This window comes from Neoarthrinium moseri (genome assembly GCF_022829205.1).
Source record: "Neoarthrinium moseri strain CBS 164.80 chromosome Unknown scaffold79_Wmoseri_CBS_16480, whole genome shotgun sequence".
Taxonomy (NCBI): domain Eukaryota; kingdom Fungi; phylum Ascomycota; class Sordariomycetes; order Amphisphaeriales; family Apiosporaceae; genus Neoarthrinium; species Neoarthrinium moseri.
Window position 1 is genome coordinate 1 of NW_026055193.1, and position 131516 is coordinate 131516.

General features: G+C 53.1%; 53 protein-coding genes across 53 annotated transcripts; 28 read left to right on the plus strand and 25 right to left on the minus strand.

Moving 5' to 3' along the window:
* Window positions 1-546: 546 nt before the first annotated feature.
* Window positions 547-1290, minus strand: JN550_012068 (uncharacterized protein; the record flags this gene model as incomplete). Its single annotated transcript, XM_049310504.1, has 1 exon — window positions 547-1290. One exon carries the CDS (start codon window positions 1288-1290, stop codon window positions 547-549), a length of 744 nt encoding a protein of 247 aa, XP_049165900.1.
* Window positions 1291-1982: 692 nt separating this feature from the next.
* On the plus strand, window positions 1983-4747 carry JN550_012069 (uncharacterized protein; the record flags this gene model as incomplete). The annotated part of the gene is made up of 3 exons (XM_049310505.1): window positions 1983-2552; window positions 2643-3029; window positions 3095-4747. The coding sequence occupies 3 exons, from the start codon at window positions 1983-1985 to the stop codon at window positions 4745-4747; spliced, it is 2610 nt and encodes an 869-aa protein (XP_049165901.1).
* A 107-nt stretch (window positions 4748-4854) lies between these two features.
* JN550_012070 (uncharacterized protein) lies at window positions 4855-6039 on the minus strand (the record flags this gene model as incomplete). The annotated part of the gene is made up of 1 exon (XM_049310506.1): window positions 4855-6039. One exon carries the CDS (start codon window positions 6037-6039, stop codon window positions 4855-4857), a length of 1185 nt encoding a protein of 394 aa, XP_049165902.1.
* An 813-nt stretch (window positions 6040-6852) lies between these two features.
* Window positions 6853-8237, minus strand: JN550_012071 (uncharacterized protein; the record flags this gene model as incomplete). The annotated part of the gene is made up of 2 exons (XM_049310507.1): window positions 6853-7615; window positions 7678-8237. The coding sequence occupies 2 exons, from the start codon at window positions 8235-8237 to the stop codon at window positions 6853-6855; spliced, it is 1323 nt and encodes a 440-aa protein (XP_049165903.1).
* Window positions 8238-9183: 946 nt separating this feature from the next.
* Window positions 9184-10287, plus strand: JN550_012072 (uncharacterized protein; the record flags this gene model as incomplete). The annotated part of the gene is made up of 1 exon (XM_049310508.1): window positions 9184-10287. One exon carries the CDS (start codon window positions 9184-9186, stop codon window positions 10285-10287), a length of 1104 nt encoding a protein of 367 aa, XP_049165904.1.
* A 323-nt stretch (window positions 10288-10610) lies between these two features.
* On the minus strand, window positions 10611-12107 carry JN550_012073 (uncharacterized protein; the record flags this gene model as incomplete). The annotated part of the gene is made up of 1 exon (XM_049310509.1): window positions 10611-12107. The coding sequence occupies one exon, from the start codon at window positions 12105-12107 to the stop codon at window positions 10611-10613; it is 1497 nt and encodes a 498-aa protein (XP_049165905.1).
* Window positions 12108-12425: 318 nt separating this feature from the next.
* JN550_012074 (uncharacterized protein) lies at window positions 12426-12912 on the plus strand (the record flags this gene model as incomplete). Its single annotated transcript, XM_049310510.1, has 4 exons — window positions 12426-12455; window positions 12534-12605; window positions 12681-12755; window positions 12823-12912. The coding sequence occupies 4 exons, from the start codon at window positions 12426-12428 to the stop codon at window positions 12910-12912; spliced, it is 267 nt and encodes an 88-aa protein (XP_049165906.1).
* Window positions 12913-17405: 4493 nt separating this feature from the next.
* Window positions 17406-19055, plus strand: JN550_012075 (uncharacterized protein; the record flags this gene model as incomplete). Its single annotated transcript, XM_049310511.1, has 8 exons — window positions 17406-17619; window positions 17676-17753; window positions 17842-17902; window positions 17956-18000; window positions 18054-18101; window positions 18447-18527; window positions 18581-18676; window positions 18734-19055. 8 exons carry the CDS (start codon window positions 17406-17408, stop codon window positions 19053-19055), a joined length of 945 nt encoding a protein of 314 aa, XP_049165907.1.
* An 881-nt stretch (window positions 19056-19936) lies between these two features.
* JN550_012076 (uncharacterized protein) lies at window positions 19937-20896 on the minus strand (the record flags this gene model as incomplete). The annotated part of the gene is made up of 2 exons (XM_049310512.1): window positions 19937-20541; window positions 20596-20896. The coding sequence occupies 2 exons, from the start codon at window positions 20894-20896 to the stop codon at window positions 19937-19939; spliced, it is 906 nt and encodes a 301-aa protein (XP_049165908.1).
* Window positions 20897-22236: 1340 nt separating this feature from the next.
* JN550_012077 (uncharacterized protein) lies at window positions 22237-23961 on the plus strand (the record flags this gene model as incomplete). Its single annotated transcript, XM_049310514.1, has 6 exons — window positions 22237-22331; window positions 22440-22887; window positions 22939-23246; window positions 23388-23412; window positions 23485-23755; window positions 23816-23961. The coding sequence occupies 6 exons, from the start codon at window positions 22237-22239 to the stop codon at window positions 23959-23961; spliced, it is 1293 nt and encodes a 430-aa protein (XP_049165909.1).
* A 462-nt stretch (window positions 23962-24423) lies between these two features.
* Window positions 24424-26527, plus strand: JN550_012078 (uncharacterized protein; the record flags this gene model as incomplete). The annotated part of the gene is made up of 5 exons (XM_049310515.1): window positions 24424-24709; window positions 24865-25237; window positions 25293-25318; window positions 25367-26301; window positions 26354-26527. The coding sequence occupies 5 exons, from the start codon at window positions 24424-24426 to the stop codon at window positions 26525-26527; spliced, it is 1794 nt and encodes a 597-aa protein (XP_049165910.1).
* A 216-nt stretch (window positions 26528-26743) lies between these two features.
* Window positions 26744-28211, minus strand: JN550_012079 (uncharacterized protein; the record flags this gene model as incomplete). Its single annotated transcript, XM_049310516.1, has 5 exons — window positions 26744-27071; window positions 27131-27375; window positions 27435-27506; window positions 27575-28135; window positions 28191-28211. 5 exons carry the CDS (start codon window positions 28209-28211, stop codon window positions 26744-26746), a joined length of 1227 nt encoding a protein of 408 aa, XP_049165911.1.
* Window positions 28212-28745: 534 nt separating this feature from the next.
* On the minus strand, window positions 28746-29264 carry JN550_012080 (uncharacterized protein; the record flags this gene model as incomplete). The annotated part of the gene is made up of 1 exon (XM_049310517.1): window positions 28746-29264. One exon carries the CDS (start codon window positions 29262-29264, stop codon window positions 28746-28748), a length of 519 nt encoding a protein of 172 aa, XP_049165912.1.
* Window positions 29265-31363: 2099 nt separating this feature from the next.
* On the plus strand, window positions 31364-33492 carry JN550_012081 (uncharacterized protein; the record flags this gene model as incomplete). The annotated part of the gene is made up of 9 exons (XM_049310518.1): window positions 31364-31666; window positions 31731-31824; window positions 31880-32079; window positions 32135-32208; window positions 32261-32356; window positions 32411-32450; window positions 32520-32849; window positions 32900-33172; window positions 33229-33492. 9 exons carry the CDS (start codon window positions 31364-31366, stop codon window positions 33490-33492), a joined length of 1674 nt encoding a protein of 557 aa, XP_049165913.1.
* Window positions 33493-34092: 600 nt separating this feature from the next.
* Window positions 34093-35013, plus strand: JN550_012082 (uncharacterized protein; the record flags this gene model as incomplete). Its single annotated transcript, XM_049310519.1, has 1 exon — window positions 34093-35013. One exon carries the CDS (start codon window positions 34093-34095, stop codon window positions 35011-35013), a length of 921 nt encoding a protein of 306 aa, XP_049165914.1.
* Window positions 35014-35176: 163 nt separating this feature from the next.
* Window positions 35177-37511, minus strand: JN550_012083 (uncharacterized protein; the record flags this gene model as incomplete). The annotated part of the gene is made up of 4 exons (XM_049310520.1): window positions 35177-36148; window positions 36199-36486; window positions 36537-37252; window positions 37307-37511. 4 exons carry the CDS (start codon window positions 37509-37511, stop codon window positions 35177-35179), a joined length of 2181 nt encoding a protein of 726 aa, XP_049165915.1.
* Window positions 37512-39327: 1816 nt separating this feature from the next.
* On the plus strand, window positions 39328-41437 carry JN550_012084 (uncharacterized protein; the record flags this gene model as incomplete). Its single annotated transcript, XM_049310521.1, has 4 exons — window positions 39328-39375; window positions 39456-39693; window positions 39751-39941; window positions 40001-41437. 4 exons carry the CDS (start codon window positions 39328-39330, stop codon window positions 41435-41437), a joined length of 1914 nt encoding a protein of 637 aa, XP_049165916.1.
* Window positions 41438-42320: 883 nt separating this feature from the next.
* Window positions 42321-42788, minus strand: JN550_012085 (uncharacterized protein; the record flags this gene model as incomplete). The annotated part of the gene is made up of 1 exon (XM_049310522.1): window positions 42321-42788. One exon carries the CDS (start codon window positions 42786-42788, stop codon window positions 42321-42323), a length of 468 nt encoding a protein of 155 aa, XP_049165917.1.
* Window positions 42789-43247: 459 nt separating this feature from the next.
* JN550_012086 (uncharacterized protein) lies at window positions 43248-44130 on the minus strand (the record flags this gene model as incomplete). The annotated part of the gene is made up of 3 exons (XM_049310523.1): window positions 43248-43568; window positions 43637-44018; window positions 44081-44130. The coding sequence occupies 3 exons, from the start codon at window positions 44128-44130 to the stop codon at window positions 43248-43250; spliced, it is 753 nt and encodes a 250-aa protein (XP_049165918.1).
* Window positions 44131-44504: 374 nt separating this feature from the next.
* On the minus strand, window positions 44505-47002 carry JN550_012087 (uncharacterized protein; the record flags this gene model as incomplete). Its single annotated transcript, XM_049310525.1, has 4 exons — window positions 44505-45086; window positions 45144-45310; window positions 45436-46820; window positions 46863-47002. The coding sequence occupies 4 exons, from the start codon at window positions 47000-47002 to the stop codon at window positions 44505-44507; spliced, it is 2274 nt and encodes a 757-aa protein (XP_049165919.1).
* Window positions 47003-48186: 1184 nt separating this feature from the next.
* On the minus strand, window positions 48187-49225 carry JN550_012088 (uncharacterized protein; the record flags this gene model as incomplete). The annotated part of the gene is made up of 2 exons (XM_049310526.1): window positions 48187-48766; window positions 48825-49225. 2 exons carry the CDS (start codon window positions 49223-49225, stop codon window positions 48187-48189), a joined length of 981 nt encoding a protein of 326 aa, XP_049165920.1.
* A 1465-nt stretch (window positions 49226-50690) lies between these two features.
* JN550_012089 (uncharacterized protein) lies at window positions 50691-51576 on the plus strand (the record flags this gene model as incomplete). The annotated part of the gene is made up of 2 exons (XM_049310527.1): window positions 50691-51000; window positions 51071-51576. 2 exons carry the CDS (start codon window positions 50691-50693, stop codon window positions 51574-51576), a joined length of 816 nt encoding a protein of 271 aa, XP_049165921.1.
* A 2297-nt stretch (window positions 51577-53873) lies between these two features.
* On the minus strand, window positions 53874-55292 carry JN550_012090 (uncharacterized protein; the record flags this gene model as incomplete). The annotated part of the gene is made up of 7 exons (XM_049310528.1): window positions 53874-53893; window positions 53953-53989; window positions 54045-54197; window positions 54247-54306; window positions 54359-54729; window positions 54781-54790; window positions 54846-55292. The coding sequence occupies 7 exons, from the start codon at window positions 55290-55292 to the stop codon at window positions 53874-53876; spliced, it is 1098 nt and encodes a 365-aa protein (XP_049165922.1).
* A 1450-nt stretch (window positions 55293-56742) lies between these two features.
* On the minus strand, window positions 56743-57997 carry JN550_012091 (uncharacterized protein; the record flags this gene model as incomplete). The annotated part of the gene is made up of 4 exons (XM_049310529.1): window positions 56743-57045; window positions 57106-57139; window positions 57192-57719; window positions 57789-57997. 4 exons carry the CDS (start codon window positions 57995-57997, stop codon window positions 56743-56745), a joined length of 1074 nt encoding a protein of 357 aa, XP_049165923.1.
* A 1536-nt stretch (window positions 57998-59533) lies between these two features.
* JN550_012092 (uncharacterized protein) lies at window positions 59534-60385 on the plus strand (the record flags this gene model as incomplete). Its single annotated transcript, XM_049310530.1, has 1 exon — window positions 59534-60385. One exon carries the CDS (start codon window positions 59534-59536, stop codon window positions 60383-60385), a length of 852 nt encoding a protein of 283 aa, XP_049165924.1.
* A 533-nt stretch (window positions 60386-60918) lies between these two features.
* On the plus strand, window positions 60919-62388 carry JN550_012093 (uncharacterized protein; the record flags this gene model as incomplete). The annotated part of the gene is made up of 3 exons (XM_049310531.1): window positions 60919-61116; window positions 61176-62067; window positions 62132-62388. The coding sequence occupies 3 exons, from the start codon at window positions 60919-60921 to the stop codon at window positions 62386-62388; spliced, it is 1347 nt and encodes a 448-aa protein (XP_049165925.1).
* Window positions 62389-63166: 778 nt separating this feature from the next.
* Window positions 63167-65044, minus strand: JN550_012094 (uncharacterized protein; the record flags this gene model as incomplete). Its single annotated transcript, XM_049310532.1, has 4 exons — window positions 63167-63709; window positions 63762-64014; window positions 64071-64125; window positions 64270-65044. 4 exons carry the CDS (start codon window positions 65042-65044, stop codon window positions 63167-63169), a joined length of 1626 nt encoding a protein of 541 aa, XP_049165926.1.
* Window positions 65045-66018: 974 nt separating this feature from the next.
* JN550_012095 (uncharacterized protein) lies at window positions 66019-66840 on the minus strand (the record flags this gene model as incomplete). The annotated part of the gene is made up of 2 exons (XM_049310533.1): window positions 66019-66556; window positions 66629-66840. 2 exons carry the CDS (start codon window positions 66838-66840, stop codon window positions 66019-66021), a joined length of 750 nt encoding a protein of 249 aa, XP_049165927.1.
* A 5577-nt stretch (window positions 66841-72417) lies between these two features.
* JN550_012096 (uncharacterized protein) lies at window positions 72418-72951 on the plus strand (the record flags this gene model as incomplete). Its single annotated transcript, XM_049310534.1, has 1 exon — window positions 72418-72951. One exon carries the CDS (start codon window positions 72418-72420, stop codon window positions 72949-72951), a length of 534 nt encoding a protein of 177 aa, XP_049165928.1.
* Window positions 72952-73512: 561 nt separating this feature from the next.
* On the minus strand, window positions 73513-75014 carry JN550_012097 (uncharacterized protein; the record flags this gene model as incomplete). Its single annotated transcript, XM_049310536.1, has 3 exons — window positions 73513-73777; window positions 73844-74322; window positions 74469-75014. 3 exons carry the CDS (start codon window positions 75012-75014, stop codon window positions 73513-73515), a joined length of 1290 nt encoding a protein of 429 aa, XP_049165929.1.
* A 1132-nt stretch (window positions 75015-76146) lies between these two features.
* On the plus strand, window positions 76147-77817 carry JN550_012098 (uncharacterized protein; the record flags this gene model as incomplete). Its single annotated transcript, XM_049310537.1, has 3 exons — window positions 76147-76261; window positions 76395-77386; window positions 77473-77817. 3 exons carry the CDS (start codon window positions 76147-76149, stop codon window positions 77815-77817), a joined length of 1452 nt encoding a protein of 483 aa, XP_049165930.1.
* An 801-nt stretch (window positions 77818-78618) lies between these two features.
* Window positions 78619-81685, minus strand: JN550_012099 (uncharacterized protein; the record flags this gene model as incomplete). The annotated part of the gene is made up of 4 exons (XM_049310538.1): window positions 78619-79838; window positions 79909-81172; window positions 81249-81443; window positions 81506-81685. 4 exons carry the CDS (start codon window positions 81683-81685, stop codon window positions 78619-78621), a joined length of 2859 nt encoding a protein of 952 aa, XP_049165931.1.
* Window positions 81686-83498: 1813 nt separating this feature from the next.
* On the minus strand, window positions 83499-86250 carry JN550_012100 (uncharacterized protein; the record flags this gene model as incomplete). The annotated part of the gene is made up of 3 exons (XM_049310539.1): window positions 83499-83721; window positions 83784-85683; window positions 85740-86250. The coding sequence occupies 3 exons, from the start codon at window positions 86248-86250 to the stop codon at window positions 83499-83501; spliced, it is 2634 nt and encodes an 877-aa protein (XP_049165932.1).
* Window positions 86251-89225: 2975 nt separating this feature from the next.
* Window positions 89226-89708, minus strand: JN550_012101 (uncharacterized protein; the record flags this gene model as incomplete). The annotated part of the gene is made up of 1 exon (XM_049310540.1): window positions 89226-89708. The coding sequence occupies one exon, from the start codon at window positions 89706-89708 to the stop codon at window positions 89226-89228; it is 483 nt and encodes a 160-aa protein (XP_049165933.1).
* A 1289-nt stretch (window positions 89709-90997) lies between these two features.
* JN550_012102 (uncharacterized protein) lies at window positions 90998-92667 on the plus strand (the record flags this gene model as incomplete). The annotated part of the gene is made up of 3 exons (XM_049310541.1): window positions 90998-91570; window positions 91635-92076; window positions 92132-92667. 3 exons carry the CDS (start codon window positions 90998-91000, stop codon window positions 92665-92667), a joined length of 1551 nt encoding a protein of 516 aa, XP_049165934.1.
* A 1658-nt stretch (window positions 92668-94325) lies between these two features.
* JN550_012103 (uncharacterized protein) lies at window positions 94326-95435 on the minus strand (the record flags this gene model as incomplete). Its single annotated transcript, XM_049310542.1, has 1 exon — window positions 94326-95435. The coding sequence occupies one exon, from the start codon at window positions 95433-95435 to the stop codon at window positions 94326-94328; it is 1110 nt and encodes a 369-aa protein (XP_049165935.1).
* A 2438-nt stretch (window positions 95436-97873) lies between these two features.
* JN550_012104 (uncharacterized protein) lies at window positions 97874-99436 on the plus strand (the record flags this gene model as incomplete). The annotated part of the gene is made up of 1 exon (XM_049310543.1): window positions 97874-99436. The coding sequence occupies one exon, from the start codon at window positions 97874-97876 to the stop codon at window positions 99434-99436; it is 1563 nt and encodes a 520-aa protein (XP_049165936.1).
* Window positions 99437-100116: 680 nt separating this feature from the next.
* On the plus strand, window positions 100117-100578 carry JN550_012105 (uncharacterized protein; the record flags this gene model as incomplete). The annotated part of the gene is made up of 1 exon (XM_049310544.1): window positions 100117-100578. The coding sequence occupies one exon, from the start codon at window positions 100117-100119 to the stop codon at window positions 100576-100578; it is 462 nt and encodes a 153-aa protein (XP_049165937.1).
* Window positions 100579-101652: 1074 nt separating this feature from the next.
* Window positions 101653-102386, plus strand: JN550_012106 (uncharacterized protein; the record flags this gene model as incomplete). Its single annotated transcript, XM_049310545.1, has 2 exons — window positions 101653-101770; window positions 101830-102386. The coding sequence occupies 2 exons, from the start codon at window positions 101653-101655 to the stop codon at window positions 102384-102386; spliced, it is 675 nt and encodes a 224-aa protein (XP_049165938.1).
* Window positions 102387-103356: 970 nt separating this feature from the next.
* JN550_012107 (uncharacterized protein) lies at window positions 103357-104737 on the minus strand (the record flags this gene model as incomplete). The annotated part of the gene is made up of 4 exons (XM_049310547.1): window positions 103357-103606; window positions 103669-104546; window positions 104604-104641; window positions 104689-104737. The coding sequence occupies 4 exons, from the start codon at window positions 104735-104737 to the stop codon at window positions 103357-103359; spliced, it is 1215 nt and encodes a 404-aa protein (XP_049165939.1).
* Window positions 104738-105146: 409 nt separating this feature from the next.
* Window positions 105147-106128, plus strand: JN550_012108 (uncharacterized protein; the record flags this gene model as incomplete). The annotated part of the gene is made up of 3 exons (XM_049310548.1): window positions 105147-105212; window positions 105278-105635; window positions 105686-106128. 3 exons carry the CDS (start codon window positions 105147-105149, stop codon window positions 106126-106128), a joined length of 867 nt encoding a protein of 288 aa, XP_049165940.1.
* A 64-nt stretch (window positions 106129-106192) lies between these two features.
* JN550_012109 (uncharacterized protein) lies at window positions 106193-107032 on the minus strand (the record flags this gene model as incomplete). Its single annotated transcript, XM_049310549.1, has 3 exons — window positions 106193-106772; window positions 106829-106891; window positions 106938-107032. 3 exons carry the CDS (start codon window positions 107030-107032, stop codon window positions 106193-106195), a joined length of 738 nt encoding a protein of 245 aa, XP_049165941.1.
* Window positions 107033-107823: 791 nt separating this feature from the next.
* Window positions 107824-108531, plus strand: JN550_012110 (uncharacterized protein; the record flags this gene model as incomplete). Its single annotated transcript, XM_049310550.1, has 1 exon — window positions 107824-108531. One exon carries the CDS (start codon window positions 107824-107826, stop codon window positions 108529-108531), a length of 708 nt encoding a protein of 235 aa, XP_049165942.1.
* A 17-nt stretch (window positions 108532-108548) lies between these two features.
* JN550_012111 (uncharacterized protein) lies at window positions 108549-109433 on the minus strand (the record flags this gene model as incomplete). The annotated part of the gene is made up of 1 exon (XM_049310551.1): window positions 108549-109433. One exon carries the CDS (start codon window positions 109431-109433, stop codon window positions 108549-108551), a length of 885 nt encoding a protein of 294 aa, XP_049165943.1.
* Window positions 109434-111140: 1707 nt separating this feature from the next.
* JN550_012112 (uncharacterized protein) lies at window positions 111141-111341 on the plus strand (the record flags this gene model as incomplete). Its single annotated transcript, XM_049310552.1, has 1 exon — window positions 111141-111341. The coding sequence occupies one exon, from the start codon at window positions 111141-111143 to the stop codon at window positions 111339-111341; it is 201 nt and encodes a 66-aa protein (XP_049165944.1).
* A 365-nt stretch (window positions 111342-111706) lies between these two features.
* Window positions 111707-112801, minus strand: JN550_012113 (uncharacterized protein; the record flags this gene model as incomplete). The annotated part of the gene is made up of 2 exons (XM_049310553.1): window positions 111707-112500; window positions 112576-112801. The coding sequence occupies 2 exons, from the start codon at window positions 112799-112801 to the stop codon at window positions 111707-111709; spliced, it is 1020 nt and encodes a 339-aa protein (XP_049165945.1).
* Window positions 112802-113330: 529 nt separating this feature from the next.
* On the plus strand, window positions 113331-113828 carry JN550_012114 (uncharacterized protein; the record flags this gene model as incomplete). Its single annotated transcript, XM_049310554.1, has 1 exon — window positions 113331-113828. One exon carries the CDS (start codon window positions 113331-113333, stop codon window positions 113826-113828), a length of 498 nt encoding a protein of 165 aa, XP_049165946.1.
* A 1140-nt stretch (window positions 113829-114968) lies between these two features.
* Window positions 114969-118448, plus strand: JN550_012115 (uncharacterized protein; the record flags this gene model as incomplete). The annotated part of the gene is made up of 6 exons (XM_049310555.1): window positions 114969-115863; window positions 115917-116165; window positions 116224-116421; window positions 116478-116702; window positions 116760-118138; window positions 118206-118448. 6 exons carry the CDS (start codon window positions 114969-114971, stop codon window positions 118446-118448), a joined length of 3189 nt encoding a protein of 1062 aa, XP_049165947.1.
* A 505-nt stretch (window positions 118449-118953) lies between these two features.
* On the plus strand, window positions 118954-120538 carry JN550_012116 (uncharacterized protein; the record flags this gene model as incomplete). Its single annotated transcript, XM_049310556.1, has 2 exons — window positions 118954-119196; window positions 119279-120538. 2 exons carry the CDS (start codon window positions 118954-118956, stop codon window positions 120536-120538), a joined length of 1503 nt encoding a protein of 500 aa, XP_049165948.1.
* An 893-nt stretch (window positions 120539-121431) lies between these two features.
* JN550_012117 (uncharacterized protein) lies at window positions 121432-122637 on the plus strand (the record flags this gene model as incomplete). The annotated part of the gene is made up of 2 exons (XM_049310558.1): window positions 121432-121828; window positions 121898-122637. The coding sequence occupies 2 exons, from the start codon at window positions 121432-121434 to the stop codon at window positions 122635-122637; spliced, it is 1137 nt and encodes a 378-aa protein (XP_049165949.1).
* A 933-nt stretch (window positions 122638-123570) lies between these two features.
* Window positions 123571-125459, plus strand: JN550_012118 (uncharacterized protein; the record flags this gene model as incomplete). Its single annotated transcript, XM_049310559.1, has 4 exons — window positions 123571-123679; window positions 123939-124156; window positions 124216-124641; window positions 124692-125459. The coding sequence occupies 4 exons, from the start codon at window positions 123571-123573 to the stop codon at window positions 125457-125459; spliced, it is 1521 nt and encodes a 506-aa protein (XP_049165950.1).
* Window positions 125460-126329: 870 nt separating this feature from the next.
* On the plus strand, window positions 126330-127076 carry JN550_012119 (uncharacterized protein; the record flags this gene model as incomplete). The annotated part of the gene is made up of 1 exon (XM_049310560.1): window positions 126330-127076. One exon carries the CDS (start codon window positions 126330-126332, stop codon window positions 127074-127076), a length of 747 nt encoding a protein of 248 aa, XP_049165951.1.
* A 1941-nt stretch (window positions 127077-129017) lies between these two features.
* Window positions 129018-131277, plus strand: JN550_012120 (uncharacterized protein; the record flags this gene model as incomplete). The annotated part of the gene is made up of 9 exons (XM_049310561.1): window positions 129018-129110; window positions 129166-129277; window positions 129336-129524; window positions 129582-130020; window positions 130097-130113; window positions 130299-130505; window positions 130619-130727; window positions 130784-130871; window positions 130921-131277. 9 exons carry the CDS (start codon window positions 129018-129020, stop codon window positions 131275-131277), a joined length of 1611 nt encoding a protein of 536 aa, XP_049165952.1.
* Window positions 131278-131516: the final 239 nt, after the last annotated feature.

Genomic DNA, 131516 nt, shown 5'->3' on the forward strand with positions numbered 1-131516 from the left:
CACTAAGATGTCTCACAAGTCTGCGATGCATGGGATTCCGACATCACGGACCTGGAGTACGCTTTCAACTTTCTAAAAAAGGAAAAATCATAAAGTCAATCTTCTGAATTGGCTTTCCATACTCGGACTTAGAGGAAGGAGATCGCTCCTTGCATTAGGACTGTAGTACATTCTTCCAAAGCATCACACTGTTGCCTTGTCACTGGCGCAGACAAAACCCGGAAGAGGTAGGGGACCCGCTCCTGTGAGAGCCGAGAAGTGAACCGGATGTGACTGACTTAGGTACACTGAGACTATCGTATCTGAATGTTATAAATTAATCACTTTCATAACTTTTCATTCACCGCACAGAGATTTAAATATAGTGCAGTATAGTAAGTCCGTGGAGTAAGCAGTGAATATTTGGTAGTCTATCGAAACAAAAGGATATCAATTCTATAAGGAGTCATGTGCAACAAAACCAGGAAGCCACCCCTACATAGTCCGTGCTACACATAAGAAACTACAGTTCTCCCCGAGTGCCGACCTAATAGGAATCTCCTTCTTCTAATAAGTGATGGACACAATCTTGTTGTTGTACTGTGCTGGACGGTCCAGCACCAGATTCTGTGCCACCCACCGCCCAGCATCTTCTTTGCTAATAGCATAGCCGATGGCCTCGGTCTCCCGCCCAGTCTTGGGGTCTTCGATGCCCACACGGATCGGCTTCATCTTGAAGCCTTCGGGACCAACCATAAAGCTCGGGCGGACGATGGTGTAGTTCTCACCGCTCGCTACCAAGCGGTCCTCCATGATGATCTTGTCCTTGTGGGGAACCTTGAGCATGAAATGGTACATGGGCATCATGGCGATGGGGATGTCCCGGCCGAAGCGCGACATGCCGGTGGTGCTACAGGCAATGATGTGTGGCTTCCCTGTGGCACCATCCCGACGAAGCTGGGCAAGGGCCTCGACCAGAGCAGACATGCCTTTTTGGCAGACTTGTGGGTCATCGATGGTCATCCCGGACAACTTGGCACCGATCGTTGTGACTACAGTATCCACGAGCCTGCCGGGCGAAGCCAGTAGACATTGCGACAGAGCTGCCACATCGTGGGCGTTGCCTTGCACCACCTTCAAATTCGGATATGAAGCTGGCTGCAGGATGTCTGTAAGCTTGGAAGGGGTGCGGCAGAGAGCGATGCAGTTTCGGCCGGTTGCAAGGGTGTCCTGCAGCGCTGTCAGACCCACTCCGCCGCTGGCGCCGAAGAACGCAACGGTCTCGGTGCTGGTGCTGGTGCTGGAAGCCATTGTATTTGGTATTGATGTGATTGCTTTAGTTGGTCTGAGGAATTTCGCGTTGGGTCAATGATGATCTTTAAATGCTTGGATAAGTAGTTGGAAGCTTGGCTGTATGTTGGTGTTTGATTCATGCTTTGAAGCTGCGTGGTCTCATCATTTTATCTTCATCGCTGTCGACTATGGAGGGTCTACCCAGCTGTCGAAGTTGGGCCGAAGGGGACATCTAGTCGACCGAGAACAAGCGACAGTACGAACGCGAGGCGCCTCCTGCATGTCAGCTTTCTCGCATGGGCGCAACACTTGGGCTGGTCGTTCTGTGCGGGCCCCCTTGGCTTGGTGCCAACCTGTCTTGCTCGCTCTTTTTTCGGCCAGGATTCGCGGGGCTGGGCCGAGTCGACAAGCCTGGAAACGGACCTAGCTCATCAGCCTCAGCTACACGCTTACAGGTACGTGGGTACATAGAGCATCCGCCTGGGGCTAGGCCGAAGATGGTGGGATACTTCGACGCCCAGGTTAGAAGGATTCAGTGTCACGCATGGAGTCAGCTTGGTGTTAGCAACGGGCAGTCGGTCACTCTGCTCGCAAGGCATTTCCAGTCTGAACGACAAACAGTCTTCCGGGTATTGAGCAGATCAAGGTTGAAAATCCACAGAACCTATTCTTGGCTAGGTCTCTGGGGAGCCGGCTGAGTAGCGGTCTCAATGCCACAGTCGCCATCCGGGGTCGCTTCGGCGGCGGGTGCGCCTGGCGCGGCCAGCTCGGTGTCAGGCGCCGAGGGAAACGCGACGTCCTCCGCGCCACCAAGCAGTACAACCACCGCACCCGCGCCGCCAAAATTGCGGAGTTGTGTGGTATGCAGGTCTCGGAAGGTTCGCTGCAATAAAGAGTCGCCATGCGCAAACTGCCGCCGGGCCAATATTCCCTGCGTCTTCCCGTCTGCCGACCGCCCTCCGCGCTGGGCCCGGCGTCTTGAGCGCATCACCAGCAATGCCGCCGCAGGCGCTAAAGCGGGCAGCGATGCCGATCCGGCTACGGCTCAGGTAATGGAGAGGCTGCGAAACCTCGAGGGGCTTGTCAAGGAGCTCAGTGGCCAGCTGGAACAAGCCCACTCAGCTGCGCAATCCAACGCCGGTTCCGAGGGTAACTCGCCAGGCAACTCGGCACATGGCCGCGATGCAGACCATGCAGCTGCTCCATCTGGCCCAGGGTCTAGTAGTATTCAGAAGCAGTTTGGGAGGATGGTCATCAATGATCCCAGCCGAAGCCGTTATGTGAGTAGTGGCTTTTGGTCGCGTGTGAATGATGAGGTAGGTGTACCCGCTCGCTATGCTCTGCTTCAACCTTGGCCAACACTTGTTTAGCTCCACGGACTCAAGATGGACACTCGAGGCATCCCTGGCGATGATTCCGACAGTTCAGAAGACGACGAGTCGTCCCCGGGGAAAACATCTTCGACCCAGGAACTGGACCGGACGCCAGCAGAGCGCCATGCCTTCTTATTCCGGCACAACCTCAATGCGAATGGACCCGATCTGCGTGACTTCGAACCCCTTCCCTCACAAGTCCCATTCCTTCTGGATATATTCTCAGAGAACGTCAACGCTGTGGCTCAGATAGTACACATGCCCACGATAAGGAAGATGGCTCGGTATTCACGTGGCAATGATGCCTCAAACAAGACACTCGCAAATCAAGCTTTGATGTTTTCGATCTACTACGCCGCAATCACATCAATGGAAGACGAAGATGTGAGTCCCACTGAACTTTTGCCTTTGATATAACGAAGGGCAGCCAACTCATTTCATTCACCTAGGTTTTGGGCAATTTTGGTTCCACCAAGGCCGACCTCAATATGAAGTACCGCCTTGGACTAGAGCATGCACTTGCTAAAGCGGACTTCCTGAATGTGCCTGACACAGAATTAGTTCAGGCATTCGTGATTTTCCTCATGCTCAGCCGTCGGCATGATAGCCCGAGATTTGTCTGGATGATGACAGGTTTAGTTATTCGCATGGCGCAAGCTCTCGGACTGCATCGCGATGGCACAAATTTCCCTGACCTTTCACCCTTCGAGGTTGAGATGCGTAGACGCATCTGGTGGGCGCTCTGCAATATTGATACACGCTCGTCGGAGGACCAGGGAACCGACATGACCATCATTGACGGGAGTTTTGACACCAAGATACCCACAAACATTAACGACGAGGACTTAGGCCCGGACATAAAAACTTTCCCGACGGCACGGGAGGGGCTCACTGATTCGAGCTTCTCGATTGTGTGGTCCGAGATGAATATGATTGCCCGGCGTATGGCAGCGACCGGTCTTAAAGATGGCAATTTAGGGGACGTTGATGTTCTTTCGAATGCAATGTTCGAGATCCTAGAACGTGTGTGCGGCCAGTACTTAGATAAGGAGGGAAATATGTTATACTGGGCCGGCTTTGTTATAGTGCGGCTAGTCATTGCGAAGATGACACTTCTGACACACATGCCTGTCCTGTTCTCGGCACCGGACGCACACTCCTCCGACGAGATGAGGAACAAACTGCTCGTGGCAGCTATCGAGATCGCTGAGCATAATCATGCGTTGAACGCGGAACAGGCTGTCCGCCACTGGCGATGGATTTTCCAGACATATACCCACTGGTACGCGATCGTCTACATCTTGATCGAGGTATCTAACCGCCCGTGGTCGCCCACCGTCGAGCGCGCCTGGTCTGCTCTGCAAAGCCCGTGGCTGATCCCGGCCCAATCAAACGTGGACAAGAATCTACGCATCTGGGTGCCGTTGCGCAAGTTGATGGCAAAAGCCCAAAAACATCGCATTACTGAGATGGATAGGCTGCGTGGCGAATCGTGGAGTGTGCAGAAGCTGGAGGCCATGGACCGCGAACATCCGGTACCCGCAGTCGCGCCACCCTACTCTGCTGAGGCCGCCGCTGATCTCTTCCGTGAGAAGTGGCGTAGGTTGATACTTGAGAATCAGCACATTGGGAATAACGCATTGTCAGCTGGACAACCAACCAGAGAGGGCTCTGCAATATCAAGCTCATCTCGAGAAATGCCTGCAGGTCAGGCTCAGCGCGGCCTCCAGCCCCAATACCTGGGCGACCCTCAATTCACAAATGCCAAACTCCAGCCAGAATTCATATCTGCTGGACCAAGTCCAGTCGCGTCTGTCTCCGGTGTGGACATGGCGCCTTCGATGCCCTATCACAGCACGACGCCGTTCAGCCAACCAGCAACTGCAGGGCTGTCCTATGCGATGGAGTGGGGTGACGGCCGTAGTGCGGCCCCCTGGTTATGGGCTGATACCGATCCGACGGTGAACGTCTTCGAGAACTTGGATGTCGACGCGATGGATATCAACATGGATCTTGACAGCGAGGTTGATTGGTATACCTGGGTTGAATCGGCGAAAGGCATGGAGTGGAACGCCGGACAGGGTACCGGCGGTGCCCAGTAAGCTGGCCACATACCAAGGCATAAGACTTGTGTGTGGCAATTGAAACGACGCTGGGAGGTCTGGTTTCCACTCTGTATTATATTATGAAAGATACAGCTTCCCCAGCCTTAGCGCTCGCTTGCTTCCTGTCGCCCGCCTCCCTCCTCACCCGACCTGACTGGCTCTTCCGAGCAAGCTGTCCACGTGACCGTCCCGGTGTACAGACGCGGGCCGAACCCATGGGGTTCGTCGTTCTCTCTATGTGTGGCACTGCGGTAGTCGCGCGGGCTGTAGTCACTCCAGTGGTAGTCGCTCCCACGCCATCGCATCATCTCGACGGGCTGGCCCGCCGCGCTGAGGAAGCGGCCACCCGAAAGCGGCAGCCGCCACTTGACGGCCCACCGCAGGATGTCGTCGAGCTCGGCCTTGAGGTCCTCCGAGGTCTCAAAGTCCATGACCAGGGTCTGCAGGTTGGGCATGTGCTGAAACGCCAGGCCCCAGACGCGGTCCGCGAACGGATGGTTGCCGTCGCCCGCCCGCATGTCCTGGTGCATGCGCGCGTTGCCGGCCGTGCCGCGGAACGGGTTGATGGCGGGGAGGGTGTTGCTCTCCCAGTGCCACCAGTCGGCGCGGCGCACCGTGATGCGCAGGCGCTCGACGGGGCGCAGCCACGGCGTCGCGGTCGCGAGGTGCCAGAAGTGGTAGGGCGCGTTGGCGTCCTCGAGCCAGAACAGCTGCACGAAGAAGCGGACGGACCGCACGAGGTCGCGCTGCCGCAGGCCGCGCACCGGGGCCGGCCCGCTCAGCGCCTCCTCGAAATACGCCCGCAGCCCCGCGACCGAGCCGACGCCGTGGGGCGGGCCCCGCTCCAGGTAGAAGCGGTGCTCCCGCAGCATCAGCGGCAGCGCGTGCGTCTCGAGGTAGACGGCGCGGCAGGTGGCCAGCAGCGCCACGGCGACGGCCGTCGGCTCGGGGCAGTCGGGGCGGACCCAGTCGTAGCCGCGGCGGGTTTCGCGGCGGCGCCGGCCAGCATACCGGACCTCCTGGCCGTCGCCGATGGCCGTGAGGTACTCGGGCGTGGACGGGGGCTCTTCTCCATGGCGATAGCAGCGCGCGGAGAAGGTGGGGAGGCGAGCCTGGGCCTCGGGCGGACAGAACTCCTCCAGCGCGTAGCGGAAGATGTGGTCGCGGAGCTCGGCCGGGATGCGGCCGTATAGGGGGGACTGGCGTTGCGGGTGGACCTCTCGGGCTCCCAGCTGCTCAGCGAGAGTCACGGGTGCTGCATCGTCGCCCGCCGCACTTGCAGGCTCCATAGCCTTGACTTACTGTTGAGAACTGGGTGTAAGCGTAAAAATAGATTGAAGAGAACCTGCGCAAGACCGTTGGACTTTTTCGCAGGTTGATGAGTGTACAGAATGATGGTGGCCCTCTCGGTGGAGAGCTGGGCAGCCGGTGCTCCAGGCTGCAAGGGATGCATGAAACCGTTCCAAGGGTACATACAGCCTGCAGAAAGCATGCCAATTCTTCCCCGCGGCTTGTGCCACATAGGTGCGGCTCATTGAAATGACTTTACGTCGGGGCACATTATCGATGAAAAAGGACAATCTTTTGCCCATGGAATGCTCACTTTCGCCTTGGGTTGGCTGCAAGTCAATGTATGGTGTATCTCTCTAGCGTCCCATCGAAGGTCGCTCGCTTGATCTATCCTAATCGACAACAAAAGCAAGCGCTGCCAGAATACCGATCTATGAGAGGTGCCCTGGTCGAGTCGTTTGAAACTCGTCTGATATCCATGTCCAGATCGAGAGACAGGGGCCGCGACTCTGCTCCTGCTCAGCAGCATCATCCTTCTCACGAAGTAGATTCACTGTGTGCTCTCTAAGCCACCCCCCCCAGTCGAACATGTAGTCCACTTCTCCTCAAGACTGCAAAATGCTGCCGAGGTCACGCACTCATGTGCAACCACCCTCAGCGTCGTTGCACCTTATTCTTCGTACCATATAGCTGGCGTTCTCTCTTGACCACTCCTCATTGCCCAGGTCGGAGTCGTAACCGAATAGTAAACGGGATACGTCGTGATCCGAGATCTTATATATAAACCATATACCGGGAGTCGTTCTCCGACATCACCTCGCTGGCGCCATCTGCCTCGGCTTCAACGTCCGTAGGCCCAAGACCATGGTTTTTGTATCAATGGTTTGAGATTTGGGATCGTAGAAAGCTTGCACGTCCACCACGATCGAGGCCTTTGAACTTGCCACCTCCACAAGGCCGCGGAATTCGACTGATCCTCGGGGTGGGAAGGGCCTGACTGGGCGCCACACCCTCCGGAATTTCTGTCTCATGGCCTGCCATGCGCCAGTAGTAGTCGCCGATACTTCTTTGACGCCGTATATATCCTTGGCGCTGGGGATTTTCTGCTCGGAGCCTTCTGGCGCGGGCCTGGAGAAGGGCCTGATCGCCTGCGGAAACCCCTTGCCGGATGCCTCCTGAGCCGTGCCTTCTGGCGGTGGCGCAGAGGGAGTGGAGCCTGCGGCGGCGCCGTCGGCTGTCTGCCGTTTTGTCGTGGGTGCCAAGTCTTTCGTCTCTGCCGACTTGGACTCGAGCGAGTTCGTATCCGGGACGGGGGGAGGGGGCCTGGACTGGGTTTTCCCGATGTGTTGGCGCAGCCGGTCCAATGTTTGCTCGAGCTGGGAGGAGGGATCCGGTTTGGCATCATAACCCAAATACTTGGCCATGGTCCAAAAGTTGTGTTTGGCGAGAGTGGTGCTGAAGCTCCACAGGGACAGGGTGGCGGCGGTGGGCATGAGGGTTCGCTGTAGCTTGAAAACAGTGGCAGAGTCGACGGGTTGGGTCGCAATCGAGATACCGTCGTCATCCCAGCATATCCTGATCAGGCGTTAGCATGCAGGCTCTAGACAGCAGAGTGGAACGCGGCGGTTCTTCCTTACCCTTGGCGCTCGAATGTAGGGGGCGGCCGTTGAGGATAGTTGACATCGAACCAGGTCCTCGTGAGCTTCCAGTCCTTGCCAAAGTCCCGGGAGATGATGGGATGCCCCTCAATAGCCTTGCGCACATACTGGGCCAGGGTATATTTGACGTCGGTGATCTGTTTGGGGTCGCGACTCAGCTGGGCAAACTGCTTCCACTCGGGATCGGAGCCCCTGTACGGCCTCGGCTCGATCATGTGGGTGGTGCCGGGAAGCGGGATGAAGAAGGAAGCGTCGGTCTCCTCGATCTCCTTCTCCAGCAGTTTCCGCTCCTTGGCGGACATGTTGGCATACTGCTCATCGAGCCACTTGCCCAGGATGCTGAAGACGGAGGTGGTGTAGATCTGGTAGCAGGCGTAGTAGATGGCAGCGGAGCCGAGAAATATCCAGGGCCTGAACCACTTCCGGCGTATCTTGACGCGCTGCAGCTGTATACTGTCGGGCCCGGGGCGAACGTTGGGTGGAAGACGTCGCGCGCCGGGCCGGAACAGGTTCTGCTTCGTGCGCAGCAGCCGCAACATGGTGGCGGGTTGCTACGGCACGCCTGCAATGGCGGCCGTCCTAGAGGCGAGGGCTATCGCGGTGGTTGGCGGAACGATGGACTGGCAGCGTGGGAGGTAATGTCGAAGGACGGAACTGGGCACGCGCGCACGCACGCACGAGGCCAGCGAGATGCGAGCAGGCGGGCGGGTGCAGTGGATGGGCCGGCAGGCGCAGGAACCGGGCCAGATTCCGGTGGCCAGATGGTTACAACAGTGGGGTGGATGACTGGAGACGGGACAGATGCATCCGGTCGAGCCGTGTATTGCAGTTCAGTCCCGGCGACAGTGACGGTAGATTGCTCGTGGATAATAAGTGATGGCGGGCGTCAGGCGGCTCGCAGCCTCACGTCGACTGAGGCCCGCGCAGGACGGGGCGGGTGACTCTGACGGGGGGGCAAACGTAGTTAACTGTGACCTTAGGCAGTATGCGACTCAGACGAGGCCTAGGAGTCGGTACCTAGGTACGGTTTAGTTACACCTGCAGGGAGACAAGGCACAAGCTACAGTGACCAAGGCCAGCGGGCCACACTGCCACAGCACACAGTTCCAGCAGAGTGGTACAGACTGTATTGGATGGAAACAGCCATGGCCCCTAGAAAGGCCCATGTAGGCCGTGTAAGGGCGTGCGAGAGGCCCCCCACGACCAGCCTGGAGTTGTGGACAGCACCGTGCGAAAGAGCAACGTCGGGTTGACACACGTACGGTACGGCCTTCGAGAACGGCGCATGATGGAACTGATGTGCATCGCATCACGTGTTGGCCCAAGAGCTAGCTCGACGGTCCCAGACCAGCCCCAGACCCAGCATTACGTCTCATCTGCAGCTCCCACCCCCCAAGGCCTCCAGCTTGGGCATCGTGATAGCTCGACGACGTCCGCATTCTAGGCATCCCACCAGCGGCCCCCAGGGATCCATCATTGCACACCATGAAGCTCGCCAGCTTCTTACTACCAGCCATCGCTGGCCTGGTCTCGGCGAGCCCGCCAGAAGCTGAGGCCTACATCCTCCAGTCGCGCCCTTCACAGCCCGGCAGCGCGCCCTCGATATCCTCCCTCGTCGCCCAGTCCATCCTGCACCAGCGGCTCGGCCTCGACCAACCCCTGAGCGACGACCTCGACGAGCAGGACTACCACACCATCCACCGTTTCGGCAAGACCCCCCAGCGCCTGTTCGCCGACGCCGCCAGCCATGGCCCGCATCAGCTGGTCGTCCTGGTCAGGAACGCCGAGAGCGACAACACCAAGGCCTTGAAGAAGGCCGTCGCCAGCCATGGCCCCGCCTTCACTGCTCCTCATCTCGGCCGCCTACCCTCGAGCTACCTGCCCCAGTGGACGAGGAAACAATGCGCCCTCGAGGACGCCCTCGATATCGCCAGCCGCAAGTGCTGGACACACGGCCCCGTCCTCTACCTCGAGTACGACGCCGCCAACGACCAGAAGGACCTCAAGCTTCTGTCCCAGAGCATCGCCAAGCTGCAGTCCGCGGCCGAGAAGATGGAGACGGCCATCATCCTCGTCCCCGCCGGCGCCGACGAGCTTCGCCGCCGCGAGTTCGAGATCGAGCACGTCTTCAACGAGGCCGCCGACTTTGCCGCCACCGGTGCCGCCGCCGCCGCCGCCTCGTCCTCGACCTCTTCCCCCGCCAAGGACCAGTCCTTCAAGCCGCACCCCTTCGTGGCCGCCAAGGGCCCCATCCAGGCCTGCTACACCTCCCTGAACGCCTGCGAGACCGCCACGGGCGGGTGCAGCGGCCACGGCGAGTGCCGCAACAAGTTCGGCAAGGATGCCGCCTCGGCCTGCTTCTCGTGTCACTGCCAGAAGACGTACGGCGGCGTCGGCGGTCAGAGCGTGTGGTGGTGGGGCGGCGCCGCCTGCCAGAAGCAGGACGTCAGCGTCCCTTTTTGGATCTTCACCGGCTTCACCATCTTCTTGGTCGGTGCTGTCGGGTTCAGCATCAGCCTGCTGTTCAGCGTTGGCGAGGAGAAGCTGCCGGGTGTGATCGGAGCTGGTGTTTCGCGGGGGTCCAAGTGAGAGCATCATAGCAGAGAGCGAACGGGCCGACGCAACGGGCTCGTATCATGAGCTGGGATAGACGTCAGCCGGATGTCAAGCGGTTTGTGGCCGTGTTGTAAGCATCGGTATTCAGTGGATAAGGCTGGTGTATCATAGTGTACGGATACCAGGGCCAACGGCGGACGGCGTGCATTTCGACCCTGAGAGTCGTGGATAGGTATTTTCTTTACTTTAGAACATCTGAATCAAACAAGTCAACACTAGATACGCACTGGTTATGGCCCGCTCGTCGTGACGTTCTCCGTGGTACGTGCATCTATTGGGTATCATTTGTTATAAATTTACATCTCCATCTGGTCCACCTGTCGCAGAGGCGTCGTGCCCAGACTCTCCAGCCCTCTGCCTGGGGTATCCGTCGACTTGGCCTGATCCAGCAGCGATTTGGCGGCCGCCACGGTCCCGTTCGCGCCCCCGTCCTCCGGCACCACCACGTCGCCGCCCATCAGGGACCGGTACCTCTCGCCGGCCTCGTTGAGCAGCTGCGGGACCTCGGGCTCGCGGCGCTCGATGCCCTCGCGCTCGCGCCGGAGCTCCTCGATGCGGGCCCGCGCCCCGCGCAGCTCGGCCTCCTGCCGGCCCATCTTCTCCTGGAAGGCGGCGAGCAGCACGCTCAGGTCGGGCAGCGGCGCGATCTTGGGGGGCGTGGGCATGGGGCCGGCGCCGTCGCGGAGCCCGAGCCGGCGGCGCTGCTGCTCGCGCTCGTCGGCCAGCCCGTCCATGCCGGCGCGCGTCTGCGCGGCCTCGTAGGCGGCCCGGCGCTCGGCCTCGCTGTCGTCCGACGTGTCGTCGTCGTCGGCGCCCTCGGCGGTGGCGATCATGGAGGCCATGTCGGCGCGCTTCTGGCGGCGGGCGGCCCGCTCGGCCTTGGAGCCCAGCGACAGGCCGCCGTCCTCGACGAAGAAGGAGTCGTCCTCGTCCAGGTTGTCGTCGGCCACCAGGCGCTTCTCCTTCTTCTGCGAGAGGGCCTGCGGCTGCCGCTTGGATAGCACCGACATGTACGACTCGCCGGCGCCGCGGTCGTCGTCCGACAGCGAGATGAAGTCCTCGGCCCCGGCCTGCTGAGCCAGCCGCGCGCGCCGCTCCTTCTTCTCGCGCACCTGGGCCTCGGTGAGAATGGCGGTGGGCTCGGCTGCTGGCGCCGTTTCAACCAGAGTCGCGCCCTCGAGCTCGGAGGGGTCGAGAGACATCTCCACGTCATCCTCCGCTATTTGTAATGACCCAATGTCCGCCGGCGCGTTTGGCGTTGCGCTCTGCAACTCGGACAGATATTCCTTGCTGTAGCGCGGCCGGTCCTCTTCTGTCTCCATGGAGCGTAAGGGCAGGCGATTGTTCCTTGTGATCCCCTTTTTCTTGTAAGCCCCGGTTTCCGAGCCCGCCGTGTCCCTAGCATCGGAGTCATCCCCTCCCAGTATCATGGCGTCGTCATCCCCCCCAGCAGCCTCGGTGCTTGCGCCGAACGACAGCTTCGAGTTGGGTGCGCGCTTCTTTATCTTGGATGAGGCACTCCTCCCGCCGAGCGATGGCCGTACGACCAGTGGCGCACCGCCGTCTTCGTCATCTTCGGTCGAGTCCTTGGGGCCGTCGTCGGACAGGTTGATGGTCTTGCGCAGTGAGGACTGCTTGAAGGGCCGCGATTTGAAGGTCGGCTGGAGCGCGGGCCCTTGGTCGAAGTCTTGGGATGCCGAGGGCGAAGCGACCGAGGGCGCGGAGGCGTCATCGTCGTCTTGATCCTGCACGGTGATCTTTCGGGCTTTCCGCTTGGCGCCAAACGCACTCATGGTGATGGTATGCTGCCGAGTTGGCCGCTGTGCTCGTGAGCATAGGCGGCGCTGAAGCTCGAGGTTGACGTCTGGTTTCTTATCGGGCATCCAACGCAACTTATCGATAACAAGGCACTTATCGAAAATTGTCGGTTTAGGCTAGCAGCTTCTAGGCAAGGCTGAGCGCCGTAGCTCCAGCGGCTCCAGCGGCCCCAGCGGTTCCCAGGTAGCCCAGCCTGCGCCCGCCTGGCGTCGCGACCGACTTGGAATCTCCCGTCCGCGACAAGAAACATCCCACCTCGACATTGCCAATTTTCTCCAGTATCATACCACAAGATGGCTCCCGCCCAGCCAGAGCTGAAGAAGGTCGGTCGCAGCCGTCCCGCACAATCCAGCGTCCCATGTTCGTCTCCGTGAAGGCGTGCTAACCAACGGCTGAAACAGTACCTCGACAAGAAGCTGTTCGTCCAGCTCAACGGCAGCCGCAAGGTCATTGGCGTGCTCCGGGGATACGATGTACGTGCTGGACCCTAACCATACATCACGCTACCGCGTAGTGGCTGTAGCGGTTGTTGCTGACATATCGTCCAGGTCTTCCTGAACATTGTCCTCGACGACGCCGTCGAAGAGAAGGCTGGTGGAGAGAAGGAACGGTTGGGCATGGTTGTACGTTTCACACCCAATCCTCTCACGTCTGCACTCCTGGTTCAGCCGACTAACTAGCCTCCAATAGGTCATCCGCGGAAACTCGGTCGTCATGTTGGAAGCCCTCGAGAGGATCGGCGGTGGAGACCGGGACAGAGGACAACAAGGACATCACTGAAGTATTGGGGGGGCTGCATGTTGATTAGGCCGGCGAGCCTATATGATACCACAAGACCGATGGTACCGGATGGATCCCGTATGCGCGAAATCGGAGTTGCCACACCGACCGGCCGGTACGCTTGGAGAGGTCACGGTCACAGGGCTAGGCAGAACGCCCGAGTGCCAGGCTATGCTCGATGAGAGGGCCGACTTGTCCCTCACGAGGTTCCTGGCCGGGTTCACTGCTCGTTGATGTCCAGTTGGCAATATAGAAAGGCATTCGAGAACAAGCTTGGGCCGTCTCGCTTTGCACAGCTAGTGAAATAGCACGACTACATCCTGCCATACCTTGCGTTCACGTTTTGAAGTACCAATTTCTTGCCCATGCATATACCTCGTGAAAGTTTCAATTATCCCGTCGAATGCTTCGGACTCTCAGAATCATGCTCCTTTGCGTCGGAATGCACATCAGCTTCATTTACCTTGATGCTTTCAACGGTGTTTTTTGTCCACATAATTCAACATCAACCGGTAAAGTCTCAACAAAGCATGAGTTCCGATTTCGAAAATTCGAACTCTTCCCTTTTACAGTTGTACCGAGGTCATCAACCTCATGGGCGATTCATCCAAGTTTCTAAAGTTGAGCACTTCCAAAAGGGACCTTGTCCGGTTCTTTCCATCGTATCATGCGAATGTACTGTGCAATCGAAGCCAAAATAAGATTCAACGCGTATGGGGGCAGTAAGAGCCTCAAGGATTCTAGCGCCCAGAAGAACAAAGGGCCGTCGCGTTCTCTGTATTTGAAGAACTAGTCCACATCGTTGATTATCTTCAAAAACGTCGCAAAGCAAGAGATTGGAAATCCAACCAAATTTGCAAACCTAGACCTCATGATTCCTATCAATTGAGATCATGTTCGAAGATATGGTTACACATCTTCTCGTCAAGTAGTCTGCAGACAAGTCTAGGCTAATATCATTCGTCGTAACCAACGGTTCAATGTGCCTATGGCTGTGTTGAAGACAGTATGCTACTCATGTATATGTATCTGGTTCAAATCAGGCCTACTATGGTAGCTCGCCACCGACCGACAGTGGACTTGGTGGCAAGCTGGTGTGGCTTCCGACAGTTCGTGAAGAAATCAGATGCAGCTTCGCTAGAAGTTGGCAAACACTGCGGTTGGGGCTAGCAATGTGTCACGGCAGTGCATTAGGTCTACAGAAGGTCCGATGAGATACCGAACAGTATCCGCTATATAATCCCTATCTTGTCCCTCTTCCTTGAAAGAGTACAAGATTCAGTCTCTTGATGAATTGAACCATACGTTTGGACTTCTGATTATACCTGACCTCACAACCCCTTTGACACAATGGTACTTGACCCAGGGCAAGATAGGCATAGACACATCTGTTCAGGACCACAGTTACAAGAAAGACGAACGGGGGGTAACGTCGGGTACTGAAATCTGCAGCAAAGTCCTAGATTTTGGAGACCGGAGACTGTTTTTGAAGTATCGGGAGGTGAGAGGAAAGAGGAGCGGGGTTGAGATTATTGACTTCAGTTCCTATTCGATAAGCAATAAACACTGCTACCCGTCGGTAACGAGTATGCACTTTTCATACCTTTGAATGGCGTCGAGGTAGCTGATATTGTAAACCTCTTCCTGTTCCCGGGATACTGAATCGCGGACGTCTTGTCGCATGCTTAGGTTTGCTTTCCCTACAAGCTGCCTCGAGATAAGTGAAAGGGATATGCTGGCTTCAGGCAGAAGAGGTTTGTTGTCAGGTAGGTATGATTTTGGTAAGAGCGTAGTCGCTACATTGATCTGATTGTCGTCAACTCGCTTTGGCACCAAGGCTGAGAAGTGGAATGTCGAGTTGCGAAGAATTCTTGAACAGTGATAGGGAGGAATTGTTACAAAACGGGCTTAAGAATCTGGAGAGGATGATATTACAACGTAGCTGTAATGTTCATCATGAAGAGACAGAGACCAAGTCCCCTCGCGCCGATTATCATCAGAGTAAAATGAGACTCATTCCGCACACCAAAAGCTGTACTATAATACTACTCAATCTCCCCGAATCGCTCCAATTGCCCTCAAGGTGTCCCAAGTTCGTCGCCATTTGCAATCTCACGGCAAGCTCACGGCGATGTCACGATCGCCGGGCAGTGCAATGGAAGAAGACGGGAGATATGCTGCCGAAGGGTCTGAGGCGGCATCTAGACTCGTGTGATCCCAGAATATGAGCCTGTGGCAACTGTCCATGATTCCTCCGGTTTCCAAGCACCCAGTACGCCATAGACGCTGCTTCAGTACGCTCGAAATCATGTCACAGCGTTTACCCCTGTCTAGTCGAATAAAACCACTCACAGTGGCTTCCAGAACCGCGGATTGTCACTTCACGCCTCTCCGCATGTATTCGTACAAGGATGACAGCGCACCCATACCTGTCTACCACTGTTCATATTGGACGGGATTTTTGCAAACCGAAGAATCCCATGTAAGGAGTGTTTGCAAATGTCAACACACATGCAGAACACAACGGTGGTGCTGTCAAGGTGCTATTCCGGTTTTCAGGGACGAGATAAGCTCTTCAGGGGGTGTTCCCCTGACCCAATTAAGCCGTTAGTTTCCTTTGTTCGGATGCCCCTATTCACACCAGTCCATGATCTCACACACAGCCTACCCATAAGAAATACGACATATCTATGGCAAGGTAATGTGAGTTTCAGTGATGCTTCTCGGTGCTACCAAGTTTGAATCTGTGACAGGGCCGCCTTGGGGATTATTGTCCGACATTCTCAAGTGATCACGAAAAATTGGCGATGCAAGGCACGATCATTAACCACCAATCATTGGACGCTCAGATATTCAGCGTGGCTGCAGATCATTCATCTGACCTGGGGTGGTAAAGCTTGGATGGATCCTGAGGTTGAGGACAAGAGAGAATGAGATGAATGACAAAGATCATGCTTCCAAATCACGATCTTGTCTTTGTCTCAGGGTTAGTGAGCCGAGCGATTAGGGCGGTTGAGGTGGTTGACTTTGAAGAGGATGGACGAATGAGGTGAGGGTAGCTAAGCCTCACCGGTGACTGTCTGAAAGATGTAGCAGAGAAGCTTAAATGCTGCGATGCGGCCCAGCTTCCTTCTGCGGATCATGGTTCCCTGGCAATACTAAGATTCTACTATGCTCATGGTGGACCTATCGCGGATCAGTGATCAGCGCCCAGCGATAGGCGAAGCGTGCAGCATCGGCTCACATATCCTGTGCCGAACCCTACAGGTTGGGATCTTGGGACAGTCCGATCATGGATCAAGTCGCCGAACGTTGTAGCTGACCCCTGACCGCATGATGTTTGACCTTGGAGAAAATCCCCGGCGCGGGTCTTGGCAAGTGTATGAGAGTTGACAGCGGCAGGGGTCCGTAACTGTCTCATGGCTCGGTGGCCGCCTTGCGCATGGGCCAGATCAAGGGGGACCCACACCTTCGGGCGCCCAAATTCTAGCGCCAAAGCCAAAATCCTCTTATTCCGACTTCACATCGAGAATCCGTGACGGAACGTACTAAGAGCGCCCTATAGTCAACAGATCATTGGTGTATACTCCATGACGCACCCACAGTGTAAAACAAACCACTTTCAATGAGCCAAGGCAATTTCTCGGCTGTGCGCTGGGTCACTACTCTACCTGCGAAGCGGCTGAGAAATCATGTTGTAACTAGCTTAGCAACTCATCTGGTCTGATGTCCTCAGGTAAGGGTAGTTGTGATGCAAGATTCGGCTTCATCCGACCTGGCCTGCGACATCTCCAGCTGCTCAGCCACCACGCGACTGGGCATGCTATGGTCGAGCTCCATCTGGATGTGAACCTGGCCCAGACCCAAGAGCCAGATAGACTCATTCCTTGTAGACCCACAAAAGGCTGATGCTTCTATGATCTCACTCTAGGTGCAGGTCGATCCCGAATGATATGTATTCCCGTTCTTGGCGTCTTAAACAAGGGTTGGTATGTCGGTAGGTTAGATCCTAGACGTTATAGGTCCCACAACACAGACCCTCCTTGCCTCCCCATACACGGCAGCCATGGGTCATGTTAGCGCCAAAACCTAAACATGCTTCGTCTCGGCTGCTTCTAGGTAACGCTCAGTGCCATTGCCGAGTGGTGTCTAGTCTGGACCTGACCGATCTGGTATCCACCCGATGTGCTCTGTTCCAGACGATCCTTGTGGTTCGTTATGAGTTGCGAGAGCAACCTTCGGAACCTTGGGCCGATCAGGGAACTGAGCCACTCAGTCTTGGCCTTATTTTCCTTTGGTCACCTATACCTTGGCTACTTTAGAGTTGTGATGCGTGAAATCGTTTGTACATAAATGTCGTCCTCGGGCATCAGCTTCTAGAACCTCCATCACAGCCAGTCTCGTCTCATTCTTTACACGACGGTTCGAGTCCTTCTGTCTCTCATTCTTCATTTCTAGTTTCGTCGGCTCGGCCCGCCTCCTCCTTTTTCAAAATGCCTTTCTCTATCTCTTTGCGGCAGGCCGCAGTCGCCATTCTCCTGGCAAACTCTGTCGCTACTGCGCAGTTCAGTGACAACACCAACGACGAGCTCACTGCCAGATCGGATCTCCAGGACAAGCGAGGTCTCTACGACTACGTTGACAGCATTGTCAAGCGTGTGGGCGGTGGTGATCCCTTCGCTTCAGCAGCCGCAGCCGATCCCGCTGGTATGTTATATTCTAATCGAAATTCTTTTGGCTCCAGTGTCTAATCAATTGCACAGCTGCAGCATCTGGCACGGCTGCCGCCCCAGCTCCCCCTGCTGGTACGCCGCCTCCGCCTCCAGCGCCGCCGGCCAACGGTTAGTCTATACCTCGCACCACGATGACAGATAAAGAAGTCTTCCTGGTGATTCGATAATGGGAGGGATGTTCTGACTTCTTTTGCAGGAGCTGCCCCTCCACCGCCTCCGGCAAACGGTGCCGCACCGCCTCCCCCTCCGCCAGCAGCGTAAGTTTGCACGTACTCGTCTGAGTATATCACTCTCCTAAACGGTATCCTAGAAATGGCACATCACCTCCTCCACCCCCGCCTCCGCCGCCTCCAGCGTATGTCGCATTGCCCAATTCATTTCGATCGATTTATTAACTAATATCAACAGCAACGGAACTGCTCCTCCTCCACCACCGCCTCCCCCGGCAGCCAATGGGTAAGCTTTCCAGCCCGTGTACAGCGAAGAACTCTACTTACACCAAATGGATCAGAACCGCCCCTCCTCCTCCTCCGCCAGCGGCTAATGGTGCTGCCCCTCCTCCCCCTCCTGGCGCAAATGGTACGTGTTTCTGACTGGTGCCATGCTAGTGATTCTATACTTACAAAGTAATCTCAGGTACTGCACCACCACCGCCTGCTCTAGCCGCTGCCGCTCCTCCTCCTCCGCCACCGGCCGCAAACGGTACGGCACCACCACCTCCTCCACCAGCGGCCGCCCCTCCTGCAGCGTAAGTGACAATGACGGCACGATACTATGCCTTCAGCTAAAAGAGTCATACAGTTCCGGAGCTCCTCCGCCACCGCCTGCCAAGGCTGATGCCGGTGCTCCTCCCGCTGCTGCTCCTCCGCCTCCTCCTGCCGGGTAAGTGACGGTGCCTGTCCTTCCAATGATCATGTAGCTAATGGGACTCATAGAAACGCTACCGCGCCGCCGCCGCCTCCCGCCAACGGTGTTGCTCCCCCACCACCTCCTGCCAACGGTGCTGCCCCGCCACCGCCGCCTGCCGCTGGGTATGTTACACCTCACGCCCTGATATGAGACGTACAAAACTAATGCGAGGGAAATAGAAACGCCACCGCAGCTGCACCTCCTCCTGCTAAGGACGCCAAAGCTACCAAAGCAAATGGAAAGGGTAAGGGTGCTGCCGTAGCCCCTCCTGCTGCCTCTGCCCCCGCTGCTGCCCCTCCGGCCGCTCCCCCGGCTGCTCCCCCGGCTGCTCCCCCGGCTGCTCCTCCGGCTGCATCTGCTCCGGTTGCTGCCCCTGCTGCTCCCCCAGCTGCGTCCGCTCCAGCTGCGGCGAAAGGCAACGTTGCCGCCGCCGCCGCGCCAGCTGCCAAGAAGAACGCCAAGACCAACTTGAGGTTTGCTCGACGGGCATTGGCCCTCTAGTTGTGCCAGCCGCTCTCGTTCAATATGAATGAGTTGGAATTGCTCGATACACCTTCGTCGACGAACTCTCAAGAGAGAGACTGCAACTGTTCTATTCTGGCCTGGGGCTGCCTACACTAGGTGTGGAGGCTTTTTGGACGATTCAGAGAAAGGCTGGAAATTTCCTGGACTTCTTTTTGCATGCATCATTATACCCACACACTCATTTTAAACTGGAAAGGAGGCGTTGGTGCAAGGACTTGGCACTACATGTATGAATATGAAAATCACCAAATGGCCAAAACAAAGGACCATCCATATACGACTTAGACAATTCAATGTAAATTGATGTATACTATTCACTAACGTGTTTTTGTGGCTCTGCTGTAGGTGATTCTCTGGTTCAGGCAACAGTTAATCAGCAAGCTAACCACGAGTATAACTGGCTTATCATCACTGAGAGTCAGGTCTGATAAGTGCTTCCCCCTTTGATGGAGACTACTATGTATGATCTGAGGGAGGCGCTGGTGAACGTGTCAATGATGAACGAGAAATATAGGCTAGACTTGAGTTTCGTGCGTTACCGGGTCAGATCACCAACAAGCAGAACTTCATGTGAGACCAGTACCCTCTTTTCTTCTATTCTGTTTTATATACGTTTTAAATGGAACATACGACTGTAAGCGGTAAGAAACATAGATTGTATAACTGCCCACTCTTCTGAAACCTTGTTGACGCTGGATAGTATTAGCTTGCTTACTTAGTATCGTAATTAGAGAGTACTTCTTCAACTCTACCATACCAGAACTCGTCCCACTACCTCCTAGGCACGGACTAGGGAAATTCCAACGTACGGCTCAACTCAATCAATGACCATAAGCCCGAACCTTGAGGAGCCTGCTTTACTGTAAGAACTCGCCTTTGGTCTTGGCAAGTTGCTCGTCATAGTATGGCTGAAAAGCTAACCATCCCTTCTCTGGTCCACCGACTTCCTTTACTGCATACTGTGCTTCTTCGTCGTTCACAAACTTTTTCCGATAACCTGCAGCGGAAGCGGCATCTGCAAGTAGCTGTGCATGGCATGTCTTGTCCAGACTGATGAACCAAAATGCAGCTTCGTCGACTGATTGGCCAACGGTCAGCAAGCCGTGATTCTGTAGTATGACTGCCTTTCCAGTGCCCAAAGCCGTTGCGATGCGGTCACCTTCCTCACGGTCGACTACCACTCCGCCAAAGTTGTCATAAACTGAGTGGCTTTTGTAAAAACGCAGAGAGTCTTGTGTGATCATCTCCAGTTCGCGACCGAACACAGAGAATGCTTTGCCATGAACGCTGTGGGCGTGACACGCGGCATTCGCATCCGGACGAGACCTATGAATTGCTGAGTGGATCGTGAAAGCGGCGGTGTTTATGGGTTCGTCGCCCTCTACAACCAGTCCATCCTCATCAACCAAGATGAGATCTGATACTTTTATCAGAGAAAAGTGCATGGACAGGGGGTTCAACCCTATAGATGGTTGTCAGCTATGACCACTCAAAGCTTTTGATCGTGGGTGCTTACAGAAATGATCTGTGAGGATGGGGTCTCGAACCGAGATATGTCCAGCTACTCCCTCGTCGAACCCACGATCTGCAAAGACACGAAACACAGCAGCCAGGTGCTGCTTCCTGTACAAACGCTCTTCTTCCAGAGATGCGAACTGTGGGTACTTCCTGATCTTCAAGTTCCTCCCGTCCTTCGCCTTTCCCATCGATTGCACTTGTGGTGGGCCAGACTTCTGCTCTGTGCTGGTCAATTTTTGGCTCTGCACCGAGTCTTCGACTCGGTCGTCAGAAGATAGGTTGACGATCGAGGGAGTCATATTACGGAGTCAATTCTTACTGATGGAAATAGGGTTCAATTATGTCAACATTCATCGAAGGGAGATTGTTGTCGCGGTCAAGTAATCTGGACTGACGCGATGTCGCCACTTGCACTAACCCCGCTTCAAGTGTTTCTATCCCGTCGGTCTGGCAATCGGCTGACTCGAGACTGGATGGTTCGTCTCACCGAGCGTACTTGTGAGTTAGATTCCTGAAATGCGACAGCAAATAATCGGTCAGCCCCTATTCCAGTACGGTTCGGAACCCAAACTGGGGGTAGCTGCTTCACATTTTAAGCATTGACACTAGATATATTTCACCACCTTAGGTACTACAGTTACTGTTGGGCTCGATGGCTCGAAATCGCTACCACCCTCTTGGTGCAACTCGACATGTGTTTAGTCGAACAGTGGGATGTTATCTCTTATGCATGGCGTTAGCAGTGACTACCCAGGCATGGTTGCACGAACATTACTCTTAATAATGCACGGGATGTGCCTTTTGCTGGTTACGGTGGCGGTGTCTTCTGCTGCGGCCTGAAGCGGGCCTTTGCATAGCCCCACCACAGATCTGGAGGCCTACGCACACCGAAGATTTCACTCATCAAGCCAACTGTCGAACCCGATGTATTACATCAGCGTCTGTCTTCGCTCTTGCTGCTTGGAATTTGATGTTTGCTTGACCACGGCCAGTCCGGCGCGTTGCTACAGACATGTGCTATCAGCTTGTAGAGCTATATAGTCAGTGCAGATGTCTTTATTATCAGCATGCCGTCGACAGATGCGGTTCTTATGGGCGTCGTGGCCATGGCATCACGAGGCGAACCATTCATGTAGGCTACGCCTGCCAGATTCACACTCCAAGCTGCCACTATGAAGTAGCAGGGGCCCCGAATACTGCGGGTCAGAAACAGGTTGCAGCCAAACATATCATACGGAAGTCATCATCAAAAGCGGAGTCTCAGCCCCCTATCACGCTTAAAAAGGCCATTGAGAAGATTCGGAAAGCTGAGAATGATCCCTTGCCACCATTACCGCAGGAGCCGCAGTTGCTTGTCCATGAAGGGCACACAACTAGGCCCCGAACAGGGTCAGCAGTTGAACCAGTGTCTCCAGACAATGAACAGAATTCAACACGACCCCAGAGCGACTATACGCAGCGTAATCAAAACATTGTTCAAGAACTACATGTAGAAAATGCAGCGAAATCCTCTACATTCTCTGACCCCACGCAAGAACAACGGCAAGATCAAGTTCCCGACTCGGTTATAGCCAGCCAGGTTGAGTCTCAACATCATCCGATCGATATAGAGACGTCAGACGATGATTACTCTACCATTATGACATCTCTTTTTGATGTAAATGTTGGCGTATCTAGCATGGCATCTGCGCAGGTTCCGGAGCCGCTTAATGCCATAGATATTCTGTCAGATGGGTTAGTGTACGACAGTCACCTTCAATACCTGTGGCCGCAATTCTTCTTGCGATCAAATTCCTTAGCATCTGCGCATCAGCAGATAACGCGCCTTATCTTGCGTTATAGCTTGGATTTACAGAACCTTGCAAAAGACCCTGAGTATTGTGAGAACTCGACCGAAACACTACAGGTAGCAAGGTTTGTTGAGCAATCGAAACGGATAGTTGCTCAAAATATTTGCAACCATTTGCGACAACAAGGCTTGGATGGACTTACTATTAAGCGCAATTACTACGAAAGCGACGACCTTGAGAAGCATCCGGACGAAGTGCAAGAACCTTGCATTTCCGAGCAAGTGGAGCCGCTGAAATTCAAACCGTTCCAAGATTTCTTGTTCCACACGGATCCTTTCTACAGCTTCAGGGAGAATATTAGGCTACTGGTGGAGGAGCCTCTCTTGCTTCCTCTACATATTCGCCTATTCGACTCCGCCCGAAAATGGTTTGACAATGTATGCTCCTCAATTCTCATATCTGAAATCCCGCCAGCGAAGCAGAGAGTATACTACGCCTGCGTAAGTCCGAGCTCTGGTACAGAAGGTGTGAACAGTACTGACGGATCCCAGCGCTGTGGGCAACTGCTTTACGACGACTACCTTGAGTCACGATCTGGTGCGCTGGATGAGTTGAAGCTTCTGTTAGATCAATACGGATTTGTTTCCAAGGCGGCAGCGGACCTGGAGGCCAATAGACCGAGACGGAGTGCTTTGCATGTCCCCAGTAATAAACCAACTCGAGTCAAGTCTTCTCGGAACAAGTACTGCGACATTCGTCTACCGCAATACTGGCAGAATCAAACCCGCAATGAACTGGGAAAGTGTCGCCCCCGGCCAGCCTCACTGCAAACTGACGACCATCACAACTTCATTCTCGCGTGCGTTCCATTTGGGCGTCTGATATCGAAACTGTATCAATCTGAAGTCTGTACTATTGACTCAGACCAGGATTTTTTCTCCCTCTTACGGTTTACGTACATGAGTAGCCGAAGCTGGCACCCATTCTCATTTATTCGCAGGGTTAAGGCTATACGCTTCGTCCAGGTAGGCTCACAAATGTCCTCCGTAGCCCCACACTGACGAGTTCGACTTGAACCTAACCTGCCTGAGTCACAGTTCGAGGTTTACCGCACAGGTCTTACCGACATCAGGTCTCACCCAACGCTACCTCCAAGCAACTTGAAGAGCCAATACGTCTATGACCCAATGCCAGCCGACCTCATGCCGCCTATTGGGTCAAATCTTCTCGTACACCTCTTGGAGCACCCGACGCATGCAGGTGTGCTTCCGGACTTGTACAAGAGAATCCCCAAAAAGCTGCGAGAGAGACTCGTGCCCTGCCCTCAGAAAGGGGCTTCAGTAGGTTGGGGGCTAGCTTTCGTCGAGGGTATAGACACATTTGCGTTTTTCCTATCGGGTTGCGTTGGGTTCTTACTGTGTCTTCTAGTAGCTGTCGCCTGGACAATGGTAAAGAACGATGTGCAGGGCGGCTTTGGAGTTGGCGCCTTCCTATTGACCTTCAGGGTCTTTTGTGGCGGGCTGCTTCATTCATCTGTTTCCAGAAGTGACAGCCACGAAAGTCATCATAGTTGAGTGTTACAGCTTATGCTCTGTAACAAAGTGGCTATATGACGTATATTAGTTTGAAATATATGGCATGTAATAGGCTTAATTGATAGGTGTGGAGCAAACCTTCTTTCACAGGCGTGGGTAATTTGTACTACGTGGGTATATACGATGTCCGGTGGTTTTATGATAGGAATAATACGTGAGCCAGAATCGAAGCGATGTACCAGCAATGTGGATCTATTTCAAAAATACATGGATTTTGTGGTTCTGTAGCTGGACTTTCACCACAGATGTGCACACTGCACGGATCTACCCGTAATGTAGTCAATCCTTCGGATGTTCGGAACCGGCGGCACAGCCACTTGTCAGCAGAAATGGCCCGTCGCATGGCTTCCACAATAGGTGCTTCGTAATCCTCGTAATCCTCAACTCATTCAATAGAGAATCAAGCTGTTAGAAAAATTCGTCTCGAGAATGCCCGACATCATGAACTCATCCACTCCCACGACTTATGCCGGTGGCGAAGCACAGGCTGACCCAGCATCGTCGCCTAAGCAGGCGTCAGACCCGCAGATGTCGCATGAAGCCAATGTAATAATCGAGAATAGTGAACGACATAGCAGTCCTACAATCGAGTTGCCCACACAGCCGTCTCCAAGCACACAGAAGTTGACCGGCAATGACATTGTCCTGGTAATGGCTCCCCTTTGTCTATCAGTCCTCCTATCTTCCCTCGACCTTACCATCGTCACACCAGCGATTCCTGCTATCGGTAAGTGGCACTCACAATCGTCTTGCAATTCCTCAAGCGGTAGACTTCGAACAAGAAGAAGTTCGACAATAGGATATGTTCTGGATTTCAGCCACAATGCGCATCTTGCGAGGCCGCCTCAAATATGATGATCTTGCTGACCATTTCACACTCAGTGAATCACTTCCAAGCAGTATCGGGATACATCTGGGTCGGGGGAGCCTTCATCCTCGCAAACACAGCAATGACGCCTGTTTGGGGATCAGTCTCGGACATATATGGCCGCAAGCCGATCATGTTAATCGCAATGGCCGTATTCCTCGGAGGAAGTCTGCTATGCGCCTTGGCACCAACTATGGAATCTTTGATCGCGGGCCGTGCCATCCAAGGCATCGGAGCGTCTGGTATGAGCACGATGGTAAACGTAATCATATGTGACACCTTCTCTCTTAGAGATCGTGGCTTGTATCTTGCCGTTACGTCTATCGTTTGGGCAGTGGGAAGCGCAGTTGGGCCTGTGATCGGTGGTGTGTTCAGCACCCGACTAGAGTAAGTGACCTCTCTTCTTGTTGGAAAGTAATGCAGTCGATCTGACGGCGATAAGCTGGAGGTGGTGTTTCTGGATTAACAGTAAGTTCATCCAATTGACAAAGTGACGCCAAGCTAATCGAAACAAAGTGCCTATTGGTGCGGTTGTCCTCGTTATGCTGGCAGTTTTCTTGAAAGTGCCCTCGGCCAATACACCAATCGCTGCCGGTCTCAAAGCGATTGACTGGACGGGAAGCGCGCTCATTGTCGGCTCCGCCCTTATGATTCTTCTTGGGCTCCAATTCGGAGGCGTAACTCACCCTTGGTCATCTGTCACCGTCATCTCACTCATCGTCTTCGGCAGCGCTGTTGTAGGGATCTTCATCATCAACGAGTGGAGATTTGCTATTAACCCGGTCATACCTCTTCGTTTATTCTCCAATAGATCGTCCGTGGCGGCATTTACAGTTTTTTCCTGCAACTTCTATATTCTGATTGGGCTTTCTTATTACCTGCCGTTATATTCCCAGTCAGTACTCGGAGCAGATGCATTGGGCTCCGGGCTTCACCTCTTACCGTTGATCGTGTCGAGCTCCTTGACAGCCGCGTGTACAGGTGCTTTCATCCAGAGGACTGGTATCTATCTACCGGTGATGTACGTGGCCCAGGTAATCTTAACACTTGGCGCGGGGCTCTTTCTCAATCTGGAGTATGGCGAAGGGTTGACGAAGATGTTCATTTTCGAGATAATTACAGGTGTGGGAGTCGGGATGAATATGGAGCCGCCTCTACTTGCTGCACAAGCTGCCTCGAGAGAGTCGGACACTGCTGCCGTCATAGCCACCATGGGCTTTATCCGTTCAATCGCAACGGCTGTAGCCATTGTCGTCGGTGGTGTTGTCTTCCAGAACAAGATGGCTTCGTCCAACAGTGACTTGGTCAAAAATATTGGTGCCGAACTCGCTGCGGCATTTTATGGGAACGAAGCCACTGCTAATGTTGAACAAATTGGGTCTTTACCAGCTGTGGAACAAGACACGGTGAGACAAGTATACTACAACGCGTTAAAGGCAGTATGGATAGTAGTAAGTGATTATTCGCTCATAACATTTCTATGCATTGTCTAACGCGAACTAGTATGTCGCTGTGGCGGGCCTTTCATTTCTTTCAAATCTGTTTGTACGCGCTCACCATCTGAGTCGGGAGAGGAAAACTGTTCGTTTTGGGATTGATAGAACCAGGAGGAGTCATCAGGAAACGGAGAGTCCAGCGGGGCCTCACGGTATTGAATTAGTTCGCCTCAGGGACTGAGTCTTGCTGTTGAACACTTTATACCTCAGAGCAACCGAGGCTCTGTCAGTTATTATCAAGTGAGTCCTCAGCACTGAGGATGACAATGAATATGTACCACATCAAGGATAGAAAAGTTCGGGAAGGTTGCATGAAACAATTGCTACTTCATATTTATATCAAGGCTTCGAAACGAGTAGTACAATCGTTTGCTCAGATGAGAACCAACGGCAAACTCTATGCAGTCTTGTAGTGCTGAGTAAAATCGTATCTGAGATCCAAGGAATTGAGCCAAAGTTTCCTCGTCAACTCCTTGTCACCTTCAGCCTTCTTAGCGGCCATCATTACCGGATCTCGATCAATCATGGTATGCGGATCTGGGTCCGACACACGTCTAAAGTTGTCCTGTGAAACTGGGTCGATAATTTTCTTCCACTTCTCGATCCTCTTTTCGCTGTAGATGTCCAGAATTGATTCATCTGCCTTACCATCCCATATACCGGCCAAGCATTCGTAGAGGCCGCCAACATCAACAAAGCCTCCAGTAATCCCTTGGCCACCCCATCTGTTGCCCCAGAGTCAGATTCTCCGTTTTGTAAATTTCTATAGTCACCAAAGACTTACGGGTTACATATATGAGCTGCATCTGCAGCAAGCAGGACCCTTCCAACTCGAAATGATTGTGCGCATCGTTGGTGCATCTTGTATGGAGCCATGCTGACTAGCTTGTACTGGTCTGGTTTCGGGTGTCCGGGGAGAATCGTCTCGTATTTCCATGGCTGCCTTTTCTGTATCTCGTCCCACGTCAAGCCGGGTAGTTCTCCGTAAGTCACTCTGTAAAGCCCATCACGGCTAATCTTTGCTATCATCTGTACGCATGCATCGGTAAGCGGCTTTCAGAGCGTACAATTGGGCAACTTGGACATACAACAAAGTGCTCCGGGTGGATTATGAAGTTGCTGTTACTGAAGCCGTATTGTCCTTCGAAATCGTAGTACACCTAGGCAAATATTAGAATGCTTGCAATTTTGCGTGCAGCTAGCGGTGAAGATCGTGGGTCTGACTTACGTTCGTAGCAACAATCTGTTGATCCCAAGTAAACCCCGGAAACTCGTCAAACAGTGACTTGCGAACCTGGCTGGTAGCACCATCGCAACCAACGACGTAGTCGCCGTGCACGTTGACCTGTCCTTCCGGGGTTTCGGCCACAACCCAAGCCGAGTTTGCATCTTGACCTACATCTACGACTTTGTGCTGCCAGGAAACCTGGCCGTTGTACTTGGTAACGAACTCATCCAGCATCAATCGATCGAGTTCATCGAGAACGAGGCACGTTGTACGCAAATCTTCGCCATCAACATCCGCAAGGATGCTTCCATCCATCCCCGTGATGTAGGTGTGATCATCATATCTGCGCCATGCCATAGTGTTGAGTGTCATGCCCCGTCGACGGACCTCTTCCAGAATTCCTGCTCGCTTCAGATCCGGTATCGCCGGTGGTCCATAGATGGCTGCTCGTGGCCGCTCATCAAGTTTGTCGGAGGCTTCCAAGAGATGGACGGGGATCCCATGTTTTGCCAGAAGGAGGGACAGGAGCAAGCCTGAGGGGCCCGCTCCCACGACGACTACCTGTAATAAACATTTAGTACTATTATTTGTAGCCGTGGATCAAGCCGTTTCTCACCTTTTTAAAGGGATGTTCCATTGCTGCAAAAGAGAATGTTAATCAACAAAGAACCATTAAAAGTCATCTTGGGGAAGAGAACATATCGTTCCGAGTTTCGGTATCGGGCATAGAAGTAATGACGCAAAATACTGCCGGCCAACTTGGCTGCATGCCATGCAACTGGCCCATTTCCCCGCATCCGACTGTATAGGAGCGGATATATCCTAGGTTGTCGTTGAAACTGAGTGGGTTCTCCGCACGAGACCTAGCGTCTCGGCTGATGCGAGTCGAATCACTGGGGATGGCCGGCAGTGATGGAAGATCAACAGTGTCAGTGTCATCCAAAACACGGATTTTCCAATCAAGTGTTCAGTGAGAATCAGCTCTTTAAAAGCTCGCTCAACTTCATTCTATTATACTTCAGGCTCTGGGTATCATCTAATGTCTCTAATCAAAGTTATTCTACACCAATCGTACAATAGTGACTGACACGCGCTTTTTCGTCAGGATTTATGTTGACGCAGCCGGTACAGTTGTTTATAATAACAAAAAATCCATCTTTGATCATTGCATTCAAACATAGTCAACCGACCCATTCGTCTGCTTGGCAAGGGCGAACCGGCCCTTGCGTTTTTGATGAGTGTATTTGGACGATGCGATCAGCTGGATGACCGACGTAGCTGCCAGAATAAGTCCCAAGATCAGCGAGAGAATGCTGACAGTCCCACTGGCGGCGGCGATTATGATGAGAATAAAGTAGCCAAGCCAGACTAATGTCTTGAGGCAGGCGAAAACGAGTGCGATGACGGGGTTGAGTTTGCGCTTCACATATAAGCAAGCCTCCACGATGTTGATGACAATGTTGGCAGTGGCGACGACCAAGATAACAGCACCCTCAATTTTCGCAGCGTCAAGAACAACGTCTTGGGAGTATCCCGAGGAGCCGTAACTGTCTGTGATGTATTTGTTGGTTCGTGAGGCGGCGACCAAGGCTAGGATAGCGGCGATGATGAAGATGGCCGAGCATATGCACTGCAGGACCCAGCAAGGGACGAGAAGCTTCTTCGTCCAGATTCCTTCGTAGGTACGCATGGTGGGGTGGTTTCTTCGAAAATTGTAAATGTTGATAGCGTATACAGATATTGATCGATAATGGCGTGGTAATTAATCAATCCTCACAGACGGAAGGGAGATATGAACGGTATATATGCATCGATCGCCGTGATATGACATAAGTTACAGTAGACTGCGGCGCAGGAATCCAACCCGTAAATGAGGCTGTGTCTTCCTTCCCAAGTAGAAGGCAGCAACCTGGAAATGCGTGCCAATCATAGCGGAGCGTTTAGGCCGCCTTTTGGCCTTGAATGCTACGGCTGGATTGCTGATCACTGATTGTCGGGAGGCGCAGTATGGACAACCTTGTTCGACGCCGAGCTACGCCGCAAATCCCCACCATTGGCCTGTGGCGGGCGGCCTTGGCTTTGGCGTTGGCAGGCCCGTAGCGCATTGGTTAGGCGCCCCGCGCCCTGTTCCCCATCAGCCTTGGGCTGGTATCAGCATGAGCCCCAAAGCAAAGGCTCACGTGTGTGACTTTTCGCTGAAAGATCAGCAGAGTTTCGCGAAGAAGTTTCTTGTGCAAAACCGGCTGGCCTTTGAGATTGTAGCCAAGATCCGAAGGCTCTGGAGGCTCTCTGGTCGATCTGCCACCCAGCATTGTTCAGCCTCAGGCAGCCCGTGTGATAATGTCGATAATTCTTGTGGGACCGACCCTTGTTCTAGCCGAGTGGTATTACAATACACGGTCAACTTGAAGAAAAGAGAAGGCGGCACAGGTGCGCACTTGAGAAATAAAATTGGAAAATAAAAGGGCCTTGTTTGTATCTCAAGTTAGGTTCATGAACGATGTTCAACGTTATTGCGGACAAACATGACCAGACAGGTCGCTGAGCTTATAGATTCACTTGGTAGCACAATTTGACGATATATTCTCCAGAAGCAAAGCAACCACCGGCGGAGGGGCTAATTACATACTATATTACGTTACATCAGCAGTCTCTCTTGGGGATTGGAAGGCTCTTCGCGGGGATTACTTTGTGTTGAAACAGCCTTTTTATCTGACATGCAACCAGTCAGAACAGGGCTGCTGATTGTTTAGAAAGCAACCACGACTGGACAGCAGTTGAAGGGGTCGGCATGAGGATAAGACTGTGCCAAGGAACATGTGTCTCTAGCAAGCTCCCTAGAAACTCCAGCAAAAAAGGGCCTGCGCCCCCGTTCTTTTGGTCCTAGTGGTAGTGGTGGTGGTGGTGTCATCTGATTGTTGCCATTCATATTGTGACCTCCGCAGATAACTTATTCTTAGTCATCGATAGCTTGACGCGTCCTGGCTCCAGTTGATATATTCAAGCTAACACCTTTTCAGGAGTGTCGCGTCCCCAGCCTTGTAATCGCATGTTTTCTTTGGTCCTGCTTGAAGAGTGGTTGGAGAGGTTCAGCTCTTTACAGGGCAAGCCGATTGAAGTATGCCACGTAATTGCTGCATTTGACATAGGGCCATCCGTTTTTCTCCTTGAACGGCCCTAATGACAGTAAGTTAGCTTGACTTCTAGATACAACCTAGCAGTATGTTCTTAAGGTGGCAGTTTCCCAGACCCGACTGGCCGGATCGGCTTGGATCTTCGCTTGCAGCACACAATTCCACCAGGCACCATGCCGTGTCGCCGGGCTAGACCACTCATTGCAAGGGATTGGATTTCTCGCATCCTTTTCTTGTTCATTATCGAGTATGTGCATAGGGTTTGCATCATTCATCTGAATCCAGAGATCCTACCCTGGTGATGGTTTCTTTCGTTATGGAGCCAACATCAATTGGTGTCACGCAATTGGCTAGGCCCCACTTGGGCAGTCACATCATCGGTTTACAGTCTCCTTCTCGGTAAACGTCGCAGTATCACGCCATTCATAGACGGAATTCTGACATCGGCGCATGGATTGAGGCCATCATCGTAGTGACGAAGGAAGAGTTGATATTTGGAGACGATGCTGCTGCCCAGACCGCTCGTCCTCTTGGACGGGCCGTCCCTCATCGCTAGTCATAACGCCTACGTCTCGGCACACCTCAACCCGCTATTCAATTGACTATTCCATTGATGGTCTGAAGCCAAGATCTGTAGCCAAGATCTATAGCCACGATGTCAATCCCTCCAGTCCAATCAGGTGTGCCTGTGCTTGGCTCGGAGAAGGAAGGCAACTTCAGGGACGTAGACGCGAAGCTACCCCTAGAGACCTCCCGAAGCGACCAATCCGAGTCCGACGACGAGTCCTACAATGCCAAGAACCCGTTCCTCGACCCTGAAGTTGCTGCACATTGGAAGGCGGTTTACGAGGCGTCGAGGTACGAATCGCGCCACGAATTCGACCCAGATTTGACTTGGACAGCGGAAGAAGAAAAAAGGATTGTAAAGAAGCTGGACTGGCGCGTTTGTCTATGGGCAGTAAGATTTATCATTGAATACCTGGTCTGTATCCATCAAGCTAACTCCTCCCTCCCTCATTAAGTGTGTCATGTTCTTTGGCCTCCAAGTCGACCGTGGCAACCTCGTTCAAGCTGTGTCGGACACAATGCTCACCGATCTCAAACTGTCTACAGACGGTACGCCAGTAATCCAACTTGCCACAATCACAAACAGCACTGACCGTGGACTTAGACTATAACTATGGAAACACTGTCTTTTTGATCGCCTTTCTCCTTGCTGAACTCCCTTCCCAGTTGATCAGTAAGAAGATCGGACCTGATCGATGGATCCCAATGCAGATCTGCCTGTGGTCCCTGGTGGCAACGTTCCAATGCTTTCTAAAGGGGAGAGCCGACTTCCTCGCCACCCGTGCTCTGTTGGGAGCCCTAGAGGTAGGTTCACAAGTGATTCCTGGATGGAACGTGCAGTCTAATGTGTATACACCAGGGCGGCTTCATTCCCGATATAGTGCTTTGGTTGAGCTACTTTTATACGTCAAAAGAGCTGCCGATTCGCTTGAGGTTAGGGTTTTATCTCTATGAGCTATGTTATCCAAGGCTAACATGTTGGTAGTTACTTTTGGACTACATTATCAGTTACCTCTGTTGTTGCCTCACTTCTGGCATACGCTATTTTCCACCTGAGTGGTGTGGCTCGCTGGGCTGGATGGTAAGTATTTGGCAAGCCGTTATGCGGGTATATCACGACGCTGACACAGGACAGGCGTTGGCTGTTTTTGATTGAAGGGCTAGTCACTCTATTGGTAAGTAAATGGCCTTGAATCTGACCGATTTCTTTTGATAGTTTCGCGTGCTGAGTCAGCTCGAAATAGGTTGGCGTCGCTTCATTCTTTTACATGCCAGCCTCGGCCGTGCAGACCAAAACCTGGTTCCGCCCCAACGGATGGTTCACAGACCGCGAGACTGCTATCGTAGTCAACAGGGTCCTGCGCGACGACCCTTCGAAAGGCGACATGCACAATCGACAAGCGATCACACCTCGCCGACTGTGGGAGTCGATGAAAGACTACGACTTGTGGCCCATCTACCTGCTTGGCCTTGTGGCCTACATTCCTCAGGCCCCACAAACCAAATATATCACTCTGGTCTTGAAATCCTCCGGATTTGACACATTCACCACCAATTTGTTGACAATACCTGCTGTGAGTAAAGTTAACAATCTCACTTGGTACTACCACTGACCCTAAAACAGAGCGTTTTCCATATAATTACCCTGATCCTCCTTACTCGCCTATCAGAATGGGTCCAAGAACGATCACTGGTCTCAATGTTGCAATCGGTGTGGACCCTGCCCTGCGTTATCGCCCTGCGTGTCTGGCCAGGTATCATCACAGATCGCTGGGGAACGTACGCGGTCGTAACGACATTGCTCTCTTATCCGTACTGTCATGCAATTCTTGTAGCATGGACTTCCAAGAATTCGAACAACGTCGGAACGCGATCCGTGTCAGCTGCTCTATACAATGTATGTACGCTCTGTTTCTGATACTTGGGCCTTCGATGACTAACTGAATCATGTAGATGAATGTTCAACTGGGCAACGTCATTGCTAATTTTGTCTACATGGCTGATGATGCGCCTTTATACAAGAGGGGTAACAGTATTCTCATTGGTATCAATGTCCTCTGCATTGTCCTATTCATCCTCACCAAGTTGTACTATATGTGGAGGAACCAGCAACGTGATAAGGTTTGGAATGCCATGACCGAGGACGAGAGAAAGGACTATTTGCACAACACCAAATTGCAGGGTAGCCGGCGACTTGACTTTAGATTTGCACATTAAGATGCTAGAGAGGTTGCGCCTCATTATGCAAGTATACTGCTATGGATAGAATGCATAACTTGTGAATAGAGCAGGCAGTAGCATGGTCTCAAATATATCATGCATCAGTCCGGAGTGCAGTTGCTTTCTGGGTACGATAATGTGATAGACTGGCGAAAACATGTTTAACACATTGGTTGAACGTCAAGTTACCTCTGGAAGGAGATCGTGGACATGCCATGTAGGAGAAGGATTAATAAGCCGACGCTTGATTGGAGAACGGGCCGGAGAGTCGGACGGACCGTCGAATCCGTAGGCCCAAGCGGACCATGCAATGCGATGCTCCGCCGCTACTGTGGACTTAGCAATACATTGTTCGTCCTGTTTGTGCCTCATTACTATGTAGAGGACATAGCGCACGCCCGTGTGGACACCATTCAGATAATGACAGGAGTAGAATCCTATCTGCTCTATTTATAATCATTCTTCACAGCAGAGCTGTTCACTTGTTCATCCATGCTCGTTTTGTTGGCCAAATTGTTCGCTCAATTTGTAAGCATTCTCTTAAAAGCAGCACTTGAATATCGATGAACTACGAGTAAGGCCGCCACTGAACTCATAATGTCCCAACGAAGCATATTCGTTACCGGCGCTACTGGCAATCAAGGCCAGGGCGTAGTCCGCCATTGCCTCACTGCCACGTCTTTCGTAGTGTACGCAATGGTCCGTGACCCCTTCAGCCCGGAATCGCAGTCGCTCAAGTCCTCAGGGGCCATTATCGTGAGGGGAAATCTAGACGATGAGACCTCCTTGCTCAGTGCTTTTCAAGAGACGAGACCCACGGCGCTTTTCATCAACACGCCCCCAGGACCGGGTTCGCAACTACTTAGCCGTGCACGCAACTTGATCTCAGCTGCACAGGCAACGCCATCCATCAAGTCAGTCGTTCACAGCAAGTCCGCGGGCGTCGGACGCCACACATCATTCCCCGGCTGGGGCCCGGAGCTGCCGTCATATGATTATTGGGTGGCCAAGGACGAGATCGAGAACCTGGTCCGCGGCGCGGGCTTTGAGAATTGGACCATCGTGCGCCTGGCCACCTTCCTACAACTTTTCGTGCCGCCGTTGTCAAATCATCTGTTTCCAGAACTCTGGAGCGGACCCGGCGGGAAACGAGTTTTGAGGACCGCGTTGAAGCCGAAGACCAAAATCGACCTCGTCAACGGCAGTGATGTCGGGGCAGTAGTCGCGAAGGTACTATCCAGTCCAGAAGCTTATAGAGAAAGAGTGGTCGACCTTGCGGTTGAAGCCCTTACGGCAAGCGAGCTCGCCGAAAAGATCAATAAAAGCAAAAGTGAGCCCGTTGAGGTGGTTTACGAGGAAGAGGATGAGCTGGCAAAGAAGTTAGGACCCGGAGGTGAAAGACTAGTAGCAGCGCAGAAGATGTTCAACGTTCTAGGATGTTACATCGATGTCGAAAAGAACCGACAAGAGTTCCGGATGACAGGCGTCGAAGAATTCTTCACGAAGGCCCAAGGGTAGCTTAGAATGACAATCATCTGCATGGCTTATTCAACTCTGCTCTATTGATTAAGTGAAGTATGGTCTAAAGCGCTGCTGGCCCTTCTCTTGTCTTTCTATATTTTGTTTGGTACATCTGTATACAAGAATCCTACACCTATCGTACACACTCGGAACATTTGTTTCACACCTCCTTCTTGTCCTTAAACTCCCAGCGGTTAGGTGCTATATGGTAGGTCTCCATCTGGGGTTTGGTCAAATACGAGGGGCTTTTGACCATGAGATCCTCACCCTTCTGATTTTTGGGAAAGGTGATGACGTCTCTCACACTCTCGACGTCGCAAAGCATGGCAATGAAACGGTCCCATCCTAGGGCGAATCCTGCGTGTGGAGGGCAACCGGCTCTTAATGCCTCTAAGAGATGATTGAACCGGCTTATCCCACTCTCGGGCATCTGAAGAATATGCGTGAACACGTACTTTTGCATATCTGCCAGGTGTATACGGCGACTGCCTCCCCCTATTTCCACGCCGTTGAGTACAAGATCATAATGATCCGCTGTAGCCTTGAGCGGGTCGCTCCGCAGAAGCTCAGCATCCTTCAACGTCAAAGGTGCGGTAAAAGGGTGGTGGGTAGCCTTGAGGCCAGCAGCACCGCCTTGGCCTTCTCCAGGGGTATCATCTGGAGTGAAGAGAGGGAAATCGGTGATCCAGCAGAATTTCTGGCTGATGTCACGATCTAGGAAGCCTTCTTGTACAGCTGCATCGTAAATGGCCTTGCGGAGCCTGCCGAGGTCTGTAGAGCCTTCACCCTGGAATGGAACATCTTTCCGCGCATGGACGATAAGCAGATCGCCGTGCTCAAGAGCAGGCCAGTATTCCGTCTCCATCATGGCCATACCCCCCGCCCCTTCGTGACCGAATGCAGAAAGGCCATCAAGTGGCTTTGTCTCGTCGAAGATGAAGACGCCAGGCGTGCAAGACGGATCTATGTTGATAGTACTGTTGGAGATTCGGTCCATGAACCCACGAATGAATGCTTGGTTCTCGGCAAGGGTTCCTTTCAGTTTGAACTGAGCAGCTTCGACGATAGGAGTTTCCAGATTCGTGATCATGCTGGTGAAATTGTTCGTGACCAGATGGTCAATCCTTTGTATCTGAATTTATAAGCTGTTGCACAATCCCAAAGCATTCCTGACCGACTTACATGTCCAGCAATTCTAAGGTCAGGCTTGTCAATGCCAAAGTCTGACATCGCTCGCTGATACTTGATTCTCACGAAATTGCTATCGGGAATAGGCCACAGCGCCGAGCCCTCGTCGTGCAACGCGCTGTTGCCATAGCGTTCAGCTATTCTTGCCGGGTCAGTGTATTGTATACCATCAAGCTCCCTTGGCAGTGCCCTTGACTGAAGCATCCGGAATATGGCCTGAATGACGTCCTCGACAGTCTTCATGACATCCAAGCCAGTCGCAAAGCTCATTTCCATGTCCAGCTGTGCCGATTAGAAGACTATTTCGGAAGAGCTTGGCGATGTCAACGTACCTGGGTGAACTCGGGCTGCCTGTCGGCTCGCGAATCCTCGTCCCGGAAACACCGGGCGAACTGAAAGTAGTTCGAGGCACCACTCGCCATCAGGATCTGCTTATATTGCTGGGGGCTCTGGGGGAGAGCATAAGCAAGCCCAGGCCGACGGGTGGGAACCAGAAACTCCCTGGCGCCCTCGGGAGTGGACTTGAAAAGAATTGGCGTCTCATACTCGTTGAAACCTAGGCTTTCCAGGCACTGTCGAGCCGTAGAGTTGACCTTGGAGCGCAGGTGCAGTCGATCACGGAGCATAGGATCAAATCGCATTTGCAGGTGGCGAGCGGACAAGGGCCACACTGCATCCTGGGAGACTATGATATCCTTGGGGAAATCATTCAAGCTCTGGATCTGTGTCAACCGAAGTTCGAATTGCGACTCTGGACCCGCAAGGTTCGCATCTGCGCCAGGCCGCAGCTGAAGGATGCCGGTGGCGGCAACTGGACTATAGGCAGGTATATTTCGGAACTCCTTGTGGAGTACGGAAGCTGGGCCTCCTGCGTTTTTCGCATCAACGGCGGATACTATCTGCACATCAAACCCTTTTGGGGACTTCAAGTCGCAGAAGGTCAACTTCGCGGACTTGTCCCTCCTCTTGCCGAGGAATCCGTGCACAGTGACTGTATTGCCTGGCTTGAAATCTTTCTGTTCAGAAGCTGCAGGAAATGAAAAATAGCCTGTGCAGAAGTCAGTGACAACTCGTGCCGCTGCGGGTTGTTACTCAAGCGGACCTCGCAATTCTCCCTCTGGGGCTGCTGCTACAGACCCAGACGCAGGTACATGCTCTTGGCTAAACGGCCGTTTCTGGCGCACCTGGACGGGCGCAGGCGGCCACTGGGGCACTGCACGATTCAATAAAGCGAGCGGTCGCCCTTTGATGCAGGCAATGCATCGCAGGGCATTGTGGCGCGCGGCCAAAGGAGGAATTCTGACCATGGAGCCTCGAGTCTGGTCGCTCACGTGCGCATCGTATCAGATGTTCCCAAGCCAACCCAAACACTGATATCAAGCTAGGTAGCTCATGCCAAACCTCAGCCCGCAGAGAGGACCTTGAGCCGGGCTGCTGGGCTGCCCTGAGCTGGAGCCACCCCAATTGGGGCGGAAAAATCCAGCCCCGCCCCGGCGCAAAAAATCCCACCTGGGCAGTGGGTAGAAGAAGGTCCACTGAAGCTCGCGATTGACTGGATTTTTTCCTTTCCTCTTCATCCTTCCAATTCAAAACAATGTGAGTGCACCCTCTGCAAAGACTGATCGACGGCGTCTCTTCTAGACTTTTGCTGACCTCGTGCCGCTGCAGATGATGAAAGCCGCGTGTACCATATGATACGTACCGTCTTCTGAGCTTCAGAACTCTCCCTTCGGGGCTCAAGTGGTTCTGCTGTGACGAAGGCTGGGACTATGAAATAAGCGTTCGACACAACCGACCTTGTACAAAAACGGACGCGAGAACGGCATCTCTGATCCAAATTGAATCTGTGAAGGTCTGGGGTGGTCGTTCTTCTCCAGGGGTTGAAACAGCTGGGCGAAAACGTCCCGTGCCCTAGCTGTCAAGAGCCCTGGCTCAGGAAACGGCCCCAGTAGCGAAGGCTTCAAGCGTTTGTCACCAAGTGGGTGACCGACCGGCGGCTCCAAGCCAAAGAGTCATTTCTGTAAACGCGCGCAGCCCAACTGCGGCATTGAATACTTTGAAACGCCCGCCCAGGAGAACACAAGCGTGATAGAGGTGTTTCGACCAACGCCATGGCTCTACCAAGTGGTTAGCGACAAACTGTATTATAACAAGATTGTTTCACACCTTAACTGTACTTGTGTTCTGAGATGGACCCCTGGGCAAGGTATTCGACAGTCCACACATCATCGTCCACACATCATCGTCCCCATGACTATCTAGGTATTCAATAAAATCATTCTGAAAATATCTCCTTGGCCATGCCATCACCATGATTGTAACCTGTCCTCGGCGAGATTCCTGATGACCGGATCATCTACAGTTCGTCCGCAGCCTAGCTGCGAACTGTGGATCTTGGTGATTTTCGTGTAGTGACGCAACACGCACTTGAAATCGGCTACAAGCCCGTACCAAGTAGTTCGTTCATTTCATCCACCACACCGAAGGCTAGGTAGGGGAAAGAGAGAAGGGAGACGGCAGAGCGGCTCAGGTTTAGTTAGTTCGCATCCCCGCCAATGCGCCAGGGGGACGGGCAGCTAATGCCCACCCACGTCCTGCCGAGATGGCCCTCTCCCATTGGCTGGGCGTACGCCGTCGGTCGTCGTGGCAAGCCAGCCAGTGGCCCAGTTCAACTTCCACCTTGTCCGACCTCTCATTTCCCTGAGGCTCCGCCGGCGATCCCATTGGATCTCGAGAACGCTCTCTTGATTCGGGCATCTACGACTGCCTGATAGTTCAACCATTATCATTATCTCGACTACATATCTACGGCGACCCTCCGGGCCGGTAATAGACTTGGGCTGACGCAATGTCCCGCAGTGAATGCTGAATTGTTCTGGCCGAGCTGCTCATCACCCGCGCGCCGTTCGCCTGGCCTGGTGGTGCTCCCGAATCCGAAGCTAGGACGTGACGTCGCATCCCGGCCCGTCGTGATCCTCTCCTTTGTCCGACCGCAAACCTCGCGACAGTTGTTTGCCTTCGGATCGCTTCTCGTCTACCCGCTGGCCCTCGTCCCCGTAATACCTCCCACCCCATCACCTCGCGTTGGCGCATACGCCCATAGAACGACAAGACGAACACACCATGGCAAGCTCGTTTGAGAAGTCGGTCAAAGGGGCGACCAAGATAAAGGTCAGAGAGGCTTCGGAGAAGACGCGGGGGCACCACAGCCGCTTGCTTGCCTGTCAAATTGCTAATCGAGGGTTGCACAGGCCGCTCCGCCCAAGACGAAATACATCGAACACATCTTGATCGCGACACACGCCGGAGAAGCCGGCGTCGGGGAGGTCTTTAGGGCGTTGCAGTTCCGGTTGCGAGACTCAACATGGACCGTGGTGTTCAAGAGCTTGATTACGATACACCTCATGATCAGAGAGGGATCGCCCGACGCAACCTTGGCCTATCTCGCAAGGCATAGGAACATGCTTGCCCTGAGTTCCTTCACAGACGGTGCGTTCCTGCCTGCCGCCTCTGAGCAACGTCGCTTTTACTGACAGCGGAACGCAGCACAAACGCAGGGCCGTAACATAAGACATTATGCCGCATACCTGGCGGAGAGGGCCCGCGCCTACCGGGACACCAAGATCGACTGGGTTCGGACCAAAGAGACGCGGTTGGAGAAGCTGTCGGTGGAGAAGGGACTGCTCAGGGAGACCGAGGTTATCCAACACCAGATCACGGCGTTATTAAAATGCGACGTACGTGCCGAAGAAGGAGTGACGAATTGGGGTTAACCTGTGCTGACATGTTGTTACAGGTGCTCGATGAACCGGAGAACGAGATTACAATAACCGTCTTCCGACTCCTGGTCCTTGATCTACTGGCCTTATTCCAGGTGCTTAACCAGGCCATGATCAACATTCTGGGCCATTTCTTCGAGATGTCGAAACCCGACGCCGAACGGGCTATGGAGATCTACCGAACTTTTACCCGGCAGACTGACTATGTGGTGCAGTATCTCAGCAGAGCAAGGCAGTATGAACATCATACTAGAGTCGAAGTTCCCAAGCTGAAGCACGCACCGGTCAACCTTGGTCGCCAGCTCGAAGACTACCTCAAAGACGCCGACTTCGAAATACACAGGAGGCAGTATCTGGCAGAACTCGATGCTAAGAAGAAAGGTGGTTCGTCAGCCAAGACTACCAAGGGTGACGCATTAGCAGCAGGCAAGCTGTTTCCAGACTCAAACACGAACGGCGCTTCCTCGACGACGCCAGCTCAACCTGCTCAGGCAACCAAAGGTCCAGATCCTGACCTGATAGACTTTTTCGATTCCATAGAGCAGAATCAAACGCCACTAGCCGTCAACACGCAGCAGCATCAACAGCAGCAGATGGCACAGCCCAACATCGGCACCCAATGGGCATCGAACAGCCCATTCGATGCGGCACCCATGCAGACAGGACAGCCATTCCAAAGCAATGGGTTCTTGCCGCAGCCTACAGGCTTCGCTAACAACAGCCCATTTCAACAGCAGAACATGGGGGGATTCAGCAATCAGCAACAGGCTCCGCTGCAGCAACCAATCCAGCAGAACTTTACAGGTGCTGGATTCGGAGGTTACACTCCACAATCGAGTTTCTCGCCTGGCGGTCTCTCGTCAATACCGCAGGATTCGGTTGCTTCATTCCAGACTGGCAGCATGGCGCCCCCGATGCAGACAGGACTCCAGCCTAACCAACAAACAACAAATCCATTCCGCCAGTCAATGCTTATGGCGAACCCGACGGGCATGTCCAACCAGATGCCTCAGTTCTCCAATGTTACGAGTCCACCACCAGCTACACAACTTCAACGCCAATCTACAAATCCGTTCGCTCGATCGTCGCCAAGTACATCGTCATCGCCTTTCGCTAACCCCTCTTCCGGATCACCATTCCAGTCTCAGCCTCCACAGGCCCCTCAACAAGCGCCAGCACCGCTACAACCCATGGCGACCGGTACGAACCCATTCGCCAAGGGCTTCGGCGCCGGCGGCGCCTTGCAACAACAAACCCAGAGACCGCAGACGAGCGGTGCCTTGATGCCACAACCAACTGGCAGCACTAACCCGTTCCGCCAGGGTGCTCTCATGAACCACCAGACCGGCATGGGCTGGCAACACAACCAGGGGAGGATTGGTGGTGGCTTTGACGAAATTCAGTCTACACCAGTATTCCCGCGGCCAAGTACGGGGACCGCGTGGCAGGGGTAGAGCTGAGCAGAAACCGAGCACTCGGCAGGTTGGGAGAATGTCCATCTTGTCGTTTAACGCACCGTTCACGCCGCCTGGGTCGGAATTTGAAAGCCGCTGAAGTTTCAGATGCAAATGTACATTATCTCCTGAGGTGGGGGTCGGCGGCGCGCATCAAGCGAGGAGTTTGTTTGGATTTCCTTCGAGGTTTTCCTCCATGAGACAAGATAAATACAAACGAAGCACTGCAAAGTAATGAAGTCTTTTGATATGTGTGATGACGACTTGAGCCACGAAGATTCCCCATTGACTGCCTAAATCTGAACAACAAAGCTTGCAGTTTGTCTGCGTGCTCATGCTGGATGGTTCCCTGAAAATGCTTGCGCAGTGGCTCGTAATCCTACCCAAGGCTTCAGTGTCTTGTTTCAGCATCCCCCTCCGCCAATGACAGCAATGCACTCACCATTTGCTCTGTGATAAGAGATGGAGGTAATAAATCTAAGCACAGCATGAACATTAAATCAGCAGAAATAAGACCAGTCTTCGAGGACCTGTCGAGAAAACAGACGCTGGGTGATAATATCACGGCGACCCTCGGATAGTTAGGCAGACCGGGTGCTAAGACGATCTCATCGAGGTGGTTACGAGCCCACGCAATAACTCCATGTTCGCGGCATTTTATATCACGGTCTCAACTCTGTCCATGTTGTGACCAGAGCAGAGATAAATTTTGTTGCGTACATCAGCGTATGGCTTCCTGAACCCTCTCCTGCTCGGTCGAATGTTGCAAACGCCCGTGTCGATGCGGGCGGATATCAGCTCTACATTTGCAAATCCTCCATGATATCGTGTCACTACAGATTTATCAGCAGAAATGGAATGGACAATTCCTCACACAGAGGCCTTAGGCTATTCCGTAGTACGTGAAACTGAGTCTCACACTCACCATGGCAACCATGGGCAGCATCAACCACCACGCCATCGTGAACCTCTTCCTCATGACACCACGCGCGGTGGTGAACACAATGAAAATCTGGCAATCAAAAATTTCAAGGTCTGGGAAAGCACAAGGCCCGACCAGAGGACAGCCCGCGCCGCGATGTGCAATGCAGGCGGATCCGTCCTGGAGCGGGATCTGCTTGAGCGTCCCACTCCCCCTCAAGGTAAGTTTGAGGAGAAAAGAAGAAAAGGGCAAATAAGGCTGGAGGGTCACCGGATTTTGTACTTCCTGGGAGTGGGGCCCCTCAGGCGGTGGCAGAATGTAGGCGGTGGTCCGGGGCAGTTTGGGTACAGAGGAAGGTACAAGGGTATTGCTGTGAGTAGGAGGGAGGGCAGGTGCGGCATTGGCTTTGCATTTGGCCAGTCGCGCCATTGTTGTGCAAGTCTGGCTGTTTCAAACATCTGCCTGAGCTTCCATAATGTAGTGGTGGCCCTGGTCTCGATCGATTCCAGAACGTAGTAACCACGATAGGCATTGTAGGGGTTACAAGCCAGAAGTGCTACAACGCTGCAACGACAGCAAGCTCCTCAGCAATAGTACACCATGCACTCTACATCCGAGTTGCCAGACCCGTACTTCAATCTGAGGGATCCTTCCTCAGCCATGAGATGCAAACTTGAGTAGTCTGCTGCGTGCCCCCTGCGTAGGAAATAAGGGTAACGTGTGTCAAGCAAACGCCACGTCATTCAAAGTGAAGAGTCTAGCATCTGATAAAAAGTGAGCTGAGTCTTCTGGATTCTGTTTATTCAGCTACTTTGGACTTTTGTCACACATCACAGCTGCTAGGGAGATGAACCACGCACTTCTCATGCGGTGTCAGGTCACCTATGTCTAAAGCAACCACTCATCAAACCACCTCACAGCCTGAAGAAACGCTTGCTCCCGGGCGAATTTCTCAACCTTCTTGGAAGTGTCACATCGGACAGCAAAGCCATGGGCTGCTCCAGAGAACAGATTGATTTGGTATGGCTGTCCAACCTCCTTAAGGATTTGCTCGGACCTGTGCCTTTTCTCAGCAGGGAAAACGACTTCGATCTCAGCAGCTGCAATAGAGAGCGGACCGTTGATGCTTCTAAGTTCGTCTTCCTCGATGAAGGATGGGTGGCCCATGAATCCAACGTCGATTCCAGTTTTGTAGTGGCGGGCCAGGTACTGTAACAGGAAACCAGTCAGCAAGCAATATCTTGGTAAATCTTAGGCCTTGCGAATAACTTGCATACCTTAGCTCCTAGGCAGTACCCCAAAGCACCGATTTTGTTGTACCCATAGTCTTCCTTGAGGGTCTTGATAGCAGCCTGTACAATAGGATCAATGGCCTCTGGAGTATGTGGATTGTTGCCATCCGAGCCCTCGCTGAGCCATTTCATCCAGTCGGTCTTTTGATTGAGAGACATGGGATCACCGTTCCACAGGTCTATCACCATACAAAAATAACCATTGGCTGCCAGCTGGTCCGCCATCAACTGGCTATTGGGCCATATACCGAGAACATCGGGAAGATAGAGCAAAGCGATATTCTTGTGCTCCTTTCTCTCGTGTGGGGCGGCGATGTAAGCGCTCCATTGCGAAGCAATCTGAACACTTTGTCCTGCTGGGTCACCTCTATATGCGTCGTTGGTTAGCCAACCTTAATAAGAAACCCATGCATTCCTTGTGATGCTCACTCGTGTTTGACGCCAATACTACAACATTCTGCTGGGGGGTTCGACGCCATTGCACGGAATTGCTTCTAAAAGTCTGGCTTGCGATACTTCTCTGTGTTGTTAAATTTGTGGGTGTTGAAATTGAGCTACCGGTTGAGAAGACAGTCGCAATTTATGCTGCGCTCCGAATCGCTGCTTACATCTTGGAGCTTCGCGCTCTTCTCGGTTTACTGAGCCCTCAGCGATAGTTTGGCGTGCCGCATGACTCACTCGGCACCAGGGATTCGGGTTTGCAGTCTTACCTGGTCTGTAGGATTGCATGAGGCTGTCCTGGCTCCGCCTTTTTCCCAAAAGCGCAACTTTGATAGACTATTAAATGTTATAAAGCTACATCTACCTTGATTGAATAAGGGCAATTCCTGTCATCTGTTTCAAATGCCGAACGTTAGTTCTTCTTCTTCTTCTGTGCACGTAACTCGGCCCTCAGCTCCTGGACCTCGACGGCAAGGTCCTTAAGCATCCGCATCATCTCCATCTCATTGTCGTTGCTCCGATCCGGTTTCCCCTCTTGCTGTTCCGCCTTTTTCTTCGCAGCATTTCGATTCTTCGCACCATCACCTTCTGTTGCTGGACCAAGGGGCTGTGCTCGCGCCAGTTGAGAACTTGCACCAGCGAGCATCTGTACTTCCCTGGTCGGATTTCTCGATAGTGCCATCAGGTCTGAAGGGACTTGCCATCCAGAAGACTTTTGGGGTTGGCGACCAAGTTTCGCAACTCGGGTATTACTTGGAGATTTGCCACCGATGGACCGGCCCTGGCGTTTGTGGCTGCCTTCCATCGTCCAGAAACGCATGCTGTCAAGTTCGGCCGCACGCTTGGCACGCACATAGTCCTCCCAGCGTTCGAATGCCCATATTGAGATCATAATAGGAGCATGAGTAAGTTTCAGTAAGAAGATGCGGGCTTTTCTGGCACTTTGCTCGCTCGCAAAAATGAGAAACGGATGAGCCAGGATGGGCACAAGATTCTGTAGTTTATGTTAGAATGTCCGGCACACTGGGAGAATGAGGCATTGGTAACTTACTAGGGGCATGAAGAAGTATGTGAGTTTATTTGATGTGGACGCCTCGAGAACGTAAACCGAGTACACGTATAAATACTCCTCTCGACTTGAGTCAAGTACTTGACGCAGGCTATTGCTGATATGTGCCATCATACTGGTGATAAGCAATTGATTGGTAAGGCATACAACTAATAGACACACATCGATTAGCTTGCGGCTTGCGTCTTCGGTTGCACAGCGAACTAGTCGCGGCCGTGTAATGACTGCGCATCAACTTCTCATCGATGAATTGAAATCAAAACGGACTACTCACAGATTACCATGACGGGCAAACCCAGATATGGGGATATTTGAGAAGCAACGTCAAAGCCAACTACGCCGGCACCAAAGAATACTTTGAGGGTGGTAATGGATAGTTTGTCCAGTGGAAAGTGACCTCTTGCAAGCAAATAGAACGTGCTGAAGAAGCCGACGTAGATGATGAGGACGAAGCCTAGAAAGCGGACAAACTGCTTTCCCATCTCTTTAAGACATGGAAGCAGACTTCCATAGTACTTGTTCAAGCTCAGCAAACTGAATATGCGGGGCGTCAAGAACAGACTCATCAGGGCCAATGCCCCGAACGCAACTTCGCCTTTGACAAGTTCATCCCCGGTACCAAGCCCCACCATGCGGAGCACGAAAAATGTCGTGCCTATGCATATGATACCAATGTCCCATAAGCTCCAGATGTCCGTGCTGAAGAACTGAGCTCCGTTTTCAACGAACTGACCCCATTGCTCAGCTGCGTAGCCCGCAATGAACACATACAGCACGACCTCCCAGCCAGTCACGTACTTCTCAACGCGCTGCAGGCTGACAGCGTAGAATAGGGCTAGGAGCGTTAGAAAGAATACCATCTCAAATGCTTTCATGTATCTCGGCACGCGGAGCCGTGTCCAGGGATCAGCGCCCGGCGGTCCGTCTGTCATGTTGAGTAGAAGCCTTCGGTCTTGTGTCTGGTCACGGCGGTAGAAATGTGGCTTCTTGACCGTCTTAGCCGTGAGGGCGTCCCAGAAAACGACGTCACCACGCCAGATGGCATCCACCAGATCCTGTACACAGCGTTGCGACAGGAACTTCTTCGCGCTAGAAACCGCTGCTATCTCGAGAGTGTTCAGGTCCAGAAAAGGCTCCGAGAATGCGCAGGGCTCGCCATAGTTACAGACCTGTCGGTACTCGGTGAAGGTGGCACTGGAAGCGCGAGACTGCGCAGCACTACCGCTGGCATGGGTTTGCTCGTGCAGCAAAGCCGTGCGTTCGTGTGGGCTACTGCCACTTTTGCCCTTATGGACGGCGCCGTTTCTGCCCCGGCTATTCGAACCGCAGGCGGCTTCCTCATCCTCGTCCGGAGGTGCATATTTTCCGTCACTGAGTAATTCGAACAACAAGTAATCGAGGGTGTCCCGCTCAGACAGTCTCAGGACAAATTGCCAGGCAATAAGCTCACAAGCAAGTCCACGCGATGAGTTGATGCCGCAGTCATCGTCTGACTCGATGGCCACGAAATGGCCTTTGAGAGCAAGCAGAGCAGCAACCAAAGCAGGATGGTGCACTGATGTCGAGAGGTGATCGATGATTGGTTGCAGGGTTTTGATATGCTTGGTGCTGCGCAGGTCATCCCAGGTCAAGGGCGACTGGACAGCCTCGATGATGCAGCTGCTTGTGTATCAATATACGTGTTTGCGAAATTCTCCATACCAGAAGTATTGAGGCGAAGTGAACGAGATGGCGAAGCCAACGTACAATGATAGTTTCCGGGCGATCTCTCCAAAGCTTTCATCGTTTCTGATATCAGGCACCACGAGAGTGGTACCCGCTGAGTCTTGGATGGCTCCCATATCTAATTTCCTTAGGGCTCAAGTGCTAGCACGTCTATCAAGGCCAGCATGTCTAGGTGATATAGACGCGAGAACAGAAATGGTTTAACAATGAACAACAACGACAACTTTATTCATCGATTGGATATATCTGCTCGTGTAGCTGGTTCGAGATTTTTTGGGGGTGACCTGATATCTGGGTCGAATCCGTTTGTTGCGCTCTTCAGGGATACCGTGGCCACCTGGTGATCTGTGTTTAAGATGATCCTCATTCATTCGCGTAACAGCAGATCCACCAATATCCACTGGCGCTTATTTGGGCTTAGGCGGTGACAAAATCTCCGGCCTGGAGATGAAGAGATGCCTTTGCCATAAATGAAGTTGTTGATTATGATTGCGTACATGGCCAACCTTTGGTACATATTACGAAGGACAGGGTTTACTCTGATGTTGGGCATTTGAGTAGCCAGGCTTATTCCTAAAGTACTGCGCTTTGGTCTTAACTTTCTGTTCCATTTAACAAAGGTGCTAGAACGCATTTTTTCTGTCGTTGCTCTACATCGCGTCTGTTGTGCCGTTGAAGCGAAACAAGGCTTCCTCGAGTCGGAGGATGTTATTGGCTGTGTTACGTTTCTTCGGCCTGATTACCCTGTGACACGTCTCTAACCCAGGAGGCGGGGGAGAATCGAGATCGACGCAGAGCACAAAGGAGAGCCTGTGCCAAAGATAGCGACGCGAGATATCGCTAAATGGCATTGTGCAGCAAGCCGATGAAAAGCTCGGGACTACTGGTCTCTAGACATGGGCATGACTCGACGCACTGTTTACTATGCTGGACCGTTGCTAACTGACGATACTATTGTATCTTCGACAAATAATTCAAAAAGGATAACTAAACATTTAGTCACCACGTATGGGGAAAGTTGCCGAGGTCCGACGTATGGGCTATGTGTGCAAACTGCATACACATATCAATACCAAACTTCTCATGCTTCCGTTGTCGAAGTGTGGAAAGTACACAACTTTGTAGCCACAGTTTACCATTAAATTACCAGTATACACTTTAGTGATCAATAACCTTATAGGGGTAGTACAGTGATTACATTTTCCTTTTCCCCAGACATATTTAATAAACATTGAAAATGATATTTTACCTTATCGTGTATATGATGTGGAACGTGTGGAATTATTCAGATATCCACCTTTTATTTCATAAAGCCAGCTTTGCCGTCACCCGTAGAATCCGTCATTGGATTCAATTTGTCCAACAAGCTTGGGTTTCTGGTGCGTTCGCTTGCCGCAGTCGAAAGCTTGTCACCAATGTCAGAATCCTCAATTCCTTTACCAGAGTCTTGCCTCATGTGCCGGACCCCTTTATCCATTGAAGTAACGTTGGCCCCCCGGGTACCAGCCATGCCCACGCCTGACTGATTCTGCATTCTGGATGTAGTACTTTGGGTGCCAGAAACACCACGCTGGGCCTCAGTGCCAGAAACCCCGCGAAGCGATCCTTGGTGCATGGCCTCGGTTTGGCTATGCTTTCCTGATGAGAGTATACCACTTCGATCATCAGGACATCCTTCAAAAGCGTCGTGGCGTGTCTGGTTGCCGCCAAGTGTGCCACCTTGTCTCTTATATTCATCTGCGCTCATAGCAGGAAGCGTCGAGGTTCCATGATGCTGAGCCTCATTATGATGAGTCTCATGAATAGGCACAGTAGTGTGGACAACGTTTGGCTGGATAGTCTCTTTATGGAGCACAGGCTGCACAACCTCGTGGACATGACTGGCAACAATCGTTAGTATTATTTGAAGATTTAGGATATAGATAGAAGCAAACATACTGGTGAACGTGTTCACCTTCGACAGTCGGTGCATGGGTTTGAGTTCGAGTAGTGTCCTTCATTACGCGTTCATCCTTGAACTTCGCGGCTTCGGCACTGAGAGCATTCCTAGTCCTCTCGTTGTCACGATGATCAACTTCACGGTGCTGAACATTCTTAACATTATGCTGGTGTTGTTCGGGAAGGACTTCTCTATCGTGGATAGGCTGAACAGTGTGATGGTAGTGGTCTTGATGAACCTCCTTATCCAATGCCGTGTTCACCTCTTCATGCTGGGTAGGTCGAACAGTCTCATGCAGGACAGCCGGATTCAATGTCTCGTCGACCGTGGTATCGTGATGACCTGACTTGCCCATGAAGTCACGGATTGTATCTTTAGTTTTATTCAATTTTGAAGACATTGTGTGACGGTACACCTTGATAGGCTTGATAAGTGACTTGGTGTATGTATGGATTGGTGGGAAACCTGAGCATAAACAATGTCGTCTCCTGGAAGACTTATATGCCCGCCACGGACAAGTCACTCCGCAGGCCAGAGAGCAGAGAAATGCTTTCACAATGGCGATAATCTTCCGTACGACCTTAGAAACTTGATTTTACACTGGGGTTGAGCTTAATCTTGCTTCCAATAATTCTCCTCGACTACTCACGACTGAAGTAAATGGTCCATCGCACGCACTTGTATAGACTCTGGTTGGTGGTATCAATCGTCATAGTGCATTGTCCGGCTAGTCTTGCACGAAACGCCAATCAGACAAGAGTGTACCAGTGCCTAACAGGAATGGCAGGTTTCTCAGGCATCTGAGTATGCGTCTTATTTCGCCCAGTGACATGACGGTTATTCTTGATCCATCGGGGAGATCGGGATTACCTGTGCCTGAAATGCATAGTTCGGCCGTGGGTCAAACCTAATATGCTACCATGATCTAATTGCTCGATATAGTCTTTGAGCCTGCCTTAGTACAAGGTAGTCGCAAGTAGTCTGCGGGGGCCCGTACATATTGCTGGAGGGCGGCTCTCATGCCCACATGGCGCGCTACGTATGATCAATGACGGCGTGACCGAAGTAAAACGTCATTTAGACCACTGGATTGAAGGCCAAGGCGGGTTCTTGGAGCAAAGCCTCTTGCTGCTCAGACTTTCGTTATATGTACCTGCGGCCATGCCCGCACTCAGCCGTTGTTGCATCCCAGCGAGACATGCATAAGCTTAAAGCTCGTCAACTGGGTGCCTTGTTTCCATGCTACTAATAAGTGCCACCTACCATTCGAAGGTTTCAGCCTAGGTGCTGAATGTCGCCATAGATCGAGGATTGCTCAAGGGAGAGTCAAGCCACTTTGTCTCCCTTATAATTTTGTCGCGAAAACAGATTTGACAGCAGTGTATGCGTTCAGGAGGAATGAATATGGTACTCTGTCTCGGCAAGTACCCACTTGCACCGCAATGATGCGTCCCTTCCACGATCAGTTTGAAACTTTGCGAGGCTCTGAGGACGTACAACGTTCAAGATACCGATGCCCGCTGCAGGGGTTCTTGCTACATATCATTAGCTTGGAGGGACTTCCATACGTACCTACTATGTCATGTCCATCATGACCCTTCCCCCCTTAGTGTGATTCGACGAGTGGGCCATTGCTTCTATAGTAACACGGCATCTTACCCATCATTCCCCGCACCCCAGTACAATTGCCAGGCGGTGTCAAGTACGGCACCTGCTTGCTGTAGAGATGAGGTATGGAAAACCTACTGTCTACAGAAAATACGTGCTTGTTTGATGACCCAAGGTGCATATTAGTCACTGTCACGGTATTTGGCTTTCTCGTGATATCTACTTTCTACTCTGCAGTACTCTATCTTGATTTCTCAATGGGTCGACGCATTAGGCATTTGAGTCGCAAGCTCAGGCATAAGAACACCTTACTGCCACCTGCTGAAATCGCCGCTTCCCATGAGAGGTCGCCAGAAGACGGTCGGGTTCTTGACCCCCAATTTGGCCTCGGGGCTGCTACACGTCCGCAACGTGAACAAGAAACCACTACACCAAAGATTGGAGCTGCAAACAACAGTACCATGACAAAGTATGGGGAAAATCAGGGCGAGCTCACCAAGGAGTCCAAGGATATGCTGGGTTTAGCTGATACCACGACAACGGACAAAGCTACCTCCCAGAATCCAGGTGAGTTTTTTTTTTTTTTTGGGGGGGGCACACTGCTGACTTTTGATATGCTAACCATATTCTCTCAAAGTTGTTACTCACGAAACCGTTCAGCCACATGTGCACGAAGTTATTCAGGACCAGGTCTATCGGGATATACATGAACATGAAGTTTACCATCGAATACAGCCGGTCTATGCGCTCGAAGTGGCCCCTCCTCGTCACTTCGTACCAGACCCTAATGGAGATCTGATTGAGGTCCTTGAAAGTGACCTGCCCCACTGTACAGGTGCAAATCAACGATGGGCAATCGGCGAGATGCAGCCAGCTGGAGATCTCGGAGATTATGCGAAACTCTCGAGTGTATCCCAAGACATGATACAACGGCCCAATGAGGAACAACGAATGATTGATGCGGAGCGGCGTATGCCTTCTGAGAAGGCTGAGATTGTCGGCGGTAATTACAAGGCGAGTTCAACAACAATTTTCACATCTTGTCTGCATTCGTTCGTTAATAAAGTCAATAGACATTTTCCAATGAGAAAGATGCGCAACGCTGTGAGCGCAACAGCTCGATTTGGTATGGTGTTGGAGTAATACTATTGCCCATCAGTATATTTGGGCTAGTTGAATTATTCCAGCGTTACCGAAAGCTCTGGTAATGTAGCAGATGCGTGAGCCTGAGAGGGGTTGGTAGTTTTAGGTATGGATGAGAGTTCGTAGCTGCAGATGTCAAAGAACACGATAGGAAACTTTCTCGGTGGTCAACTCTTCTATGCTTCAAAGCAGCAGCACAATTGACGTACGTCGAGGCGCATGGAGCGGATACATGATTTCTCTGATGAAGCAGCCAAGCCTAGTCTAGCGGCACCCACGAGAATGGCAAATGCAAAGCTTGAATGAAGGATTTTCCCAAACAAGCAATTATAAGCTTAGGTGATTATATTAAAATTATAATACGTTAAGAATTATGCTAACGAGTAAGGTTCACTGTAGTTATATAATTTAAAGAGCGGACTTCAAACTGGGAGTAACTATGTAAATGCTTAGCTGCGGACTGTCGCTCACAATGGTTTGATCTCGAATAAACAAGCAGGACGAAGAAGGAAGCAGTTTCTACTAAGAATACGTTTCGTTTACAATACCAAGATCTGTGCGCTGTGTGTTGCGTATTGATACAACCTTCAGGATGTGCCGGAGGCCAGCGAGAATCCAGGATTACTATTGAAGAGCATAAAAATTAAAAAATAAAAATAAAAACGGAGGGCTCAACCCGAAATCGAATCGGGGTCACTTGCTCCCAAAGCAAGGAGGCTACCACTACCCCATTGAGCCTTCAGGTACTGATGGCACGTTGTCTCCAAAATGTCATGATGTGTTGCGTGGTCACTTGCGCGGAAGGTGCTACCGTATGAGTCACCGGCTTGAGTTGTTGACGCCAGACATTTCAGAGCAAATCGCACCTTGGCAAACACCCAAGTTTTTGATTATTGGACATACTTTCATGTATGGACCATGCTCAATTTAGCATAGAATGAAACGGCCATATGAGCTTCAGGGTCGACTCTCAAAAGGGTAAGTTATGTTCCCAGGCAGCCTTCTCTGCCTTATTCTGCAGGATAACCCCGCCAACTGGTCATCGCAGGCAATCTGACGTGAAAAGTAACAGAACTCAGAGTATGAATGATCCTGTCATCGTCTGTCACCTTAATTGTGGATATCGATATGTTGGGTGGGCACTAGACAATGCTCAGAGCCGGCTCAAATTTCTTACGCTGTTTGGGCGTGTCTTTGGAGGAACAAAAAAGAGCTCATATCAACTTAATTTTTGAACATTCTCTTCGTTCCATAAGCAGCTCCACCTTGATAGGTACACCCAAAGTGGTCAAAATGCCACCACGGCCGTTGACATTGGTCGTCACGGGCTGATCATTTGGGTTTGACCTTCACTTTCTGCCCGTGACCCAATAGAACGGCCGCTTTGTGGTAGAAACGTCACAAAGCCCCAGTCACGCACCAGATCTCGTAGCCGAAGTCGAGTCTAAAGGATGCAAGTAGCTCAAGCTTGATGTTGACGATATCAATAGCGCTCGGATCACCGATATATTGGAGACTTATGGACATGTGATAGACGTTCTGGCAAGCAGCATGAGTTTTGGACTGGATGGAAGCTCGGGGCGGTTTACCGAGGAAGTGCGTGGTCAACTCCAAAATAGATTTTGCGGACCTAATCGCTTGACCAGAATGGCCGTGCGATATATGGAGCAACGTCGATTTGGCATGATTGTGAACATCTCCAGCGCTGCCACGATCAGTGCTGTATGAGCCATGAGGGTACACGGGCCTGCAAAGGCAGCTTTACACAATGAGTATATTAATCCTCATCGATCATGCCAGATGGAAAGCTCAGGAGACACACAGGCCTCCACAAGTCCCTTGCCAGGGGAGTGCATGACCTCGACGTTTGAGTGTTGAGCGTGAATCCGGGTGGGTTTAATACTCCGCCGGCCGGTGCCCTGCAGTATTTGTCATCTCCGTTGGCCGGCGACTCGGAACAAAGCCTCGTAGGCTCGGCTCTCAAGGAGATGAAATCTGGTAAGGTGCTCATAAATGGAGGTACCCAGAGCGGTGCGAGAGCAATATACGAAGTGATTGTTGGGGGAGGTGTTGATAGGAGGAAAGATTTAGAGTCTGTGCTCCCTCTCGGCCGAGACACACAAAGAGCATGGAAACAGACTGTTGATACATTTGGACATATATGTAATAACATGCACGTAGACAAGCCCGATTGATTCTGTTTCCCATAAACTTTCATAGCTATCAAAGCAAGTCCTATTGACCTAAAGTTCGTAGTTCGCTCGGTTCACCGAGTTTGCTAGTCCACCGCTGATGTCTTACAGACATTGAGAATAATCTTTGTAGTAGTCAGTATATGGGTTGTAACTCGGATCTGTCATGATTTATGGAACTTACATGAGTTGATGACGTTGCATGTGTATGGTGAGGCACACTGGTGTTTTTGCATGAGCACCGGTTTCTTAGGAACGATATCTGGTGGTACTCACGGTCGTGGATCCGGTCCACCCGATTCCTCCGCACTGTCCGTACTGTGCTTGCGCGCCACCGGCTGCAGTTGTCGTTGTGGGCGCTGCTGTCGAAGTTGCGGTTGCTTGAGTCGTCGTACCTGACGGGGCAGTAGTAGTAGCAGTTGAGCCACCCTTTGGAATCAATTAGTATCTGCCTGGGAGTTTGGCTTGAGAGCCTTACTTTGATGCCAAACCATTCCATATCGGCATCACCGAATATTTTGATATTATGAGTAACGCCCTAGGACATTGTCAGCTCTGGTCAACGGATCGGGCAGCGTCAAAATACATACAGTTCCATAAACTCCTTCAACATTGGCACCATAGATATATCTGGTGTATGGACTTGCTGGATTATTAGGTATCGTTTGTTGGGGGGTGGTGGAGTAACCAAAAATCCCAGTCCACTGCTTGATAGTTTCGTTATAGTTCTGTGGATACAAAGTTGTGTCTGCAGAGCCATGATGAATTCGCATTTTCGGGCGCGGCCCTGTGTACCCAGGATACATGTTCTTGGCGACCGTAGCCCAATAGTTCTGCGTCTGCGAGATCTTGCCCTGAGAGCAAGTACTGTTCCAGCCGTTGACGGTACCAGTGTAGAAGCAGCCAGCTGGAACTCCTGAGTATGCAATTCCTGCAGCAAACATTTCAGGATATGTGGCGGCTTGGACAACTATTAGCGCGCAGAAACCTCCTTGTTATAAATGGGTAATACCTAGAACGTTCTGGCACAACAGCTGTGAGCAGACATACTTAATCTCCATTTCAATGGGTACTTACTGTCATCATGGCACCTGAGCTTGAACCTGTCACGAAAACTCGACTCGAATCGGCACCATACTTGCCAATAGTGTACGTAACCATGTTAGCAATCGAGTTGCTATCCGCGCCCCCATTGTGTGTGAGAGCTGCAGTCGAGGATACATCCCAACAGGTCCCGCTGTACGGAGATTCAGGGTAGATTACAATGAATCCGTATTGTTCTGCAAGCGTTGCGTATGGGGTTCCACTATAGTACGCTTGAGCAGTACCTGAGCAGTAGTGAATGGCGACAATGATGGCCGGTTTTGCTGCGAGTTTGTTGGGTACATATATGTACATCTTTGTGCCAGATGAGTTCTCTCCAAAGTTGGTGACCTGCGTCAAGGAGGCGCGCTTCTCCATCCCCTCGGCCAGTGTGAGCTGGCAGAGGGCCAACAGCAAGATAGACCACAGCGATACAAACATGATTGCTGGACTGATGGTGTCGCCGAGGTGCTACTAGTGCAAGGCTCCAATGAAAAACCCTCGGGGCCGTCGACGCTGTAGGATGTGGCATATTATTATAAGGGCACTACTGAGGTTCCGTTCAGCCGTTGCAGTTCAACTGCGGATAGCCTGCTTCCGAATGGACGGACACATTGCCTGGTGTTGATTCCTTTTGTCCCATTAGAGAACGCTATGCTGGAATTGGCTCGGAGATCAGGTCTAACACCTAGGTGGACCGTTGAACCGGGAGACCGGTAGACCGGTAGCCTTAGTGCACGATCTTGCACTCGCAATTTACTTACGCGTCTTTGGTGTCGACCAAACCCGCTAATTGTTCACTCATTAAAGCTGAGTAGTCTAAGTCCTTCCCCATTCATTGTTCTTTCTCAGCAAACGACATCTAATGCAATGATATTGGGGAAGTGGCGGAGTAGCAATGCCTCTATTGTAGTGCTTCTGTTCCGGAACGAATCCGGGACAAATCCGGATCTGGTGAGATACAAATCTTCCGCCAATTGGTACATGAGCACCGTTACATTCCCCACACGGCGAATGAGAGCCCCACGCGCCAGATCCGGACGTTCAGGCCCATCCGTATTGTTCGTTCTGACGGAGGCAGGTATAGACTTGGGCTACGTAGGAGAAGCATCTCGGTTCCGCGGTGGCGGCGTGGAGTACCATCGACGTTTAACAAATGAATATCGTCCTCGCACACGTTCTTCAACCAGCAGCCTCAAAGTAACGCTTCTGACTTGTCGGTCGAGATGAACTAGAAGCCTGACCGTTCATTTCATCGCACTGATAATTTGCTGGTTCGCGTCCTTCAACGTTTCAAATGTACCATAATCCCACAGTAACACTTCATCGAAAGAATTACCAAGCCTTTTGATTCAAGAGTGGGCATACATCACACATGATGCGGTTGCCATGCGTGAGCGAAGGACACTGTGCGTAGTTTCATTAGGTGCGGCACACTAGGTTACCCATTTCAACTTCTAAATCCACAGCTTAGAACCTTGTTGGTAGAGATAAGATTTCATAGTAGCCTCGCCGGCATGTCTTCGTTTCACCCATCCCCTCATTTGCCACCAGTTATGTCTAGTAAACAAAGCAATTTGATTATTAAACACTACTATGTGTAAGACTCATCTCTGGCTGGAAAAAGTTGAGAAAATAGAACGAACAAGATTCGTGGACCGAGGTCGATTTCAGCTCTAGCAAACGATTCTGTACATGTCAAGGAAAAAAGCAACGAAAGCAATGAATGCAAAGTATGCGACGCAGACCAGGACTCCAGTCCATGCGCAAAGCCACAGAATAAAGTCAACTCGGTGTCCAATATCAAAGAGGTGGAGTAGGTTGTGCAAGTTGGCACACCGTTCCATTAGCCATCCACAACAAACCATGTACACGCACTGAAACCTGGTGATCAAAGCGGTACAAGAAAGCTCCCATCCTGTTGTTTGTAGTCCATGATGCCAAACCTTTTCGACCTGATGTAAAAATTGTGACAGGCAGTCTGAAACGTCTCAAACGTCTCGATGAATCTTTCCAAGCCTTCCTGCATATTGTGGTCGTAGGCCTTTCCTTTGTTTCTCAGGGAGGCAACCGCGGCATCAAACCTCTCGGCCGAGCTGTGAAGTTGATCAACAACATTTGTCACGGCGGACTCGAGAGTCTTCTCGGTGTCGCTGAGCAAAATTGGAATCATGTTGGTCACTGTGCCCTCTCGCTGATTATTGTCAGTTGACTCATACAGGAATCGGATCTGGCTATCAGGCCGGGAACATACCATTTCTTTCTTAAGAGAGAATAGATCATTGCACCTGCATTATTGAGCAAAGGAATACTAGCTGGGTAGTGATCAGATGTACTTACAGGCAAGGCTGGAAACTGGCTTCTACCCTCATTGTCATGACCTCTGGTGACCATGCCAGATCAGCGGGCAATCTGGTATTAGCCACGTACTGGTGGAGTGTTGCGTAGGCAAATACAGCGCCAACGCCATGCCGCCATGACCAGTAATCCTCGGCGGTGGGTATGGTCCCGGCAAGTCGAAACTGCTGCTCGGGACCGCTTGCCTCGATAAACTCTTCCAAGTCCCTAGCCAGAATGGGGATTTGAGTTTGGAACGGGTCGGCCTTGAGCAGAATCGATGCCACAGAGGCGAAGGTGCCGAACTCCTTCGGCGTCTCTGCGTCCGCGTACGGCTGGCTATCGAGCTTGAGCTCCCGCCGCATAAACGCTATGCAGTCTCTTCTCAAGTCTGATGCGGCTGTGTAGTCGGAGGCGTAGTCTTGAACTTTGGGGTCGATCTCCTTGTCAATGGCGTCGTCCAGTACAAACAATGCCACAGTGAAGAGACCCATGGTTTTGAGTTGTTCCCACTCGGCTCTCGGGTACATCCTGGTTTGAGCATTAGCAATTTGGCCAAGGATCCCCAAGATAGATGCGCCGAGAGCGATAGTTACATACGCTGAAGCGAGAAATGCCAGGTCTATAGCTTTGCACTTCTGGCGAGCCTTTTCGTCCCCTATCCGCTTGTCGATGTCTTCATTCACTACCTCGGCCAGCCTTTCATAGTCGGGGTTGACACCTGAGGCCCATCGCCCGTACAATGGTCTTAGGTCGGGGATGACTAATGTTTTGCCCCTCAGGCTGTTGTATATTTCGTCTATATGCATTGTAGTTGGCAATCTGGCGACGAACGTGCCTTACAGGTCGGGTTCGTGGGTTGCGAGGTAGCAGAAAATGGCTCGCGACATGATCTGATTGGGGAGACCCGCTACTTGGATGTTGTGACCACCACATAGCCAAACCCCTGCAAGCGGTTCTGTGGATGCCCAGCCGATGTGCTGGCCCGGTTCTTCGGGTCCAGGCGTTTTTTGACGTGACGAAGACTTTGTTTGTATGCACCAGTTCGGCGTCCCCAATAAACAAAGCTTTTTGAAGCGGATCTTGATAAGCGAACCAATGGATGGCTATATCTCACCCTCCACGACCCGTTCTCGAGACCCATATACGCTGCAACTAGACATTGTTGTATTGAACATCTGACTCGTGACCGGTCTCCTGCTCGGGGCCCCCAAGTTTCACTGGCTTGCAGCGGAATTCCATCCCATCATTTGCGCCAGACCATTGGTATGCTACATTGCCATGAAGTTGGTTACTCAATGCAGCATTTGCTGCAGCGCATTGTTCCAAGTGCCGGTGTCAGCTTCAGCCCCCCGCAGCAGCGCCGAGGCAACTCTTCGGACTGTAATTGTGACCCATAGAGGTGATCGACACAGCGGTCATTACTGTACCAGCTCGTTGTAGGCATACGTCGCAGGGCCGCATACGTCTGGGCCCTGGAGTGACGTGTCCGCCAAAGTTCAGTAATCATCTCAACCACAACAATGAATTCTGGAGGATGTATTAGGCTTGCTGGCATCCTTTCTGCTGCTTGACCAATAAGAGTGCAATTACAGTGGCCAGCTTTCGCACCTTCTCGAGCTTATGCTGGCGATGGCTTTACAGTCGAGCTGCTCGTTTCTCGAGTGTTTGTGGGCCGAAACATATTCAGTCTGCGCGCGCGCACATGAGTATACAACAATGAACTGGTTTCTATAGTCGGACTGTCAAATCAATCTATACTCTGACACCAATTAGAGCCTTGCATGACGTCACGCTCCTTCAGTCCAATAAGTTGCGCCTGAGCTCGTTGATAGGTTACCGACAGGCTGGATACGGTCTCAAGATGGTGCAGTCACATTCTTTTTCTCATCCCGACAGCCACTGGCATTGGCATCGGCACAATAGCACAGCCGCACGAGGACGGAGGTCAAAACTGGCAAGGAGAAAAGAAGCAATGTATATCAAGGATCGGGGTTCCTTGACGATGTTGTTTCGCCCTCTCGCAATCCAGACGGCGGCCCGCAACGATGAGCCGGCTGCTTTGTGCTCTGTGGCCGTGGAGTAGGTGCCGAGGGCCGCGAAGGATCACCTTTGTCACAGGCGGCTTTAGTTGCAGCCACGACCTTGGAAGGCAACGAGTTTCACTCAGGCTGCGCCTTCACATACCTAGCCACTTCGCCTCCAGTCAGATTTTGGTGTGATGCTCTGCGTCGCAATAAATTCTAATTTCAAAAAATTAATTTCTTTTCCCTAACCGGCCGTCGGCAGCTTACCAGCGGCTTATCAGATACTTGCATCGCTCTTCTCGACAAGTTTGCAGCACAATGGGTCGCCCGAAATCCGCGGAACACGTAGGTGCAGCGGTGCCTAAGGATGCTCCCCCGCCGTACACAGAGGCCACAGGCCAGTCCAGTGCAGCAACACCACAGCAAGGCCCTCCGGCGCATCAACCATCAGCACAGCACCCAGGCCCTCAAGGCCCGGCGCAAGCCCAGGTCGCCCGCCAGTTCCCGCCCGCCTTCTCGGTGTATCGCGATTCGGCGTGGGGACGGACGTACATGCTCGGTGAACACCAAGCGACACCGCTCTATGCCATTACCCTGCACACCGGCTGGTCGGGCCAGCCAGACGTGGTGCTGCACGGCAGCAGTAGTGAAAACGCACCCCCGCTGGCCGGCGTGGAGACCACCGCCTTCAGCCGGGCCGCCACAGTGAGCCTTCCTCCCCTGCCTGGATCTGGTCGTTCGGTGGCGGAAGAGCCCATGGCTTTCTCCGGCTTCGGCAACGGCACCCACTCTTTCACCATTGAGGTGGGCAACACGGGTACGACGGGGCGCCGCGAGTCGTTCGAGTGGCGGCACAGTCACGGCGCAGAAGTCGACCAGCTCGGTGGCAGGGGGTCAGGATGGAAGCTTGTACGGCTGGCCTCTGATGCACCAGAGGGTGTGGGCGGCGGCTCCCACTTCGTAGGCGGAGGACCCCAGTCCAGCGATGGCAAAGAAGTCGTCGCCGTCTGGGCTAATGCGCGGACGAGCTTGTCCAAGATTTTAAACTTCCGATTCTTCGGGAGCGGCGTCACCGGGGTCATGGGGGAGCGCTGGGCCATCATGGCTGTCATCACGGCGTTGAGGATATGGGACAAGGAGAGAAAATCGAGGCAGAACAGCAGCGCTTGAAACTCAGCAGATCGGCGCGGCAAGTACTAGTTTATTACTATTTAGATATATGGAATGGATATACCCCTTGGGCTCGTAACCTGTCATGCGCTGGTAAAGACCACGGAGTTACGATGGTAGGCATTGGCAACGTTCGGCGACTATTATTGCGTAAGAGTGCCCAAGGAACCGGTGACTTATAAGAATAGTGGCTAGAATGGAACACCTGCTGCTCCAAAGTAACTTTACGGCGGAAGGGGCATAACTCTGTTAAGAGTGTATAGCGGTGTAGAAACGCGATGGAATTACGCGCTAATTCAGTTCTGGTAGACGACGGGAACTCCGAAAGTGGCAGGTGGTTAAACTCGGATGCGCTTCGATAGTTGCGCGGCAGGGATCGGCTCCGGTGCCGTCGTGTCCGTCGTAACGTCACTTCAAGATCGCGGGGCTGGTTCTGGCTCGACATGATTGAATTGCTTAGACAGTTGCAATTCGTCACCACTGGGTATGACAGAGTCTCCCTGAGTAGCACCCGTGCCGTTTGAACCTCAAACATGCGGGGAATCGTTGGTTCCATCGCCGGAGCCGTTGCGCTCATTGCCGTGGGTGCAATTGGAGCCAAGACCAAATCGCCCGAGATACACGCCCTACCCTCCCTACGAGAGCAGTCGGAGATCGTTGACGGCTGGACTGAAGAGCGCAAAGCATTGATCCCAGGAATCCTCCGCAAGTATGATATCGATGCCTGGCTGGTCCGTATATGACTTCCTCAGCTATGTGTTGGGCAAAACTCCACTAACACCACCCTCAGATAAGTCAGCGTGAGTACGCCGAGGACACCACCTTCTGGGCCCTCAAGGACTTTGTTCAGTTCTCCGCCAGACGCAGGACTACGCAGCTCTTTCTGGCCAGCGGCCCGGGGAACGCCTCGACGGCGTACTCCTGGATTGACAACACGGCGCAGGTCTGGCATGAGCTCAAGGCGATCCTGGCGGACCGCCAGCCCAGGTCCATCGCGCTGAACACGCACCAGGAGCTCGCGTTCTCCGGTGGACTGCACGCCGGAGAGCGGGATGCCATCGCCGCGGCATTAGACCAGGAATGGGAGGACAAGTTTGTACTGGAGCCCATGCTCGGGATTGAGCTGATAGCCACCATGGTGGACAGCCGGCTCGGGTGGTATCGGAAGATGATGGAGACCGCGTGGGCGATTATCGAAGAGGGCTTCAGCTCGAAGGTCATCGTTCCCAACAAGACGACCACGGCAGACGTCACTTGGTGGATGCGGGAGAGGATACAGGCGCTCAACTACACCACCTGGTTTCAGCCTGGCGTCTACATTCTGACAGCGGACGATCTGGACCACGACAACCCCCTCAACTCGCCAGACCACCTGATACGATACGGCGACATCATTCATACCGATTTCGGTGTCACGGCCTTGGGCTTGAACACGGATACCCAGCACCTGGCCTATGTACTCCGTCCTGGAGAGACAAGGGCTGATATTCCTCAGGGGTTCCTCGAGGGTCTGAGGAAGGTGAACAGACTCCAAGACATCACACGAGAGAACATGAAAATCGGAGTGACGGGCAACGACATCCTCAAAGCAATTCTCGCGCAGGCGCATCGTGAGGGAATTGAAGGCAAGATCTACTGCCACGCCACGGGAGAGTTTGGGCACAGCGCTGGAACGGTGATTGGTACGTTTCACTACCGCTCCCTGGGGTCTTTTTTTCCTGCGTTGAGTCTGACTGACGTCGATAGGTATGACAAACCTCCAAGACGGCGTGCCGGTCCTTGGTGACCTTCCTCTGCTGAAGAACACGTACTACAGCGTCGAGCTGTACGCGGAGCACTTTGTCCCCGAGAAGAACAGAACCATCATATTCCCACAGGAAGAGGACGTCTACTGGAATGAACCGACGGGTACCTGGGAATGGGTTTATGGGCAGCAGACTGAGTTTCTGCTAATCCAGCCTCCTAGTAGCAGTCTCGTGGCCGACGGTCCGGCTGAGCTCTGATATCTATACATTGCTTTGGATAACGTAATCCCCAGAAGTAGGGCCGTTCCAGCATTTTCAGCGCCGTAATGCCCAAGCTCGTAAATGCGCACTTGCTCCATTTGCAGCAGGATAGGCCGCGTGTGGCTGATGTAGTTAACTGACTTGATTATATAACCCAAAGTAACGCAAGCTAAGGATTGTACAGTTCTCCATGTGCCAATTCGAAAGAACTTATGCTTCCACGTTAACAACGCTAGCAAAAGCCGACATTCTCGAGTCGCCTACAACATAATCGACTATCACGCTAGTAATGCAAGATACGATGGGCTATATTAGTTGGTATGAGCAATATCTAGTCTCCCCATTCATAAGGACGTAGATGAGGCGCTGTTCATAGTCGGTATTCATTACTAAACTAGAGAAACCCTCCTATTTTTTCTCGGGAGAAGGCGTATAGGCATAGCGGGTCTTCTCTTGTATCAAATCAACGCTCTATCCATCCCACATGGTCTTGATTCTTGAGTAGCGCTTGGAGGAAGAAAAGAGACATGTCTAAGCTGTGTTTTGCCCGCCACTTGTTCCCACAATGAATCGTCCTTGCAAGCCTGACAGCTTTCGGCCACAATACGTCGCGATTTCGGGGCAAGCTTCCGTTTGTTAGGACTGGTCCTGTCCGAAACCAGAGGCTCTCCATTCGCGAGATCATCAAGCTTCGGCCCCACCTCTCGCATACAACTTTGCAAGTTCAGCATGCAACTCAGCTAAAATCTGCGCAATTGACTGTAGAGAAGGAGACCTATCGCTTCTTCACCTCATAAGACCAGCCTTCTATGCCCTCGCCACGGCTTCCCGGTGTCAAACCTGGAAGCTTGATATCTTCCATGCCAGGTGTGTCGTCTAACCAGGGGTGGTTCGCCATGCCGCCTGCATTCGCCCGCTTTTCCGGTATCAGTTCGAGCATGGGAATCAAGAAGCTGGCGACCTCGGAAGGATGGTACTCCATCGTCTCGTCGCCATCATCCTCGCCGTCCTTCTTCTCGGCGGCCGCCTTGGCCTTGCGTTCTCGTTCCTCTCGTTCCTTGGGCGTGAGATCCTTCGAGTCCTTGAAGTGGTACTTTTCCTTCAGAACATCGGGAAGCGCCCAGTGACGCAGCCGGTGAATGTTGCGAAGCTCGCCTCTTTTATTGAAAATCTCCTGTGACCATCGGCCGTTCTTCCAAAGGTCTTTGGGAAATGGGCCGAGAAGCTCGATTATTTGCGCAATGTGATCGTCATCCTTTCCATACTTGGTCCCCGACTGGGGGTCAAACAGATAATCGCCAGTGATGAGCTCGAACACCTAGCATTGGGTCAGGCAGCCGAAATGAGGGACAGGAAGCAGGACAACTTACCATGGCGGCCATGCTCCAGACATCAGTGCTCGCACCCCATTTACCTCCCAGGATGACTTCGGGAGAACGATATTGCCTCGTCTGAATATCGTTCGTGAAGTGGTGCGAAACCCAACAGGCGTTGCCTAGGTCGGCAATCTTGACGTTGATGATGGGTCCCTTCCGCTTCCGTTTCTTCTTGTCGCTGGGTGAACTAGAGCCTGTACCGCTCTTGTCGAGTGAGATGCCCGAGACCTCCTTCGTGAGAATGTCCCTGAGATGTTGTCAGCAGAGCGGTCATCACTTTGGGGGGAGTAGTGGCATCCTTACGCAGTCTTCTCTCTCTGTTCCTGATTCTCGGTCTGGCTCTTAGCACCTGTCGAGGCTGGTTCGGGTGTTAGCAGCGTAGCTCGGGCCGCAGAGAGGCATTGTCATGGGAGGGGCTGGTAGTTGAGGGTCATGGATGTGTTGGTGGGGTATGGGTATAAGACGGCGGGGCTAAACCAGGGGGCGCCACGAGGGGACTCACCATTGTCGTGCATCATGGCATTGAGACTAGTGTGCGACTTGGGCGACGGGAACATGTTGTCGCGGTTGAAGGAGGCGTTGAGAGGCGATGGCAAAGGCTGGCTGCCCGTGATCAAAGTCCGTCTGCGCCTCCGGCCATTCCTGTGGTTCTCCTTGTCTGAACCCTCGCTCTTAACCACCTTCTTGACAACCTGCTCCACGTCTCCGATCTCGATGAGTACGTTTTCGGGTTTGAGGTCGGTGTGGATGATGCCGCATTCTCGGTGAAGGTAGTCCAGACCCATCAGAACCTGCTTTGCGATCTGCATGACAAGATCCCGCGGGATACCGCGGTGATGCCACTTCTTGATGAGCCCCAAGAGGTTCTCGCCCAGCACTTCAAACACCATGCATACGTGCACGCCATTTGGCCCCTTGTGCTCGAAGGAGTCGAGCAGACTGACGACGTACTTGCGGCCGGGGTGGTTCGGGTTCGCCTCGACGATTTTCTTCAGGAGCTTGATCTCGTCGATGGCCGTCTCGGTGTAGTGGCTGGCGGACCGTACCACCTTCAAGGCCACATGCTTGCCTGTCGTGTTGTCCCGGGAGAGCCAGACTGTCGAGAAGTGACCCCAGCCCAGCTTGCGCACGACCGTGTACTTCCCATCCTTGAACTTCTCGCCAATCTGCACGGGGTGGTACCCACCCTTGCAGTAATCCTCGGAATCCTCCTCGTCGGCTGTGTTCTCGGCGGCGTCCTCAGGGCCCGATGACGAGGCGGGCGAGTGGGGGTTCATGGCGCTTGCGAGTTGCGGCGGTCTGCGCTCGGGGAATATGGTAAGCAAAGGGCCCTCAAGAAACGATCAAAAGAGAGACGGTGTCGCTGTCCAGCATTCTCTATAGGGAGTGGCAAAAGGCGCACGCGCAAGGAGGAACGGATTGGGCGGGAGAGCGAGAGACAGAATTGCGGGATGGCTGTGGGCAATCAAGGTAGGTAGGTAGGTAGGTAGGTGTGTAGCAGGGACAGCAGCCGCAGGCATGGGTATGGGCATGTGGCCGGGCGCGTAGGCTTGCAGACTGGATGGCTGCGTCTGGCGAGGCCCAAGGGGGGGGGCAGGGCAGGGCAGCGACAAGAGAGCAGCAGACGAGCAGTAAAGGTGCAGGCAAGTGTTGGGGTCGGAATGCCCACCAAGACTAGAGCCAGCCGCCAGCCAGAGAGACAGAGAGAGAAAGCTCTCGTAGCAGAAGCCGCCCTCAGCTTGGAGAGCGACGGCAGCCAGGTGGTGGGTGGTGGTGTGGTGGGGGTGGTTGTGGGTAGCGAGGTAGGTCAATTAGGGTCCAAGGCTAGCAACCTTTTCTTCATCCTGTCCTGATCTTTGTTTCTTGTCGGCCGCGCTGTAGTACCACGGGGTCGCAAACCTTAACCTAGAGGCGTGCGTGCTGGCGAGGGTTGTGGGTGTTTCCGAACGCTTGGTGGGTGAGGGGATGTAGGTATGTAGGTAGGGTATGTAGGAGGTATGTAGGTATGTAGGTATGTAGTTATGTAGTGTGCAGGACGAGTGAACGAACGTGAATGAATGGAAGGCAAAGCCCATGCAGCAGCAGTCTGGTCTGGGGAAGCGGGCAAAGCAAAGCCTAGGGAAACCAAATGGCGGAGAGCGAGGTCATGAATCAGATGCAGAGACAGGAGTCGACCGTACAGATCAAATCCACAACGCTGCTGGGGGCGAGCCAGTGGTGAACGTCGCTGGGTAGCAATTCTCAAATCAAATCAGACCGCAAAAGCGATGCGGGAGACGCGCAGGAGAAAGCGGGCTCCATTTGACGATCCCCCCTCTCTCACGCGCACTTGGTATCGTGAGACATTTGTGCACAACCACGAGCATGACGGCCCGCCCCTGTGACTCGGCTCTCTTGCCACGGTGAGAGAGAGAGCAAGATGCGAGCTTTCTTGCTCTACCGAGTCCTGCTCGAGTACGGTCCAGAGACAGCTTTCGTTGATCTCCCTCTTGACTGGGGCCGGGCCGCTCATACGTAGCAGGAGCATAGGGCCCGTCCACAGATTAGCTAGGAGCTGAGCGGTACCATATTCCAGGATGCCGACCTCAGCCCCGCCGCCAATGGATAGACACAACGCCAGCCACTGGGGACCACTCGACCATCCTCGGGCTGCAGATTCGCATTGTCGCAACTGAGACAGGCGGCCATCTGCCGTACGGCCCAGGGGCCAGAGCAGACTCTCCGACACAGCTGCCACTGGCACTGGCTGCGACGCCCCTAGCACTAGCAGGGACAAAGAGAACAGAGAGCTTTTTATAGATCACGCGTAGAACGGGCAACGCAGGCTGCATGCCGACAGAGATCAGAAACTGTTTACTTACCCAGTCGGAGGCGCCCCCTCGGTGGTGATGATGGGCTTCAGTCCCTCCTTCTTGCGCTTCTTGGTCAGCGATGAGCCGCCATTGGCACCGGCCATCAATGGCGGCTCTGCTCCCGTCGGGCCTGCGGCGTCCGTTGATGCCGGTGTCTGTGTCTGAGGCTGGCCGGCTGCAGCAGCCGCCGCTGGCTCTCCTGCAGATTTGCTGCCATTCATGGTGGCGTGGCGGAACTGTGAAAGGCGTGATGGTCACTAAACTGCGGGCGCGCACACAGTCCAGGTCTGTGTTGGCGAGCTGGCTAGTCGAGTTGGCCTCACGGAATTTGTCAGGTATGCAAAACCGAAGGCGTGACTTTGCCAAACACTGAGCGAAATGGTGGCGATCGCGCTGTTTCTGGCGCGTTCGTGCAAGTGTAACGACAAGTGGCGTCGGTTATACTGTGCAGAGGTGCACGTTGCTGGCTGGATGCGGCGTGGGTGCACGCTGGTCTCGACTGGTTCGCTGTACTGTTGGTTTGGTCGTCTCGATTGCGATGCGATGCGATGCGATGCGATGTGATGCCCACTTACAGCCGCGGCGGGATAACGTAGCGATGGTGTATGTCGACGACGGATGCTCGGGGGGGACTTGATCGCACACAGGCGTTTCCGACCGAGGGAAGAGAAGGGAGTGGTCGTCTGTCGAGGCGACTTGCTGATGTGATAATGGCGACTAACCTGCTTGTCGGTGGTGGAGATAGCGATGGCGATGGCGATGGCGGGGGAGGCTGAGATTAGCACTGGAGCTCTGTCCTCAATGCGAACAGGCCTGCTTGGTCGCCCGAGGGGCTGATGTTGTGCAGATTTTGGGAGCCGACGGATGGATCTCAGAACGTCATGCTTTAGCCAGGCAGGGCTCGCTCGGTTGCTTGCTTGGTTGCTTGCGCCTGCGCCCCCTTGGGGATCCCTTGGGTAGCTCGTATATCTAACCTGGGCAGGTCGAGGAGTCGTGCGATTGCCCGGTATCCAATATCTGTGGCTGGGCTGGAGGAGGATCGGAAACTGGCGCAGCAGCCGGCACGGGTAGAGAGATACAACAAGTCTATTGCGAGCAAGTCTTATAACAGCAATACTATGTATAGTCGATAGGAGGAAACGGAGCCGCCGCAACAGGACAAAGGAAGCTGGGGAGGTGCGAGGACTTCCAGCAATGACTCGAAGAGTGGGAAGCGCCCAGTAGGCGGGTGGAAATGGAGTAGAAGGGGCCTTGCGAGACACACTAACAGGTTATCGTCTGACGCTTGTCTGTCCACTGTCCCTGTCGGCAGCTTCTGCGCCCGCGATGCCCCCAAAAAAGCGCTATCGCTCATCACAGCTTCGCCAAAATCTCAGATTGCACCCCCAAAGCCAGCCCGCCCCGTCCGTCGCGGGCACAGTATCCACCACGAGTCGTCCGTACTATGTGCCGCCCCAGCCCGCTGGCATGGCCTGCATGTGCATCTTCCAGGCGCATACTGTTTTGCTACTGTCCCTCCATGTCCCTGGGCCTGATTTCTGCCAGAAATGACCTCAGTGGCCCACTCCTCCCATGCGCACCCAGGGATCTGTGTCTGGTCTTTGAACCACCAGGAACGTCAAGCATCGACGAATCTGCCGCGGGGGTCAAGATACGGCTGGATCCCAATCCCTCGTCTGCTTATATGCACACATGTCTGTCGCAATGCATCAGCATCGTCATTGTCATCATCACAGTGATGGTATGCCATCCTCCCACATCTGCGTGTTGTTGCAGCCCACTTCTGGCAATCTATCGATGTGGCTCCTGGACCGGCCCTTTCGAATTGGGCAATCCGGCGAGCTGGTTCTTCTAGTGTGGAAAATCCCGCCTGTAGCTACGCCGAACCCCTGACTCTACTGTAGGTTCTGTAATGCCTCCCAGGGTAGGCCGGGGATATCAGGCTCCGATCGACCACCCAGAAAGCTTCCGTACCCTGATTTTTGTCGCTGGTGGTACCATGTTGAATTAATCATGGCGTAATCCCTAGCCTCAGGAAGGGTGGCATGTCAGTTGCTCAGGGTCTCCCATGTGAGCGCTCGTCTCCAGCACATACGTCTGCGTCTCAACCTCAAGACCGCCAGCTGGTCCATCAGTCCAGATTTGGTACCTGCCTAGGTGTGTATCAAGATCTTGCCTGGTATCGAAACTCGCTGCGCGACATGCCTCACACAACACCTCCTTCTTGGGATTTATAACTCGTAATACTTGCGTATCCACGACATGTGGGAATTGCCGCCCTCCTTGACAACAAAGACCTACCCCCAGCCCCCAAAGATGCAGGGCCGCAGCGCAGGGCCGGTAGGCTGGGGAGCAAATGCGGTATTGTGTCCGAGCTGGCCGAGCAAGCGCAATTGCATCATACCTCCCCCGCTAAACAAATGGAGGGGCCCGACTCGGAGGGTCGGGCAGCTGGGGTTTCGATAGGGACCCACTTTAGGCCGTTGACTCGGCGTTGGACACGACTCTCGTCGTTGGTCACGATGTTTCACCTCCTTCGACATTAATATTTCACTAGAAACCTCTTCCGTTAGGTCTCACCGACTCGATTTCGAATCCTGTAGCGAATGTCTGGGGTCTAGCTCTTGTCGTGGCGGCACATCGATGTCTCTACTTCTGCCAATTTGTTATTCGACTCGAGATCTGAAAGGCTTAGAGAGAGCTACTGTGTCAGTAGGTAGCTGCGAAACGCTATTACTGATTAGTCCGTGACCACTTCGCCCGGTCCGCCGTGTACAATATGAGTGAAGACCATTGAACAAAGGCAAACACCTTCAGGAATGCAAAGGACTTGTATTCCAAGAATAGTCTGCTTCTGTGGCCGGGTGACTAGGGCTGGGAGACTGAAATGCTCCATATGGACATAGAAGATTGCCCCAAAAAACGAATGGCTTCCCGTGCGAAGTGAACATATCCGTAGGGCGAACTCGAGATGACCCTCACTTTGTCCAGGACTTAGATACAATAGAGGACGCTCATTCGCTGGCAGTCGGCTTAAGGTGTCGGTTTGCCTATCCACAATCCACAGATGGCGCTGACCGAATATCCATCTGCTGCGACATGATGATTACAAGATTGGAGTCAAGTTTCAAACTTCATTACGAAATTACGGGGATTACTTGCGCGGTCATGTCGTAGGCACATGAGCATACAAGGTAACAATGTGCAACCCAACATCTCGTTGTACTTCGGTAACACAAGTGCGCTGAGATACATATCCTGTCAAACAAAATACTGATATCTTGCTGTTATACCGGCATATGAAAGCGGTCTGGGAGTTCTCTGCCACAGCTCGTGTATGACAGATGCCGGACCTAATAACATAGGGAGCAGACTGGCGAGTCCTAATTGTGTCTTCTCAATACCTAATAGGACAATTATCGTTTATACCATAATTCAGAACTAGACTGGTGCGTTGCTGCTTTCACCTCGAATAATAACTTACCGGACAACGGCCTCATTGAGAGGTGTAGGTCTCAGAGCCGCATTTTGATATCACAAAGTTAGAGTCATCCTGATTTCAATAGCACAATTTTTCTTGACTATCCTATCTTGAGTTGGAAGCTGTGGTTTTGAAACACGCCATGCGATAGCATCTTGAGACCTGGCAACATGCCGGTCTCACAATGTTGATCTAGTACAATTCATGATTTGGATTGTTTTGTTCTTGTCGTTCGTCAACCTCATACCGGCACGGCGTAGGTGTCGAATCATATCATATTAGGGCTCTGTACCAATGGAGCCTCACTCGCAGGGGCACAGCCTTCTGATTGGCCGGCAAGTACTGAGATGCTACCTGTGGAACTTCGCCTTTGACCAGACTGTACTCCGCCGCCGATCAATCTCCAGGGCCATTGTGGCAGCATGTCTCACTGGCACACACCACTTTACGATCCACCAGACGTCGTGGTGGATGTTGATGCTATCAACTCCGCGATGTCGAACTTGCGGCAGTACCCCGCCCATAGAGAGCCTGATCGCTGAGGAAAATCCTGTAACCCCTTTATGGGTGCCGCCGCCTGATCAGCCAGCAGGGGAGATGAATTTGCGGTGGCCTCCATGTGTCCCGTATGTAGGAGGCAGCCAGAGCATGTCGAAGCAATCATGCTGCTCTGATGCCCAGCGTCTGGGCACTTCTTGTCCAACGAATCGCGGCTCATCATCGCCAGTCTACGATAACGGCCTCGAACCTGGCCAAATACGACTCCTGAACATTACGGCACCCAATGAAGAGACAAGCGTGTTGCACGGGTCACTGGAGACGTATCCGCTTGACTGCTGTCCCGAGTATGAGGCCACCTCGTACACTTGGGTTGATAGCAATGGAGATACTTGTCGAAGTCAACCATTTTACCTGGGACCTTTCTGGGATGTATTGCTTCTGACCAAGCACTGCTTATCTATGTTGCGTTACTTACGCCCTCGGAGAGGCATTCGGTTGGTCTGGATTGATGCAGTTTGTATCGATCAGAAGAATAGTGGTGAGAGGGCGCGTCAAGTATCGAGGATAGGTCAGGTATACCAGAATTGTCACCGCGTCGTTGTATATCTCGGCAACGACATCGTTCAGACTTCCACGACACCATACCGAGCTCGCAAAGGTTTGCATCTGATGGACACGGATAAGTTACGCCACACCCTTACTGGCCGGTACTCCAAACGAGTTTGGGCCGTCCAAGAATGCGTCAGGTCTCAGCGATTGGTAATTCCCGTCGGTGATATAGGCCTTCACGCCGGCAGCGATACGGCCACTGCTCTGCACCGTCTGCACCCTGAATGGGACTGGAAAGATACAGAAGCTCCTTGGTTTGCACGTATGACACAGTTGTCGTCAATGGGCCCATTTTCATTAGTCGAGGCTTTGTCGTTGACCTCGAAGGCTGTAGCTACGGATCCCCGGGACAGAGTGTTTGGGATTCTAGGGCTGCTGTCCTGCAGCGCCACCCCTGAAGATCGCCTTCTGACTCCAGACTATTCAATTTCGACTTCAGACACCTACATCGGAGTTTACGCATACATGCTTGCAACGTTGAAGGACCCAGCTGTACTCATTCATGCTTCACGGATGCCTGCTGGAAGACCATTTCCCTCCTGGGTACCTGCCAGAATCGATACCAGTTATTCAAGGGTCTCTAGAAGCCTATACAACCCGATGGAATTCATTGAGGCTATAAGAACACCTAGCTGCGAGTTGCTTGTTCTGTACGGCCTTCCACATCGAATGAACAATCCATCAGACTTCAGTAAGCCATTACTTGAAGTCGAACCAAACTGGCCCGAGTATCTTGCCGTAAATGCCGTTACAGGGGGCTTGTCTCTGTGAATGAACCAGCTTATAGAGCTGACGCCAGATCTGTCATTTCATTGGACTCCGGGAGCCAGCGCCGAAGCAACTCGCTTCTCTGTACGATCTAGACTTTGCGAACTATATTTCTGTACAGCAAGTTTTGAACTGAGGAATATCATAAATACCAAACGGCACAAACTATGTGGATCCATTGCTCATATTTCTTCAAAATAGCGAGGCCTTCTCAGGGTCCCTTTTGTGCTGTGTTCCGTGTCAACACATTTGTCTCAGCTTCACGAATGAACTAGCATATTCAAGCGTTGGAGCGGACGGTACATTTAAACCCAGGAACCAGCCACGTGGTATATATATTCGCACGATGTGCCGGATCAATCTCGGATTGTTAAAGCAACAGTCCCAACGTGCCATGTTACCATATCAACATGATACAGTCCGTGGCGAAATCGGCAGGATGTTCCTAGATCTAGAAATCAACGTTGCGGAGGTTCTTCCTCTGTACCAGTTGCTTATGTCAGAGTATCAAAACCCCGATGCTGAGCCTTGCCTGTTTGACAATGTCCGCAAGGCCTTTTTCAATATGAAGTACGGGTCTTTTGCCCGGAAACCCCCCGAATATCAGAGGAATTTTATAGAGAACGAGCTCAAGCTGCGGCAAGTCGACGCTGGCCGGGATTTCCTGGAAACAATGATCAATGTACCCATTTTCCCGGCTTTTCCGAGAAGGATGCACAAGCGTTTCCAGTGGAAGAGACGCGGGCTCACGACTCTCGAGCAGCGTAGCCGCGTTGCCCTCGAGGCATCGCTGCTCTACTCATGGATCTCTTGCTTCCATCTCTTCTGCCAGGAGGGGTCTGAGACTGTGTTTGAGATCATGATGAGGGATAGCGCGCCGCATGATTTCTCGACATGGAAGACGAACTGCCCTCAAATCGCAATTGATGAGTTGGGTCTAGACGGAACAATTCGGGAGTTTACGATTGTCTGAGTCTGCACCGAGGCCTCATTGTGACTTGCGACTTGTTCAATCCAGTTGGCCAGTAATGTTGCCTATCGCTCCTGGGTAGGCGGAGTATCATGCGTTTCGATGCACATGTCATAACATAACAGTGCCGGCTCTGACTGTCCTTACGTGAAGAATTCAGAGTGAAGATTTGTCGATGTAGATTTCGCAGCCGTTTCACGAAATTCTAGTGAACGCTTATGGTGAACGAGGGATGAGGCGTGCCGACATGGTAGGAAAGAGAAGTATGGAAGCTGCTGGAGAAGATGGTCCAAGGCTGGACCAAGACACGCAGAGACTAGGTGATACGTAGCTTTTCCATTCTTAACGCTACCAAGTCTACCTAAACGGTCTCAGAGACCAGCAGTCTCCCATCAGCTGAAGACGATGGTTGCCGTCGTCTCCATGCTCGGCCAGTACTATACAGCCAGGAACCCCTTGTGAAGTCCGGGCGGACACGCTCCCAAATGTGGAAGCAGCAACAACGCCTGACGCCTTTCCCCATTCCGTCGAAAATGCAGCCAAATATCAGTAATGAGAGCGTTTCTAAGCCTTCTTTCCTTTCTGGGTCATCTTTCGGAAAGCCTCCATACCACTGGCACCGATGGGGCGATGCGAGCCATCCCTAGAAGGCTCGAACGTGCTCTTGGGTGCGACCGTGTAGGAGGCGGGGAGGCCGGTGACGCGAGCACGGTTGCTGCTCATCTGAGGCGCCAAGATACGCTCACGCTCGAGGTCGCGTTGCGAGGCGGCTGGGCGCTGGGTCAGGGTCAACTGCGAGGAGCCTGCAGCTTGACGGAGCTTGGCAGCCCTGCGAATGGCAGGTCAGTACGAATGGAGGGAGAGCACAGACAAGGGGGACGAAGGTGGTACGTACGAGTAATCGAAATCGCGCGTCTCGACAAAACGCTGCTTGTAGTCATGAGTCCTGCGCAGGATGGGTCTGCTCCATTCACCCAGAAGCTTCTCGGCCATGCGCTTGACGCCAAGCTCGGCCTTCTTGCTCTTGGTGTAGAACAGAACGATCTTGCCGATGCCGCTGGCGGAGAGGGCGTTCTTCTCGATGGGCAGGCGCAGGAGAGCGGTGAAGATGTCGCGCTGGATGTTGTAGGCGGGCAAGGAACCGTCACTGAGGGGCTCGAGGAAGAACTTGACGGTCTCGAGGAAGTTGGCGTCGGGGTCGACAATGGCACTCTGCTGGTTGTTGCGGTTCAGGAGGGCCATGACCTCGGGAAGCAGCTTGAGCTTGTGGACGGCAGGCAGGCCCTGTTGGCGGGCATTGTTGTCGTCGCGGCAGGCGTCCTCCATGGCCTTCTTGAGAGCGGCGATCTGCTCATCGAGCTCGGCCTCCAGGTCCTAGGTGGACGGGTTAGCGCAACCGTAGGAAAGACGAGAGACAAGGTACTGGCTCCCGGAACGCTGTGTGTATGTATGTATGTATGTGTGTGTGTGTGTGTGTGTGTGCGCGTGCGTGCGCGTGCGCATTGTAGAGTTGGACTTACCACTTCGTCCTTTCTCTTGCGTCTCTTGACCTGCTTCTTGAGCTCGCCGGCGGCAGCCCTCTCGATGGCGCGGCGCCTTCGCTCCTCCGGGGTCAATGTGCTCTCGTCGATGGGGTCGGGCGAGGCTCTCTTGCTGGGGCCGGCGCTGGGGCCACCCGTCTTGCGAGAACGCTTGCCGCTCAGGATCTCGCCGTCGGCGCCATCGTTGTCGTTGTCGTCGTCGTCATCGTCGCGTCTGCGCTTCTTCTTCTCCCTGCGGCCCTCCTTGGGCTTCTTGGTGGCCAGGCCCTTGCGCTTGCCGGCCTTGAGGGTTCTGGCGACTTCCTCGTCGATCTCGACGGGCTTCTCCTCGATGCGGGCGGCGGCTGGATCGTAGTCGCCAAACTGGTCCTCGTCAATGTCGGACAGGTCGTCCGAGTCCTTGTCCGAGTCGGCAGCGGCCTCGACGTCGTAATCGCCGAGCTCCTGGTCCTGAGGCTCGCCATCCTTCTCTTCCTCGTGGAGGGTCTGGGGCGGGGAGCCGGCGGGAGACTCGTTGTCGGACATGGCGGCGGGATGGAAGCTGGACGAGGCCTCGGGCTTGTAGGGGGAGGGAGAGAAGGCAAGCGTGGAGGATGGATGAAAGTCGGCAGATGCTGGAATGGGCCAGACGAAGCAGGCCAGATGCGCTGGGCAGCAGCAGCAGCAGCAGCAGCAGCAGGCGGGGAGGTGAGAAATACAAGAACCCGGGTCTCTGTCGGTCCTCGTAGGTTGGTCGGTCGGGTTTGATGGCAAAGGGTGCAAGGTGCAGTTGCGCTTCGTCTTTCAATCAGTTCATCAGCCTTCCGACCTGCGCCTCGCCTCGCCTCGCCCTCTGAGAAATGCCAAAAGGTGGGCCCTCTACTCCAAGGTCCCGAAAAGGCCTAGACCCAATCAGCTCTCAGCGCACAAGGGCGGGAACATTTAGCGTCATCCCTACCTAGGTACACAGTAACGTAGTTAGTGGGGCGCGGGCACTGCTACTGGCACTGCTACTGGCACTGCTGGCACTGGACACTATCAACCTACTGGACGGCAAGACGGGTTTGGAAGCTTTTGGGGGGCTTGGAGGGGAATCAGAGCGCCACGATCTACCTCCAGGGCTACCTAAGCGCGTCTAGGCCACACACACACACGGCAGGTGTCGCTGTGGCACAGCCAGCACAGATCTTTTTTGTTTACTGTGGCGCCCCCGTTGGCCGAGTTGCAGCTCCTCCACTCGTCCACTCGTCCCACGCCTCCAAAAAGTTGCCGGGTTCTGGTGCTGGTCGTGGTAGCTCATCATCATTATCGCTGCTGTCCTCCACTCTCTATCCGTCCCGTCCTTTTATCTCCTGCCCCCCGCTGCTGTCCGGGTGTTCTGCGCTGTGCTGTGCTGTTCTCTGCTGTGCGGCGACCTTGATTGTTCTATAGTCCTGTCCTGTCCTATTCTACAAGAACAACAGCGAGCTTCAGCCATCACTATCACTCCACAGCAACGCCGCCCCCGGCATCACAGGCGCCTCGCTGTCGCATAAAATCTACTTCATTCACTACAATCAATTGAACCGACTGACTGGCCGACCGACCGAACGTCTTGATTTTCTCATATCTTCTTCCCCTATCATCTTGTTCTTGTTCTTCTTCTGCTTCTTCTTCCTCTTCTTCTCTCCTGAACACCATGGATCGGCGCACTTTTGAATCTCCCATGGACTGGGAGTACCAGAACCAAGGGCCCTTGGATCCCACAAGTCCATTCGCACGTCTGCAGTCGGCCGGCAACGCCCAAAACAACAGTACGTCTGTATCCTGTACCTTCCCTTTCTCTCCTTGCTTCGTTCGTGTTCCAGCTCCAACGCCATGTGCAACTCTGTTTTCACCTCCCACCCCAACAACACCACCACTGACATCTTCTCTTCCGACCATCAGACGCGTTTGGCCTCCCCAGATCGGGCACCTTCGGCCAACACACCCCCTTCGCCCGCACCCAGAGCAGCCCCCAGAAGCCGCCCGCCTCCTCTGCTGCCCCGGCCCACACATCGTCTCTCTTCACCCCCTCCAGCTCCCGCATCCAACGGACAAACACCGCCCCTCCTTTCCGGAACCCTGCCTTCACCACGCCCCGGAAACCCTTCGATATGGACGCCCTCTCCGAGGCCTCTGCCGCCGAGGACAGCCCGGCGCCTACCGACGTGTCCGACTGCCCGGACACCCCCGAGACCGACCAGAAGCGCAGCTTCGCCCAGATGACGCTCACACCCGCCAGGTCCAAGGCCCTGAGCGCCGCCACGAAGAGGTCTCCCGGCAAGGGCGAGATCCCCCGCGCCACCACCGCCTTCGGCACCCGAGACAAGGTCCGGAAACGGAAGCGACGCCATGATGATAAGGACATCAGCGGCTTCCGCATGCCTTACAAGTACCAGGAGGAGTGGGATGACACCGAGGGCAACGACTCGGACGACAGCACCTACCAGCCCAACGAGCGCTACGGTCCCGCCTCTCAGCGCCCCGGCGGGAGGAAGAGGGGTTGGCTTGGTCGTTTCCTGTCCGACATCACCAAGAACCCGGACGCGCCCAGGGTCCTGGGCTACTGGATCACCTTTCTGTTCAACCTCTCCATTGTCGGCCTTTCCATGTGGGTCATCTGGCTGGTGGTTGCCAGCTTCCGCGACGACCTCGAGACGGCAAGGGTCGTCAACCAGGGCGACCTGCTGGACGAGATTGCCAAGTGCGCAAAGGACTACCGCGAGAACATGTGCTCGCCCAGGGAGAAGCGCATACCCGCCATCGGGCCCCTGTGCGACCAGTGGGAGATTTGCATGAACCAGGACCCAAACTCCTACAAGAAGATCTCCCTCGGCGCCAAGAATCTCGTCGAGATCTTGAACGATATCATTGAGACCATGTCTTGGAAGACAATGGTAAGAGTCCTTGTTTTTTTCCCCATCCCCTCTTCAACCCCGTTTATATAACCCCCAGAACAACTGTGGAACTGACATCGAGCTAGGCTGCCTCCTTTGCTCTCATCACCGTGTTCTTGTTCAGTGGCGCTTCGCTCATCAACAGCAACCCCATGACCCATAGCTTTCCGCCACCAGTCCCACAGCCCTCGCAGCCCGTGTTCCAGGCCCATCCCCAGATCATGTACGGCCACGTGCCGCAGACGCCTCGGTCTCGGTACCAGGGGCTGATGGCGCACGACGAGACGCCGGACACGGACGCCTCGCCCGGTGACCCCAAGGCATTGCCGCCTCCTTTGTATTACCAGACACCCAGCGGCAGGAGGAGTCCTAGCAAGGGAGACAGGGGCCGCAGTCCAACCAAGAGCCGGAGTCCTACCAAGAGGTACTAGGCCGGCCTAAATGCGATTCCTGGCAGGAACGATCTAGTTTTGTAAAGAGTACTACATAGGGGAAATGTCAAAAAAGGACCATGGGGGCTTTCGGGGACAAGGGGCGTAGGCGTGTGGAAAATGACCAGGGTATATTTTTGTATGGTAAAGAAACACGAGGCCCTGGGAAATCGGGTTTGACATGACGGCATCAGGGCATCAAATTTTTTAATGACTACGGGAAAATCCCAGTTCAGTACGCTGTGAAGTGCCTTTTTCCGAGTAACGATGAGTGATCGGCCTCACCCGGCCCGTCCACATCTTGAATGCTCGTGAGAGTCCATTGGGGGTATATTTGGTCCTTCCTACGTTCCATCATCCATCTATCTCGCCGGCAGCGTATCCTACCTCCAAGGGACGGCCCGCCACAAAAGAGACACGACGGCTCTCAGCAATAACAAGTAAAAGAAGGCGGGTGTGGCCATCGTTCGTACAAGCCCAACCGCCAGCCAGGGTTGCACTCCACCCACAGGGACAGACCGACGTAGAACAGTAATCAAGGCTGGGCCGGCGCCCACCTCTTTCTTCCTTCTCTCATCCCCCTGGCTCCTTTTTCCGGAACACCTTGCTCAATGGTATATCCATCCCTAAAATCAATGTTGCGAGGTTACCTTTGCAGACCTTGGAGTGAAGCCCCCGCTCCAAATCTTGGTAAGGCCTTTGTCCTTGCTTGTAATTACACTGTCCGCCAGTTATATATATAGTGTTGACGTATATATGTGGGTTAGAAGGCTTGCATCGACTCCGAACCGATCGATGTGGCTAGAGTAGGCAGAACCCGGCCTCCTCCAACTGCCGTCCCGATGGCAGCATAGGTCTTCCTTGCATGGGGAACGGCCAGAACAACGGGTTCTCCAGACTCTTGGCCGTGTGTGCCATGGGTCCGAGCCCCAAGTCCGTCTGCGCCGGGCGGAGCGGCTCGCCCCCCTCGGCCGCTGCTCCCATGTTACCGACGTCCTCCATATTGTGGTCATTGTCTTGCTTCATGGCGCTTGCCTTTGGCGACGCACGGAAAGACTTGGGTTTGATCCCGTCCTGAGCTTGCTGATCCTCGACTAGTGCCTGCGCGCCAGACATCTCCTCACCTGGCGAGGTGCCGGACTTTTCTGGGGTACCCCAGTTGCATATGAAGTCCGTCTCGGCGACGTTGGGAGTGAAAAAGTTCAAGCTGCTCGTCTGCGGCTTCACGAGCTGGTCAGAATCCTCCTTGGAGAGCGCCTGCTCCGGAGGCGGGATCTTGATCTTGATGTTCCACTTCTTGGCTAGGTACCGGAGGATATGGAGGGCCTGCTCGGCAAAGTTATGACATGGCGCCATTTCCGTGAGGTCGGCAATCCCCTGGTTGATGGCTTCGGCGACGCGGGAACCACTTGGCTTCGCGGTCGAATTGCTGGCGGGTGACTTGGGGCCTGCCGTGCTGGAAGATGACGGCCTCGGGTGAGCATGGTCAGCGTCCCCTTCGGCACCCTTGGCCGTCGAGGGTTCCGATACGGCAGCGTCGGACCCTCCCTGAGTAGAGGCATTCGAAGTGCCCACTGCCAGGTGCATTATTGCCGAAGTGAGGACAAAGTAAGGTACGAACGACGGCGTGCGTCGCAGGGTATATAGCTGTGAATACGATTTGAGAAGGCCTTGTATGGCGTCTGCAGCCTGGATGCATACATCACGGGGCAAAATGCTGGAGCCGATGATGCGCAACTTGATCAACGGCCGGAAGAGCAGCAGGATGGCGAAGTGGTAGTACATGTGCGCGAACAGGACGGCCGGGGTGAAGTTATGGCCCAGGCGCAGAACCTCGGGTATCCTGTCATACCAGTTCAGGTACTGGGTGTAGATGTTCAGGAGGTCGCGGCTGGTCACGGGCTTGCCGGGCGAGTGCAGCACGTATAGAGATTGGTGGACCAGCTCGCTCAGTTCACAGAAACATTTGTACACGGAGCGCACATTGGACGGCTGCTCGCAGGACCGCTGCAGAGGTGCACCTATATTGTTAGAACCTGTGTTCAAGTCTCAACAAACCAAATGATACGTAGGGAGGATACTTGTACCTACCGTCGTCTGTGTACGGCACCCACAGGGAGGCCTCGACATCGTCAATGATGGCAGGCTTCGGAGGGAGATGGGGAAAGCAGGAAGACTGTGGCAGAGAGCCGGTGGCCAGCGACCATGCGTGGTCCAGAGCAAAGGCGCCCCAGAACGTGGCCCCTTGCACGGCGATCTCGTCCTCGTCCCCGTCATCGCTGAGTCGGTGCAAGCCCATCTCAATGGCCATGCGCACACTCTGGCCAGCGTAGTACCAACTTTCCGAGTCCCGTCCGCAGCTCGCCTCGCGAATGGACATGATGCCCAATGCTTGGATCGTCGTCAGGGTGTGGTGGTTGGTTTCGCGGTAGAGCAACCGCAGGGTCTCCTTGAAGAAGTGGTCACCCGAGGTGCTCGGGTCGTTCTCGTTGGCCCGGGTGTTGGGCTGATTCGAGAACCTGCAGCCGAGGGCGAGCAGGGCGTTCACCAGGATTGGCGAGCAGTACCTGGGCCTGCCATCGAGGAAATCCTTCATGAAATGCTCCTTACTGAGCGAGGCGAAAGTCGGGTATTCCCAGCAAAAGTACAGGGCGAGAAGGTGGCGTACCAAGGCGTTGTCGGCAGTCACGTTGGTCCACCGGGCTGGCGGCACCTTCATCTCGGGGGAGCCGACAGGGGCAATCATCTGATCCAGCCCGTGGTAGCGAGAGTTATCGGTGGTCGAGGCCTGGTCCTGCACCCAGCTGCCCACACGGTTATGTGGTGGCAGCTCGGCGGTCCACTGCATGATATCGGGATGGGAATCGCTCCGGGTCGACTGCGTCTGGCTATGTGACGAGAATGCCCAGGGGCTGTTCTGGTCGTACTCGTGTTTCTGAGCCAGCTGCGGGGCCAGCGGCAAGATACCACTGCCAAAGCCGCCTGGGACGTTTGCGCTCCCGGTGCTCCCTATATTTCCAAAGCCCATACCGGACAGCGGTGGCAGCGTTATACCCGTGCTCGTCTTAGGCTCTACGCGAGGGTAGCTGGGCACGGCGCCGCTGCCTGAAGGCATGACGCCGCCGAGCCATTCGGATATGCTATCGACGCTCTGGCCGTTGCGCAACTTGCTTAGAACCTCCTCCCACAGCCCCGGCTTACCCAGGGCCTCGATGACCGAGTCGCTCTGGCGCTGCTGCTTCCTCAGCTGCTCAATCTCGCTGCGCAGGTTCTCCTTGGACTGGCGGACGGGGATTTCGTAGACGCAGTCAACGTTCTGCGACCTGCACCTGCCACAGGGCTTTTGTCCGTCGCACTGGGGGAGGAAAACGATGAGTCAGCTCAGGGCCCAGATTGACAGGGAGGGAGAGAGGAGAGGGGAGGCCACATACTTTGGCGCGCTTCTTGCGACATTCGGTACAGGCGTTCGGGGTCACGATCCCGAGACCTCGGCGCCTCTTGCTGGCGGCGTCGTGGTTGGCGGACGAGCTGCCGGGGGCTGGATGCTTCTCCGAGGTGGCCGACGCGGGCTCGGAACTGGTGTGGCCAGCTCGGGCCTGGCCTTGGCCTTGCGGTCCCTCCTCCATCTGTGCTATCTCTTGGGTTGAGACTGGCAGAGCATTCTCGAGGGCACGCAGAGCTCAGGCACTCCTTGGTCGCCGGTCCGTCGGCCTAGGACCAGTCGAGGCGCCGACTGCACGTCGCGACCGGCTCGGGGATTAGGCGCAGCAGAAGCGGCAAGAGCAGAGACGTGGTAGGTCGCGCGAGCTGTGTTGTAGCCTGATAGCTCAATGGGTAGAATGGGCGGTCCTACGAGACGCCGGCTCATGTAGACTGAGCAGCGGGTGGCGGCGGCGCGTGCCGTGTGCGTGTGCGTGTGGTCAACAGCCGCCACGGTTGACGAGCAGTGGGACGTAGGTGCGCCGCGAGATGTAGTTCAACAAGATATGCAAGATCAAATGCGTCTGCGGGCTGATCCACAGATCGTACCGTATCGTGCCCTATCTGGTCTGGCGCCGGGCAAAGGCTCGATTGGCACCAAGAAACTGGTTTTGTGCCTGCGTTGTGTTTGTATTGTGTTGTATTGGAGCTTGGACGCCGAGGGAAATGGACGACAGACAGGATTGCGAGAATGGCCCGCGGCTAGGAAAATCCGGAGGCGGGCCAAGGCTGGCACTGAATGGTCAAGGTAAGTCTCCGAAAACATACACATACGCACACACACAGAGATAGACAAAGAGAGTGGGTGGGTGAGCCAGAGGGAGGGATGCTCGCGCTGTCCAAACTCTGTGTATGGCGGTGGTAGCCAAGTAGCTTGAACATATGTGCGTACCTGACCTATATACTCCAGGCCTGCCAGGTAAAAGCGAGTTGTCTACCTGACCTGGGCGGGTAGTTAAGCTAACTTTTTGCCTTGTCTTGCTTCAATCAACCTATTGCGCCAATTACCAGGTCCGTCTAAAGCTCGCGGGCCGCGACCAACAGCCAATCAACCTGCCAACCTGTCAACCTGTCAATGGAGAGTCCAAGCCGCTGGCGATGGGTTGGGGTTGGATCTTTCGTGACTTGTAGGTACTCAGGCCAGGATATCTGACGAGCAGCGTCGCAAACGGTCAAGCCAAGCGCCCCAGTCCCAGGATGATGAGTAGCGGGCGGCGCCCAAAGCGAGTTTTCATTGCTTCCACGGTTCCATCGACTTCCTCTGACGGGCGGTTGACAGGGAACACTGATATAGGAAACTGGGGAGCTCGAGCTGCACGGCTGGGGGCTCGGCGGGCGACGCCAACTTGCGTCATTCTCTCTGCCCCGTCCAGGGCAGTTGGGGGGTTTTCCCTGTCTCCATATGGCCGTGGTCCCGCCCGCCTGGCGCACGGTTCGGCTTCTGCACCGTCGGGCTGCACCCCATAACCAACGCCAGCCGGTAGTTGGCGACGGCGTCGGCCTTGTCGGCCATTCCTGCCCGACTTGCTCTTTTTTGTTTAACCACGATCTTGATCGGAATCTGTTTTCATGTTGTAAGAATTAGTAATATATATATATATATATGCATAGTTCGTCTTTGCTCTAGTGTTGGTAGGCCCTGCGCTAGAATCTATGGCCACCAACTGGGAACCTAGGAAGGTAGCCAACCTTCTTGGGTAGGTATGTGTAGGTGTGCGTAGGTGTGTGTGTGCAAGTTACCCTAAGTTAGGCGAGACGATGGGCTGGCGGGAACGGCGCGTTGGCGCGGGTGGGTTAGAGGGGCTTTTTTACCTTGTGGGCCGCCCTTGCGTCGCGTCGCGTTCCCACGTGTTTCCAGGTTGTCGACAGCCCTGGAGGCGGGACCTACGGGTACATACATACATACCTGCATCCTGCAAAGTCACGTACGTAATACGTATGCGCCTACCTCACGGCGGTTGCCAGCCCTCTACGTATATGCACAGAGGCTGCCTGGTCCTCTGTCGACCTACGGACATGTTCCGGCCCCGAGCAGAGCTTGGGATGGAAGAAAGGGTTCGGAATGGTCGAGGTTGGCCTGGGGCTTGTCGTCATCTGAGATACGCTTGCGAATACAGGTCTAGCTAATCAATATTCGCCCGCCATCCAGGAGACTACATGATGAGCGTTGAGTCTTGACTTGGGCTTCATTCACTCCCGAACTACGGCAGGGACCCCCTTTCTGGGCCAAAGTAGCCCCTCGCCGGGATGGGCAGAATCCCAATGCTAGACCCATCTACACCAGCCGAGCTGACTGTGTTGCCCCACCACTTCAAGCTCACCGGGTTATAGTCGACCGCGAAGAACTTGATCAGCGCGCTGATGGCGACCCCGGCCGTGAGAGCAGCTGACAGCACATAGTTGTACTTCTCCCACCACGCCAACCTGTATCTTTCGTTAGTCTCTCTCTCTCGGGGGACGGTTGAGCGAATCAACTGCGAGCTTACCTGTGCTTGGGCAGCCAATACATGAAGATGAACGACAGGATGAAACCCGGCGTCTTGTACGACAGGTTCGACGGAGCCCAGTGCTGGATGCCCTGGATGATGAGGATAGGGTTCAGCCAGAGCAGCGATGCTACAAATGGAAACAACGTCCGGTCCAGCAGCGCAAACGTGTTCGGCTTCAGCTTGACGCGCAGTCTCTCCCGTACGCCAGGCAGGTATTTAGGCCCGAGGCCCTGCGCAAACAGGAACACGAGGGCAATGAGCGTGCCGATCAGGAAGCACCACTTGAACAACGGGTACAGCGTGTTGAACATGCGCTGAGACCCCAGAAGCCCCCACATGAGCGAGCTGGCGTATAGGGGCGCCCCATCGTTGGCGCAGGTGAACTTGCTCGGCTGGTCGGGCGTGCACAGGCCCTTGACGTTGTTCATGATGAAGTCCTGCGTGCCCACCGCGACGAAGCACGTGATGATAATGGTCCCAATCTGGCTGCGGAACACGGCTCGCGGCGCGATCTTGCAGTAGTGCGCCATCTTCTGGTCCTGCACATAGTTGTCCCCGTAGCCCGCGAGTGCCCACGAGCCCAGCGTCTGGGCGAACAGGAACGCGTTGGGGTTGCCGGGGAGGATGAACCCCGTGATTACCTGGATCAGCGATCCCAGCCCCAGGTTGGTTCCCGTCGTGGCCGACAGAAACGAAAGCGGGACGGCAAAGACCAGGTTGATCCCGATCATGAGGAAGACCAGCCAGACCGGCGTGTCCAGCGGATAGATGCTCAGAAAGACGACCGACACCACAATCGCCCCCACCAGGATCAGGAGAAACCACCAGTCGGGCACCTCTGGATACTTGGACATCAGCCGGTTATGGATGTCCATGGCGCCTTCGAAGTTGCCCTTGCCACGGCGTAGCCCCTGGTAGAAGTCGATGTATGCTTGTCTCATCGTCGTCCACTGGTTGAACATGATGTACAGGAAGTAGACGGGATAAAAGGCAAAGTTGGCCCCAACCGTCAACACATACCCGGCCGAGTAGAAAGGGGGTGAGTACTCCTGATACAGCGTCTCATTGAGTTTGTTGTTTATCACAACCTTCTGGACCTGATATGCTGTGCCATTGTTTGCGAACGCTGAGGACGAGTTGATCGGCAAATAGGCCGTGTTGTACATGTTTGAGTAGTAGATGCCCAGTATAATCAGCCCCCCGAGTATGCTACCGAAATACATCGTGCACGTAGCAAAGAAGGGCTGCGCCAGAGCGGCGTACGACGAAGTCGCCACGTTCCAGTCGAAGGTCGTAATTGGGTTGAATAGTCCAAGACCAAGGGAAGACCCCGTGAGAATAGCCAGCGTAACATTTTGAGGCGCGATCCATGTCATCCAGTTGAACGTGGACAAGGCGGTAAACAGGTAGCCTGGGAACCAGTAGTAGACAAACATCGAGATCGTGCAGATGTAGAAGAATCTGTAGCGGGAGATGGTCCAGCCGTAAATGTTCTCCTTGGGCTCCGTACGGGTCAAAGCCCTGTTCATGGCGATGATGGGCAGCACAGTCGGCCAGAGCGCCTTGATGGGATATACACTGAAACGTCTGAGATAGCCCGCAAATCCCATGCCCATGAGCTGAACGAACAAGGTGAGCATCAGTTGATATCCGAACGTGACAAAGGTTTGGCCGTAGTAGACAGGCGACTTCTGGACAAGGATCATCCCGTAGCTGTTGGTGGTATAAATCGCAATATTGTACGTGATGGTGGAAAACATCTGTTCTTTGAAGGTCCAAGGGCCAGGATTAAGCGAATGCCGAACCCCAAACACAGTGATCCCCCAGTCTGGTAGCACTCTTTCAAGAACTTTGGCACAAGGGTATAGCAGGATCTGGATGACCGAGCCATTCAAGCCTGAATACACGTCAGATGAATGAGGCCCAAAACGTCAGGCAAGAGTTAGCTCTTACTGATAGACGGAAATCGACTGTTGAAGAATGTCGACATGAATGTACCAATTACGGCCCATCCTATCCCTAGAAAATAAGCCCGAAAGGTCTCAATGGGAACATGGGTGTCATCGGTGTGTTCTGCAACAGCACGAACCCCGGGGTACGGTGATGAGTACCGCATCAGGACGGCGTCGATTCGCAGGTCACGTTCCCAGAAGTCGCCGTAGACTTTCGGCCCTTCGAGGAGCCTCTTCATACGATCTCGCATTTCCGAAGGGAAGTTCCAGTCATCGGCGTGAAACTTCACAGACTCGTGAATAATGTCCAGTGCCTCTTCCTCGGTCATACTGTTGATCTTCTCGAGGATATAGTCAGTTTCGCCATTGGGTGCTAACTCCTCTAGCATCTCATGGGAAATTTGGTCGCCGATCCTCTCGGTGGTGGCTCCAGCCGGCATCTTCTCCGGATCAGTTTTGCCCGGAGCCACCTCCACCCTGTTGTCGTCGACCACTTCGATATTGCCGGCCATGTTGGGAGACGCCGCAAGTTCAATTTTTCGCCCTGATATATCTCAAGGGCGGAGCCTCACCAAAGGGAGGAGGAGTAGATACGTGCAGAGGTGATACCTGGCAGGAAATTTTATAGGTCTGGGAATAGAACCAGCGACGGATGCCGATCCACGCCCAACCAGAACCAGCAGGAGTCTTGCCCCATGGTGATTCGACATATTTTGTCATACGAATTGCTTGGTTCAACGTTACATGCGCTCCAGAGCGACCCTGCATACGACGAACCTAGTCCGTGACTATGCTTAAGAGGCCTCGGTTATTCGCTTGCCTGTCTAGAGAGGGATCTTCGCATCCTAGTCTGGGTTTGTACCACGAGTTGGGAACTGAGGTTGCAGGGGAAATGAGAGCAGAACGAATAGAATCTCGCATTGATATCTGCGCTACAGCAGAAATGAGCACCGTTGGTACCAACCCCGCAATTGGCCGCCCACAGACATCCAGGTCAGATGATAACAGCGGGGATGTACCTAGTCTTCTACATCAGAACTGCATGCGGACCTGCAAAAATCATGTGTTGAAACTGTCTTGCTTCGAACAAATTTGAAGGCGCGTGCTTCGAGGCAAGAAGTTAGGCGACATATGTCTGCACCTGACTATAGTCGATGGGTTATTCATCGATACCCGTATCACTTGGCGGGTAGACTTTCGCCATGTATAAATTTCCACTCGCCAAGACAGTTTCAAACTTCACCAAATGGCAGTCGCTGATTGAATATGATTGATTTCAAGGACAATTATACTCTGCGTGCCCAGAACTATGTTCGCTGTAATGGATGCCGAACTCCGCAGCATCGGAGTTACGGTTGGGGTTCGGGTTGTTATACCCCAGCCTACCGCATTGACCGAAGCAGTCTCAGGTCTTCGATGGGTCGCGGGGTACGGACAACATGTAAAGAAAAGCACACCTTTAAAGGTTTAGTACATGATTCAAAGGTTGTTGGTTTACTGGTTATAATTATAGATCTACTTGTATTCTGTTCACTCTTGATTCGCATAATGACAAGGGTTATTTTGAGCGGAAACGGAAACTAAGCCAGTCCTTTAAATTGGCACACGCTTCAGAGTTCGTACGTGGTAGTAAAGTGGTGAATGTAGCATCGAAAATACTGTTAGCCATTGCAACATCCTAGTGCTCTGGAACTGCTTACTGGAGAGATCTTCGAGCTGTCGGGTCAAGCTAGTACGATCCCTTCGCGGATGGGACTGCATAGTATCGGACGCCGTTATACCCGTGTTCATTCACAAGGAATCCTCGAACAGTCATCTTGAGTGACTTGTATTTCGTGTTAATACCCCCTTTCACACGATCGGGCGCTTCAGACAGTCGTCGACGATAAAGCTTCGCCAATGTGAATTTCCTTGCAGTAGGTGTTGCATTGACTGATGCGGGAGGAGCAAGCTGAAATAGCAACTGGTAAATTGTCTCATGGTGTGTGATCTCGATTTAACGCACTTAATCGTATATTATGCAACTTATATTCGTATGCTTGAATGACCCCAAGAGGGGCTATCGTCACTCACGGAAGCGATTCGATCTGCGGCTTTGAAAGACATTCGACGAAATATATTTAGGCATATCAGCGGTATGCGCAAGGGAAATAACAAGTTGACAAACGATGGTAGAGAGGAATTATGTGAGATAATAAGTCCCCAAGATACAGGAAACTTCCACCAAAGCACACGCGCTCACTTTATCACGAGAAAGAAGCATGTACCAAATCCAGTTGTGGGGAATAACGCAAGGGAGCCGGTTGGTGAAGCGATAAAACATTTCTCAGCGTGATTCTCGGTGCAGGGTTCTGAGGTTATTGTTACCTTTCTATGCCGTCAGAGAAAACAAAATAACGCCAAAGGCTCAAGGCAGTAGCACGCCTTCCGTGTGGTTGGGTAGTATGTATGTTGCGGCAGCGCATGACATGGAAGTCTTCGTCCAGTTAAGGATACATCCATACGTATTTGAATAATCCTGCAGTTGTGGTAGTATGAAATAAAGCTCGCCAGGATGTCGAGCTCGAATTCCGACGCCTCTTAACTAAAGACTCTGTTGATGCAGCTCCAGCATAAGCTTGTCTTCCGGCTGAAATTAAGGGCTACGGAATGTGGCTGGCTGGCACCGGATGACCCAAGCCACAACTGGCATGTCAACTCAGAAATACGATACAAGATAACTTTCCTGATCTGGTGCACGGTGCGGACATGACAGAAAAAGAGAGCTATTACCACGGGAAGAAGGCAGTTCCACCAGTGTGACTCAAAATCAAAAGCGGTTTAGACCACGGCTCCACCAACAATTATATAGGCGCCAGCAGTGATGTCTACGGATAAAGTGCAATATACTGGAAAAGATCAGGAATGGTGGGGGGGACAGTTTCCTGGATGGGATTTTCTGGTGGGTCTCAACGATCGGGTGCAATCTGAAGACGCGCGGCCATCCAGAGGAGAATCCGTTTAGTCTATTAATGATCAGCCATCATTTTACTTCCAACATAATTTCACTCACGAGCCAATTGCATTGACTTGTCCACTGATTGCACCCCAATTACTACCAAAGAGGAAGCACCGTACTTGAATCAGCTATAGGGCAAGGAAACAAAAGTTATAAGAGACTCGAATAGAATATTATCTGACGAAGATTCCCAGCCTTGACAGGGTTCCGCCTACGTAAATGATATTGCCCATCAGACGAGCATGTAAGTGACTCAACATATTAGTGAAACCCTCCGGGGAGGGGCAGTCCGAGGTTTTAGGCTCACAACAGGGTTAGTAGGTAACGAAACATGCTAATGACCCTACATGCAGCAACTTCTTAGTCGCAGATTTTTAGCTTAAACAAGGTTGAAATATCGTATTCAATGATGCAAACTTCTAGCAGTCCCATCTTCGTCTTGTAAGCTTCCGCCGTGCTACAGGTAATGGAGCTTCTGGTGGTGAAGGGCTAATAATTGTACAGCCTCAAAGAAGGCTCTGCCCGGCTCTCACTATCCCGTATCCTCAGTTGGAGATCTGGCTTTCCCTCAAGCAATTCCGCCTTGGCCAGTTGACATGTGATCCTTGTCATTCTCCCTTCATTATCGATGTCGTAGTCGGCACTGCATGTGATCTTGATCACATCTCCTTCCTCAACTTGAAAGTCGTGGACCGCGACGGTCTTTACCTTATATCTGAAGTACGACTCCATTGAAAGGAAAAACTTTCCCGGTTCAGTCTTGACACTGATTGGAATGACTTTTTCGACGGCGGCTTTGTGAATGGGGCGATAGTGGTTCAAAATACCCTCTTTGCCTTTTAGCGTGCCAATCTGAGGATCAGGGATGACGAGTTCAATATCGTCGGAGTAGAAGCCGTGCTGTTTATCGTAGTCCGGCTCATTGAAAGCTCGGATGTAGTCCAAGAACTTCTCGACAGTAAGCGTCGCCATGGTTCCAAACTTTCTCGAGAAAATTGGTTGCGTGAGTGAAGTTATCAGTCGAGTACGGTCTTGCGCAAAGATATGAGGATGATAATGAGCCTTAATAAGACCACAGACAGGAGGGTATGCTCGAGACTCTGGATGGAGAGGAGTATTCGGAGAAACGAAATGCTTTCTAATGGGTTGATATAAGGGTAATTGCGGCCCAACTGGTCGGCAGTATAAAGACGAAGCAGATTACAAGATGGCTCGTCCGATATTCGGAACGTCCTACAGTGGGTTCCAAAAGCTTGTCGTCAACTAGTATACGCACACTGGCGCAGACTGACAATACCGTGCTGAACAAGTATAAGCAGGGGCCAGCTTGGCGTGAGGTATGGGGATGACGACAACTAGTCACGGCAAACGGAAACAAGATCGGAAGATATGTTCCCCCACCAGAGCCGGAGGATTGCAGTGAAATAGTTCCCAAGCCGCGTGATAATCACGAATGTCAATGAAAAAGCCTAGAAAGTCGGATGAAAACGGCCACCCCACATGCTTGAGCACGTGTTGCACTGCGGCAACCGTGCCGTAGTACTAGGAATAATGCGGAGAAGCATGGGGTAAGTGGGATATGGTAGCTACCATAGTGCAATGTGGAGCCGACGGTACTGGTCCGGAAGGGATATGGGGGCCACGTAAGCTTGTTGTGGTGGTAGTCACCCAGCGGTTCGAATTCTTGTGTCGTGCATTCATTCTGGACGAAAAGCAACGTCGAGTCAGGGGCACACGGCCAGAGGCCGTGCCCAGCCAAAAGCAACACATCCGGCCCGTTCTAGCTGACCCCGGCTTGGTCTGTCATAAAGGTAAAGGTTTCATAGGCTGGCCCTGTGGTTTAAGTTCTACTAGTGGAGAATCCGTCTTGTGCTTCAATTCCCCCACCACAGCCTCCCATAGAACTGTGTACATGCTGTAGGGTTGAGATGACATGTGTAGGGAAACTAATCATTCTCTCTGTCACCCGTGCGTCCACTCAATTCCGATTGGCACGTTCATGGCCACAAAGTCAAATGTCTACACCAGTATTTGAACAAGCACCTTCCCAATCGGAGGACATTTGCTTCTCACTCTACGCTCCAGAGTGCTGCGCACCGCTATCGTTCCCTGTCGGACTGAATCACTTTGATTAAGCTGCGAGAAGTCGCCTTTGACCACCTAACGTAGAGACAGCCTACTTGACGTTCTCCTCGCGTGAGTTCTGCAGTATCCGCGCGTGCGTATCAACAGATCCGATACCTCAACGACCGTTAGTCGCGATGAGGGTGCAGAATAATCCAGAGAAAATGCTCGATGATGCATCACACCATGAAGATGTGCCTCAGGGCACAACTACTGATGTCCACCGACAGAAGACCACTCTTTATATGCTTGTCTTTTCTTTTTGGGTCGGCACATTTGGATGGCTGGCCAACTTCGATGCCGCCTTTGGCGGTATCGTCCTCATCATGGATTCCTACAAAAGAGCTTTTGGAACCTGCGTAGGAGATGTATGCTCTCTGACACCGCTCCAGCAATCTCTCGTCCAGCTTACCATTCTATTCGTGTCTGGGGGTGGCGCTCTAAGTGCGATAGTCGGAGATCGCTTCGGAAGGAGAGGTACGCTTCAAGTCGCTTGTCTTATCATTGCGGTTAGTGCTGGAGGTATGATGGGAACAGCTGGAAGCTTCACCAACTACATGGTCTGCAAATGCATTGGAGGACTAGGCATTGGCATGATATACTCAGCGGCGCCTACCTGGGGCTCGGAGTCGGTTAACCCAGGAAAAAGAGGGTTTCTGATGAGCTTCTATAATGTTGGGCTTGCCCTCGGAAATGTTGTTGCTGGTGCGGTGAGTACCAATTCTCTCCTCTACCGCCTCTGTCTGATATGAGTCTCATTGGTGTCGAGTGCAGGTTTGTCTTGGTTCTTCCAGCTTTTCAACGGACTGGGCGTGGCGCACACCTATCTTTTGCCAAATACCGGCGGCTATCATCCTTGGACTTCTGACCTTATGCTTTCACGAATCCCCTCGATGGCTTTTGACAAAGGGCAAAACCGATGCCGCGCGAAGGTCATTTGCAAAATTCAATAAAAAGGAGCTCGAGTCGCCGGTGATCACGGCTCTGATCGAAGAAGTGAACCGGCACATTGAACTCGAGCGTGCGCTTAGGCAAAGTTCAACTTGGACCGGTATATTCCGCGGGAATGATGGGAAAAGAACACATATTGCAGTGTTGGCACTTCTTGGCAATGCCATAACTGGTGTTCAATTTGTTATTCCCTATACCGCACTGTTCTTGGCGCAGATTGGATTGACTCAGCCATTTGCATTGAACGTGGCTATCAGCGCATCCGGTAAGCTTGATCGTATTCAGCTAGTGGGTGACTTGCAGTTAATATTCGAATGCAGTTCTTATTGGCACAGTCCCTGGCCCGTTTCTCTGCGAATGGGTAGGTAGGCGCCGCAGCTTGCTTGCAGGTTACTCGGCTATGGGAGCAAGCATGCTCATATTCGCGGCGACTGCCACTGGTTTAGGCCAGTCATCTCATACCGCACAATCGGTCCTGGTGGCTTTTCTATGTTTTTGGGCATTTGTTTTTGGTGCTACCAGTGGGCCGATCGCCTGGGTTGCCTCTGCTGAAATGCACTCTCTCCGTATGAGGACTTTCGGCCAGTCGTATGCTGTATCGGTCTACGGTTTGTTCAGTTTTGGCGCAGCATTCTGGACTCCTTATATGCTAAATGCTGAATACGGAAACATGGGCACCAATGTCGGGTACTTCTACTTCGCCATTACGGTTGTGGTCATCATTCTGACTTTCCTGATTATTCCTGAGACGGGAAGGCTGAGCTTGGAGCAGATCGATGAGCATTTTGAAAGCGGGAGGCCTGCGTGGAAAACAAGCCTCATGCTGAACAAGCGAATTGCATCTGGCAAGAATTAATTATGTGGGCATTATAATGTAGTAAACTGTCTGTAGTCGGCTTTCGGATCCCAGTGAGCCCAAATTTTCAACTTCTGAATTGTCCTGATTGTGTCCCCCCTCCCCCCCAATTGCACAACGCCTGTCCACACTCTGAGAAAGTCTTAGTTGCGGCTAATCAGGGACATTGGTAGGTTGATAATATCATCTTTGGTGACCTGGACAAGAAGGAAGGCTTGACGGGACTGGTAGCGGAAGTGCAGCTACAGTCGCCGAAACACTGAGGTCGACGCGGCTGGTGAAGCAAAGTAGCACGTTAGCGACTATATATAGAATGACGTTCCAGAGATACCTGCCATAAGGGGCACGTCACAGAAAAGTCCCTGAGCCACTGATCGATACATGCTGGGTGATACACATGGCCACACGGTAACTTCCGAAGGTTAATGCCATTGGCAAAATCTTCGGTGCATATGGGGCAACTGGGGTCTTGTTGAATTTCGCCTGGGTACGGCTTTTGCAAGCGAGGAATCGGCCGTCGAGGTATCAAAGCTCTCCACCGCCGGAGAGTTGAGATTGAATAGCCACGAATTCCGTCTCGTTCGTCCTGTTCCAGGCTAGTATTTTCCGGTATAGTTTGCAACCGACTAACATTTGTCCTCGGGAAGCAAGCTTCCAGCTCATGTTCATTAACGCCTAGATCGCGCTTGGTGATATACTTCACGATGGGGATGGAGTTGATGCTCTGGTCGTTTAGTCCACGTCCTCTCCATGACGCTCTTGTACGCGTTGTAGCCTCCCGCAATGCTGCTAATGAGTTGGTTTTCCGAGCGACGCAGACTCCAAATAGAATTAAGACAGCTAATGTGACGCAGATAACTGTTGAGATCGTAGGGACATTGCCGTTGACTTTGGAGGAGTCGGGCACAGCACCTGCCATAGCTAAGGTTGGTACTAGATTAGTACCAGACTTCTGGTCAGTCACTTGAGAGATGGAATTGCCGGTTCATGTCTGGTTGGTAACTGGCAAATTTGCTTCGCAGTACAAGCCTACTGAGGATGGTCTCATACTCAACTCTACAAGTGCGCTGGATGCTTGTCAGAAGCAATGACAATACACATGCAATGCGGGAATAAGTCTTCATTTCCCCATCTCCTCGGTAATCTGCAATGATGGAGAACGATGCACGCTTCAAAGGGCAGAAGCAACCCCTCGAGTTAGGTAACTTTCACGTAATGAATTTCCTAAAGCGGTTTGCAGGTCTCAGCGTTGGCTCCCTCAATTTCCAACCAACAAGTGTAATCAACGAGGCATTTCATGACCGTTCCGTGGAAATTATCCATTCATGCTGGATAAACCAATAAATTACACGCAACCGCATTAAGCCATAGAACGGTGTCTGTTGTCTGGTTGCAGAATTGCATTGCATGTGCAGAATGAGCTCCGGTATACCGAATTGGGCTTATCCGATGTGAGTCAGCCCGAGGCAGCCGACCGGGGCTATGCACGTGTTGACACCAGACGGCCTCACGATACTCGTGGCGCGACAACCAACTTTGGCTATGCCACAAATACGCATTAAATTCGTCAGACTTCATCGCGGGAACTGTTTCGCATGGGCATTTGTTGGTTTGCGGTGATTTCAAGCCCCAGAGTGGGGTACTTGGCGGACTGGCCCTTAGACGATGGATACAGTAGTTGTTTCGTCTACATCTTTATAGATGTCAATCTCTGGCTGCGGTCCTTCAAAAGTCCTTTCTAGTAAGCCCACTCTACGGTAGACACATGCCCCACTACCAGAACTCAGCAATATTATTGAAACCTCCTGGTTTCTTGCCTTGCTGCTGACAAGAGTCTGCACAGATAATTTGAAGAAGTATATGTTGGACTCGGCAACGCTGTATTCGTCAACATCAAGACTCAAGGCCCCTAGGCCTTGCAGAGCTCGGTATAGATCCCCTTCTTGGTCGTCTAACCTCAACATTGCCCTCACCTGGTGGGAAGAAACAAGGAAGCCGGAGAGCACAGCTAATCCGCCACGTACGGTGCCAAATTGATCGTTTGTAGCAATAGGTTCCATGATGATATCCATCACAGCCACCATTTCGGTAGTGGTAATAGCATCCTCATTGTAAGTGACCTCGGCGTTTATCGAAGCCCAGGACCACGATGGGGTTTTGTCGAGCTTTTTGGATTTTTGGCTCGATCCATGTCTCTTCCACATCATGTCTCTCACAAAGCTAGCTCTCCATAATCCCGCATAATAGGCAGACCCTTGGAACTGGGATAGAATTCTCGCCGCACCCGAGATGGCCGGCAACCGATCGCGACTAAAGGTGAGATTGAGCCGGGAGTATTCCTGTACAATCTGGTGCCAGGTTGCATTCAGTTCAGCTCTTGACATCATGGACAAGTTCGGTTCATGAAGCAGATTTTTGTTGAAGGGTACCCACCCTGGCGACCATAGAAACCGGATACAACCACATTCGCAGGTAGTACGCTCCATACACTCCCATATGATTTCATCACGCGTGAAGTGCACAACGCGAGGTGAGAGCAGTCGTTCCTGCAAGACCCAGCCTCTGGTAAGGAGGGGATAGGGCTTTGGCGTGTGCCCATGGGCGAGGGTTTTGCGGGCATGAAAGGTGTGGGGTATTCCGGTCTCTGAGAGGTAGGTAAACTTCCGGGAAATGTGTTCAGGTGGCGATAGAGCAGTAAAGCCCTCAAGATCAGAGACCGACATGGTTGCAGCAATGGTCACGGTGCTGCCGGCATATATCGAGGCCATTTTCGAAGATTCCGACTGCCAATCTTCTGGTGAATCTTGTATGATGCATAGCGAGTCAATCCAAAGGTAAGGGATTCCAAGCTTTCGTGTGATAGTGATGGCATCTTGAAACGATCTCGGAATTGCAGACCAAGGGACATGCTCTTGATGCTGCGAGATATTGGCGCTTGTGGTAATCAGTGGCTGGGTCCCTCCCCAGCAGTGACTCAAACAAGCATATGAAATTTTAGCATTATCCTGGTTACACCACAACCGAACCGCATCAGGCTTGGACACATCCAAGACTCTGAAAGGAGGGCAGGTCGATCTATCGGATCTGGCGCAAGAGTGAGTTGACTGGCATTCTTGAAGCCATGCAGATACCTTTGAGATGGCAGCATCAGACGCAGTGTTTCCTGATAGTTCGGTTACCGTCTCTCCTTGTTTTTCCAATTTCCAAGGCGGCTTGTCCTCTATTTGAACAGTCAGAGGGCTTCGATTCTTGATTTGCGCCAACAGGGAAACCCACCTCCATAACAGCAGAGATCGGCGCTGAACAGCAAATTACCGTGTTGCTTTACTACCACCCGCAGCCCGCTGAGTCTCATAGTGTCCCAGCTGAGGAGAACATTTCGCTCCTCGGTCATAGGAGCTTTCAGACATGAATAAACCTGGAGAAGGATGCCGCACAGTTGACAACCACGACCGTCATCAAATGATTTGCGAATTTGGCTCAGCGGAACGCCATCAACAGCCGATACTGATTCATCCAGGCCCTTGCATATGTTACATCGAGGCATTTTATGTCGCTCAAAGCCAAGTCGCCGTCGCCCCAAGTATGTCCCTCAATGATGTACGGCGAAAAGTCCTGTACCAATCGATCGCGTCGGCCGCCAAGCGTCTAAAATGTCCGTGCGCTGTCAAGACAGCCGGCCTGGAACGGTTGTGATGCCTTACGAAGTACGAGGTATCCTCGGGCAGATTGCTGACTCTTCTGGTTCCCTGTAGCCACACGTCGAGCAATAACGGGTTGCCGGCTATGATTTCGAAGTAGGCAGGTCTCCATTGAACGACTAAATCCCTTCGCATTCCCCTATGTGCGTTGTTTGACAAGGTGGCCAGCTTCTGTTCGCAGCAGTGTACGAACTGCCAGGCATTGACGTCATTGGCGCACAGCGGTTACTATCCATCCTGTGCGCCATATGCAAAAGCGTCACTGCTATGGAAAATCAGAATCAAGGGACGAATATAGGGGAACGAGGCAGCTCGTTGTGCGCGTCAGATGCATACATAAAAGGGTGAGGATAGAGCACGCGGCGGGGACGAGCCACAAGGATACCTACGACTTGGCGTATGATCACACTTAAGACCAGTCCGTACCAAGTGCAATCATGATTAACTCCATAATATGATGGTTGCCCCCAGATTGGTGATCAACGTAAAGGACAGAGCAGAGGCCGGGCCCGGCTGGCTGCAAGCCACACTCACGGGTAAAGATACGCCCACTTCTCGTTGATGAATGCTTTTGTGCGATTTTGCCGTGCTTGACCATTTTGCGAACTGTAAGCGAAATGCACCTGTTGGAGGGCATCCTCTTCATGGGGATTCGGTATGTCCAGGCCGCGCGAGATGTGGAGAAATAGTGGTTCGCGCTCTGTCGCGACCTATAACCTGTAGGGGGACACGTGATGGAGTTATAGGCAGGTCGCAGGCCTCATAAGTCGAAAATGGTTATATATCATGATTCCTTTGCTCACTTGTTCGAAACTTCATTGGTGTAGGTGGCGTTGTGCCTTATGCGACCTTACTACTGGTAGCGAAGGCTTCTTTCTTGGCAGGTACTTAACCTAGCAGCCAAGCTTGCTCACATGTGTTGCAGATTTCCTCTTCGTATTCGTTTTGGTCAATTGGCGACATTGCGTTACTATCGGTACGAAGACCCCCGGAACGATGGTCGACCATTGGTCCCTCGCGAGCTGAAGAAGCCGATGTTGCATGCATAAGCTCGCTTACCACACAATGATGTTGGATTGGACGGCAGTTTGGAGCCACACTTGCGCCAATTCAACCCATGGCTGCGGATCCTCTTGTTCCCGACGTCAAACCTATTATGTGTACTCATGGTTTGGGGTAAGGTTTAGCTTCTCATGGGGAGATCGACGCTGCTAAAGATTGCTAAGACCGTGCTCATGTGGGTTCATGGTGGGAGGGGAGGCGGGACCCTTCCGTCACGACTTCATCAACTAGGGATTCACAGAGTCCTACAGTACCAATCTTGCGTGTGACTACTAGTACAACCACCCACCTCACTGGAATAGTCCGAAAACTCGCCGTTCGTGGTCTGTATTTAATTCACAGTCTACAGAACGCTCTTGAGCGAATATAAGCGCACGACCGAGCATCCGCATCTTCCCTCGTCGTTGTCGCTGTCTCGCCTGGGGAGCTCAAAGTCCGCCGGCATGGACATCATCACCCGACCTGCCGTTCTGGCGCCCGCGCTGCTTATCGCAGGCTATCTCGTGTACCAGATTCTGCGACCGTCAACATTGCCCAGGCTTCCTATCGTTGGTTCGCGCCCGGGCGAATGGTTCCCTTTGGTGAAAGCAAGATGGCGAAATGCGAAGGACATGCGAACCTCGACGCTCGTGGCATACCAACAGCACCGGGATGAAGCATGTCTATTGCCTATCGCAGGAGGGCAGGATTTTGTTCTATTGCCGCTCCAAGAAATGCAATGGCTCCTTGACCAACCCGACTCTATTTTCAGCAACCATGCTGCGATCAAGGAAGATCTGCAGTTGGACCTTGTTGTCCGCGACCCGGGTCTTATCGAGAACCCGCTACACAACCATCTCATAGCTACCAAGCTTACGAGGGAGACTGGAAACTTGATTCCGGACCTGTTCGATGAACTTCAGACGAGTTTCGAGGAGATTTGGGGACGCGACACTGTAAATTTCAAGCAGGTGGTTCTTTGGGAGAGTATGCAGCTGATCATTGGGCGAGTTACCAACCGAGTCTTCGTCGGCCTGCCTATGTGTCGTAACAGTGCTCTCCTAGAGATGGGCATTGCCTGCGCGCGCGACTTGCCTATGGCCGCGGCCATCCTTCGGTTCTTCTGGGGCCCAATTCGGCCGCTCGTGGCGCTTCTTTTGACGCTTCCTTTCCGCATCCATTCAGCTCGGTTCTGCCGGATCTTGAAACCTGAGATTACTCGGCGGCTTCAATCCAATGAAGCCCGCCAAAACGATCCAGAAGGCAAAGCCTTGCGTGGGGAACCAAACGACTTCCTCCAGTGGTCCATCCATCAGGCGAAAGCTTCGGGCGATCCTCACAACATGAAACCCCAGACGCTGGCCTCTCGTATCATGCTGCTGAACTTCGCGTCTATCCACACTTCGTCGTTCGCGATTACTCACGTATTGTTCGACCTTCTTGCCTCCAAGAAGGAGTACATCGAAGAGCTTCGCGAAGAGGTTCGCGAGGTTCTGGCCGCCCACGATGGGCAATGGGATAAGCGAACCCTCGCCGCACTGCCAAAGCTGGACAGCACTATGCGTGAATCGCAACGCCTCAACTCATTTGCCACTATAGCCACCAGCCGCACTGTCATTGCGCCCAAGGGCGTCAAGACTCCGTCTGGTGTGGAGCTGTCACCGGGCACTAGAGTTTGCGGCCCGTCATTTCCCGTGTTCCACGATGGTGACATCTATCCAGACCCGTACGAGTTCAGGCCTTTTCGCTTCGCGGAGAAGCGAAGCACTACGGAGGGCTCGTACGTGGACAAGGCCCGCCAGGCATGGCCTACGACGAGTACAGAGTACACGGCGTTTGGTCACGGTCGGCATGCTTGCCCCGGACGGTTTTTTGCGTCGAGTGAATTGAAGTTGATGTTGGCGTACATACTACTGCATTACGACTTCGAGATGCAGGAAAAGCGGCCGGAGAATGTGTGGTTTGGGCTGCAAAGAGTACCGCCACTGAAGGCTTCGCTACGATTCAGGAGGAGAGATGCGCCGTAGCCCACGTGCGTTTTGTGTCGTGTGTCAGATCCCAATTATAGGTCAAATTGTCTCAGCCTCACTACCTACAGCAATACCCAATCAATCAAGGCATGGTTTGTTTACAGACTTACTCAATATCAACATACCTGGAAACGTGACATTGTGAGATATGCGCCGTAGCGGCCGGTCCATCGTGCCGAAAATGTAGCCATGCCGCGCTGAGGTGACCCGCCAAGTGGGAGTGGAACTCGGGAGGCAGTCTAGGCCAATTCTCGATAGGTACCTATGTAGTTGAGTTGTCCATTATTACCCAATCACTCAGCTACGAATGCTCCCTTTTCGTCTTACGAAACGGGTTGGATGACGTTGAAACAAGGCGATCTGGCGTTGGTCTGCTGCTAGCGCTCAGCGCTCGCAAGGCGCAGCACAGCGCATGCGCCTGAATTGGCTATGCCAAGGCCGATCCGCAGTTCGAAGGATTCAGTGCGGCGTGGTTGAGCGGCACAAACATAAAGAACCAACAGTCCATTTTCGCCCTGCCATTTGAATGGACTTTGAAGTCGCTGTTCATCCAACTTTCCTATCTCTGCTCGTCCATAGCCTATTCCAAACCCGCTGCAATCGACTCTGCAACGCGGCCAATCTGTTGGTGTTGGTCACTGACACAACTTATACCTACCTGCTAAACCCACGAAGCCATGTCAACCTCCAGCAGCGATTTCCAGAAAGGCTACAATGATACCCAAAACACCGTAAAAGCTGTGTCGACTGGTATTATTGTAGCTATAGTTCTCACAATAGTTGGCACGATAGGATTCACAATTGCTCTTGTCGTCCTGCTGCGGCGGCAGAAAAAGAGACGCGATGCAAGAAATGCTGCCTTCGAGCCAATAGCGTACAACAGTAACACGCAAAATGCTCCTAGAGGCTACCCTAGTCCGCAACCGCCTTTCCAAGCACCATCTCCAGCCCACTCGTATCAGCCTGGACCATATGGCAACAATGTGTCGCCGAGATATGAAGCGCCGAATACCCCAGCACCGTATCCCGAGGCGCCAAATAACGAAGTCGAACCGAAGAAGCCTTATGACAACGCAGCAGCAGAACTTGGTGGGAGTGACGTCAAATATGAGCCGACGCGGAATGAGCTGCCAGCCTGAGGCATTGGTGGACAGCGGCCAGGATATATATCAGTGAAGGCGGTTATGTAACCTTTACTGCGCAGCAGGACTGCGCCATCGGAATACTACAGGATTGGGCAGTGCTGCCAACCGAGCACGGTGTTATTGTACCGGAAAGAACTTCGGAACATTCGAAGTGTTATATGCCAAATATTTGGCCGAGTTCTTTCTCCAGTCCCGGGGCGGTCTATTCAGCAAATGGAACTCAACCCAATTTCAACGGAGAGCCTTTCTGAAAGAGGCGACCTACGCTTGAAAGCAACATATCTCTCGACTGCTCGCCCCGTTGTGGAGAGATGGCATTGGCTGGAAATGCCACAGGCCATGATTACAGCAGTGGAATGGCACATGTTCAAGCAAATATCTCGGAATTTTACAGCGTACACGAAGTGTAGACAGCAAGATGTTTGCAATGTACAATTCGAGCAGTCACAGAGCCTATGCAGAATGTTGAGATCAATAGAATGTGTATAATAGACCAACAGGTAGTGAACACTTGGGACATCCAAGGCTACCCCAAGGGCTTGCTGCTAGTTGTATGCAATTACTGTTAACAAGCGTTTCCATTCTTGTCTGTGTGAGTAGGTTTCATTTACTCACATACTTGAAATGGTGGAAGACGAGCAAATCCGCGCAAATGACATGACAAGGTCACTAAAAAATATATATTTAAAACGAGATTCCTGATGTGCGTGCAACATAATATTAGTGTCACGCTCCGAATATAGGAGTCGTACGTAATTTGTTTCGTTATCTAAAACCAAACCTACGGTCAGGTTCCTCAGGAACCATTGTTGGCGATTGGGAAATAAATCAATCCGAAAAGGTAAGCTGGCCGGGCAATGGTCAGATTACTAGTATAGCGCCGTAGTCAGCCCTAGACACCATGCAGCTACACATGTACCTTCTTGATGCTCGCAGTACTGTGAAATCCTTATTTCATATACTGTGTAGCTAATGTAAATATATATATTCCATTTATCGCGCCTTGACCCCGAACCTGGTACCATAACGGTATCTGTGTTTGTAACCTGCTATAGTAAAGTTCCAACGATGGCTGAAAATCAACCAAGGCCGGATAAGCCGTCTTTCACAGACTTCTGGCGGAACAACGAAAGCAGAGGCTCTCCCAAGCAATTAACTTTTGTCCCGTATAACCATAACATTTCAGGTATGTCATGTGCCAAAGAACGTTACATACCCTGGTTTTTCTAATTCACCGAAACTTAGGCAGAAAGAAATGCCTGACAGGGAATAAGGAAGAGACAGGAAGTCAAGAAGAATATTCTCAGGAACGGGCTCAAGCTAGAAGATCTCAAGTGAGAAAAGCACAGCTTCAGCACCGACAGCGGAAAGCCGACTACGTCTTGCAGCTCCAGTCAGATATCAACGCGTTGAAGATAGACATTGATGGTATTGAGCTGGAGAGGCAGATGCTGGCCAAGGAGAACGAGGCTATAAGGGAGAGTATCTCCGCGGCGACTACGCCGCGACCAGGCAATTCCTCTCGGAGCGGGACTACCGTGACATCATTCCATGGATACTTTGGGGGTTTCGATGTGTATGACCCCTGGACTATGCAAGCGTACCAACCCATCTCTTCTCCCGGTTGGCGCATTGTTGGAGGAAGCTATGGCAATGCTTGCCATTGGGACATGGAGGCTTGGGGAGTACAATTTTATGAGGGTGTTTCAGTTCAGGGCAATGTTGGGGTTTGTGACGGTTTCTTTGATCACCCAATAACAGCTTGGAGAGATTACATTGGGAATGACGGGAGACACATGTAACAACCTGGAAACCCCCGAATGGGCGATGGAGTTGAAGAGGAGGACGTGGACATGGAATTTCTGCAGTACGCTCTCGAAGCCAAGAAAATCTCGGCACTGTGTAGTAACTGGGCTTTTTGAGCAGCGTAATTGTGTCCAATGGTGACGAGGCACGACCGTTTGGCCCAAGGCGACCTTTTCTCAAAATAGATGTTCTCCAGATTATGCCCATTCCTGTGACACGGAGAAATCAAAATCAGATCGAACTTCTGCGGTCAAAGACTGAGAAACGTGGTTATGATTAGCATTCACGTCATGCAGTGCAATATAGGCATGATGACTAGAGTCAGGTACTGCCTTCTAAGTGGAGTTGTGTGGAGCCGAAGTTCATTGGCTAGTACAGATCAGCTCGTACCGATTTGGGCAATGGTCCTCCTCAACATGCATACTCTTCGAGTGCCAAGCGGACCACACTTCGCTTGCGACTTAGAAGTCAGCAGTATGCTAACGTTGTATCAATGGGCTCGTATTTCGTATCCAATTGCTCTACACTGGGGGGAGAGCCCTGCTGCGCTAACAGCTCGTCAGTTGATGCTCGCGTGACCAATTGGGAAGTTGTATCTCCTCGGACTTTGCAGGTCAGCGATGCCTTTTCCCGCCACTTCACGCCCCGGGGATGAACGCATATGCTGCCTCAGCATCAAGGGCAAGACTTTGCCATGTGGACTTAACCTCAGCCATGAATCATGATTTCTACGTCAGTTACTGTACATAGTGGCTACTTCAGCCCTGAACTAATTAGATAGTTCGTTGTCCACAGACTTCATATCGAGATGGCTGATTGCCCTCCCTGATACCAATTGATATGACTAAGGGGCGTTTAATATAGACCTTGACGACGCCCCAAGCCCTCTGAATAATGAAAGCTACTCAGAGCCTTGCCTCCCAGTTCGCATATACGTCCGCGAAGCGAGCCTGTGACATATTCCCTCTATGTTGCTAGTGGCTTAATACCCATACGGACGACAGGAGAGTTAAGAAAGTTTTCATAGTCATGAAATGCGATGGTCTGCGCCTTGGACGTGGCAACTTCTTCACCTCTTTCCAAAACGCTCTTGTCGTACTCCCTTACACCCTCTTCAAGTGACTTCGTACCACCCCGCACGGCAAGCATCGTCTTGACAAATTCATCGGCATCCTGAATAGCCAAGTTACCACCCTGTCCACGGTGGAAAGTCATGCTAGCAGTCAGTGGTTAGTCTGATTATAAATGCCCCAATACAATTTTTGATTTATATCTTACCTGTGGGCTGCATCACCTGCCAATGTCACTCTACCATTGTGGTTATCCCACGGTATCGGGTGCCAAATTCGCAACTGGTCCTTTCTGATGATAACGTCATCTGGCAACCACTCCACGACACTACGATAAGGATCCGCCCAGCCATCCATATGACTCCGCAGCCTCTCCAGGCGGTTTTCCGTGTTGTCCTGGTCCTCCTTAGTTTTGATTGGCCAGGTTGTGAGAATGTAAAACATCCAAGTCTCCGGTCTATCGATGTCGGGTTTGTCGAGAAGAAAGATGCCCATGTACATACTCTTCGGATGCGGTGCAACATCCACATTAGGATTCATCTCGTTATCGAGCCAAAGTGCCTTTTCCGCGGGAAGAGTGAACGGGAAATTCATAAACGAATAAGGGAGGACTTCTTGCGCGGCCAGCTCCTCTCCAAGCAACCACCGGCGAACATTTGACGTGCCGCCATCGGCGCCGATGATCACGGAGGCAGATTCTGTAGTGCCATCCTCAAATTTAGCGAGTACTCTCTGACCCGAATTGATAGCGGGATCAAGGACCTCGATATCAACCAGCTTCTTCCCATACTTGATATCTAGACCTTTCGCCCATATCTTTTTCGTCTTCTGGATCTGCAGTCTTCGAACCCCTGGGTACGGCGCGGCCTTGAGAACAGCCCCCGTGGCTCCGTCGCGAATGAGAGCGCACTGCTTCTTGGATGTCTTGACATCGAGGGAGGAGTCTGGCTGGCAAGCTTGTAGGTTTGCATACAAGTCGGGTGGGAGAAGGCGCTCAAGCTGTGCGTGTCCCCATGATAGGGTAACGCCCCAGTTTCGGTCTCGTGGCGCCGTCTCTCGTTCCACAATGGTGAATGAGATGTTGTGCTAAGCATCGTATAAGCCAAAATAAAGGTGAGTTTTGGCCGCAGGGAGTTCGATCACCTTTCTAAGTCCATGAGCAAGTGAGAGTCCAGCCAAGCCTGGGGATGTAATTAGCATTAATCAAAGACAAAAAAAATTTACGTACCACCCCCTACAATTAACACATGAAATGACATATCCGAATTTGAACCCATGATGTTCTTTTATCATACAGGAGGGATTGGTAGGATCCGTACAGAGATGGGAATCACCATTTGGCCCTTGGGTACTTGTGGCATGCCACGCTAGCACTGCATAGCTGTACTACCGGAGCCAAATGGGGAACACCGAGTCCGCCGAGGGGAGTTGCATCTAAACTTTAACTCGGGTCTATCCGAGACAAGCGGGGGGCGTGCAGATTTGACATTGGACATCTGTTCAATCATCAATGAACTCCGCTTTTCTGAGTCCCTCCCGGAATGCTACCAACAGAACACATGTTTTGTTCACCTGTTTAAGCCGTTTAGCTTCTTGCCCTCACTTGCCGGCGTTGTTACTCAACCTCTTGAACGGTAAAATCTGACACGGAACGGAACAGGAAAATACACTGACCAATTTCCATAGATGGACTGGTATTCGAATCCCAATCCTTCTCAAGGAGGCCGATGGGCCGAACAGGACGTGAAAGAAGTATGTGTGCCTGATTGAGATTCCCGGATGGACCCCGACGCAGTTGCTAAGCCGGTCATGGTCAGCTCAGACGGAAACTCATCACCGCGAACCATATCTTGCACCACCACGGCGTGGTCGACGCATATGGCCACATTTCCATACGCCACCCGCAAAATGCTGACATCTATATCATGTGTGGGTACATGGCACCAGCGCTTGTTTCCAGCCCCGACGACCTGATCGAGTACTGGGTCAAGGATTCTAGCACAGTTGACCTAAACGCCAAGAAGGGCTACTCGGAGCGGTTCATACACGGCGAGATATTCAGGATGTATCCGACTATCAATTGCGTGATCCACAGCCATGCTGAAGATGTCCTTCCCTATGTCGCAGCTACCGGTGTGCAGTTGCTACCGGTGTTCCACATGGCGGGCTTTCTAGGTGAGCTTCATTGTTGATAATGCTGTGCCCGAGGTTGAATGGCGTTCCAGGTGCCCGGGTCCCTATCTTTGATATCGCGAAGGTGTATGAACAGGGCGATCGTCAGGATATGCTCGTACGCAATGCGCGTTTTGGCACAGCTCTAGCCGAGGCATTCTCCGTAAACCCCGCGTCGGGGTCTCCAAAGCCTGATCGAAATGTTGTGCTGATGAAGAGGCATGGGTATACCACGCATGGCACAGACATTGAGACGGCTGTTTATAGGGCTATTTACACGAAGATCAATGCCAGTGCGCAAACTCGTACTGCGATTATACGAAGCGCATTCTTAGTAGAGGGAGGTAGTGCCACTAAAGGCGATGATGGCTTCGAGGCAATGTCGGAGGAGATGATAGAAGGATGTAGGATCATGAACGAGGGGACACAGGACAAACCCTGGAGGCTGTGGGCGGCGGAGGTGGAGAACTTGGACTTATACGTAAACAATGGATGAGGGTGGCGATATAGAAGAGAATAGTTATTCATATAGTACCACGCAAGGAAACGGCTATCCTCATCTAGACTTCAGTCCCCGTGATGAAGCTCGCTCCTGCCTTTACAATAGACTCAACAACTTGGACTTCCTCCAGGTTTCTCGGAGCATACACCATCGTCCACCCGCTCTTCACAAACGGCAAGCAGAACCGTTGGCCCCAGCCCTTCTCAATGACATCTATTGCATCACGATCCGACAGCCAGACATGAAGGCTGTCCTCAGCAGGATGCGAGTGGGCGATCTCGTGATCCAGAACCGGGTCTCGAGCAATAGGGTTGAGTGTCTCGACGTCTTTGCGCGCATACAAACCCTCGGTGGTCTTTCCCTCTGTATGGGAAGGCTTTATCTCGAACAGGTCAGGCCGAGAGGCAGCGATGCTGGTGACGAGTGCGTGCAGCTGCGTGCGTGAAGCCGTTGAAAGCATCTGCTCGGGGACCTGTCTCTGGGGCAGGATGCGGGGCATCAGCTTGGGGCGTGAGCCAGAACGTCTGGGCAGGTTGACGAGGTAGCCTGGGCCAGACCTGCTCAAGACAGATGTATCTAGGAGGTCATCTCCGCGGAGAAGTGCGTTAACGCGCAGCTTGGTAATCTTCCAGTACCCGCTGCGTTGAACGTCAGTTCTAAGTCGGATGCCGAGAGGCAAGAAGGTGCCACTCACGCCCAAGTCGGCGGCGTTCCACCAGTGCCAAATGACTTCCATTCCAGGAAATCATTCACAGTCCTTTTGTTATTAGACGTTATTTCATGTGAGGGAGCGAGAAACGCACCATGCGACACCAACGGCTGCCGTTGTAATGAGGCCTGTCAAAGCAGGGTTGGCTCTCAAAGTGGAGACAACCTTCTGGATCATGTCTTCTGCCATAGTATAGAGAGAGAGAGAGAGAGAAAGACTTCTCCACTCGATGGTATGGTTTTGAGGATCCCGAGCAAGCTGTCTTTAATCAAATTGCGGTTGATGGTGGCCAAGAGGCAGACAGGCTAGTATCTTGTGAGATGGCAAACCAGAAGCATGAGGCTCAACGGTAAGTTCAAGCTGTATGCCGGAGGTCCGACAGCGAAGGTCGTTTCGCAACTTGCACCACAGCTACACCAGTCTGCTGGGTAACCCGCCAACGTGGGGCAGCCTTCACTGGGAAAGCTTAATCCTCCAGCACCATACATGCATGATATGGACACCATGATATGGCAACATTCGAAACCGCGGTCCTGAATTCGTTTTCAGCGAAATACAATGCGGCAATGCGCGGAGCAAGTTCCTTGGCAGCGGTGTCGACTGAGATGTAGTGGATAGTGTGCATCGGCGAGTTGTAGGAGTGTAGGCGCAGCACATGCGACTCCTAGCCCACTACGGGATTTGCTGTCGTCGAGTTGATCCGTTAAGTCTGGTCACCTTGACCTGACGACCCTTGATCAACTATGTTGGTGTTTTGCTCCAGATGGTACGACTGCAAACAGGCAGCAGATCGACTGTGGAGATGATTGGATGGGTGAGTAACTATCCCTGTCTTCCAGGCAGCGGAACTACCAATTCGTATGTTGGAAGAACAAGGTCACCTCAAAAAGTTTTCTCCCTCGGTCGGTAATGCAGCCGTCAATGGAGTACAGCTTGTACAAGTTTGCACCTGCAATTGAACAAGTTCATTAGCAACTGCCATGAAGCTGACCGACATCCTAAGTGGTCCCACTCCGCCGACCGCCTCTGTTAAACCCGTTCACTTCAAGGACACCGGCATAGATGACAAATGGGCGGTGGTGATTGAGGACTTGCTAACGCCCACCGAATGCGAAGACTTGCGTTCTCTTGTCGAGCCTCTAGACGGCGAACCCTGGCCCGCAGCCACACTCACGGCTTACAGTGGCTTGGCGGTCCATCAACAAGAGACCAGGCGCTGTGGCCGAATCATCTTCAGCTCGCCTGTTGTAGCTGAAGCCCTGCTAGCACGGATCATGCCCTTTTTGCCTGAGAATATCACGACCCTGTGGAACGCAATGGATATCACGGGGGCCATCCCAGCAGTCAGAAAAGAGAGGTGGCAGATCTCTAACTTGAGTGAAGATCTCAGATTCTTGAAATATGAGGCTGGCGACTATTTCAAACCCCATTGCGACGCGGTAACCTCGATTGGCGGGAAGAGAAGTTTTCTGACTGTACACCTGTATCTGAATCACGAAGGGTTGGAAGGGGGTGCCACGAGTTTTATGTTGGACTACAAGGACCCCGAGAACAACTATGTGAAGGTCGATCCCAAGGCGGGCAGTGTGCTGGTATTCCAGCAGAGAGATTTATACCATGAGGGATCCCTGGTTACGAAGGGAACCAAGTATACCGTGAGGACGGACGTGTTGTACGAGAAAGTCTGAGGTACGCAGATACAAGATCACATTAAGACCTTCTTGAAGGCATCGCCCAGTCCCCTCTCGTCCAGCCAGGCTTCCACCGCTTTCATGTCGCCCCGGTTCGCTCTCTCGCCCCTTTTCTCGCCGACTGTATCTGTGATCTCTTGGATGTCCTTGAAGACTCTTTGGACATCTGATATCTCTCGGTAGCGCTCGCTAACCTTCTTGTGGTGGGCCGGGATATCGCCCCAGCTGTCGGTTTTGATGAACTTCATATACTCATCAATACTCCTCGAACCCCCTTCCAGACAAAGGATGCCAGGCTTGCCCGCGAGAAGGAATCCAGTCAGGCCGTATGAGGGTCCATGGTTAATCAAGTCATCACGCTTGGAGCGCGTACTGATTGACGGGAAATAGAACCATACTCGAACCAGGGGCTCGTCGTGTCCTCTCTGGGGCTCTACCTGGGCGACGTTGCGACTGGACTCAATGTATTCAATGCAAGCCTGCCTGATGTGGTCCAAAACAAGGTCCAGGTCCTCATCAGGCAACTCTGCTTGGAGTTTCGAAAGCTCGGCTTTGCTCATCCAAGGCGGCTGTTTTATCCTGACCCGGGTGACAGGCGCATCCGCGGGGATCTCATCGCCTCCATATTGAAGTGGGATGGAGATACTCAGGGGGATCGCTCGTGCCTGCATTTGCTCGTCAAACTCGACATCATTCGACAAGTCAAGGTTGAGAGATATGGACAAGAGATCAGGAACGTCCGTGGGCATATCGGAATCACCAGCTACCCAACTTGCCAGGTTTCGGTGCGCGCTTTGACAGGCACCCTCAATCTCAGCATCATCGGGATACATCGCCAAGAGTAGCTCAACTTGGTGAAGTTGAGCCTCTAGGAGCTCTCTTGGCAGTATTCGTGGCATGATCAGATGTATCTTCGAATAGAGTCACGCACATGTCGTCCGTGGCTTGAGATATTCTAGTTCGGTCAGGTTTGCACATTTGGTTTGCCTCAATTGTCAAGAGTTGAGGCCGAACTTGGTTCATGCAACCAACAGCTGTTGGCCAGCTGCCTTATCGTGATAGCACATTGGGCACACCTTCATTGAGTGTCCCAGTAACATTGGGCGTGCAGACACTCCGGCCTGGCCCTTGGGATGCCAACTTGATCCAAAACGGGCTGTGCGCGGCGCCAGACTGATGGTATGAATGTTGAAGCGCGCATGAAGACCGCAAAGCCCAACGAAGAGTTTGGTAGCTTGGTACAACCTGAAATCTACCGACCGTGCGCTGCTCACCTCCCAGATGATAGCGTCGAAGCCAATGGCAATGGCCAAGCCAATATCAAGGCTAACAGTATACAAAAGACCATCGGCCTACACCTGTTGCTCAGGTGGGATGCGTTGAGGGAATTATCGGGCAATGGGAGCATTCACTGGCTCTGTTGCGCAACACGGCCTAGGATTAACAACTGAACTGTTTCAACCGATTTTGGCGTCAGAGAAACTTTACTGAGAAGCACTTCATGATGGGTTCGTGTACGCAGTATCTTCGATTTAAGAGTCATTCAAATGCCCTTTGAAGTCCAGAGCATCTGATCCTCTGAGGAGCACTGCCCAAGTTGTTTGGGAGACCTGACCTGCTCTCTTGGCACGGCTCTAGGACCCCGGTCCATCTCCTGACGAGACCCCGACATATCCGGGGATCATCCAACCTCACGGGTTCGGCTGACGCGTCCGATGCATTAGCGGGCCCGTACATCGTTTCAACAAGCGTTGGCAGCTCGCAACACGTGCGTCGGAGTCGTTTCTGCAACCTGGTTTAAGCTTTGCTGGTTTGGCCTTGGTGGCAGAAACAGACCAGGGCTTGGCTTGTTCGGGGTGACTATGACAAGGGCTAGAGGGGCTGGAGGGTTCGGGGGACCCATTGAATTGCGTAGTCACATCTAATCATGGTGTTTTGTCAGTCCAGTGGGCTTGTTGCAGAAACTCCTTATCTCGGGCCATTGCCTTTGTGATCTAACCCTTTGTACACTCGGTTTTCTGGCTCTTTCAGGACGAGTAGTTCGTTCCATGAATGGGTCTGAGTAACTACAGTCTACTCTCGTGAAAGTCTACTTACACGATAGTGCTCTGTTCAAAGCAAGGCCAGGAAGATCAATTTATTCTGGCTTATTCAGTCCACCGTTAGTGACATGCCTGCGGAAAAACATCGATCAGACACTGACATACGCAAGAGAGCTCGGTGAATATTCACTGTCTGGAGAACAGCGCCGGCGCGAAATATTACGTTTTTTGGGTATCTCTCTCGCTGGGAGCCTACACATGCAACTCCGACTCTCACGAATCAGTTTTGATAATTGAAGTTGGGGAACGAGCCATTGATTCTCATCGCGTTGACCACGCGGTAAACGCAGAACCACCAAGAGCCGGTTCGCGGTCTCATTACCCAGAGATAGCGACTTCACCAAGACACCAAGCTTGCTAGTCGCACGTCATGCCATCAGTGTCATTCGGCCATCGAATATCCTATCCAGGTATCATCTGGGCGCTCGTGCTGCTCATGCTGCTCTTCACGCCTGGCCTGCACGCATTGCCTTACAATGCCATAGCTCCGTACCCGAAGCCACAATGGCAGGCAACGGCAGGGATTTACTACCACCGCTGCTCTTCGCCGACCCAGGTGGAATGGTCGAAGAACCAGCGCCAGTGGTATCCATCGGCGATATGTATGCGTGGGACGTGCTGCTCGAACTTGGCACAGAGTCCGATGTGCTCCAAAGAGGCGTGCGAGCTGGTCCCAAAGGAGATGGAACAAAGCGAGGCGTATAAAGTCAGGATGAAGGCATGGGGGAAGAATGGCTAGTATTGGCCACGAGGGCAGGGCAGAGTACAAAACTCGGTTGAGTCATGCGCTTTGCTCTGTAATCCCGATTTCGCAAGTGACCGATATTGATATGAGTGAGCGAGTGAGTGGGACGTGTATCACAGCCGGGATTCTATACAAGTAATAGATTCACTGCACTCCTGTCAGTCGTACTCAAAAGGTAGAAGGTACCGAAAAAGCAAGTGTAAACCCCCACACAAGACTTGCGTAATATTCCTGAAGGCGTGCTCGTATCGTGGTTCATTAAGTGTTGTTACATGTGATGGAGCACGACTCACTTCAGGCCACACGAGGCCCTGAGATGAAGAGGCTATTGCCCGGCATGTTTATATATCCCGTCATAGACGGTCCCTATCCACCCGTCTGCAGGCCCAGCACGAGCGACCACCCCGAGGCCCCCAGCTGCCCACACGCCGGCAACCAGGGCAGCGAGGCCGGTGATTCCCCACCACGCCCGCCTTCTCCTCCTCCTCAGTTGTTTGTCTATCGTAGTCTTCTTCCAAGCCGTGGGCGGCGCGACTCCTAACCAGGTTGCCCATCCCCATACCATATGCCCTGCGCCGACGGACAGCAGCAGTGCATAGGCGATCCAGGGCTGGATGCCGTGCCTTGCGAAACCGTGCGCCACGTACTGCAGTCCAATATTCGAGCTGTCGCCCTCGACGACGAGCGGCAGCACCCGGTTGATGAAGACGTGGGCCGCCAGGGGTACAATCAGCACGTAGCCGCTGATGCTGACGTAGCTCAGGGGTGGCCACATGCGCAGGGCGCTGCGCGAACCGCCGCTGGCGACGGAGCTGCTTGTCTTGGACGTGTTGGCCCTGTGCAGTGCGTACATGCCGGGCGTCTCGCCGCCATAGCGCTTGAGGTTCTGGTGGCGGCGGATCAGGCGCAGCGAGAGACCGGAGAGGATGTGTGCGGCGATGGGGAGGCCGATGAGCAGCGGCTCGGAGATGCGGGTCTGGTAGATCTCGCGGGTCATGAGCAGGAAGGGCTCGGAGTACGGCACAGACTGATAGATGAGCGGTATCAGGGAGGTGTTGGCCATGTGAAGGCCGGCGAAGAGGGTAAAGGTGTAGGAGGAATAGCGCTGGACCCTGGTCACTGTGGCAGTCAGAATCTAGGCTCATGTGTAGGGGCAGGGACAATCGGCGGCCGAACAGTAATATATTGGCCCACGGCCGCCGCCGCTGAGGCCAATGGCCGACGGCGACGCCGGCGTGTGCGAGGTGGAGGAGGTAGGGTGCGACCTGAGGGTGTCGGTCGAGGCCTCTACCTCTTCCTCGGGCAGAGGAGGGAGCTCCTTGTCGGTGGACGGGCTGTCGATAGGCGAAGGATCCAGCTGCAGGAGAGATATCAGCGTCTCCTGCGAGGCCTTGTGATTCAAGGGCGTGCTCGAATCCATGGCGGCGGACGCAGGATCCTGCACAAGCCGGACTGGGATCAGGTTGGACAATCAAGTTCTCTGAGAAGCGCGGGTGAGGCTATCTTCAGGGTCGATCTCAGGCGGGCTTCTTTCGAGGCGCGACGCGCTGGAGTCGGCTACGTAATGGCCCCTAACACCGGGGATCCTGAGTGGCGCTGCGCTGCCAAAGCTTCCAATGACAGAGCCCCAATTTCACAGCTGGGGCCCCTGGCAACCTGGCTATAACGGCTGAACGGCTGGAGCTGCAGGTCAGCGCTCTAGCTGCGATGGCCTAAGTTGATCGTGGGGGCTTAAGTTACCTACCTAGGTACCTAGGTACTGTCGGGCACCTCCAACGTTGAAGCCAGCCAAGCTACAGCACACAATGTAGAGCCAACAGACCACCCCAACATCACCAACTCGCACGCCCGCCATACAGCACAGCATCGCGCACTCGTCTCCTGCGCCAGCAACATAGAGCCGCCTGTATGCCAGTACCCGCAGACACGTCGGCCGCATCGCTACCAACATGCCGCCACGCCACCAGACCCTGCCCAGCGCGCAGACGGCCTCGGCCCGCGCCGCCATGCAGTCCTTCTACTGCGACCTGTGCTCCAAGGGCTACAGCCGCATGAACGACTACGAGGCCCACCTGTCGTCCTACGATCACTCCCATCGCCAGCGCATGAAGGACATGAAGCAGATGGTCAAGGACCCGACGGCCGCCGCCCGCGCCAGGAAGGCGGAGCAGAAGACCGAAGGCCTGATCAGCATCAAGCTGGGCGAGGGCGGCCCGGGGAACAGTGGTGCAGCCGGCCCTGCCAGTGGCTTCAAGAAGGGCGGCTTCAAGAAGAGCGGTTTCAAGAGCGCTTTTGCCCCTGTCGGCGGCGATGAGGACAAGGTCGCCGACCAGGGCGGTGCCTCGAAGCACGAGGCAAAAGAGAAGACGGCGCTGGCAGACGAAGACGAGAGCGACACCGCCGACGAAGGATACGACGTCTACGACCCTAGGAAGCCGACGGATTGAATTCTTGCCTGTCATCACATCATTGCTAGCAGACTACACACTCGCCAAACGTGCAAGCCCGGAGCTCGTACTTTCATGTCCGCGTGGTACTGTTTGCGCTTGATATCGGAGGGTCACTATGACAATTGATCAAGCATCCAGTACAGGATCTCGCGCCGCTGAGCACAGAAGCGGGTCTTTGGCATCATAGGAACCCGGTACCTAGTCAAAGGCAGCTCCATCAGGATTTGATGATGGCTGGCAGGCGTCTTTACGTGCTCCTTTCCGCGAGAAGACACTGCTACAAGCCCATTCAAGAGGGACTATGTGCTTGTCGTTCCAATACAGTGTATGCTGTACAGCGATGGGTGGGATTGTAGGCCACTGTTACGGCTGCTCTTCTACACCGGAAAGGTTGGCAGGCAGTCATGCATCTGACGCATCCCAAAGGATTTGGTGATAGGATCCTCCCGGCTCGAGCCGTGAGCCATAGATATCAAGCTTCGAACTGCGGCAAGCGATTTGCTTTGGATTTGCCATCTACGTAGGGGAATGCGTCCAAGACGAGCGTCGGACTAGCTGATGAGTTGCCGTCATGTCCGGTCTGTAGAGAATCGAGTCTTCTCACCATCTCTGCCTCTTGTACAACCCGCCATATGCACATGCGGTCAACAAGCGAGCCGCCTTACCCCTCCCGCGTCGCTCAAGACGGGATCGCCATGATATTGACTTTGACCGGGGTGGCGCCAGCACCCCAAATAAGACGAACCCCAAGGTCCATCCATCCCTGCCCACCGAACTGCGCATCCGTGCAGCCGTTCATGTTGCTGTCCTGCATTTGCCCCCCTCTTTCTATGCCACTTGACGTCTCTCGCAGCGCATGCCATCATCATTGCCCCGCACTACACTGTAGGCTGGCCTCTCTTGTATGAGCGGAATAGCAGAGAGCCGCCGAAGAGCCTCCAGCCGGGACAGGACTTGCCTGCGCCCTCTCCGCAGCTGGTTACCGTAACCAGCAGACCCTACGGCGATTATCCCAGCCCGAGGGTTACTGCGATCAATGACGGCCGAACAGGGGCGCCTTAGACCGTCCCGCTATTCGTCTGCTGTGTGAGCTAAAACTTCATGTCTGAGCCTATACCTATCGGTCCCATCGTGAAGATGCAGCAGACGGCTACATATATGAGCCCGCATGTCTGGCCGAGTGAAGGACCAGTGGCCAGCTACCATATGCACCTCACTGCCCCCTGGGTCACATCGCTTCTCGAGCCCACCACTTCCCTATATCGACTCTGGTATGAAGCATTGAATCCTACCTCACGCCTCCTGTTCGTCTGGACTACGATTTTCTCGTTCGTGATCACCACCCGCTACTGCTACGTCAAGTACCGGAGGGGACGCAACATGGCTCGTTCTATAACCGTGCTCCTGACGGCATATTTCCTTGGTTGCTGGACTCTTGCCAGGTCTCAGACTGCAACAACTAGTTCGCCGGGCGATGTCTTCACCGTACCGGCTGATGCCGACATTGGCCAATCTGTCATCCCAAACATTGCAGACCCCCAGGCCGTCAATCCGCAAGATGTCTGCCCTGGTTACAGGGCATCCAACGTGGTCGAGACCAAGAACGGCATCACAGCTGACCTGACACTTGATGGTCCTTCTTGCAACGTCTATGGCACAGATATTGAAGATCTCATCTTGAAGGTCGAATACCAGGCCCTTGATCGTCTGAATGTTCAGATCCGACCAAGGTACATTGGCCAGGAAAACTATACCTGGTTTGTACTTCCAGAGGAGCTGCTACCCCTTCCGGCTGTTGAGACCGAAGGCTGTGCTCCCGAGAGCGACCTTGATTTCTCTTGGAGCAACGACCCCACATTCTCGTTCAAGGTCACTCGTAACAGCACCGGCGACGTACTCTTCAACACGGAGGGCACTCAGATCGTATATGAGGACCAATTCATCGAGTTCAAGACTGGCTTGCCAGATAATTACAACCTCTATGGCCTTGGTGAAGTGATCCATGGCTTGAGGCTTGGAAACAATCTGACGAGTATGATTTCCGTGGGCTCCCATATATCAAACGTTACTGACCCGAAATTAAAGGAACGCTTTTCAATGCTGACGTTGGTGACAACATTGACGCAAATATATATGGGCATCATCCCATCTACTATGATACTCGGTACTTTGAGGTAGGCAGCGACGGGATGCTGTCATACGCAGCAAATGCATCGGACAAGTCTGCCAAGTACAAGTCGTACACACACGGTGTTTTCCAAAGGAATGCGCACACCCAGGAAGTCCTTCTCAGAGAGCCAGGCGTTACATGGAGAGCACTAGGCGGAAGCATCGGTAAGGAGACCAAAGAATGGTAGTAACCATATCAGACCACACTAACGATTATGCCCAGATCTGTACTTCTATGAGGGGCCGAATCAAGACGCCATTACGAAGTCCTACCAGAACAGTGTCATTGGACTACCTGCTTTCCAGCAGTGGTGGACGTTTGGGTTCCACCAGTGTCGCTGGGGGTACAACAATTGGACACAGCTTCAGGAAGTCATTGATAACTTCGGAAAATTTGAAATTCCACTGGAAACGATCTGGAGTGAGCTGGTTCTGGTATTGCTTACATCTGGACATGGAAACTGACGATGACTACAGCTGATATTGACTACATGACCAAGTACCGTGACTTTGACAATGACGCCGAACGCTTTCCATATGACGAAGGTGCTGAGTTTTTGGCCAAGCTTCACGCAAATAAACAGCGCTACGTCCCCATCGTCGACTCGGCCATTTACTCTCCCAACCCGGAGACCGAAAAAGGCCTGTATCCCACCTATGACCGCGGTGTTGAGCAAGATGCTTTCATACTCAACCCTGATGGTAATGAAGAAATCCGTCCCTATGCCTGATGTACAGACGAACTCTAACGCTGGACAGGCTCCCTATATGTTGGTGCCGTCTGGCCGGGATATACCGTATTCCCCGACTGGATTGGTGCTCTCTTCAACGGTACTGGTACAAATCAATGGTGGACGTCCGAATTTACGACTTGGTACGAGAAAGTTAAGTTCGATGGTATTTGGATCGATATGTCGGAAGTATCGAGTTTCTGTGTTGGTAGCTGCGGGAGTGCTAACTTGACCCTTAACCCGGCACATCCACCTTTTCTACTGCCGGGCGAACCTGGAAACGAAGTAACGACTTATCCAGAGGGTTTCAACATTACCAACGCAACCGATATCACCACATCTACAACATCGACCTCAACAGCTGCAGCTACATCCACGTCAACCTCAACCTCATACTTTCGAACTACTCCTACTCCTGGGGTTCGAAACATCAACTGGCCGCCATATACCATCAACAACTTCAACGGTGACCTTGCTGTTCACGCAGTCAGTCCAAATGCAACACACCACGGTGGTACTCTCGAGTATGATTTCCACAATGTCTACGGCCATCAGATTCTGAATGCCACATATCATGCTCTCCTTGAGGTGTTCCCTGACAAGCGACCCTTCATCATAGGCCGCTCCCAGTTTGCTGGTTCTAGCAAGTGGGCTGGCCACTGGGGCGGAGACAATTACTCGCTCTGGGCCTTTATGTTCTTCTCAATCCCACAGGCTCTGTCGTTCTCCTTGTTTGGGTTCCCTATGTTTGGAGTTGACACGTGCGGGTTCGCCGGAAATTCGGATATGGAGCTTTGTGCCCGGTGGATGCAGTTGTCGGCGTTCTTCCCCTTCTACCGTAACCACAATGTCCTGGGTGCTATCAGCCAGGAGCCGTATGTCTGGACTGAAGTCGCTGACTCCAGCAAGAGCGCCATGAAGATAAGATACGCACTTTTGCCGTACATGTACACCACGTTCTACCTCAGCCATTCAACTGGATCAACCACAATGCGTGCCTTGGCCTGGGACTTTCCTGATGAGCCATGGTTGGCTGACGCTGATCGTCAGTTCCTCCTCGGCGACGCGATTCTCGTTACACCGTGCCTGGAGCAAGGTGCCACGACTGTGGATGGAGTGTTCCCCGGAGTGGGCTCTGGCACGATCTGGTATGACTGGTATAACCAGACAGCTATTACGGGTGTCACAGCTGGCCAGAATGTAACCATCGACGCACCTCTCGGCCATATTCCTGTCTACATCAAAGGTGGTAAGGTGTTGCCCCTTCAGGAGCCCGGCCTGACCACCACCGATGTCCGGAACAGTCCGTATAGTCTCTTGATTGCCCTCGACGGAGACGGCAAGGCAAGTGGTGGGCTGTATGTTGATGATGGTGAAAGCCTGAAGCCAGAGAGCATCTGGGTTGACGTAAGTCGCGCTTCTCTACAAACCCTTTAGCCATCCAAACCAAAGGAAAATGCTAATTCCAGGGCAGTTCGAAGCAACTTCCAGCAGTATTAAAGCTAAACCTAATGGCACCTTTGTCGAAACCAACGCCCTCGCCAACATCACTGTCCTGGGTGTTGAGGGCAATGTGTCGAAGGTTCAGTTGAATGACCAGGATGTCGGGTCGGTCTTCGCATTTGACGCCAACGCGCAGAAGCTGAGTATTACTGGACTTCATGAGCTGACGAAAGACGGGGCATGGGGTCGGGAATGGACCCTCACTTGGAACTAGAAAGGGGAGTGTATAATGAAGATTTGATACAAATTGGCATAGTATGTAGATGAACGAAGTCTCACATACTGCTCAAAAATATGTCTTGGAAGTTCCACACGCGGGTGACTTGCCGTGCAGGCTTAAGCCGTGTTGAGTATAGCCCTACTCCAGGCTTGGTAGTTTGTACTGATGAATCCACGCCGAGACTTTATTACACAGTATAGCGTCGCTGGTGTCCGAAAGCGCCGCGTTGGGGGGCGGGTTTACGCGTTTAGGGAGGGCCGCGATAGCAAATCATGTGGAGAGGGGTTATCGGTCCTCCGAAGTCAGCCAGCGGGGTGACCATGTACCGGGGGTCAGCTTACAACTTCCAGAAGGGTATGATCCATAGCTTTTCTATATATCATGTGCTCAGCGTTTGAACGATCCGTGGCGGCCTTGTCTCGAATATCTGCACTCACAATCTCTCACTACCCGCATCCTACATCCACACATGGTCAATAGGATCTAATTTATAGACAACATGGTCGAGATCAAAGAGCTTACCGTGGCGCAAGCCCACGATGGATTCAAATCTGGCAGTTTTACAGCAAAAGACCTCGCAGCGGCGTTTCTGGACCGCATCGCGCAGTTGGACAAAGCCGGACCGCGGATTAACGCCATGATGGCTATGTCAACTACTGCTTTAGAAGACGCTGCTGTGCTCGACGAGTACTTTAGAAAGACCGGCCAGTTCAAAGGACCACTACACGGGATTCCTATCGTAGTAAAGGACCAGGTAGCTTAACCCCTGGTTACTACGAGACCTCGCCCTTCCAAGGCTTCGACTGACTGACCCGGTGGACTAGGCCGACACAAAGGGCATGGTCACAACCTACGGCTCTGCCGCAACCAAGAACAACGTGCCCGACGAGGACGCCGTCGTGGTCACAAAGCTGAAGGAGGCCGGCGCCGTCGTGCTCGGCAAGACCACGGTCGCCGAGTGGGCGTGCGTTTGGTTTAGTGCCAACGGCGCAACGGACTACGAGTTCACTAAGAACCCGTACAACCTCGCGCACGACGTCGGCGCGTCCTCCGGGGGATCGGGAGCCGCGCTGGCGGCCAACTTTGCCATCTTGGCCGTGGGCGAGGACACTGGCGGGTCCATCAGAGTACCTAGCTCGTTCTGTAACCTGGTTGGAATCAGGGTGACACCGGGCCTGATCTCGCGGACGGGCTTTTGCCCCCTGGTCAAGAACCTGGACACACCCGGGCCAATGGCGCGGACAGTGACCGATTGCGCACTGATGCTGGACTCCATGGTCGGCTTCGACCCGAAAGATGGGTTTACCGGCTTCGCGGCCACGGCCGCAGCTCTCGGCCTCCCTCGTGGAGGTAGCTACACTGCGTACCTGGAGGAAGGCCCATCCAAGATAGCGAAAGCCAAGGTGGGTGTCGTGCGGCAGCGGTTCGGGTCAGACTCAGATCCCCTGTGCAAAGCCGTCAACACCGTCATGTCTTCGGCGATGGCGGCGCTCGCCGCCGCCGGCACCACGTTCGTGGACGTAGAGATCGAGGACCTGGAGCACCTCCTCGACCGCGCACAGACATACTACCAGCGTTCACGCGCCGATATCAACGCCTTCCTGGCCACGAAGCCACACCTGCCGCAGGACGTCGCCGACATGGTCCCCCTCAGCCACCCCGACAAGCCGTACATGGACTTTGTCTGCGGTGTGGCGCACGGGCCGACCGACCCCGAGACGGACCCGAGCTACGCGGGCCGGATCCTGGCCGGGGACGAGCTGCGGCGGCGGGTGAACTGCGCGCTGGCGGCCCAGGGGCTGGACGCGCTGGTGCTGCCGGACGTGCAGGTGCCGGCGCCGCAGCAGGCCGATGCGACCAACGAGCGCTTCGCGGGCAAGGCGTTCCCGACCAACACGTTCCTGGCCAGCCTGGCCCGGCTGCCGGCGGTAAGCGTGCCGGCGGGCTTCACGACGGCAGAGCAGGGCACGCTGCCGGTCGGCATGGAGTTGGTCGGGCTCGAGTTCCAGGAGCAGAACTTGTTGGAGCTGGCTAGGGGCGTAGAAGTATTGATCGGGGCGCGGAGGCCACCGCCGGAGCTGTGAGCGAGTGGTAGAACTGAGTTACCATAGAGAAAAAGAGACTTTCGTGCGAGTTGAGTTGAAATCAGATATAGCTCGTCCATCTCTTCAGTTGTGGTTGTTACGTGACCTCGTCTGAACTATAGACATGCCATGGCGGCCTAGTTCCCGTCTCTCGCGCGCCCTATGTACGCTCACCGGACAGACGTGAAACCCCGAAGTCGGGAAAGTGTTCTCCATGGTCCGCTCGGGTCTGCTATCATCACGTTACCGCACTGTCGCTGGACAGGCTCCATCAGTTTAGATGCAGCTGAATGCATAGGCACTTATTCAGGTATTTACCAGGTATGTATGCAGCAAGCTCATTTGCGTGCCAACCTGCCACTACATCTGAGTTTTAAGTTAACTCTAAGTAGTTGGTCGAGGCCCTGGCCGTGCTACTGAAGATTCCCTGTCGGCCCCGAAATTACCATCCAATGAGTGCGGGGAATGCCCTCGGTCCAGGAGGACAGGGGGCCCACCTGGGTACGGCGGCGCGACTCAAGCTCACAATGCTCCAGGGGGGCACCCCCCTTGGACGCGGTGCTGACCCCAGCGGAATCTCCAGTTAGCCTCCCTTTCTTCCGGGTGTGCCTGGCGTGGTCAAGTTGGCATGTCGACCTTGCATTGAGCGGTTTTTATTTTCTCTTGCTTCACTCGTACTCGCGTTGGCATTTTCAACAGGCTCGGCGCCTTGCCCTTCGTTCCCGTGGCCCTCGTCTGGCCAGTTTCAGTCGTTCCTCAAGTCTCGATCTGTGCCATCACGCAACGACTCGACTCGACATTGCCAATCGTTCCGGAAACCCCTCTGGGACCGTGTAATAATAATCGTAATAACACCAAGCCCTTCGAGCGAGCTACATTGGACGGGGGCCACGATGCTTTCGACATCTTCACTGGCTGCCATTGCCATGTTGGCGTCTGCCGCGGCAGCTGTGCCGAACGTCAAGGCCCGAGCTACCGATGCTGAATCACTCACGCCCTGGGTCACTGTCGGCGACAACGGCACGCCCGTGACCATCACGCCCGTTCAGACGACCATTGACGGTACCGCCACGGTCATCTCTGGCGCGCCGCACGACCTGACCGGCACCGTCTTCACGCAGACCAGCTACGGCGAGATAACCACGAGCACAGGCACAGCGCCTGCCCCGACCGCTACCGCAGCCGATGGCTCCGGATCCTTCCTGAAATGCAACAACAAAGATGGGGCCAATGCGCCTTGGTGTAGGCCCGACGAGGGCGCAATCATGTATCCCGGCACTACCTACTACCGTTCGTCCACCCAGCTACCTCCTCGGGTAATCTCTCTTGGGTGGCATGATACTGACCCTGATTCTACAGTCACCTGGGACAGCACCTACTTCACCCCCAATACCACCGTCACGGTGCAGGGCAACTACTTGAATGCCACGACTGGCGAAGTTACCAGCCAGGCCTTCGAATCCGACAAGATGGTGGCCACCTGGGGCTACTGGAAACTGGCCGCCACCTCGGATCTCATGCAGGGCCAGTCGGCCATGAACATCTCGCTGCAGATCGTCGCTCTGAATACCACGACAGGAACCAGGAGCACGTTTGTCAAGGGACCGACCATCCAGATTGCCAATGTACCGACGTACCACAAGGCGCCTGCGGCACCGCCGAGTGGCGCCGCCCTGTACATTGCTCTGCCGACTGTGTTCGGTTTCATCATCTTGTGTGTAGTCGGCGGCTGTCTCTGGAACCGCAAGACGCGCAAGATCGAACTAGGCAATGTCATGTCGCGCAGCCGCCACGGCTTCGGCCTCGGCAAGCCTCGCGCCGGTCTTAGCCAGCGGCGCAAGGAGAGAAAGGCGGCCGAGCGAGTTCAGCTCATGGAGAGGGAGATTGCCGCAGGTGGCGGCCAGGTGTACCGAGACCAGCCGGATTGGATTGACATCCCCAGACGCGATAGCGATGCGCTGGGCAGCTTGGCCGGGACCCCGACCGACGAGCGCTTTCACCAACCCGGTGCGCGCGATGGAAGTGCGAGGCCTCAGGCTGGAGCAGAGAGAAACTACTTCCGGGATGAGTTGCACAGACAGGACGAGGACCGACGCTAGGAAGTCCCGAATGTGCCCAGAGGCGGATCTGATAGGCCATAGGGGAAAAGAGCGGATTGTAGCGTCCTCGATAGCATGGGATGTTGGACACTGAGGGCCCGGTGGCATATCTTCAATACCGAGTCAGAAGTCTCATCGAACTAGACACCACCCATGATCTGGCCTGAGGTAGAAGTGTATTCGATGAATTCGGCTTTGTCACTAGCTGGCCGCACTGCCTGTATCAGAGGGGGTGCAGCACCATATGGCTTTGCGTCGCCTGGATATGGCACTTAACGACGGTGGTGGTTGCCGTGGTGACGAAAATAGAGAGTATCTCGCCGCAAGTAATGAATGATAATGGACAAGCCAATATCGAAAAGGCCACTGTGGTATACAGTTCAAACCCCCATGGTTTGGCTGGCACTACAGGCCGAGGGAGAACGTCGTGCATAGAGCTGATTAATGGGTGAGCCTCAACGTGCACCCTGGCTCAACCTTGTGGGCCCACCCCGAATTCTTCCTATAATAATCTACACAGCCATGGGCTCTCGGAAGCGGGCTGTGCATCTTTTAGACACCTCCCGGTTTTGGTCTCGTGAATCCCATTTAGCAAAATTCCTCAACATCTGTCGCAGCCATGTAACGGAGCAAATTTGCCAAGAGGTGGCCGTGGAAAGGTTAAACACGGAGTGGGTTTCGGCATGCACCGGGCTAACGCAGGCAAGCTGGAGGTTGGCCTGGTGCCAGACCCAGAGGTCTGCTTGGCACCCATTGGAAGTTGAGCCCGAGGTGGGCCAGGCCATCCATCGAATCATTAACCTCCTAAACTCGGGGGCGTAACGGTCGTTTCATTCATTATAAGCCTCAAGCGCCGACTCTGGCTCAACTCGCCTTGGATTTCCCTGACCTCCCAAGGCCACTCACTGGGTCGACTTACATGTGCCATCCATAATGACTGGGCAGAAGTGCATCGTCGTCGGCGCCGGTCCGGTCGGATCCCTGGCCGCACTTTACGCTGCGAAACGAGGACAGGATGTTGAAATCTATGAGCTGAGAAGCGGTAAGTCCGAACTGCGAGCCCATGCGATATAGGCCCAGCCATATAATATCCACTTCACAACCCTATACTGCAGCTTGTTCCCCACGGAAGACAGGGAACAATCACTGCATCGATCCGCCGAAGAACTGTGCCGCGGCGCCGCATGCAGTAGGAAAAGCCCCACGAGAGCTGCGTCTGCACGATGAAACGCCATACCCACCATCATCCAGCCCAATGTCCCTGCATGTACGAAGAATACCTTGTACTGATGGAGCTGCAGACCTTCGCGATCCGTCCACCACTCCGCTGAATTTCACAAAGTCCATCAATCTTGCCCTCTCGGAGAGGGGCATCAATGCCATGCGCCATGCTGGCTCGGACAAGCTCCTTCAACATGTTCACTCGGCCACCATCCCCATGAGAGGACGCATGATCCACGGAAGGAAGCCCACGGGGGAGTTGTACGAGGAGCCCCAGGACTACGATATCCATGGCAGGGTGAGCCCATAGACTCTGCGACACGGCCATTTTGGCACAGACACTGACCCATCCACCAGACAATCTTCGCCGTTGACAGGGCTGACCTCAACAAGCGGCTGCTGGACATCCTAGAAGAGATGCCCAACGTCAAGTTGTTCTTCAACCACAAGCTTACGGGCGCTGATTTCAGGCAACGGAAAGCTTGGTTCGAGACCCGTAGCGCGCCAAACGGCGACGCCTCGACCCGCCCGGACGAGATCGAAGTCAGCTTTGACTTCATGCTGGGTGCCGATGGCGCACACTCGGCAGTCAGATACCACCTGATGAAGTACGTCCGGATGGATTACCAGCAAAAGTACATCGACACTATATGGTGCGAGTTCACGATTCAGCCCAAGGACGTCGGCCCCTCCGATGATCCGATGGCCAAGTTCAGGATCTCGCCAAACCACCTCCATATCTGGCCTGGGAGGCAGTTCATGTTCATCGCCATCCCGAGCGAGGTGCGGACACCGAACCGATGCCATGGTTTTCCTAGCTAACGGACCAGTAGGACGGTACTTTTACATGCACCTTGTTCATGCCTAGTAGCAATTACGCGGAGTTGGAGGCCGACCCGTCCCAGCTGCCCAGCTATTTCGACCGCTATTTCCCAGGAGTGACCTCATTGATCTCCCCGAGCGATCTTGTGTCTTCTTTCAAAGCAAACCCGCATCTACCCCTAATCAGCCTCAAGTGTACGCCATACCACTTCTCGAGCTCGGTCGTCGTCCTCGGTGACGCGGCACACGCCATGGTTCCCTTCTACGGCCAGGGAATGAATGCAGGCTTGGAAGACGTCTACACGCTGTTCTCCGTCCTGGATAAGCACAGCGTGGAGGAAACCAACAACCCGGTCAACCCATCAGTTGTCGACCCTGCCATACAGCGAGCATCGGCCCTTGCTGAGTACTCGGCGATTCGCACGCCCGATGCTCACGCCATCAACGACCTCGCTCTGCAGAACTACATTGAAATGCGTGCTTCTGTTCTGTCACCCGCCTATCGATTAAGGAAGGCCCTGGAGGAGTGGCTGTCCGTCTATGTGCCCAGCCTGGGCTGGCAAACCAAGTATTCGCGCGTCAGTTTCTCTAATGAGAGATACTCCGAGGTCATTGCGAAGAGTGATCATCAAGGCAGGGTCCTGGTACGTGTGCTGAAAGTGCTGCTGTTCGGCTCTGTCACAGCTACCGTGGTTGGGCTTCGCTGCTGGAAGAACCCTAAGTTCTTCAGGAGGATGTTTAGTAGTTTCCAGGGATTCCTGAGGGGTGTCAAAGGTTGAAGCATAGCGGCGGAACATGTGTATATTATCTTTCGACTTATGTGTCGGCTGTTCGCCCTAGCCTGTCTCGTCTCTATTCCATCGGCATCGCGGCTGTGTCGCTACCATGCATTCACCGCAGCATAGCAATTTCAGGGCTGCTCACCGCACGCCCAACAGGTCAATGGACCGCATCTTCCCTGCAGCGTGTAAGACGGTTGAAACAGAAGGTGGATCGATGTCTCCCCACGTGGCAACGAAGAGAGAGAGGACATGGAGGAGCTGATTTGCCCTGCATGCAGCGTAGAATGGATAAAGTTGCGGCAAAGGAGCGTTTGGGGAGTCTCGTCTCTGACGGTCTTTGTCACTAAGTTCCGAGTCTCTGCTTCTGTAAGCACGCTCCACTGCTGCTTACACGCTAAGTTAGGCCTCCTTGGCATGCGCTGGATTTCGTAGCCCAGCTCGCCAGCCTCTGAAATAACCATATCGAGTGGGCTCGCCAATTTCGCTTCAGCGAATCAAGCAGCGCTTGGGGTCGCTGAAACCCGCTCGTAGGGCGGCACAGCACCCAACGGACCGGGCCAAGGAGCTGAAAATAGCACACAGCCCACCCCGACCTGTGAGAAAAAACGCGGGTCGCGCCCAGGCATGCTAATTTCTTACATATATCACTCGCGTCGGGTGGAAAGCATGCGGTCGGAGAGGGGAAACTTATTCTGCCTTTTAAACATCCGCTAGGGTCCTCTCAGCCGTCGCAAGTTTCTGGTTGCCCTTCAAACACTGCCTACGAAGTTCGTCCTCGTCGCGGCATCTCTGGGATAATAAGGGGATCAGAAACACCACGACCACCTGTCGAGTCCAGCTTTGCTCTTATACATCTACTCCCCCACAATGCGCCGGTACGAGGGCATCTGGCGAAAGGCACAGCTGGTGCCCTGCTGGGTCCTCCAGTGCCTTGCGTCCGGCATCTTCTTGATCGCCGCGGGCCTATTGATCGCAGCCGCGGCCTATGTGTCCCAGCACAGCGTTGACAGCGACTACACGTACTACGGCTACACGGCCGACGATCTCGCCAAATTCGCCGCCATCAGCGGCGGCGTCATCTTCGCCTTGGCCATCATCACCATCATCTTCGACATCATCGAGTGTGTGCTGTACGCCCGCCGCACGCTCAGTCCCGTCCTCCTTCTGGTCTTTGCCGTTTTGAAGACCTTGGCCTGGGGCGTCTACTTTGTCCTGGCCATCATCGCCGCCGCCAGCGGTACCTTCAGCTGGGTCGACTTCCTGCTCAGCCTGGTCCTTGTCGCAACGAGTCTGGTGCAGCTCGTCTTCGGCGCCAAGAACACGCACCGCAAGCGCAAGGGCACCCTGGACAACCGAGGCAACTACAAGGCCGCAACGACCGGTCATGTGGAGGGGCAATACGCAGGTGTTCAGTACCCGCCATCCTACCCGCAGCCCTACAACCCGGCTCCGTACGCCGGAAACAACTTGAACCCCAATCCTTTCAACGACAGCACCTATAGGTCGCCGAGCCCGGCCCCTTCGTACAACCAGCAGCCTGCGCAAACCGCTTACGGATATGCTGGCCAGCAGGGTGTTGAGATGCAGCCGCAGAAGCCAGCACACTATCAATGAGCTTTGTGACTATGTCTAGCTGCAAGGCTATTCGAGGTGCGATTGGACCTTCATGTATTTGTATGGGCAATGGCATACGCAGCAGTCAAGCACGGCTTAAGTATTGTTGACGCACCTTGGCACTTCTCCCAACACCCCATTTTGCCACTCTTGCAGAAGACGGCAGTGCTCACGTGTTTGGAGCTATGACTTGTTGTCCCCTGAGGTGGGCGGTTCTGTATATAATGATGGAAATGTATAATGCACTGTTGATGAATAAAAATACGTCTTACATGTTGCCTACTTCGGTCTTGTGGGTTTCCGCCATGGGCTGAGTGAAAACTCGCAATTACAATCTTGTCTACATTGGTAAGTATTCACGAGGCTGTATTTGCTGTTTTGATTCCATTACACCACCCGGTTTTTTATGTACCGCCGCACCGAGCTCCACCCAGGATTACGTACCATCATTTTTTCCCAACTCACGACTCGAGCGCAATCTTTCCGACCAGCTTCCGGCCTTCATTACTCCCTTGGATCCACTCCTGTGGCGCAAACAGCTCAAACATGCCGACCTTCCTGAGGAGTGGAACTGCCGTACGGATTGCCTCTTCCAGTCGCGCTGTCGCGGCCGTGTCTCCGGATGAGAGAGCTGCGTTGTATGCTTTGATATTGACAAGTAGAGCTCTGATAGGCCGACTGGCTCATTAGTTGATTGACTCGTCACTATGGGGTAGAACAGTTCGCCATGGGGAGCGTATATGACACCATGCACAATCATCCAAGGGTAACTCGCCCGACTGTGCCCGTCTGCACTTTGCTCCCATCCGGCAGTGTGATCTCGGGCATCGTGACGCCGAGGGTGGCGGAATTGAGAGAGGCGAGATTTGAGTCGGACATAATTTGTTGCGTCGGGAAGAGGTGTGGTCAATATGTGATCTACTTTGTGTATAGTGTGTGAAAAGACAGGAACCAAGTAAAGAGTTTTTGAACTGGCGTGCCTGGAGTCTATAAATCATGGGCCGGGCCGGCTGCTGACTGTTGCCATGGGGCCGGTGGTGCGATTGCGGGTCATATCCAATGGCACCGTGCCGGTTCGCCGGTGGGCATATGGCCAGGTTTCGGAGCCCGCGGGAGGTTGTGTCATTCTTCACTCAGCAAATCCAAGGGCGGCAGCAGACTCCATATCCACGTCTAGGCATAAATGCCTAAAAGTATGTACTTGTCAGATCATTGCAGTGTTCAGTATCCTCGGTCCAGTGATTTCGGGAGACTCTCAAGGGTGTGGCATATATCCGGTCCGGTCGGGTCAGCCGGGATAACTCTTTGAGTAATAGTCATTGGAGGAGTAACTTGAACTCGGAGTGCCCGATATCCAGTTAATCAAATCAACGTGGCTCTCATCAGGCCGCTCTCGCATTTCGCCTCCCGCATGCGTGTATCTGCGAAGATCTGCCAACTACAGGTGCTCTACTTTATCTTGAGCTTCGAGGCTGTTACCAATTGTTACCAATAGGGTCGACGTTAGCACTACCCCGGACTTGGCCCCCTCGCATGAACTCTCCACTTAGTGTATTATTGCCGGGAGGTTCATAACCTCCGAGTCAGCCAAGTGCGTTCCAGAAAGCTTATTGTGTAAGAAACAAGTCCCGGATTGCCTATTCCAGCTTCCCGGCCTAAGCAAACCCCCAGGATATACTTTGTTCGAGCCCTCTTCTCCGCACGCGGGGCCCCGCACCACCCACCCAGATCGTGGGTGCACTGCCGTTGATCTAGGTTGCTTGCATGGTGATATCGTCATATCAATCCAAGAAGCCGGTACTATTTTATTACCTCGTATGGCCAGTATTGTCGTCGGGAAGTTTCTATCTCGTGACACTATATATCGAGACCCAGGGACACGACCCTCGAGATCAAGCCTCCCTTCATTACTGTAGTACATGCTGTACAAAATCTGCCACTATGAAGCCCTACTACGGCCTTACAGGGACGAAGCTGAATATTGCCATCGCGATCATTGCTGGCACTGATTTTGCTCTATTTGGATATGACCAGGTATATGATAATTGTAATAACTGACGGGTACTCTCTGCTGACCTAAAGTTAACAGGGTGTTATGGGAGGGCTGTTGACTCTCCCTTCATTCCTACGAATTTTCCCCGAGATTGACACGCAGCACCCACCCGCTGGAAGTAATGCTAGCCAGACTTCCAATGTCCAAGGTAGGGCCGTTCTTGCGTATGGTGAACCTCTTGATGAACCTCTTGCTGATCACCAAAGGCATCACCGTTGGTGCTTACACCCTTGGTTGCTTCTTCGGTGCTGTGGCGACTATATGGCTTGGAAACCTTCTTGGCCGGAAGAGAACAATTTTCACAGGATCATCGATCATGATAGTTGGTGCTGCTATTCAGACTTCCTCATTCACCCTGCGTCAGCTTATAGTTGGTCGTTTGATCACTGGATTTGGTATGTGCTCAAAGCCAACATCACTAAAGTAGCAGGCATGTTGTTAATAAGCATCAGGGAATGGGATGAACACTTCCACAGTACCAACGTGGCAGTCAGAAACATCAAAAGCTCATCGCCGAGGCCAAATGGTCATGATAGAAGGATCGCTGATTGTGTTTGGTGTGATGCTGTCTTATTGGATTGATCTCGGTTTCTCCTTCCTTGAGCCCTCAACTATATCTTGGCGCTTCCCCATTGGGTTCCAGATTCTACTTGCGCTGTTTATTGTCATTATGATCCCAGGATTACCTGAATCTCCTCGGTGGCTGGTCCTGAAGGGGCGTGATGAAGAGGCAGTGAGAGTGCTCTGCGCGCTATCTGAGCTCCCTGAAGATGATACCAGGATCCAGAACGAGTATAAGGAGATGAAAGACGTCGTTTTCGAGATGAGCAAGGGAAGTTTCGGTGATTGCTTCAAGAGAAATAAGAATAGGCAAGTGGACCTCATTTCACTGTGAGTTCGCATCTTTCTGACAAGCCGGTGTGATTATAGAAATCTACACCGAACTATACTGGCTTATGTCAATCAGATGTTCCAACAAAGTAGGTTCCTCATACTTGAAACACGAGCATCCATATTCCCCTCTCCCTTCCGATAAGAACACTCATTACGGTCCCTTCCACCCCAACGATTGTATTCACAAGATGCTTCCCTTGGGATTTGCACGCTGGTGCGAGTTTTAAATACTTACTTTCTGATGAAAAGGACTATCTTCTAACAATCGGTTTTAGTATCCGGTATTAATATCATCACCTACTATGCTGCTACAATTTTCGAAAACAACATCGGGTTGAGCGGGTTTCTCAGTCGATTACTTGCTGCGTTGAACGGGACAGAATACTTTATCGCTTCGTGGGTAGCCATATTCACCATAGAGAGGTTCGGCCGAAGAGGTCTCATGCTATTCGGTGCCATAGGGCAAGCATGCTCAATGGCAGGTAAGTGCGATCCCAGAATTTCCCAATGATGCAACACACAATGAATCCGACATTCTCGAGTAGAAGAGCCCACACGACTTGCCCGTGTCTCTGCTAACAGATTGATATCAAAGTTCTCGCCGGTACCACGTCCTCTGTGACCACTAGTTCAGGAATCGCGGCCGCCGTGTTCCTATTCGTCTTCAATTCCTTCTTCGCAATAGGATGGCTGGGCATGACATGGTTAGCTTTTCTCCTTTCATCACAAGCATATGGCAGATCTGACCATACCTATGTAGGCTGTATCCAGCTGAAATTACACCGCTGGCTATCAGAGCCCCTGCAAACGCAATATCTACTACCGCCAACTGGATATTCAATTTCATGGTAATACATTCCTGGACTTGCATCAAATCATCACATGCTGACTTTCCAGGTTGTCATGGTAACTCCAGTTGCGTTCGCCAACATTCAATGGAAGACCTACGTCGTCTTTGCTTGCATAAATGCCTTCATGGTTCCCTGCGTGTACTTTTTCTTTCCGGAGACAGCTGGCCGCTCTTTGGAGGAGATGGATGAGATCTTCCACGACATACATGGTATCAGGGGCGCGTTTGATGTCGTACGTGTCGCCAAGACCAAGCCCAGACGCTACGGCAAGCACGGTGAGCTCTTGATCAACTACGAAGAGACAGCTGAGGCGCACCACGTTGCAGAGCGTAGGCGATCCAGCGTTGCAGCCGCCCAGGATGCTGAAAAAGCCCACGCGGAGCATCATAACGGGGGATCCTAGGTCAAACACATCAGAGTCGGCATTCGGTATATATCTACCGAAAGGTGTGGGAAAAGGCCGAACAATATAGGGAGAAGCAAGACCGGGATATTGAGACAACATAGCTTAGAGCGCAGGCACTACGAGGTTTTCAATGCGGTAAAACAGAGTATGGTAAAGTTATCAACGCAAGCAGGTATTAAGAAAATCACAAGTCATACAAAAGACGCTGGCGTGCACACAAGCGATAAAGCGCCGTA